The 144,179-nt window shown below is 43.6% G+C and overlaps 1 long non-coding RNA gene across 1 annotated transcript; it reads left to right on the top strand.

The window, feature by feature from the left end:
• The first annotated feature begins 47,315 nt into the window (after positions 1 to 47,315).
• Positions 47,316 to 127,687, top strand: LOC121490537. Its single transcript, XR_005987708.1, has 3 exons — positions 47,316 to 47,429; positions 47,976 to 48,116; positions 127,635 to 127,687. It is a non-coding gene; the product is annotated as an uncharacterized LOC121490537 (long non-coding RNA).
• Positions 127,688 to 144,179: the final 16,492 nt, after the last annotated feature.

Genomic DNA, 144,179 nt, shown 5'->3' with positions numbered 1-144,179 from the left:
GCATCTGCCCACATTAAAAAGAAAACAATTATTCTTTTATCATTTTGTAAAGATTTTAAATAACACCAGCCTGTTTGCCCTCTTGAAGGTTGTTCAACAATTAATGTCCACCTCTTAAGTGTCATTCAATCAGTGTTATATCAGCAATATAAGATAAGCAAAGTTAAGACAACATGGAAATGTTGTGTGGGCCAGTATTGAATGCCTCATTAAGGTTCAGATGGATTCCATCTGTTTTTCTTTCCTCTGCACTTTAGTTACCTAAAGTGTCATATGGTAAGAGAAACTAACTAGGATTTGGATTTCTTTGGATTTATATATTTCTCCAGTGCTGAATGGTTATATTCTCAAGTCAGACCATCTCAGTGGCTCTTCATGGGAGCACGAAATGGGGCAGTATATTTAATTTGGCAGCCGAGAACCAGCGTACCACACCAAAGGGAGGGTAGAGTGGTATGCAACCTCTTTGCTCTGGCATGAAAAATGCAAGCACCTTCTGCTAGATAAATCAATTTGGAGTGGCCCCAAATCAAATGCCTTCATTTCAAAGTGACTGGACTTCGTTTTAGATCTATGGGGAGAAGAGAAAGTCTAGAGGATTGGAGAAAATCCAAACCAGTTCATCAGCCCTTAATGTTTTCAAGAACGTTTTATTTTGCTGCAGTGTCTAGTACAGAGTTTAAGGCTGCCTTGGTGAGGGATGAAAAGCAGAGCTATTTAGGATTGGTGACTTCATAAGCTTCAGAATGTGGACCCAATTAAGCTAAAGACCTTGAGAAAGGTGTGTCTTTAGGGTATTTATTACAAGTCTAGAGTATTATAAAATTAAATAAATCCTTCTCTTTAGAAGGAATATCCACGTTTGTGGCCATCTATGAGAAACATACTGATTTATTAATAACTTTGTGTTGGAAAGCTCAGCCCTTTACATTTTTAGCACAGATAAGGAACACTTCTTCCAGGGGTCCTTTGTGGATAGTAGAAATCTGTTTGGGATGTGTTTAAAAATGCAAAATTAATTGCATTTGGCTGTTAGTAAGGAAGGTCAGAAATAACAGTAGCTTATATAAATTATGAGTCTTTCTTTTACATGTAATAGAAGTCTAGATACAAGCACTAACCTACTGTGGTGACCCTGTAGTGTCGTGAGGGTCTCAAGTTCTTTCTAGTTTCCTGTTCCTTCCAAGAAGATGACTTCCATCCCTAGGGCTGCTTCTTTGTCCGGGATAACTAATGGAGCTGTAGTCATGCCTAGGTAGGGAATGAAGGGTGAAAGGACTACATGGTGGTTGTCTGTCTCTCTCCCTCAAGGGGGTTTCCTGGAAGTCCTTTACAACAGTATCCATCTGCATATCATCGGCCACTGGGACCTGCAAGCACATATTTTAGCCAGGCATCCCCAACTGGATTATTTTACCAAGGAAGAAGGAGGATATGCACTGATGGGGCTATTAGCATCCGACATAGCAGGAATTCCAGGGGTCTGCGTGAGGCATTTCCTGAGCAAGCCTGCCTACTCCCAGTTCTGATCCTGAAGGCTTTAACTCCCTTTCTCCATAAATTCAGACCCTCCCAACATCCTGCGTGATGCATGACCAGTACATCTATAACATAGATAGACCTCAGAGAGGTTTACCAATTGGCTCTGGGATACGCAGTAATCTAAAGAGGAAGGCAAATGGGCCTTGTGTGCTGGAAATAGACATCGGAATCAAGAGCATAGAAACACAATTTGAAATATTGTCATTGGTGTCACCACTTCACCAAGGACAGCGGGATGTGGGCGTGGTTAAATCTCAGATCTCCAATTTATCCCCAACACAGGAGTTTCCAGAGTAATAGCCACCTTTTACTGCACACTTAATAGGGCCAGGTGCTGACCATCCATTATACCTTCCTCATATGACCCTGATGGGAGGCATTGATATCCCAAATTTTCAGCTAGGGAAATTGGAAGTCAGGGGGTTAAATCAGTTACTCAAGTCACACAGCTAATAAGAGTGAGAGTAGGGATTTGGATCCACACCTCTGACACCAAATCTGTGTCTCTCCTCTCTGTTGCATGCTGGCGATTGGATGCTGATTTAAGTTTTCAGGATGATTTGAAGGTTATCTAGGTAATTTGGTGGGGACAGGTGACTTGGGGACCCTACTCTTCCGCCATCTTGCCCCTCCTCCTGGATGCTGGTTTAGGAAAGACACTGAGATCCCAGGAAAAGATTTGATGGGCTTATTCTCATGATGGGAAGTGGCCTTTAGAATGGGGTGAAGTTTCCCTGTTCCTTGCGGATGGCGGCAGTTCCCTGACCATTCTGCATTGCACCACAGGCCCACTGTTGGGTGCTCAGAGCAGTCAATGCCCAGACTCTTCTTTTCCTCATTGGGTCATATTTTGTGCCATCTTCTTCCCCATGTGCCACTCTGGAGTGGAGAAAGTCATCATAAAAGCAATCAGTATATATATTCTCATATTTTTTCTTCACATAAAAAGATGAAGTCATGGCATATGGTCAGATTGCCAGCACTGTTAATAATAAACCTCATATAATTAAGCACTGATTTATTCCTTTATATAAGTGAAACAAATTGCTTTAACTGCCTTTGCTCAAGACCATCCAGTCAGATGGATTATGAATAGGAAGTTGAAACTAAAAATTATGGGTGCTCATATTTCACTGTGGTGGAGGTTTATTGGAGGTACAATTAGAACCCTAACTAAATGTGTCCTGTGTCCCTTTTGATGGAGAGATCAGATATTAATCTGGGGATATGACTAATTCTCAACATAGCTGCTCTCCTTGCTCTGATATTCCTGCTTTAGGTTCAAAACCTGGAAACATGTTTAAAAAATTGATCAGAGCTTATAATAGCAATAATCACCTTGAAATTGGTTGTTACTCCAGTTAATGAACTGAGTAGTAGAGCATAAGCCTCCCTCTGTGTCCCTCAGGCCTTTAACTAACAAGCTGGTTGTTAACCACTGGGTTTATTAAAAAAGAAAGATTTCTTTAGGGGATTGCATTGGGAAAAAATAGGGGGTTGAGTGTTTTCATCCAGGATCCTTTGACAGCAACCTCCACCTCCAGTAGCGACACCCTCTCTCACCAAAGCCAGGGCTGGGGTGACGCACTGAAGATGCCCAAAGGGTATTCCAAAAGCTTTTTAGAAATGCAGAATCTCAAACACCACCTCAGACCTGTGGAACCAGGTTTTAATAAGAACTTGCACTAAAGGAGCCCCGAGCTGGGTGACTCCTCTTGTTCTAAGTCCCAATTTATGGGACTCACATCAAAGGCCTTCCCTGCAGGCTTTCACAAGGTCTCAGAAGACCCACTGTTTCTGACCCCAACTGGATTCCCACAGAACAGGGCAATGTACACCAAAGCATGGATCACGACACATAGTGGGGAATAGACCCTTCATAAATATCTGTTTAAAAAGCGATTTCCCAAAACATATCTCCTTTCAAGGAAGAATTTCTTACAGAAAGAGGAAGGCCAGCTTTGTAAGAGTGCTGGGGTTGCCAGGCAGCCTCAAGTGGGCAAGGCAGTCCCTGTGGTTCAGAAGTTATCAGGTAAGGGGCTCACACTCTTAACAATTTTGTTCTGTTCTAATTTCATATCCTAATGCTTAGATTAGATCTCTTGCCCTTCATCTAAATGCTGCTGCAAAGTCTCTTACTTAGAGGCCAGCATTACCTTGATCCCAAAACCAGACAAAGATTCCACCAAAAAGGAGAATTACAGACCAATATCCCTGATGAACATGGATGCAAAAATTCTCACCAAGATACTAGCCAGTAGGATCCAACAGTACATTAAAAGGATTATCCACTGTGACCAAGTAGGGATTTATTCCTGGGCTGTAAGGGTGGTTCAACATCTGCAAGTCAATCAGTGTGATACCCTACATTAATAAAAGAAAGGACAAATACCATATGATCCTCTCCATAGATGCAGAAAAGCCATTTGATGAAGTACAGCATCTTTTCTTGATTAAAACTCTTCACAGTGTAGGGATAGAGGGAACATACCTCAATATCATAAAAGCCACGTACAAAAAGCCTGCAGTGAATATCATTCTCGGTGGGGGGAAAACAGAGCTTTTCACCTAATGTCAGGAACATGACAGGTGTGTTCCCTCTCACCACTGTTGTTCAACATAGTGCTGGGAGTCCTGGTCTCAGCAATCAGACAACACAAAGAAATAAAAGGCATCTGAATCAGCAAAGAAGAAGTCAAACTCTTTGCAGATGACATGATATTGTATATAGAAAACCGAAAAGGTATATATATATATACTTTTTCGGTTTTATATATATATATATACCTCTTCGGTTATATATATATATATATATAAATTTCTATAAATATATATTTATATATTATATAATATATTAATATATCAAATATTTAATATTCAAATAATATTAAATATATTTAAATATATATAAGTTTCTATAAATATATATTTTTATATATATAAAATAAATGCCCAGAAATCAGTGGCATTTCTATACACTAACAATGAGACTGAAGAACAGAAATTAAGGAGTCAATCCCATTTACAGTTGCACCCAAAACCATAAGGTACCTAGGAATAAACCTAACCAAAGAGGCAAAAGATCTATATTTAGAAAATATAGAACACTCATGAAAGAAATTGAGGAAGACACCAAGAGATGGAAAAACATTCCATGCTCATGGATTGAAGAAACAAATATTGTTAAAATATCTCTGCTATCCAGAGCAATCTATACACTCAATGCAATCCCTATCAAAATACCATCAACTTATTTCACAGAGCTGGAACAAATAATCTTAAAATTTGTGTGGAACCAGAAAAGACCTTGAATAGCCAAAGGAATGTTGAAAAAGAAAACCAAAGCTGGTGGTATCACAATCCTGGACTTCAAGTTCTATTACAAAGCTGTGATCATCAAGACAGTGTGGCACTGGCGCAAAAACAGACACAGATCAATGGAACAGAAGAGAGAATCCAAAAATGAACCCTCAACTTTATGGTCAACTAATCTCTGACAAAGCAGAAAAGAAGAATCAATGGAGAAAAGCTAGTCTCTTCAACAAATGGTGTTGGGAAAATTGGACAGCCACACGCAGAATGAAACTGGACCATTTCCTCACACCATACACAAAAATAGACTCCAAAGGATGAAAGACTTAAATGTGAGACGGGAATCCATCAAAATCCTAGAGGAGAACACAGGCAACAACCTCTGCGATCTCAGTCAGAGCAACTTCTTGCTAGACACGTCTCCAGGGGTGAGGGAAACAAAGGCAAAAAGGACTATTGGGATTTCATCAAGATAAAAAGCTTTTGCACAGCAATGGAAACAATAAATAAAACTAAAAGGCAACTTACGGAATGAGAGAAGATTTTGCAAAGGACACACCAGATAAGGGGCTGGTCTCCAAAATCTGTAAAGAGCTGATCAAACTCAACACCCAAAAAAAACAAAAAAGCCAGTCAAGAAATGGGCAGAAGACATGAACAGACATTTCTCTAAAGAAGACCTACAAGAAGACACATGAAAAAATGCTCAACCTCTCTTGGCACCAGGGAAATACAGATCAAAACGCAGTGAGACACCACCTCACAGCAGTGAGAATGGCTAAAATGAACAAGTCAGGAAATGGCAGATGTTGGGGAGGATGTGGAGAAGGGGAGCCTCTTACACCGTTGGTGGGAATGCAAGCTGGTGCAGCCACTCTGGACAACAGTGGGGAGGGGCCTCGAAGAGTTGAAAATAGAGCTGCCCTATGACCCAGCAATGGTACTGCTGGGGATTTGCCCCAAAGATACAGATGTAGTGACCCGAAGGGGCACCTGAACCCCCAGTGTTCACAGCAGCAACGTCCACAAGAGCCAGACTACGGAAGGAGCTTCGGCATCCGTTGACAGAGGAATGGATAAAGAGGAGGTGGTCCTATGTATACAATGGAATGCTACTCAACCATCAAAATAAAAGAAAAATAAAAGAAATCTTGCCTTTGCAATGACATGGATGGAATTAGAGGGTATTATGCTAAGTGAAATAACTCGATCGGAGAAAGATGATTATCATATGAGTTCACTCATGTAGAATTTAAGAAACAAACCAAATGAAAATATGGGAAGAGAAGGAAAAATAAGATAAAATCATAGAGGGAGACAAACCATAAGAGATTCTTAGCTATAGGGAACAAACTGAGGGTTGCTGGAGGGGAGGTGTGTGGGGGGACGGGGTAATTGGATGTTGGGCATTAAGGAGGACCCGTGATGTCATGAGCACTGAGTATTATATGGCTGATGAGTCGCTGACCTGTACCTCTGAAACCAATCATACATTATATGTTAATTAATTGAATTAAAAAACAAAGATCTCTTGCTTAATGTCTGAAGAGAACCACTTCTATTCACAGAATCTGAAGACGTCCCAAGACGCCGTGAGCAACCCCCTTTGAAGTGAGTGGAGCTCAGTTCTATGCTCTGCTTCAGGTCTAATGAGATGCTGTTTCATTTCTTTGCTCTGCTTCCTTTTCTCACTGTCCAGGGCAAAAGATTTCCTCCAAAGCTTAATGAAACCCAAATCATAGGCTTTGTTTTATTGATGTGCCACTGTTCTGGAATGGTGGGACTAGGAGGTGAAGGGAGCAGCTTCGGGGAGCCTCAGAGGGAATGTGGGAATGAGGTCATGGGCTAGGGAGGCCGTGAGCAGTGGGAGGAGAGATTCCCCTGCAGTGTGGCGTCCACACATAAGCCGAGGAGTAAGAAGTGACATAGTCTGGCTTAGGCAGAGCATTGGAGATTAGGGAAAAATGAGGAGCCCGCAGGGGCCAATCCATTTCCTTACTGACACCCCGAGTCACTTAGGCTGCGAGTCAGGCTCCATGAAAAGACATTGGGGTGAGCTGTGCACAGCAATCCTACCAGAACCTCATTTCCCCACTGCTCTTCATAGAAACTACCCCCAACCCCTTCACTTCCTCTGTGGTTTTTGTAGGTGTTGGGTTCACTCAGTGGACATGCCCCGTCCTTTCAGATTTACTGGAATTTAATTTTTGCTCAAAGGAAGGTAGCCCCTGAATGACCCCTTATTTCTCTCCCTAAAAAGGAGGGATACCTTTTACACTTTTTTGGCTGTGAACTGGCTAACAACATGATCCTGTGTTACTTTTAACCTTTAGTGATTCTTTAAAAAATTTAAGTTACAAAGAAGTCTCATTTTGTACTTTTTTACATCATAATTTTTTTGGAAGCTAAGCAAAACAAATCTTTTAATCTATATTGTATCCTCTAGGAAATTTCATTTTCTTTACACGCACATTTTTCCTTTTCTCCTTTTTTCAAAACTGGAGGTTTGCAGACAATTGTACAGTGTTGGACTTGGAAGGACCCAGTGGAGCTCTGGCTCTATGGGGGTTATGGCTTACTCCAGGTCACAAAGCTAGTTGGTGCCAATGTTGGAATCCTGTTTCTCCTTTCTTAAACTGGATTTTGAAAATTGTAAAGCTAATGCCTTCTTATAAGAAAATTCATTCTTTGTCCTGAATGTGGCAGCTCCTTCCCTCCCAACACTCCCCTCCCATTGCCATTTGTCTGATTTGTTGCCCATTCAGAAATTTGGAAATATAAACAAATTAAATTTATTAGTGCTTTTATTTATATTGCCTATGCACTTTTGTCACATTTAGGAATGTCTATTATACTCCACAGTTATCTTGAAAAATGTTTTCTTCTAGTGCATTTATGTACCATAGAAAAGGCTTATAAATTAAATAGCAAACTCCTGTCTCCTTTGCCTTTCTTTGTTTTCATGGCACTTGCTTTTCTATACCTACTGGTACGTATCACATGAGGAGAGACTTTGTTTGGTCCTTTATAGGATTTTGCCCATAGTAGGTACACCAGAAATAGTCATTGTTGAAATAATGTATGGTTTTATTTTCACATTTAAATGCACTTGAAATTTATTTTGCCTTAAGGAATAAGGTAGGTCTTCAATTCTACTTCCTTTTTCCCCCTTGAGCATCCACCCATTTGTCTTCCGCCAGTTTATTCATTAAGTTCATTGTTGCCCATGGATTTGAAATGCTGTAATGCATACTTAAATTTATTTTGAGACTATCCTTCATACGTTTCCTGATGTCTTTCATGTGTTTTTCTCTAGTTCAGGTTTTATTGTTTTATCAAGTCCCCCTCACTCCCCTACCCTTGTAATTGTAACTGGGATCAGACCCCAGACTTTCTGCCTCATAGTCTAGTACTCATTGACCAAATTAGCTTGAGATAAAAAAAAAAAAAAAAGACATGTGAAGAATAAACAAAGTCATTATCATCAGCAGGATTGGATGTCTGAATCCAGAAATAACCAATTGAGTTACATTTATTGAAAACATACTATCATATTTCATTGAATGAAAGATACTATTAATTATAAAATATTATTTTATGTACCATTAGCAATTTTAAAAGATTGCCCAATTAATTATGTCATCCCATCAATTGTAAGATGCATCCAATTTCAGAGATGTTAAAATGTGAACAAAAATGTGCCTTAGAATTGATGAAATAGGAGCACCTGTGGCTCAGCCGGTTAAGCATCTTCCTTCAGCTCAGATCATGATCTTAGGGTCCTGGGATCAAGCCCCACGTTGGGCTCCCTGCTGAGAAGCGAGTACGCTTCTGTCTCTTCTTCTCCCTCTATGATCTCTCCGGCTCTTGCTCTCTCTCAAATAAATAAATAAAATCTTTTATAAAAAAAAGGTATCAATGAAATAGATTAGTAGAATGTATTATAAAAAACATAATAGGAAATTTACTTGTATGTAATTTCCCTACTCTTTTTTAAATGTTTTTCAAAAGTCTTATCTTTTTTGTTCCTTATTACATCTCTGTGCTATAGGAAGGACCATTTTTTTTTTTTTAAAAGGACCAATGTTTTAATTCTCATTTTATCCATAACAATAATAGCCAACCTGTATGAAGCAACAACTATGAGCCGGGTGATATTCTAAGACCAAGATCACAAAGTAAGTGGTCAAGTGACTTGACCCTGAGAAATCTGCTTCCAGAGCTCATGTTCTAATAAAACATAACCTGCATGGGTTGAGGAACTTGAGACCCAGAGACCTTAAAAGATTCGCCAAGATCTGTCCGCGGATTCTGACTCCTACACCAGCACATTGTACATGCCGCCGTGTGAAAACTGAAATAGTGAGCGCCATGAGTCATTATGTTTTTAAACCTTTGGTTCTAGCTCAGAGGAGCCTACTAGTCTCGGTGGGTGGTGAGTAGGAGGGACGGTCAAGCTCTTTAGAACAGAGACTTAGGACATACATTTAAGTCATTTCTAAGTTCTCCTTTCCAATCTTAGGAGTTTGCAAAAACTACATAGACGAGAGAGGCTGGTTACTGGCTTGGACTATGTCTCCCTCATATTTTGCTGTTTTTGTTACTTCTGCCTTGACTGGAATAGCATATCCCTGGTCAGCCATGGGTTCGTCATCGTGACTTTTGGTTTCTTTCCTGAAGCCCTTGTTTTGGCTTGATCCCAGGTAGAATCACCAGTAGTGGCAGCTCTCGAAATAAACAGATCCTCCCACTGAATTATGCAGAATTGAGTTCTGTTGCCCCTAAAAGGACAGGCCTTACAGGGTGAGGGATGCAGCGTTTTTCCCTGGAGTTAATTATGGTGATTATGTGCATGCCTGTGTCTGTAATTCCTGCGAGGGGTAGAGATAGTGTGCTTATCTGGGATGAATCACTTCCTGAAATATCGACTCATCTGATTTTTTGAAGTCATTTTCCTCTGCACGAAGGACTCAGGGATATGGACATGAGTGATTTGCGAGTGTTCACTCTGCTTTTTTGGAGTGAAGAACATTCCAGATGGAGGCAAAGAGCAGCAATTGCTTTTGGGTCTTTACCTGGACTTTTGGTGTCAGTGCCTACTTGAATGCCAATCAGGCAGCCTTTCTCCTTGTTCTGGGGGACCTATTTCCTTTGTTTTACAACAAATGTGGATGAACAATTTCTCTAATGCTTTTACAGGGACAAGTGTCAGGGAGCACAGGTCACATTCATCATTAGAAACCCAACATAGAATTTGTGAGAAAGGAATTTAGCCCTGGCTAGTTCAGGCGTAATCATCCCTTCCCCAGTTCCAGGCATTAAACCCTCTTAACAATGAATGGCTTTTGCTCCCCATTTTGTCTCAGAACCTAAGTGACTGAGAATTTGGAAACTAACTTCCCTGAAGTGAGCATTTTGGACGGTGTCGTAAGCTCACTGTCATGGCTTCTTGATTGGCCACCAAAGACAAGGGAAATCTGACTCAGAAATGAGAATTTACCTGCCGTCTCACGTGTTAAACCTTAACCAATGATCCCTAAGAACGACTCCCCAACCTCATTAAATAATTAAACAATTTCAAATAGAGAGTTATCCATGCTGCAAAATCTTTCTAAAGGAACTGGTGCCCTTCCCTGGCTCCGTAATGATTTCTTAACAAAACCTGAGGATGCTTGGATGCTTCTTCCATTGCTCTGCCTGGGAGCCCTGTCGCTAGTGTAGAGGCTGATTCTCTGCCAGGGGTTTGATGTGACCCCAGAGGCTGCCTTCTAGAAGTTGATGGCCAGGACTCCATGAGCTTTCTGAGAGTTTTCCCAGCATTCTCTTTCTCAGCAGGGCTGTGAAAAAGGAAACTATGTTGGCCTCCTCTCTTAACAGGAGGAATCTTTACTCTAAGCTGTGATTAATGAAGCAATGCTTCTCGAGATGGTGCATTTTTTCCCATTGTTTCTCTCTTGTTGAGGACCCCCTGTCCTGAGGTATTTTGAGTTAAATGGTTGGATACTGCAAATGCTAATTACTATAATTTATTGGAGAACTCACTATCAGGATTCAGTTTCCTTTGAAACATTGCAGATACTAAACACACGTTGCCTCTGTGTGTTAAGGAGTGGTGATTCTCATACGGCCAGTTGTGACTGTGTCTGTGAAGACTTGTTAGGGTCCTGAGGAACTCTCTGGAACATGTAGATTTTTACTCTAAAATCAGGTTTTGTAGCTTGGCTTCTGCTATACATTTGTAGTAGAGGCTAGCTGTATGGATTTGTTTCATATTTCTATAATAGCTGAAGGAGGCAATAATACCTAGTAGTTAGGGGTTGGGCTTTGGGCATGGACTTTGTAGGTTAAATCCCTGCTTCCCACTTACTATCTCTATGATTTGGTGCAAGTACCTTAACCACTCCAAGTTTTGTCTTCTCATTTGTAAAATAGGAAAGTGAAAATACAGTTCCACAGTTGCTTATCTGAACCCTTTGGGGCTAGATGTATTTTAGAATTCAGATTTTTTGATAGCTTAGACAAACAAACTAGTTTACATGCTCTATTTTACATTAAACTGCCAATAAGCACAAAGCCTGGGTGGTATTCTGTGACCTACTACTATTTCTGGAGCAAAGAGGGTAACTATTCACCCTAGGTAAGGATTAGGAATAAGCTAACAGCAATTAAAATTCAGGTCAGATTTTATTGCCAAGTGATCTCGTGGCAAACTTAGGAAGAAATTAGTTTTCAGATTTGGGAATTATATAATATAAGGGATAATGAATTTGTACTTACCTGAAGTTATTCCTCTTAAATAAAATATGTATAAAGTACTTATTGCAGTGGTTTCTGTATAATAACTGACCAATAGATGTTAGCTGGCACTGAGATTTTAGTCCTCTTACTAGAACCCACTTCCTTAGTCTTAGTTTCTCTCTGAGCTTCCTGGCTGGTCATTTTGTCCTCAAGTCAGTCTGTAAATATGTTTTGTTTCCAACTATATCCAGATGAGAAGACTGTTACTAGCTCTGCCTCTTAAGATGGTTCTTCTAGTCTACTAGTTCCAGAGACTAGCAGGCCAGCTGAATTTTCTGTAATATGGAAATGCCCCTCTATCTGCATGATCTAATAATTTGGTAGCCATTAGCCATGTATGGCTATTCAGCACTTCAAACTTGACCAGTGTGACTGAGAAACTGAGTTCAAATTTCATTTAATTTTATTTTTTCTTTTTTTCTTTTCTTTTCTTTTTTTTTTAAATTTCATTTAATTTTAATTGGTTACAATTAAAGTAGCCACATGGGAGTATTGGCCTCCACATATTGGGCAGTGCAGGTCTAGAAAGACCTGGGCACGGGGTTCAGTGCTGAGGTGACCTTGTCCCCTTTAGATGCAGAATTCTTTATCCTTAAGCTGCTGAAGCTGCTGAGGAACTGCTCCTTCATTTGTTTGTTTCTCAATATTTTATGAGTGTGTCTTCTACAGATCAAACTCTGTGTTAGGCACTGGGGATACAGAGCAAGGATTTTGCACTAAAGTAGGACACGTGTAAAGCATACATTTGTCAGCATATGAAGGTACACTTTTAAAGACGTGAATACTAAAAAATAAAAAAAAATAAAAATGTGAATACTCTCTAGTGAATCCAGTGATAGAGCTGCTGGACACATAGCCAGCCTGGTCAAGTGTCAGAGGGGACTTTTCTGTACAAGTTGGACAACTTATCCAATGGCAATGGGCTAAAGGGAAAAAAAAACATTATAGCGGAGCATAAGAAAAGACATGGAAATGAAAACCAGTGTTATGGGGCAAGCTCTCCGTTGTTAATATGGCTGGAGCGCCTGAGGTTGGGGCAGAGGTACGGGTAGTGGTCTGCACACAGAGGGCCTTGTGTGCTGCAGAGCTCCAGGAGGCAATGCTCAGAGACCACGCACACTCCATAGAGATTCATTCTTTCACAGTTGTGGTTAGGAGGCAGTGAGGACAACAACATCTGTGCTGGGTATTTCAAGGCAAAGGGGCTTCGTGCTGGGGATTGGAGGCCCATGTGATGATTAGAGTCTGGAGAACAAAGTAAAGTCCAGGGTGTGGTCCTGGAGACCCGGGATCCAGTCCTGCGTCGGGCTCCTTATATGGAACCTGCTTCTCTCTCTCTCTCTCTCTGTGTGTGTGTGTGTCTCATGAATAAATAAATTAAATTAAAAAAAAAAAGAAAGAAAAGAAAACCATTGGCAAAGGTCTACATTGGCTTTCTGCTATCTTCCGATGCTTGTGTGCCTACTAGAGCTGGAGGGCAATGCTCTTCGTCCTCTTCCAAATCTCACATCAAGTTCTTTCAGGCGTGGAATTTAGCAAGGGAATCTGTCAATTGTAGTTCCCGGGTCTTCCACTCCTGAAGCACAGGGAAGGGCTTAGAGGAGCAGGACAGCGTTGGGTAGTCTTAACTAGAATAAGAAAAAAACATTTTCTGAAGTGTCTAAACTAGTAATGTTGCTTGTAGGGAAGGTGACCACAGAACTTACTGTCTAAAACAGGCCATTTTTGAAAATGAAAGGGACTATAAACTTTATTGATAGGTGTTAGTTGATACCAAGAAGAATAATCTGTGACTGTCTCAAGCAAGTAGAAATACATAGTTACCTTAGATTAGGGCACCACCATTAAAAATGCATAATTATTTTAAAGTAAGGGGGAAATAGAAGAGACAACAAAAAATGTGGGTAACTGTTGAATCTGGGTGACAGGTACATAGGGTTTCATTATACTGTTCTGTCTACTTTTTGTGCTTGAAATTTTCATAATCGGAGAAGGACAAACATTATATGGTCTCATTCATTTGGGGAATATAAAAAATAGTGACAGGGAATAAAGGGGAAAGGAGAAAAATGAGTGGGAAATATCAGAAAGGGAGACAGAACATGAGAGACTCCTAACTCTGGGAAACGAACTAGGGGTGGTGGAAGGGGAGGATGGCGGAGGGTGGGGGTGACTGGGTGGCGGGCACTGAGGGGGGCACTGAATGGGATGAGCACTGGGTGTTATTCTATATGTTGGCAAATTGAACACCAATAAAAAAAATAAATTTACAAAAAAAAAAGAAATTTTCATAATCAAAGTTAGATAAGGAAAGACAGTACCTGAAATTGATGCTGATTTTAATTGATTCTTATACATATGTGAATGAAAGGGGAAGGGAGCTATGGGTTTGGGTCTTGGGGCTGTTGGACATGGCACCTGAATTCTGTTTAGAGTTGGTCCCACTTGGTCCTTTAGGAGTGGCTTTGATGATTGGCCCAGAAACTAGAATTGCAATAGAGTTAGCCCCTGAGGTGATTTAGTAGGTCCCTGGTGTCTAGAAAATGCTCAGTAAAGACTTTTTAGTCAACGAAGTAAGAATACTGCTGTGTTCTTCTTTTGCAGGAAGTAAGTTTAAACTCAGATGACAGCTGGCAAGGCTGGGAGAAGTCTGGAAAGATAACTATCTTGATGTCAGGGACCATGGCTGTTTTTTGAAACATGAAGAGGTTGATTGCATCATGCTCACTTGATTCTGTAGTTTATCCAGTTGAGCTCTTAACTCTGCTTTTGAAAAAATAAATTATTATGAGTTCAGTGGTGCCCTGGCTATCGTTTCTCCAGCCTGGAAGCAGATGTGTCTTTGGAGCATGCTGGTTTGGAGGACCCACCAAACATCCGAAGGAACTAAATGTGAAATGAGCAGGGAATGTTGGCTCCCCTTCTCAGTGATGCTGTGTGATCTAAGAGGTGTTTTCCATTTTCAACAATGTGCTGCAGAACAGTCTGTAACAGTCTGTTGCAATTTTCTCCCCAAATCTCCCACATTTCTGCCAATAGTGAATTAGACTGTCATTAGCTTCACAGATGTACTTTGATCCCTACACGGCTTGTCTCCTGGCGGGGAGACATCTGAACCATTGATGCAGATTTTCTAAACCTGGAGGATAAAGCACAACACAGTGCAGAGAACGTGGGCGAGGAGCCTGGAACCCTGGGTTCGAGTTGCATCTCTGTTGCTAATTAACTGTGTCATCTTGGGTGAGGCACCGAACTTCTCATTGTCTCAGTTCTCTGATCTGTTAAGTGAGAGAATTGGACGGATCCTTCAGTCTCTTTCAGATTCTCTGATCGTGAATGGGAAAACCCTCAGGTTTCCAGACAGATGCCACCTTGCTACTGGGGTTTGGTTATCTGCATTTAAAATCCAAGGTGCTTTTCTGGGATAACCATTGATCCTATTGGGTTATTAGTTCATAGCTCCCCAGTATGCTGCCCGTTAAAGGCTGCAAGAGCTGTCTGGGCTTCATGATGGATCTTTTAGGGGCATCTCTGTCCTTCAAAGACCTAGTTGTTTAAAGGAGGAAAAGTAGGTTAAAGAGTTGTACATTTCTGAGCTGATAAAGCTTTTAGTGATCCTCTAGGGACTTCTAGTCTAAACCTTGATGTACCGGTTAGCAGCCCAAGGCCCAGAGAGGATAATCACTTGCCCTAGGCTATGTTGGACCCAACTCCAGTTTGCCTGCCTTTAGGCCATAATCCTAGTACTCAGGCTTGTCGGCAGCCCAGACCTGATCAATGGGAAGATTCTTGGTGATTTTAATTTCACTATGGACCAGAACAAGATTGTGAGAGCAGGATCATGATATATTGAGTTGGAATACAGGTGCTGCTTCAGGCTCAGGAGAAGGTCCGACAGTGGATTTGGAAACTCTGGGGGGAAATTCTGGTTTCAAGTGTGGAAAGCCAGGCAACTCACGTACTTCTATGCAACTTAGCCTCCTTATCTATAGAATGGCGATGCTAATAATACCTTTACTGCCTACCTATCAGACTTTTCATGCAGAACTCATGAATGTGATAGGACAGCTCTGACAACTAAATAGATTTAAATAAAGGGTAATAAAGCGTAATAATAAACACCTGTTGAATATTTTTGACACGTCAGGCAACCTTCGTGCCCTTCAAGTACATTTGCCCATTCGATGCTGAAACAATTCCATTAGGCAAGTGTTACAAAAGCAAAGCTTTTTTATTTTTAACATCTTTTTTTCTTACAAATTTAAAACAACTAAGATTATTCGCTTAATGAAGAATAGTGCTGGGATTCACACAAAGGCAGCCCCGGCCTGTATTCTGAGCCGCCATATTACAGTGACTCATCTTGAGCTTTCAGTGGTCTCATGAAACCAGCATGTGCTGTTCTGAACAACGCTGGACGAAGCATTTAAATGACTGATGCCAGTCCAAGCAACCCATTCCAAGGTGGGTGATGAGCGCGACACTTTGCTCACAGTGTCTATTCTGCTCCAGAACCAGGGAATGTGGATGACTGGTTTGGAAAAGGATGATTGTTGAAACCAACTTCAAACCATTCACACCCCCCCCCACCTCTGCTCATATACCCACTCAGCACCTTTGCTCGTCACCTCAGTAAATAATCAGTATCTCTCATGAATAACCAGAGACATGGTGGGAAGGAGAGGCCAAACCATGAGCAGTGGAAAACACATATGGGATCAGTTCTCAGGCAAAGGAAGGCATACCTGTATTCTGTTTTTCTATATTTCTACCTACCTACCTGCCTTGTTCTAAACATCTTTAAATTGTACTCTTAAGGGAATCATTTTAAAGATTTTGATTTCCAGTTATTTCCTGCTGACCCACCAGTTTAGGCAATAAGGTGCAATCAGAAGTCTTTAAAGTGCACGTCTTAGTGTGGTTCAAGGGAAAGAGAGAGAATTCACAATTGGCCCCTGATGGACAGGGCATCTCCCCCAGGAGGGGTACCAGCTTCTAATATTTCTTCTCTTTGCATACATCTTGAAGTGCCAGAAGAAGGTTTGCAGAGAAAATGGAGTTCTTTGGACAAATATTCCCAAGATTCAAATTTGTTTTAATGAAAATTTGACCATATAAGAGAGAAAACACTTGAAGTATTTGTACATAACAGATATGTATGTGTATATATATGTGTGTGTGCGCATATGTGCATATGCAGGTACGTAATATATACATATGGCTACATATTTGTACCAGGCATTTAATGGTCATGTTACATATCTATTTTTAAAGAATTTATTTATTTATTCATGAGAGACAGAGAGAGAAAGAGAGAGGAAGAGACACAGGCAGAGGGAGAAGCAGGCTCCATGCAGGGAGCCCGATGTGGGACTTGACCCCAGGACCCCGGAATCACACCCTGAGCCGAAGGCAGACGCTCAACCACTGAGCCACCCAGGCTCCCTGGTCATATTATTTTTATTTGTTGAAACTATCTAAAACATCAACATAATGATTATTTTCTAATTATTAAAATAACACACATTTGGCAAATACAGAATAACAATAGGAAAAGAATCCCTTCACCTGAAAGTAGCCACTGTAAAGATTCTGAGATATGCTTCAGTCTTCTCTTGCGTTTTAATCAAAGCAAAGCACGTGCATAATTTAAAAAGTCAAAAAGTCATACAAAAAAAGGCAGCAGATTCCTGCTCCAGGCCTATTGTCAAGTCAGGTTTCCCAGAGGAAACTACTTTCAAGTGTTGGTTGGCTGTCACTGCTGGTATTTATTACCATATTTATAAATGATACTTTATGTGCTATTTTTGACTTGCAAAGTGTAGGCATTACCTATTGACTTCCTGCTAATGTCAACATTCGGGTCTTTCACAGCCCCTCTGCCCTTTCACACACACTCACAGATACACACACTTTCTCTCCAACCAGGAGAGAATTGAATTCAATTCTAATATACGTGTGCGTGTGCGTGTGTGTGTGTGTGTGCGTGTGTGTGTGTGTGGGGGGGGGAAGGTTTCCCTACACCACCAAGCAGTGTTCCTACACCAGACCAAGAGGGAAATAGGGAAGTTCTAGTCTATTTGTACCTATTACACAAGTCACCTTCTCTATTCAGGGCTAAGACTCTTCCTTTCCTTTCTTAGCTCTGCAGAGCTAAGAACCGACTCACTTCTGAGACATTCTAAGGAGGAAAATGGGGCAGATGTGGTGTGTGATGGTGTATAGACAACTAGACCCCAGGATTCCTTCTTACCCGAGCAGTCCTCTGTTAACAACTTCTTGTTTGTCCATGTTTCCATCAAGTTTTAACCGAGACCATTTTAAATATAATCCATTTGGGTTTATCTTCTTGTTAGTTCTTTACTTCAGAGAAGTCCCTTTCTAAGGAAATAGGAGCTTGGGCAATGTGGGGGAGCAAAGCATTTGCAGGTTAAAGATAACACCGCTTTGTCCTCACACATCTTTAAGTTGCGAGGGAACACGGGTGTTCTTTCGCTTGCTTACTCAGTACTTGGGACGTAGTAAGTACCCAGTGAAGGCTTAGTGAATTAGCGTGTATGTCAGATACGTCCTGGAAAGGTAAATAAACTAAACTTGATAAAGAAAATACTGCTCAAAAAAGAAATCCGTATTATAATTCCAACCTTGTTTTCTCTTCATCTCTGATTTCTTGTTGTGGCAGAAATATCTCCTGTTTGCAAATATTCTCTGTGCTTCCCTGAACTCTCAACTTCTCTTGCTTTAATGTGGGACTGCGTGAGTAGTTCTAGGCAGTAAGATGTGAGCACAAGTGACGGGTGTCACTACTTCTCTGAGACAGTTGTGAGCTAGTGTTAATTCTTCATGTTCTCTGTCTCCTGATCTGGAGGAGGGGGCAGGGGGTAGCAGAGAAGACAGAGTGGCCCTGGAGGAGAAGGAGGACTGCCCTGTGTGCTTCCGATAGGGATAGAAGGGAGAAATAAATCATTGTGGTGATAACCATGGCCATTTCAGGATTTATTTGTCATTATAGCAGAGCCTAGTCAATCCTAACTAAGAAGTACTTTCCTTGATTGATTCTTTCCTTATGATCATGTCTGAAGGAGAATATGACTAACACGTCTTTCTCAAACTCAAAAAATGTACAGAATGCTGGGGGCTCCTGGGTGGTGCAGTCAGTTGAGTCTGACTCTTGGTTTTGGCTCAGGTTGTGATCTCAAGGCTCAAGAAATTGAGCCTGCACTGGGCTCTGCATTCAGCACAGAGTGTGCTTCAGATTCTCTCCCTCTGCCCCTCCTGCTCATGCTTTCTCAATCTCTCTCTCTCAAATAAATAAATACATCTTTTTTTTTTTAAAAGGAATGTACAGAACCCTGGGGAAAGAAGCCTCTTGGCCCATTTTATTTAATATTTGTTTTAGGTAATTAAGGAAAAACTCTTTATGCTTATAGCTTTTCTATAACTCTAACACCAAAATTAAAAACAAAAATCATACAGATAGGCCAAGTCAATACAATTTGTGATTAGTAAATATTTTGTTGAAATAAAATTGTGTGCATTTTGTTTAGTGGTTGAAAAATACAACGTCAACTTCAATTCTATATTTTATTCCTCTTTTTGGCGTCAGTGACTCTTAGTGCACAGAATGCCTTTTTGCCTGAGAATGATGTAGAAAATTGCTTTATAGACTTCAGGGCTTCGTCTGCTAGTTCAGGATAACCGGACCTTTCTTCTAGCCCAATCTCTCCATGGAGCAGTCCTCAAATGAACATTTCAGTGAAGTGTGTCCTACTCGTTCTATTAGCTGTCTCATTCATTGGAAGGACAGATTAGTATTGCATTGTTAGACCTCCGTTAAGTAGATATAGAGTCCAATCGTTACTTGAATTAGGACGGAGAAAATACCACGTGTTTGCTTCTTTTTACTGCTAATCAACATTTCTAAGTGGCTCAGGGAAATCAGGACCCACCCAGTGACTCTCCTTAGAGTGGGTTTGTCCCGATGGCCGGAGCAAGGTTCTTCGGAGTTAGGTTGTGCCTGACGATCTATCTTGCTAGTAAAAGAGAACAGGATCTCAAAATTCTCATGGATAGTTATTTTGGACCCTGGAGAATATGTCCAGAGAACTAAATGTTTCTGAGCTTCTAATTAGTACAATAGTTGAATTAGGGCTCTTGGAACCAGACAAACCTAGATCCTAATCTCATAACTTTGGGCAAATTACTTATCCTACCCGAGTCTCTGTTTATTTACTGTAACGTGGACATAATACCTATTACACAAAATTGTGATGATTAAATGAGATATACATGCTCAGCACAAGGCATTATGGTGCATTCAATAAAGGGGAGCTATAATTAGGATTCCTCTAGTTAATTAGTTTGGTTAATGTTCTCCTGAGTATGTCTGGGGGGCTTAATCTGCCCTCTATTTTGTGCTCATACTCTCCCACGCTCAGGTAGTTCCTAAGGCTTGGAGAAAAAAGGAGATACTCATCTGCAGAGAATTAACCTTAAAAATGAACCTACTTATGTTTCAGTACATCATCTCCTGGCCAGCCGCATTAGCCTGTGGTAGGCTTAGAACTGGAAGTTACGTGAAAGTATAAGACTGAAGGATACGGACCCACTAGGAGTCTGTTTTCTTCTTTTTTGAAGTACAGAAACATACATACTGTATTTGTTTTCCTCTCCCTTGTTTGGAGGGCAATCTATACTTGACATGTTCCTAGTCTGTCATTGGAATATTTTTGTTCCAGGAAGTTCTGAAGAGCAGTCTTTGTTTTTTTGTTTCTTTTCTTTTGTTTTTAAGATTTTTATTTATTTATTTGAGAGAGAGAGGAGAGCACAGAGGGAGAGGGAGAGGGAGAAGCAGACTCTCTGCTGAGCAGAGAGATATGGGGCTGATGCGCGGTTGGATCCTAGGGATCCAGGATCATGACCTGAGCCGAAGGCAGACGCTTAACCGACTGAGCCACCCAGGAGCCCCTGAAGAACAGTCTTTGGTTTGTATGTATGTATGTATGTATGTATGTATGTATTTATTCAGTCTTTGGTTTTTAAATTCTGAAATTAGAATCTATAGCTCTTCCTCTGTGGATCCTAGTCCCCACCTTTGATTGCCATGGTGCACTCTCATGAGAGTTGTAATTTAGAGACGTTAGCATATCCGAATCTGGAAATGGAGAAGAGAAAGGAAGGAATCATGAGAGGCTCAGTGTACCTTATGATCAGCTCCTAGTTTAGTGTCCCAGGAAGGTTGCCCTGCATAGGGGTAACCACTCTATCCCCAAGCATCAGATTATTCCCAGAATTACTTCATTTTACTTCAGGAAATTTCAGAGAGTCGAACAAACAGAGATTCATGACAGCTAACCCAGTTCATCTAAAAAGTGCCTCAACTTTTGAAACCGTTGGAGGCTAATAAACATCCACGTCTCCCTGAACAATATAATAAAGTGACTCGGACACAGTGAGCTCCAATAATGTTAGCTGTTGTGTCTAAGATCTTTAACTTTTTAGTTGAGGGATGCTATGCTAAGGATTTAGGATCCCATGCAAAATAAAAAATCAACATGAAACTATGATTAAGCACTACTGAGAGTAAGTACTTTAAGACAATGGAAAAACAGGATTTGACTAACAAAGCTGATTTTCATGCTGGCTTCAGAAATCTGTCTGCTACAAAAATGGTGACAGACATAAGATGCCATGCCAGGCCCTTGTGTTGGCAGCTATGTCCTACTTGACTTTTTGAGAGAATAGGGATATATTTTCTGCTGCTGTGTGGAATATGAGGGAGAGAGAATAATCCCATTACGTCTAGATACTTCCCATTTTATGGGTCAAGACAAAAGAGTGGATGGGATGCCAACATCAAAGTATGCTCAGGGAGTAGACTCAGACTGTAAAGGATTTCATACTTTCAAATGATTTCCATGTCCAGTGATACTTGAAGTGTTTTTAACACAACCCCGTACTTCCCCTGCAGAAAGATGACATTTTAAAATAATGACTCTGAAAAGTTATTTGTCAAAAAATCAAGTAACTAAAGCAAACAGTTTTCTGTGCTCGACATTTATTTGGCTAATTTTCACGTGTCTGTACAGTTTAATAAAGTCCGTCGTAACCTAATGCACTATCTAAACTCAGAACACATTTTATCCACTTATCTCAGAGCCTGTTATTTGATTTTAGTGTGAAAGGAAGGAGTTTATTCTATTTTCCTGGATATTGTTTCTAGGATCAGACTCTTCTTTAAACGTGGCTGGACTTAGGCTTCCACTGTACTTCCCAGTTGGGCTCACCACTCTGCTAACGAAGAGAAAGGATTCCAGTGATTCTCTTTATTGCCAGATGCTTCCGTATTAGTGGTGGGCTGGCAGAGGGAGGCATGGAGATCCGGTCTAGAATGTGACTTCTCTCAGAGCTCGCTTTCCTTTTCTCTTCCAGGTAAGGTAGATAAGGTTCCAGAACTTTCTTAGATTGTACAGAGATTGGTTCCTTCTTTCTCAGGATTGTTCCCCTTTCTTCTTCTAACCAAGTCTTCTTCTAACCCAGGGATATTGGGACCTGGCTTTCTTTAGATCATTCTAGAGGGGAGCTCTTTGCCTCATCCTCACATTCCCTTAGAGACCTCTTGTCCATTCCCTTCAAGGAGGGAATATGAGAGTGAACCCTTTGTGCTTCTCCCACTCTATCATTTCTTTCCAAGTGTTGGAGTAGTTAACTGGGTTTCTGGAAGGCTGACATCATGGGGCCATGTTTAAGGCCACTAGTATGGTGTGGGACTTCTGCTTATGTCCAGAGCAGGTGGGCCTATGCGCTCCCAGTTTCCACGTGGTCATCAGATGCAAGTCCTGCACTCTCTCCCTGCTCCGGCATCTCTACCTGCCCTTGGTCTGTGTGTTGGGATGGGTTCTCTAGACTCCATGTTCTTATTGACAAGTCTCAAGGACTAGACTGAGAAGGAAGTTAGAAGGTTGGAGTTGGGGAAAGAAGCCTCTATGTTAGTCCCAAGTCTAAGCTGTGTCCCCCTATCTAGCTTTATCAGAGAGCTCGGTCTTTGGGGGTGTTTGAGCATGTGTGTCGTTATTAATAAATCTGATGCATTTACAACTCCTTACAGTCATGAATCCTGGGTAGATTGGCTCAGTTGCTTAGACCCCAGGAAGAAGAGAGTGAGACTTAGGCCAGCACTCCAACTCCTCAAGATACACCCAGTAGTACATCATTGCATCTCCTCAGCTGCTCCAGCCTCCAACTAGGTGGGATCTTGTCCCTCCTTCCCTCTGCCCAGGCAGGCTTTGTATAAAAGCTTTGTTTTTGTTCCAAGAAGATGGCCTTGGTAATTCCTACCCCACTCTATTAAACTTGAGTTTTATTTATGGCCTAGGTTCTGAGCACCATGGTTGACTAGACAGGGATGGAAATAATGATTCCTGGAGAAGTGACTTCACCAGAGGCCTGTTGGGACAAAGGAAAGATCCTTGTACTCACTCTAAGAAGTAGAGTTTTTCATCTGAAGTTCCTGGTGCTGCCATGAGTAGCATGGGGCTGACCCTCTGGTGACTAAGCAATATAAATTCCACTTAAGAAAGAAGCAAAGGAAAAAGGTGCTGCTGCTGAAGGAGAGGGCTATGAGTCCTCCCAGTGGATTTTTCTTAGGGGCCCCACTCAAGGTACTACAGATACTGAAGGAAAGCGGCAATGGGGATTCCCAACAGCAGCAAAGGTACATTGCTGAGAGGTGCTCAGGTACATCGAAACCACTTGGTAGCCACCTCCCCTTGGCTTGGATACAGAAAATAGTAGCTTGAGAGATACTCTGCCTTTCCCAGAGGGGGACAAGTGGACCCCAGGGGCCAGAGGGACAAGGAACAGTTGGTGGGGCCGGGCTCTGGGATTCAGCGCTTACCGTCACCCCGCATGAGGTCTCTCCGTTTAGGGGAGTGTGGTTCAAGGCCAGCCCTATGTCGAGCAGATACTGGTGGGAAATGCAGTAGGACGGGAGGGCGTGTGGTCCAGTAAGAGTAAAAGCAAAGCTTCCTCTGAACGTAACTCTGCACGCTAAGGCGGAGGGAGGCGCAGGTGAGAGACACATGTATTTAAATTCTGTAAGGTTATAAGATCTGAAGTGAATGTCCTGGGAGAACAGTGTGAAATGGCTGTGGAGTCCAAACCAGGGCTATTTTTTATTAAATATTAATGCCACACATTTCTGCAGGGTTCACAGAACAGATGTTAGTCCTGACATTGTGGCGATTTAATTGACTAAGAATATTTCCTGTCATTTTTATCAATGTCTGGCTTTCCAATGTCTGCTAAATCTGAAAATATAAAACACAGGAAGAGATAATTAATACTCCGTTTCCATCCGTGGTTACCTGGATATTGCCCCCTAGAGAAGTCGGAGCCTTCTCCTGAGTATTTTTCTTGGAGGCAGAGACAGGCCGAGCTGACCTCGTCTCCCTGCAAATTGTTCCACGGGGCCTTTAGCTGGAGAACAGCCCACTCCGTAAGCGCGATTCTTGCTTTCCTGTTGGTTTTAAGAAAATAAGCAAATTCTAAAGAAGCTTTGCCTTTGTGGCAAAAACTCCGAAGGATTCTGTGACTTTTCCCTTTCTTTCTAAATCCTCCCCTACTCTCCCAAGTCCTTTCGCTCAACATCTCCCTAGATTGGAAACAACAGCCACAAAGGCTCTTTGACAGCCGAATCTTTGTGGAGGGACCTTTCCACGTAGAATCCAAGGGAGGGGATAGGACTTATTTTGAGCGAATTCACAGTGACCTAAAATGTGGCTTCTAGTGATTTAGCATCAGGAAATATTTGCTAAGTAGAGAGCTCAGGAAAGAACAATTCTAAAACGAGTCTTGGTCAGGTGCAGCTTATAATGGGCCTATTCATAGGGAAAAAAAAAAGTCCTTGGTCCCGTCCTCACAAAAATTACATTATTTACGTGGAAAAACTGTGGTCACACATTTGCCCTGCAAGGAAGGCCCTGTTGCTCTACGTTTATTAAACGATTCTGGCCGCCACGCTGAAGTTTCTGTTACAACCTCCAGGGAGAGCAGCTCATGGTAAGAGAGGGAGAAAGGAGAAGATGTGTTGTTCTCAGCCCAGGACGTTAAATCATTGCAGTAATGATTTTAGAGGAAATGAGGCAAAATTGGGCTAAATGAGAACCTGCTGGTGCAGCGTGGGAATTACCTCGAGCGGCTCGGGAAAGGCCCGAACACTGTGCCGTCTGTGCCCTCTGTGCAGGGGATTTGCAGGTGGGCCCACCTGTCTGCTTCCCAAAGCAGCCTGTGCGCTCGTTGTCGGGGCCCGGGAGCACGGGCCGTGGGCTGGGGGGCTCGGATCGCGAGCCGTGGAAGTGCCAGTCACCTTTCGAAGGTTGTTTTGAGGTTGCCAAAAGAAGTGACCCGGGTGTGACAGAGAGGCCAGGGTCCAGGCTGCTGACTGGTGTGACAGGAGAGGGGCTGAGGACCTGGGGACCCTGCTGGAGACTCACTGCGGCGGCTGTGTGTTGTCATTTTAGGGGCACGTGTGTCTGAGCCCGTAGGGCCGCTCTCGGGGCTGGTCTTTGAGGGAAGGCTTGGCTTCTGAAGGGCCCTTGAGAAAATACCCATGAGCTTCCTTGGCCGTGACACCAATGAGTAGATGGGCCCACAGGATGAACCACAGTCTGGACGCCGAGGGCGAGGACCCACTCCCAGTAAGGTCTGAGGGGGGTAGGGAGGCTGGGGGAGCCCCGGGCCTGGAGCTTCCTTGCACGGGGAGCCCCCAGGCGCATCCAGGGTGAAAGCACAGCAGCAGGGCATTCAGAAATTGGAAGCTCCACGAGAAAAGCTAACAAAAGGAGGCCGAGAAGGTCTGAGGCAGGTGTCGCCGTCCTTGCCAGGGCCTGCTCTGGGTGCGGCGTGTCGCCTCCCACCAGCCCCCCGGAGGGCTTGTGCCTTCCTCCGCCTGTGCTCTGGGCCCGAGTCTAGGCCCCACCGTTGTAAGGGGGCTTCTGACAGGAAGACGGAGGCCCTTCCTTAACACCGCCCGGCCCTGAGCCTCAGGCCCTGCCTTCGCTGCCGGATTTCCAGCCCCAGACTGAGCGAGCGGAGGGCCAGGCCTGGGTGGAAAGCGAGGGGATGTCGACAGCCACGCAACCAAGACACAGGAGGAGGCAGGTGGGTACCATTCGCCGAGGTTGCCTCCGTGTGCGTAAATCACGAGCTTTTAGTTCATTTAGGGGGAAAAATCAGGCATTCCTGAAGCAGGCCCGGTTCCCCCCAGCTTGTTTAATGCGCCTTTTCATGGATTTTGCTTTCAAATCTGCATGAATTATTTTTCTTCTATTAAATATTAATGTGCCTTTCTAAGTAGAAAAAGGGGGCAAATTAGGTCTGGTACCCATCTTCCCTGCCACTATTTACTGCTGCGGCGGGATTGCAGCAAATGCCAGCTCCCAACACGTTATTAAATCAGGCCTGCACCGAGCCCAGATGTTACGCTGGAGCCGGCGCAGTAGATACAGGTTAAAACCAAGCAGCGGCAGGTGCCAGGTTCTCCCTGGTGGGGGCTTGTCCTCCCGCATCCCCCCGCCCCCCGCCCCATCCTGCATGCCCACCTTGCCCTTTGGCAAATTCGCCATCAACTGGGCGCAGCTCGCTCTTCCTGGAGCAGTAATCGAGTGAGGGGGATTTATTTTTTTAAGCCTGTTATTCTTTCCCCAATGACTCTTTCTACTTGATTAGTTCAGGATCAATATGTCTGGTAGGCAGAGTGTGACGGGGAGGGTGATTTATCAGTGTCAGGGGTGGCTCTGGGCTTTGTTCATGTGGCTTTTCTCTTCACAGTGACTTCCCCCTCCTTATACCAACACACACACACACACACACACACACACACACACACATGCACACACCCCCCCGCCCTGCTTTTCTCCTTGTCTAAATTCCACTCTTGTGCCCAGGATGAATTTGGCCTCCTGCTGAAGGCTGTCCTGTGATGTCTAGTTTGCGGCTCCAATGAAACTGTGATGTTTCAGATGGTGATGGTTACATGGCCTGGATTATGCCTCCCCGATAGTCTGGAAGCTCCCCGAGGGAAGGAACTGTACCCCCCAGAATAACGAAGTGGTGTAAGGAGCACAGGATTTGGGGTCAGAATCCCGAATCCTGCGTGGCCTTGGCAAATTACCCTCTCGGAGACTGTTCCCTTATCATCATCATCATCATCGCCGCCTTCATCATCATCATCATTTCCGACACTCGGATCAGTGCTTCCCAGACTGTAACATGCACGTGGATTTCCTGGGATCGGGAGTGGGCCTGAGATCCTGGGTTTCTCACAGGCCCCCACGTCACGTCAACGATGCTTGTGTGCCTTCACCCTTGGAGAAGCCAGGTCTCAAAGTGAGTCACAAATGAGATGGTATATGTGAAAATGTCTCGTAAACTGAAAGACCCCACATCGTTGCTTAACCTTAAGTCATCCTTGTCTCTGATGTTTGCCCCCATTTCAAATCCACCAGCAAATCCCACCGGTGCTGCCACGGACGGCGGCCTCCGTGTACCATTTAGGATGCCCTCTATCGCTTCCAACCTCGGCTGAGCCACCTCCACATCTCTCACCTGGAGGCTATTGCAGTAGCTTCCTAATTGGTCCTCTTGCTTCTATTTCTGTCCCTTCCCCGCCTTCTTCTGAATTCCTGTAGTGCTGTCTGCACCCAGCAGCCCGGTGATCCTTTTACAGTGTGAATCACGTCATAAAACTCTCCTCTTCCAAACTCTTAAGTGGCCTACAACGGCCTAATCAATATGGCCCTGACTGTAATTTGGAACAACCTTTCCCTCACTTCCTTGCCTCTTGCCCTTTTTCCCTCTGTCAGAACCTGACTTACTGTGTAATTTCATCCAGCCCGGTCCTCAGCTTCCCCGTCTGTAGTAGCGATCCCATCGCTGTCTACCCTCTGACCTGGCTTTATTGTTTTCCACGGCACCCAACTACCCAATGTTCTACTACGTATGTACGTGTTTACCTGTGGGCTACTGACTCAGAATAAGCTCGTGGGGGCAGAGGGTGACCTGGCTTCTTTTGCTCTGTATCTTCATCATCTGGAGAGGTCCGTGGCACATAGTAGGCCTTTAAATATTAGCTGCACGAGAGGATAAATGACTTATTCTTGCTTAACTGAATTGCTGTGTATCCTGTGTCTGACAGAGGAAGCACATCATAAGCAATTGCTGAGCTAGTCATTGTTTGTTTTTTTATTTTTATTTTTTTAAAGATTTTATTTATTTATTCATGAGAATGCACAGAGAGGAGAGAGAGAGAGGCAGAGACACAGGCAGAGGGAGAAGCAGGCTCCACGCAGGGAGCCCGATGCAGGACTCGATTCCGGGTCTCCAGGATCATACCCTGGGCTGCAGGCGATGCTAAACTGCTGAGCCACCGGGGCTGCCCTGTTTGGGTTTTTAAATGGACAGTGCCTGGATGTCTGTTAGTGGGACGGTTGTTCACGTTTGCTGTGGGTCAACACACTAGCACAGGGTTGATCTGCATGACTGAAAAATGCAGACCTTTGAGCAGGAAGTAGATGCAGATGTCTGAGTTCTGAGAAGCAAAAATTGTGGGAGGTGAGATGAGTGACAGGTATCTTGGCCTCTCAGGGCCGCTTATCTTGCCTAATTGCTTCTTAGATAAAATGATGCTACATATCCTAACCCTCTCCACCACCACCAAAAACAAAAAAACAAAAAAACAAAAAAAAAACCTAACCCACCCTCCCAAACCAAACCAAACCAAACCACAATAGCAAAACTAAGTCCTGAAAGGAAAAGGACAAATTGAGGATCTGGGTTTCAGATAGAGTAAAAACGTTATATAAACGGGGCACACAGGGGAGGCCTTCTCAAGTTGGCTAATGGAATCTCTCTTTACATCAGCTCATCTAAAATAGCACATTAATAAACTGAACCAAATGTGGTGCTACAGCTGGTTTTATTGGTCATTAACATTTACAGAACCATGTGAAGTCATGTTTTCCAATTTTGAGATTAAAAGATTTAGCTAGCCTAATTATTGGCCTCTAAATGGGGACTGCGTCGGAGCGCAGCCAGCAGAACTGCCTTGCCTTGGCCTTCCCAGATGCCTTTGCTTTCACGGTGCAGGTGAATTGAAAATAAATGCATTGATTAACCCTCGGCTGGATTGGGCCCTAAAGCAGGGCGGCTCCTGGCGGTGGCCTCTATGGCACCCTGGGCCTGGCCTGTCAGTGCATCGTCCGCACTTACGGCTGCATTTTGGGTTCAGTCTACCTCGTACATACAAGCACATGGCGTCCACCCTAAAACCTGACTTACTGCTCAGGTCCTGATTAGTTTTCTGTCCTCTGCTCAGCGAGACCAAGCCATTAATTGCGTGATTAAGTGTGATTACAGCCTCTACCTGAGATTTGTGGTAGAAACGAATGAACTCATCGTGAATAGTGCCCATCAGACCTCGTGTCCTGATTTTTGGTTCAACGAGTACCCCGGGCTTGAGACAAAGCCAGGGGAGGAGGGTAAGCAGGAGAGACGAGACGAGGTGAGGGGGCTACAGAAAGAAAACCAATCGGCGTTTTTACTGAGCCTCTCCCTTGCCGCCCCAGCCCCCGAGCCCCACTCTCCTGCCCTGCGCAGGACACTGAGGCAAGTGCTCTGAGGAAACCAGGACAGAAACATCTAGAAGCAGCCTTGGGCTCTATTCTGGTGGTGGCTGTGTGCTGCTTGACCCCATGCCAAGGACGGTGACTCTCTTGGTGAGAGTTTGCACTTAGGTCCCTGCAGGGCTGAACTGTTGATGTGGCCGAAGGCGTGAGGGTCGTTGCTGTTGCTGCCTCCTGCCCACCCAGGACCACCTGCACGTGCCTCACCTGGGAAGCCCCCGTGGAGGCAGTTGACTAGACGGAAATCTAGCTACCAAGTTACGGTTCTTCCTTAGGCCAGGACGATAGTGTCTTCTGATTGCTGCAGCTTCCTTGGTTCTGTGCTCCCCAGGCGCATTCTAGAGGAAGCTTCTGGACTGACGGGAGGGACTTACTCTGCCCCGTGAGTACTTGGTTTTGATGAATGAAGCTGAGCAATCTGGGTTAGAGTTCTCTTTTAATTCGGACTCAAAGGTCAGGGCAGACTAGAGTAAGGGGTTCAGACCTGAGTGACACTGGGTTTGGCAAATGAGAGACTGGCCAAGTCTTTGGTCCTCTCTGGGCTGAGCTTCCTCATGTGCAAAATGAGCACAGTGGGCTCAGCAAATGGCCTCACGTTCTATACTTTAAGAGCCAGGGGTGGTCCTGAGTGTAGGAGTGGCCGTGACCACCTCTGTGTGTCTCTGTGCAGTAAGAAATCTGGCAGCAGAAGGTGGATGGAAGGAGGGAGAGACTGAAGACAGGAAGAACATTCAAGGAATGCTTGCATAGTTCCAGACCACGGCTTTAATTTCCACTGCTTCTGGTTTTTTTCTCCCAGAGTCCCTGGACTCCAGACCAGTGCCCTCCTGACTACTGATCCTTGTTTTTTTTTTTTTTTTTCTATTTTTTTAAATAGGCTCCACGCCCAACGTGGAGCTCAATATGGGGCCCCAAGATCAAGACCTGAGCTGAAATCAAGAGTCAAACATTTAACCTCGGTGCCCCCACTGACCCTTGCTGTTGGTTAGAGGTTGAGTTGTGTCCTTCCCTACCTTCTCCGTCCCCTTCAAAATATATATATTGCAGTCCTAAATCCTCAGAATATGAGGCTGTACATTTCTGTCCTTCAAGCTGCTCAGTTTTTGGTGCTTTGTTACAGCAGCCCCAGCAAACGGATTCAGTATCTTTCTGCTCTTCTGGTTTCAGACCCTTGGCTTGCTGTGGCCGCCAGCAATCATTAATTTCATTAACTTGATTTCTTCTCCATCTCCCCAAAAGTATTAGTCCTTCTATGGTAAAATTTAGACTCTGCTTCCTAACTGGTTCTTTCTTGGGTCTATATTTGTATTTTGAGTGTAACTCTCCATTTAGTGTCTGCTATGTGTGACGTGGGTAGGTGTACACGGTAGGCCCACAAGTGGGCAGCTTTACCTGCCTCTGGGCTTTCCTGTTATGTCCATTCTATGCTGCCACCTATGGTCTCTTGGGATTTAAATCCCCCACCATGTTCTTAACTTCTCACTGACATTTGAAGCTGAATCAGAAGGCTTGTGACTTGAATTTCCTTTGGTTATTTTTCAGGTTTGTTTGCATATAATTACAGCGTTCTTGGTCTTGTTCCCAAGCCATCCCAAATGTATTTACTCCAAGGTATGGCTCTAAATTTGGAGACCAAGTTATAATCCAGTGCAACATGACTGAAATAATGTGACAACTCTCTGAACAGTATTAAATTCTCAAATGTCTAAGGTAAACACAAAAATATAAGAGGCCAAAGGGGCTATGTGATCTATTTAAAAAAAACAAAAACAAAAAAAAACTAGTTTCCTTACAGTCAAATTCTCTCGTGGCATTCCAATATGAGCTTTCTCTTTAAAGTTCTTAGTTAATGTGGGCCCTGGAATTTTATCATGAGTACAAGATATGTTGCTTTGATCATTTCTGGCCAATCTCGTTTTACTAAAAGAAGTCAAAAGAGACACACACTGTGCCATCAGTTGGCAGACACGCATTGACCTTGTGCTGGGTCCCACAAGCTCTCTGCTGGAAACGTAAACATGGTCTCTGTCCTAAGTGAGTTGGGGAGATAAGACACTCAGATTCCAAGTACTTAGACAACAATTAAATGCTAAATGGAATTGAACTGGCTTTGGTGCTGTAAGAACGTGATTTCATGGAGTGGTTGGGAGAGGTATCCTGCCTAGATAGCATGTAACTTTAGCATGTTGCTGAAAAGGTCAGGATATCCTGCTATCCCTTTTACCTCAAAAATTTTCTCCTATCTGCCTGTCTTATTGGTTGTTTGATTACAAATCAGACTCCAAATAGGCAACACAAAATGGCCTAAGGTGGGAGCTGGTGGGAGAGGTGTTGCCCTTGACGCAGTAATGGGAAACTTACTCATTTGAAACTTAGGTGGACGACACTTAGAAATCATAAAAATAACAGTCTCCTATTAGTCCAGGCTGTCTCTTCAGATTCCATTTCCTATATTTACTTACCAAAATATCCATAATTTTCTAAAATACACATAAAACTTAAATGAGGCCACTGGGACTTCCTTTTCCATTTTCCTGGTGCGGGAGATGGGAGACATGTTCCTAGCTTGGAATTTGCACAGATGTGTTTCCAGTAAAGCACAATTAGACCTCATGTCTCCATTGTCCCCTTCCCATTAGCTGTGAGGCAGTGCAGATGAAGTGTGAGCTCACATGCAGGATAATAAAGCCATCACTTGCTTCTCCTCTCCTCACGTGGGAAGGCCTTCATTTAGTTTCCTTCACAAAAGTGTAGATTTAATTTGAAGTTAGGAGAAAGGAGGAAGGAAAAGCAACCTTCCAAAACGTGAGACAATAGTTCTCTCTAATAGGAACCACATTTCCCCTCTAAATTATGGTACCTGAGGGTCCCTGAGTGAGGGTTGGGAGGTGATGAAGGTAGGCTTTGGGAAGGTTTGGGGAAGCTGTGGTTGATACTTTGGTCCATCTGGGTTTACATCTCTTGGGTTTCGGGATTAATGGAATATATCTGACCAGAGTGAAATGTGAGAAACCCTTTAGAAGAGTAACTGTGGAAATAAATAGCAATGAAGGTTTATATGTCTAGACCAGAGGTCAGGACTCTTTTCAGTTTTCTGGGCCATTAAGGGGGGTTAAATAAGGTCTGTGGGGACCATAGGTTCCGATGACAGGGCTAAAGTATAGATCATAGACGAAGGAATGAAGTAGATGGGCTGAAGGGAGGAGGTAAAGACTTAGGAAAGAAAAGGGGCTACGGGTAAAAAGTGTCCACAAGGGATTAAACTTAGTAGTTGTAACCAGCAATAACTTCTGACTCTACTTTATTTATTTATTTATTTATTTATTTATTTATTTATTTAGTTGGTTTTATTTATTTATTTATTTATTTATTTATTTATTTATTTATTCATTTATTTTCTGCCTCTACTTTAGGTTCGATCATTATCCCTGGTTTTAAGCAGCATTCTCATAACTTTTTATATGATTTTGAAAGATGCTTGGATTTTCCTACAGTTTCATTCTCATGGGGTAAAGGGTAGATGATATAAATTACTGGTGGGAGGGGAATCAAAGATGATAGAACCTGGGGAACTCTCCTTCCAGGTGGAAACTCTCTCACAACATGGAGCCAAGGGTGATATAATAGTGACTGGCATAGAGACTAACAAATTAAATCTCCAAGATTGCCCCTCTCCTAACCCATTCTCTTTATTGCTCCCTTCTTCCTCAAACGGGGTAATATTTGCTGGTTATAGTGACACTGGAGGAAAAAAAATTGTTTCTGCCTTTCCAGCAATGACTGATCACCCAAAATATTGTTTGGAAATATTTGGAACATGTTGGACAATTAATCAAAGTAAGTTTCTTCCGAAGAGAAAGCAGAAAGATTTGGAGTGAGATTATTTGAGTAGCTTTGGAAAAAGCTGTCCAAGAAAATGTCCTTTAATGCAGATTTTAGTTTTTATATAGTGGAAAGATTTCCATTTACAAGCAAAGTTTGGGAGATAGAGGTTTTTTTTTTTGTTGTTGTTGTTGTTTGTTTTTTTTAAAGATTTTATTTATTTATTCATGAGACACACAGAGAGAGAGGCAGAGACCCAGGCAGAGGGAGACACAGGCTCCCTGCAGGGAGCCTGCTGTAGGACTCGATCCCAGGATCCTGGGATCATGACCTGAGCCGAAGGCAGACGCTCAACCACTTAGCCACCCAGGTGCCCCAGGAGGTAGAGGTTTTTTGTTTGTTTTTTTGTTCTTGTATGTCTGGTTCAGGTTTTTATTTTTGTAAGTCCAGAATCACTTCCTTTAACCATCTATCCTTCCACCCATCCATCCATCCATCTATCCACCCATCCATCCATCTATCCATCCATCCATCCATCCATCCATCCATCCATCCATCCATCCAATCTATCCATCCACAAGCAAACCTTTGTAGGGAGTCCGCTCCGTGCCAGGAACAGAGGTAGGCACTGCGGATAGAGAGATGGATGAGAAATCATTCCTGCCCTTGGGGAACTCACAGTCAAGTGGGGGAGAGATATAGACATTAATTATACCTGTGTGATGAATGCTCTAATAAAGTTCAGAGCAGGGTGCTCAGCTGCCCCACAGAGCTATAGGGCAGCCATCATCTATTTTACCTTAGCCTTCTAAAGGTCTCTGATTCCTCCGAGAGTAAACTCTGAGCCCTAAGTCTCAGGGGTGCTGGATTAGATGTAGCTTTAAAGTAATTCTTGCAGGTTGCAGCCGCCAGTGATTCAAAGACGGTGAAGAGAGACATGACTGTGAGACTAATTCCCAGGGCTCATGGATTCCTGAATTTATGTTTTCTCAGCTTTTTTCTTCCCTTGGGCATAAATGTGCTTTAATATGGCAATACTGCATTCCTGCTCCAGCTCGTCTCCAACCTGCCATTTAACTTGATTCCTTCGGAGGCCTCTGCTTGTCCAAAGGGTTTCACTAAAAATTGAAATGGGGGTAGAGACTGATTGTGTTCCATACCCCTCACTCCACTCAAGGCCAACCAAATGACAGCTGCCAAGGGCTCAGACCACGTTGATACCCTGCAACTTCTCGATCTTCTTTTTTGTCACGACTGATCCTGAGACCCTGAACCTTCCCAAGCCAGACTGCACTCAGGAGAAAGACAGTGACAAGGAACACACAAGTCCCCAACAGAATGCTCTCAGGATGAAAACAAATATAGTCAAATACTCCTGTGGGATTTCATTTTGTTTTGCCTTGTTTTGCCTTATTTTTGCTACCAGAAACAAGAATAGGAAAAGGGAAATATGAAGTTGGAAAAACTTTTGTTGTTACTGAGGTTTGGATATTTCCGAAATCAGAGATTCGTGTCATAGTGGAAAAGATGCTTTTACTCACCCCACCGAGAAACATTTTAATGATATTTGCTACTGAGGAGAAGCCCTTCAACAAAAGGAGAGGGAACATTCTAGATTCACATATCACCGTGAAGGTATGGCCTTAGAAAACAACTGAAAATCTTGGTGTAGAGAGAATGTTTTCTTTAGTAGTTTAATGCCCTCCCGAAATATAAATTTGAGTTAGTTTGGGTTGTAGAAAAGTTGAGCTGCTTGGCAAACATTTCTGTGAATTATGTGGTTGAAGCATATTACCGAGCCTTTCGGTGACCCTGAAAATGTGATCTTTACCAGTTTAGGCAGGAAAAAATTATCAGGACCAGCTAAAAGGGAGAAAGATAGAACTAATATTTTTGAAGTCATAGAACCTAAATTTAAAGGCAAAACATTTTTTTTAAAGGATACTGCTTGCTTTATAAGCCATCATATTTGGGGCGTTCAGGTCCTGGCTTTTGGGAAAACAGGTTGAAATTTTCAAGTTTTGGCATTGGAGGGAGCAGATTTATGTAGAAATGTAAATCACACCCAGTCACTCAGTTGACTGGGGTGGGTGGATAGGACCTAGTGACCCTTCGCAATCTTATCCCTTACTGTATCATGTGAGTCCTGGGCCAGAGCCCATAGCAGCTTGGAGCAGCCTTTTGAGGGCCTGACTCAGGGCAGGGGCATAGGAAGTGACAAGTTGCCCAGTCAACACTACCTGCATAAAGCTTGGAAACCCCCCTCAGGAAGGCACCACGTTGGTATAACACAGCCTATCCCACACTTGGCGAGCCCTTTTCCCAAGTGAGGATAGACCTCACTTGGACCATTGATCACTACTGACTCTGCCCATCTCCCTCCCCTACCTTCCCTTCCCTAAGTCCCAGCCCATGGTTGCTCCTGCCTTGCTTGGGCCTTCCCCCTCATGAGGATAGCTCCTGAGATTTTGTTGTTGTTGTTAATTAAATCTTGGAGCCATGGTAAGTATTGAAGGAAATCTGAGTACCTTACCCAACTGAAACCAGAGGAAGATGGTAGAGGGGAAGCCTCTGAGAGTCTAATTCTTGGAGTTCACATTTTAATTAAAGCATGAGTCCTTCTAATGACACGTGTCAATATTCCTGTTGTAGCAGGAACACGAGGAACATGTACTGACTGCATGTGAGAATGTTCATCTCCCATCTGACCCGCTCCATCTGGAATCTTGATCTGGATGTTATTTTCTGCATAAGCCCCACCCATGGCCCCATGCCTTTGCTCATGCCATTCCTTCTGCCTGTGGTGTCTTTCTTCTACTTCTCCATCTGGCAGGGGTCTCATCAAGTCCACTTCTGTATCACAGGTGTCTGTCAGAATGTTAGCATGTCACGGGTGTAAGAAGCCAATTCAGTGAATATTTGATTGAATGGAAGGGTTTGTGATATTTGCCATGGGAAATCATGGGCCACGAAGACACTAAATAATACACAGTAAAAATCAAGTAATTCTGGAGCACCCAGGTAGCTCAATGGTTGAGTGTCTCCCTTCGACTCAGGGCGTGATCCAGGGGTCCTGGGATCGAGTTCCTCATCAAGCCCCCTGCATGGATCCTGCTTCTCCCTCTGTCTGTGTCTCTGCCTCTCTGTGTCTCTCATGAGTAAATAAATAAAATTTAAAAAAAAATCAAGTAATTCCTTTTTAGAATTATTATTGCAAGACAAGTAGCATTTAGGAAAGCAGGAGGGAAGGAGTTACAGGTGGGAGAAACCGTAGGATCAAAGGCATAGAGATGGGGATGAGCATGGGTTTTAGGTAAAAGGGGGATGTGACTAATTAGGTTGAAAAGGTATCGAAAGAAACACTAGGAGGTCATGTTTGGAGAGCCCGTATTACCAAGCCCCTTGAGGTCTAAAAGAGATGAAATAGGTCATGGGTAGTCACTGAAGTTTCTTAAGCAAGAAGTAACCTGATGCAACTGATTAGGGAGATACAACCTAAGGGAGAGGGTGGGTAGTAGCTGTGCTGGTAAAGGCTGGATTGTGGTGTAAAACGGGCTCTTGTGAGTCAGGGGCGGGGGCAGAGTTTATCCTGGTGGAATCTAAAAGGAAGAAATGCCAGACTTAGATGACTATAGAACAGCTAGGATTCTTTTTATTGACTGACTTGGCATTAAAAACTTCTAAAAGTTTGGAGGTAATATGTTATAAATAAATATACTTAAATCCCCCAAATTTTCTTTTATGGTCAACCTGCAAGCCCTAATTTGTGAAGGGAGATGGGTTGTGAACAAAGGTAATTCTAGAGTCCTGGCAAGACTTTTCTCAACAGTTTGGGCACAGACCTTTCCTTTATCTAGTATGGAAAATGTTAGATGGTTTTCTGCTGATTCTAGATGAAAAATGCTTCAAAATTTCCCTTCTGAATTTGTATCTACTAACAACATGTGCTATCTCATACCTTCTCTAACACTACATATTATTAAATATTTTAATCTTTTTGTCAGTGATGAGTAGAAAAGAGTATCTTATTTTAATCTTTTTAAATTTAATTTAAAATTTTTAAAAAAAGATTTTATTTGAGAAAGAGAGAATGAGCAGGGGGAGGGGCAGAGGGAGAGGGAGAAACAGGTTCCCCGTTGAGCAGGGAGCCCTTTTGCAGGGCTCAACCCCAGGACCCTGGGATCATGGCCTGAACCAAAGGCACTTAATAGACTGAGCCATCCAGGTGCCTCTCTCTTACTTTAATCCCTTGCATTTTATTAATAAGTGATATTGAACACCATCTATGTACAAATTAGCCATTCATATTCCTTTTTACCTATATATCTACTATTGCCCTCTGCCTATTTTGATAAGGGGATCTTTTGCTCTTTTTATTCACTTTCAAGAGCTCTCTGTTTATTTTTAATTTTTTTATTTATTTAAAGATTTTATTTATTTGAGAGGGAGAAAGCAAGAGACAGAACGTGAGCTGGTGGGCGGGGGTGGAGGGGTGGGAGGGCAGGGGCACACAGAGAGAGAGAGAGAAGACTCCCTGCTGAGCAGGACCCTGGGGTCCTGACCTGAGCTGAATGAAGGTGGATGCTTTCTGACTGAGCCATCCCAGGTTCTTTGTTTAATAACAAAATTAAGTTTTGTTCATCAAAGCTGATATCAAGAGCCTAAATTTTTATAGATTCTAAAATTTGTAGGGATTAGCAAACTATTCAATCTGTGAGTATTCTGGGTGTTTAGAAAAACTTACAAAATCTGCCCTTTTTAATCTTTAACTGGATTTTTTTGTGTTTTTGTTTTGTTTAGTTTCCATATTGTAGAGCGCTAATTTAGAAAAGTAAAAGTCCCAAAATGTACCCTCATCTTTTCAAATCTGTGTGTCTTTTTGATGACTCCACATCTCTAATCTACATGTAAAGTAAGGAGGTGTTTGAATGTAGTTCCATCAGGTGCTGCCGTGTTGGTTCTCGTACTCTGATCTCCTTAAGGGAATTTGACAACCCAACTGACCAGTATACCTGTTATGGGCTGAATTGTACCCCCCAAACTCATATATTGAAGGCCTAAATCCCAACATCTCAAAATGTGACTGTATTTGGAGATAGGGCCTTGAAAGAGGTAAAGTAAGACGTAGTCATATGGGTACGCCCTAATCTGATTGGTGTCCTATTAGCAGAAGACGTCAGGATATAGACACACAAGGAGGAAACACCATATAAGACAAAGGGAGAGGACAACTTTCTGCAAGTCCAGGAGAGGCCTCAGAAGAAACGAACCCTAAGCACACTTTGACTAAGTCCAACCTCTTTGGACTTAGGATCTCCTGTGCACCTCGTGGAGAGTTTTCAGCCTCGGTTCCATGGAAGCGTAGAGGGCTCCACAGATGGGTTTTAGTAGTTCTGCAGACTTTTCATTTGACTTTTCCTTGTAGAATGCATTTTAACTATTTTAAAACACTGCAATAAAAATAACACGCATTCAGACGTGTTTTATTTCACATTTTAACATATCTAAAAACACCAGCATATTAAAATGTGCTGCTAGGTTAACTTATTTGGAACGAACATCAGAATAAAATCCCGCCATCTGGATGTACATACTTGATGAGAGATATTGATATTCTGCACTGGTCTGTCTGTCTGTCTCTCTTAGATTCTGACATAATTGCTCCACATCTCCACTGATGGAAAATTGCACAAGTGCGTTTGTGAACACAGTACATTTGCACCTGCTCCGTTAAGTGCCACATCGAGCTTATTTGCATTTGTTCCCCTCATGGCATAAGACTTGTCTGCGTACCCACAACTGACTCTCACATCTTGAAATCATCACTTTAGAGCCAGAATGAATGCTTCCTTTCTAACTTTATGATTAGAAATGCAAGAATTTATTAGGTGTTACTAACAATTCAACTTTGAAACAGATATTTCCTACTACTTTTCTTGCAAGCTTCTGGATAAATTTAGTTGAACAGAAACTCAAGCTGTAAGGCAAGTTGTCTTAAAAAAATACAAAAACTATTGCCTCTTGCAACTATTTAGCCAGGTGAGTCAGTATTTTCTAAATATTGTGCAAATAAACCAAAATGAAATAATAAATTGGATGCTGAGGATAATAAATGATTGTGATGGTTCCAAATTTTCACATTCATCAAATCACAGTGGTCAATACGGTGTATATTGTGGCATATTTGAACTCCTGAAATAAATATATTCTAGTGAATTTTTACTTTTATTTGTCTTAAACATTAGAGATTCCCTGTGAAATTTCTTTTTTACTAAGGGTGCTTTTGCTACAAGAAAAACCAGCAAGATTTCCTCTAGCTCTCAACATCCTCTAAACTTCCAAGGTGGATGTGAGAAGAGTTCTGGGAGGGGTGAGTCAGGGCAATGAAGGGTGGCCGATCACCAGTCTCTATGCTCATCCCGAGAGCTTCCTTTTACCTCCTTAACAGAATGACCGAGTGTCTGGGCACTACCTTCCTTCTGGGGAATTGCATCTGGTTGAGATTTCAGATGAAGCAATGAATGTTCCTGTGAAAACTCCCGGATATATGTAGGAAATTATCAAATATTGCTACAAAGATTTTTTTTAAATATTATTTTTATAGGGCATAGTGTAATTACTTTAAAACTTATTTCCTTGGTCAACTCCTCTCTGGAGCAATTCTTTCCCGGAGGCAGTATCTGATAGAGTGTGAGGGAGGAGTGGGGCCTGTACCTGGGGCTGGAGGTGGGTGGGTATGGGACGTGTGGGGAAGTGATAGGATCCTCTTGCAGCCGGCATAGTGCACGTGTGTGGTTGGAAATAGGGACCCTCGTTTGTTTCAGCCGCCGTCTTCAGAGTCTTCAGAGATCTCCCTCACCAGGGTGTAGCATATTCCGAGGCCTCTCCTGGGTATGGGGTATTGTGGCCCGGCCGTGACGCCTGGCTCTGGAAGTAGATAGCCCCAGTGGTGCGTGTGCAGTGTGTAGAGATAGAACAGGGAGGAGCTAAGGTTGCACATGCACCTGCCTTTTCCAGTGACTCCTCGCCCTTAAGATAAGAAATAAGGCTTAGGTTTTGAATGATAGAGGGGAGTAGCTTCCAGGCATTGCCCTGGGACTATATTCACCCACTGAGATGACTGATTTTAGGGCTGAGTGTTTTGGCTGGAGGACTAGTTGGTGGAAATGATGCTCTCCTGATTCTGACCTTGGCTATTGTATTAGTTAGGATAAATGTTCACCTACCTAAAATAGATATTCTAAACAGAAGTGGCTTCCGTAAGACAGGCTTTATTTTTCTTTCATCTAATAGCTGGGAAGCAGGAGGACCAGGGCTCTGTTTCACAAGATTGTCCAAAGACCTAGCTCCTTTTTTTTTTTTTTTTCCTCCATCTTTAGGGTGTTGCCTTTATACGAATGATCTTAAATGGTTCCTCTACATCCATGATCCCGGTAACTGGATGGAGGTGAGAGGGTAGAGGGTTGCTCATCATTTAAGACCACAGCCTGGAAGTGAATGTATCACTTCCATTCACATTCTTTTGTCTAGAGTTTGGTTTCATGGACATGTAGAGCTGCAAGGGAGAGAGACTGAACATGTGGTCTTTCTTCTATGTCATGTGCCCAGATATAATAGTCGGCTCCATTATTTTGAAAAATAATGGACGAATGAATATTGGGGTACGACTAGTTGACTCTGCTAGGGTGTTTAATGAAGTTTGAACCACCATGCTGCCAGCTGGAGTTCTGCGAATGTATCTCCATCACAGAAGCAAATGGCCAAGGCTGGAGGTGGAGTGTCCAGGAGGGAAACCTGGCAGCCCCTGGTCTAATGGTACTAATTGATACACCATTATTAGGATCTGTTTTTCTTGGAGACGGGCAAATCTCCATTTGCCTATTTGGACCCATTCTTCATCTTCTTCACCCAGTGTGGTTCTCTGGGAGGCTACCATTTATGAATGATTCAGTGGACTCCTTGGCCTCTGGATTGAGAGTTGGCCAATGGCAGGCACAGGCAGGAGACTGGATGGCAGTAGAGTGAGTTGCTTTTATGACTTCCCTACTCCCTCCTAAATGGCTCCCGGTAGGCGTGGCTACATCCCTGTATGAAGGTCCCAGCTCCTATTGGGCTACTCTGTCATAGCTGTGGCTCTTTTTAGATCCCAGACCACCCCCCGCCCCCACCCCCACCGCCCCATCTCCTTCAAGTCTGGAGCTGGTAACTGCTTCCCCCTGCTGTTGGCCTTAGGTGCTTCCCTCTTCTGCTTTCCCTTCACCTGCCTGCACTTTTGAAAATAGCCCCTTTATGAAATTCTCTTCGTTTGCATTCGCTTCGTTTCATCGCTTTCTTGGTAAATTCCTGACTGATGCGAATCTGGTTTAGGGTGTGGTCAGGCAAGCCGAACAAAGGAGAAAGGAATGTAGTATTTGTGAGTGTGGGAAACGGAGGGATAACAAGCTGAGTGAAGAGAGAAATGAGGGCATGAGCAGGGAAGATAGACTGAAAAAGTAGAAGAATCTGTTGTTGGGAAATCCCTTATCGATCAAGGAACTTAGGGAGTTGGGGTACTAGGATGAGTGAGTGAGAAATTGGGGGCTATCCTCAGAGAGGAGAGGGCGTAAAATAGAAAATTTGTCATTGATCAGTTGTTGATAATAACAATATCCAGGTCATCAGTTCTTAGTCTTGGCCCTTTAATCAAAATTGGTGGGCGGGGGTGGGGTGGGGGGGGCTTGTAAAAACTCCTGATGACCGGCTTCCCCTCCAGAGATTCAGGCTGTAATTAGTCTGGCGTGGGACCTGGGAATTGTAATTTTGAAAAATTATTTCAGATGATTCAGATGTTTGGCCAGGGTTGAGAGTCAGTAGTCTAGGGTGTGAGCATGGGGGTGGCTGCTGAGGTGGACAGGGGGAAAGTGATCCTTGGCAGCCAGAGGCCAAGGAACGGAGAGGGCAGAGGCTTGGAAGAATCAGCTATGTCGAAGTCACTAAACATGGCAGCAGGGCTCAGGGTTCATGGAGAGAATACAGTGAGTCAGAGGTGAAAACTGGGAGGTTGGTAGGGCTTGAAGAACTTGGGAGTTTAGTCACCCTCCGCCGACTTTCTGGTCCTCCCCTCTCCTCTTAGCACAAGGTCAATTTCCAGGGGTCAGGTTGCCTCTAGGTAGACTTCTCTTTGGCCTACCCCCTCTCTCAACCCATCCCCATCTTAGGTTTTCATTATTTGCTCTTGGAGTTACCTTTTCCCACTGCTGATGTTTGGGGAACCACAGACTCAGGGCCTCTGCAATGTCTTACCCGAATCTGATTTTCTTGAGAGTTGACTCAATTCCTTGTTCCTTTCCAACCCACCCACAACCTTCTTCCTCTACTCATTAAAAAAAAAAAAAAAAAAAAAATCACTTTCCTCTGCCCAGCTCCCTCATGGTTTCCGGAGGGGGTTGATTATTGCCAAAGGCCCAGTCCTACCTACCTCCTACCACCCAGGAACAAGCTTGTGTATTATTCCCAGACAGTGACACACATGGTGGGGGCAGTCAGGTACACAAAATCATTCAATCCTCTTTATTTCCAGGTGAGTTCATGTAATGCTATGCAGCTGGTAGAGAAAACAGGCCATTTTAAGCTGGAAGTTTCATCCTCTCTTTTGTTTTCTACTTGCGTGCCGTTGTGGGGCCGTTTAAATCAAATTCTTCTCGATAGCTGAGCGCAGACCCCGCACATTTCTGGTTTTGCTCTTTCTGAAGATAATTTCTGCTGTTTAATGAGATCTGGGAATGAAGTCAGGCATGAGCAGGAGAAAGGTCACAGTGTGTGCTCAAAGGTATATTAACTACTGTTGGAGCTGACATCGGTCTCCTTCCAAGAGGACAAAATTAAGCAGCAAATAGTAAATACGTTCAATGGCACTTTATTGCAAGGAGGACCATTTACAATGAAATAAGAATATGAGAATGGTTTCAACGAGAAAATGGGAGCGCTTACAAATAGAACACATCTCACCGGTTAGAGTGGGAATGTGATTCCAGTCAAGGTTAATGGGGAAACGGTTAATGAAGGGTACAGATTCCAAAGCTGCATGATGCCATATTGTATCTCACAGAGGTAATTAATACTAGAGACTCTGGCTAAATGGACACATTATACGCAGCAGACAACTTGAAATTCCACACACCATATAGAGAGGCTCCTCCGGATGCTTTATGACTCACCCTGTTCCTGACAGTGGGACTTTAGAGCCGGCGTTTTCCAGCCCTTTCCCTCCCGGAGTCAGTGTGGTGCCCGGACAGAACAGCAGACGGGGACAGGAGCGGGGTCCAGCTCAACTCAGTTGCTGGGAGGTGCCGGGTCACCTTGGGCGAACCTTCCTGCTTGTCCTGGGCTCAGTTTCCTCACCTGTAAAACGAGGGCGTGGGCTAGAGGGATCTGTAAAGTGGTTTCCAGTTTTGAATCTGAGACTTCTTTTTCCTGCACTTCATTGTCATCCCGTCGTTATCACTTACCTACTTCATCATTGCGTAAGGATGGATGTAGCTGGGTTGAAGGTCGCAAATGGAAACACAGGCGTGGATTTACCTGCGTTACCTGCTTGTGGCCCTTGTGTGTACGCAGGCGTCCACTTACCACGTCTTTGAAATGATATAACCTTGGAGATTCGTGTCAAAAAACTTTCTATTTCTACCATCAGTGTTCATGGTTTTTAATCCCTCTCACATTTTTCCCCCCAAAGGTAAGCTAACGGGAGTAAGGTTACCTATAGAATTAATGCCTGGGATTAAGGTGAATGTGGGTGAAAGAGCCCCTTAGCCTGCTGGTTGCAGGATTATCTGTCTCTAAGAAGCACCTTCTTTTCTCTCCTTTTCTTGCTCTGAACACCCCAGGCGGGAGAATGAGGCCAAGGATCTGTAGCAGCAGGTGAGGGAAGGAATGGGGATCACATTACATCCTTCACAGTTAGCTGTCTCCTTTGGCTGTCTGGAATCTTCCCTGTTTGCCTAGCTGAGTAGAGGGGCTTAAAAGTAGGGCATTTGCACACACTGAGTTTTCATCCCAGTGATCATCGTATTGACAGGCATTGCTCCAGCTGAACCGTTTTCTCTGTGTTCAGGCCTGTTGGTAGGTGGCATCCCGAGGGCAGATTCCATTCTTATCCCAGCCCCAGAACGCGCCCATGGCTGCTTTTTAAAATCCCCAGGTGCTCCTTGTTTATTTCTCCCTTCTCCCCGTCCCTGAACCCCAATATTGTCTTTACTTTTGCTCCTCGAGGAAAAGAAGCGAAAGCAAAGCAAACAAAAAGCAACGTCCCTGGGTTCCCTGGCTACAGAGACTATCCACGCTTCCTTTAGAGGAGTCAAGAAACACCCCCTGTTATCCTGAATGAAGTAGCTTACAAGGCCCACCAAATCCCAAATTTAGGGGGGAAAGGGGCCGAAAGAGTGCAGCTTTACGCACTAAATCTCCAGGTTCCACGCTTCTCCACAGACAATGGGAAGGGAGATCGTGGAGGGTTGGGGAGCCCAGAGCCAAGCTACCCTGTGACACTGACAGCTGCAGATTTGCGCCTATTGATCGTGGTGGAGGAGCGCATGTTCCATCAACCTTTAATTGAGCCGATTCCCGAAGAGAACAGGGTCAGCGTTTGCTGCGGGGCTGCGTCTACATAGCCACGGCTGAATTCTGGTTGGCGCCTCTTTAACAGACCCTCATTTGGAAGCTTTTTCACATTCTGTGGGTTCTAGAACATGGGTCCTTGGCTGAGAGGGTTCATCAGAATCACCTGGGGAGGGGGGAGGTGGTGATTCCCCCCAGAAGATGGTGCCTCATCTCCTTTGTCTCTGATTCGGTTCGGGCAGGAGGTTGAGTAATTGTATTTTTAATAAGATCTTAAAAAAAAAAAAAAAGACAATTCTAATGAGCACTCGGAAAATTCTGGAAGATTCCATAGCAAATTGAGAGACAAAGTTAACAAGTTAAGGAGACAAAAAAAAAAAAAAAAAAAAGCTGAAATTGTGAAATAATCCTATCACATCTTGCTGTGTGGGAGGCAGCATGATTGCATGGACACGAAGAGAGACACAGTAGCACCCGCTCTGTGTGATTCTTGAGCGGAAGGGCCTTGCCCTTTCTCGTTTTCGTTGCTCCGTGGCTTGCTTCATCTCAAGGAACAACTGGGCTTTCTTGGAGGGCTCCCTCATTTCGTGCAGCTCTCCCTCAGACTCCCCCGCCGCCACCGAGGACCTGGTGGTGAATCGGCGTCCACTGCAAGAGTCCATGGGACTTCATGACATGACACCGGATGATGGCGGGTGACCTCCTCCCATTGCTATGTTGGGTGTATGCTCAGACAGTTCTGATTTTGATTTCCTGGTAATTGCTTCCTCATGGACTCAGCCTTAAAAAAAAGTATATTTTATTTTTTAGTTTTTCAAAAATGTCCTGGTCCCACACAGATGCCTCCAACGGATCCCTTCTTGCCATTCTCGGCCTCCCTCAAAGCCCAGCTTGTTCCTTAATGAATCCGCCGCACGCTGAGCTGTGGCCAAGGAAAATCAAGAGGCCGTTCCATCAAAACATCCGTGATGGAAAAGCTTGTGTTCCCCTCGTGTCCCCCCCTGACCCGGAGGGTCTGCGTGGGGGTCAGCGGAGGCCCTTTGCACCCCCCACCCCCGGCTGCTGTTAAACCGTCCTCATGGTGGTGACTCTGCTGTGTTTACATTCCTGGGCTGCTTTGCCTTTGAAGCTGCTCCTTATTGGTGGGTTGGTGGGGCCTGGTGGCTCCTATACATTTGAAAGCTGCATTCCCCAGAGTTCGCCCCAGCGATGGAGACCTGCACTTTGTCTTTTAAGCAGATAAAAAGAGAGGTCAGTCAGAAGTAATTCCCCTACTCCTCGTATAAACAATTTAACTGCTGCAGCAACATACTTGCTTGGAATTACTCCCTCAGATTCAATTCCCTTTTCCTGCTCCACTTGTAAAAATGGTTAGTGTCCTCTATAAACTGCCGCTCACCAAGGTGCAGGGCTTGCTGTGCGGTTGTAGAATAAATGTTAATCTAATACAGGTTACTAGGTCAAATGCAATCACAGGCTTGTGGGAAAAGCTTAATACTGTTCTGCTTCTTCTAACACAGTAAACCTGGATATTATATGATAGGTTAAACACCAGTGAACCATGGCAAGAATTTTCTTGAAAGTAGGATTTAGTACAAAGGAAACTACATTGAAATGGTGACCTAGGATTGACTTTGCTCTCCAAGAGAGCATTCTGAGATGCCGGAGTGCACTGTGAAAATGGACTCCTTAAAAATGTGATGTTCTAGAATTCCTTGCTCGGGGGATGAATGCCAGTTGGAGCAGCTGCGACACATCTAAGGGTTTCATATGTTCTCAACTATGACTTCAGTTCCCCCTCATTCCCCAAAAATTCATGAGTGCAGATACACACATACACACACACACACACACACACACAAGCTTTCCTTATGAGAGGTTAATGTGGCACTGGATGGCCTTTCGAATTTGGATCCCAAATTGAACATCAAGTGAACACGGCATCAGGGGTGCCGAGCATATGGGAGCCAACTGCCTTGAGAGGACTCCGTGCAGATCTCGGTGGTGGACTCCACACTGTTGTATGTGGATATGTTAGTGCTGTTAAGTGTTCTCAGCCTGTATTTGTGACCAGATGCCAGAGCCGAGATGTACATATGCCAGCAGATGTATAATAAACGCTTAAGTAAATGAACATCAGGTTCCAGGGGAGCTTTGGAGTCTGTTTGGCAGGACCACTTAGGGCGTCCTGCATGGCGACAGGACTAGGCCAGCACGCACTTATCAAAGCCTTATGGGGTCTTCGGGGAGGATGTGCCCAAACTCTCATCACGACGGTAGTGGCAGCACGGGGTCCACCTCCTCCTCCTCCTCCTCGCTTCCCACCGAAACCCCATCCAATAAGCAATCACGGCCAGGAAAGCAGCCCCGACGCACAGGCTGGAACCCATCTCTCCTCCCCATAGCAGCTGAGAATGCTGCTTTGTGTCTTCTTTTGGCTCTTAAGAAAAGTTCTAACCAGGCTCCAGGAATTGGATTTGTTGAAAAGCATATTTGTGCATCTGCAAATGTGACGTAGCTCTCAAGCGATTAAGCTAGATCACTTAGCGTGTTGGCAGAGTTACTGTGTGCACGTCTCATAAAGGGCCTCTTGCTGCCTGGGTGTGCATGCGCAATAACTGAACGAATCAGGTGATACGTCCCTGGATGGTCATGAAGCTCTAAGGAAAATCCCCACAGGTACGTGAGCGACCCTTAGGAATGGGCATAGGCTGGATGCAGACTTTGGTGAAATGCATTTTTTTTAATTCTGTAAAAGAAATTCAAGTTTTTAGGAAACCAACCCAGCGAACTGGACTTCATTCCTCACGTCAGTGGTTGGCAGGAACGGATGAGACCTTATATGGTTAGTTTTTGTCCTCGCCGGCCAGCCCATCCCAACCGCCACTGCTCGGTGCTCCCCCTTCTGTGCTGTGAGCATGTGGCCGGCCGCTGGACTCAGAAAAGCTGGCTGGAGGGAGGCAGCCCAATGGACTCTCATTCAGATAGTTTCCCTGCAGCCAGCATTAAAGCTAGTTTCTTCGACAGAAACGGGGACCCCAGGGACTTCCATTGATTGGGAAATGTCAAACACATGATTCATAGATGACTTAAAATGCCCTGGGCCCCTTTTCTCTCTTTAACTGCAGACCCAATGGTCAGGTTTCTCTGCCTCTTTAGTACTCCATTTTCTCCCAAGTTTTTCTTTGAAAAGGTGTAAAGGGGAAAATGTACCTCTCTCCCCAGCCTCTGCGACTGGACTGAGCATCGAATGTTGGCGGGGGCTTTGCTCTTTCATGCCTTCTCTCGGAGTTGGATGCGCACGAAGAGTATTGGAGATACACATAACCATTCAAACTGGTGGAAGCCAATCTGGCAAGTTTTCAGGTAATGGCTTGCTCAGGGTGGAAGTGCTGAAGGATGAGATATCTCGTTCTTGACAAGTTCAGAATGGAGACTTGGCCTCTATAAAGATGTCTGTTCCGTGAGGAAACATGGCGTTAGGGGTCGGACAACCTCTTGCTTCTTCGTAGCTGCATGACCTGAGACTACCTAGCGCCTTGCGCCTTAGTTTCTCCAGCTACAAAATGGGAGCGCTACCATCCGACTTTACACTGTTATGACAAGCAGGTCCTTGGGCCTGCGGGCCTGCGTGCAGCAGTGGGTCGTCACCTTTCTTGTTTCCCTGCATTTTCTATCAGTCTTGAAGGCCTTGACTTGGTCTCTTGTTTGGAGCATTTTGCTCCTACCCTTTGGACTTAATTTTTATCCTTTGGTTTTCCTGATTTTTCCCAGGGACACCTTTGCCCTCCCTCCTGCCACAGTGTCTATCAGATAGTTGGCTTGGAGGGGTGATCCGGATATCACCGCATAGGGCTTTGGAGGTTAAATGGTGTGTGAAACCCCCAACAGAGGGTAATAGATAATTCTTTGCTCTCGTTCCTTTCCCTTTCCCAAGAAACAATTACCAGATGAAAGCAATTTGGGACATTGCTTACAATCTCTGAGTCTGTAGATAATGGGAATAATAATGTCCGTTCCACCGGGTTAGGGGGAGAGTCAAGTGAGATAATGGAGGTAGGAAGTCCAAATCTTGTCATCTTCCACCAAAAACAATTCAAGGCCCCCCAGACGACCCCAGGGATAGGATTTGAGAATCGGAACCATCCAAGTGGCGAAGAATATTTGCTATCAGGTGCAACTTACCCAGTAGACACAGTACGTACAGATTGTAGGGCTCACGGTGCTTTTGAAGACCCACCCCGCCAAATATCTTAATTTCTTTCCAAGCCAGAAGAAAAAAATGTCAGCTTTTAACATGTAATATTAACAAATGCATTTTTATAACAACACAGTTGTAAAATATAATCTTTAATACTTTCTGTTTACCGAGGAAGGTAAAAGTGCCCCTAAGGCCCACAAAGGTCATATACATGCTTCACGACTGCCTTCAAAGTCTCCAGGGCTAACGCACATGTCACCATTTTGACAGAAATTCCTGTCTTTTTTTTCATACAGTAGAAAGGAAGTTCCCTAAACATGAGCAAAAACACTCAAAACTGGTGATTTCTAAGTGAAGGCAACCCGTGACGGTCAGCGAAACGAAAATGTTTCTCCTCCCTCCCAGGGTGGCAATTGTGGGTAAGGAGGCCCGGCCTCTGAATGGGGAAAAGTCTGTTAACTGCTTCTATTTGTCCTCGGTTTCCTGTAGCCAGAGAACTGATGTGGGATTTATTTGCCATCGGGTCTAAAAAGTCCTGCGATTGGGAAAAGTATGAGAGGTTCTTATCGAAGGGAAATCCAGGACTTACCATGCATTGACTCCTTGGCCACACAGCTTCCAGGGGACAGGAATACAGATGTAGCCCCCACTAAGTAAGAGGGGAGAAAACCAGACGTTCCCTCACTGAAATGACTTCCCTGAGCGTAGAGATCAAAGCAGGGCTCACGGTCAGGGAGTCGGAATATGTTCCTTAAACCTTCAAATTACTGCAAATGAGGTTCAAGCCTCCATCCTTACTCCATGCCCTTCCCGCCTCGTCTTAAACCCTCTGGAGAGGTGATTTCCCTGCAGACGATTCCATGCCATCTCCAAGAGGAGAGCTACTGTGTGGAAGGCCGTTCCGGCTAAGCGCGACGGGCTCTAATTTCATCACAACGTTATGGAACTGATCAGTTCCTTTGTATAACAATCTTAAAAGGGCCCCGTGGACTCTTTAAGCCAAAAAAAGGGCTTTTGAAAGCAGTTCAGGAAATTGCCGTCGTGGAAGCGATTTCCACATGTGTCTCTCAATATTGCAGTCTCTCCCTTTAGGTGCCGATCTTTCCTAGCCTGTAATAAGAAATGAAAGAACAGCTTATTTTCCTTTCAAAAAGAGGCACAATTAAAAAAAAAAAAAGTCCCCAGGAATCTTGTATGTGGGAATGACACGTAGGTCATTAGCTTCCTTTCCTTGGCTCTCAGGCTGATGTGTTTTCTCGATTTGCTACGCGTGTTCCGTTCCATCGACGGCGGGAGGGATTACTTGCGTGTGGCTGAAGCACAGTGTGGATTTTAGGCAGAGCATGTGATCCTAAGAATGCGGAAAGGTGGTATGAATTTGCATCTTCTTAAGAGGAACCCTGTCTAAAAACACTGAGGCCATTTTAATCTAATAAAATAAGAAGGGAAGGGATGGAAATTCCATCCGAAGACTTCACATAACCTTTTCATTTCATCCGAATAAAGAATTACAAAATCATCTGTCTGGCTGTTAAATGCCTTCAAGGGAGGGTTTTTTTTTTTGTTTGTTTGTTTTTTTTGAATTGTAGTGCACGCTAAGGTGGGAAGGTTAATACCGTGGTTTGGAGACAAGGGGAACAGCTTCTGTTCTTGGGGGATGAGTCATGCCCTTCTTCCTGAAGAACTTTCAAAAGTGAGAGTTGAAGTTACCTGTGGGGCAGAGAGGCCAGTGCTCCGGGAGGGCCCATGTCGTCAATGAGGACACCCCACACACGTCCTGCAGGGCACCCAAGCCCTGTTGATGCCCTGCCGTGGAGCACAGTGGGGCTCCTCCTAGCAGGGTCACCGATTATTTATTGGAAACTGACTTGTGGCTCATTTCCCGGTGTTCCTTAAGCTTCCGCTTTTACACTCATGTGAGTGTTAGGCTTGGTCTTTTTCTTTCTTCTTTCACTTTGCCACTGGACCGTGCAACCCACATGGATTCAGATTTCTTGGAACAGGTTTTCTGTTGATTCGTGCTCATGCTTTGTCCTCAATTCTGTGTTCACGTGTCAAAGCCTTAGGGTGACATACACAACGGATAGGCAAACTGTACCAATACCCTTCTGGCAAGTTATCTGAGAAAGTCAGGACAATTGTTTGAAGAGAGCATTTATTTGAAGTTGGTTCCATATTAGTTGAATTTCACAAATACTTTCGAGCTGAGTGAGGGTCTATGACAGGTGCCATAAGGAACAGAAAGAAGAAGAAGATACGGTTTTGTCCCTCAAGGACTTTGCAATCCAGGATGGAAGAACTCTAATACCAGGAGATACTCACTGTCCTGTCGTGTAGACTGTGGAGCCCTGCAGGAAGTGTGAGTGAGTAGGGAATGGGTGTTGGGCTTGAAGGCTGAGAAGAGTTCTACTACATGGAGGGGGTAAGGGGTGAGGGCACCTGGGGCAGGAGGAATAGGAATAAAGAAGCATGGATGAGTGAACCAGCACGGTGTGTGTGCGTGTATGTGATGCGTGTGTGTGCGTGTAGGAGGAAGTACAGGGTAACACAGGCCTCGTGTGCTGGATGCCGCCCGAGATACAAAGACAAGTCAGGCTCCACGACCTCCCAATCTAAAGGCCTAGTGAGGAAGACAGGCATGTGCATAAATAACTTTAATATGAAACAGGCTGCAAGGGATGCCGGGAGACAGGCATGTGCCATGCTCCGAGTGCCTCTCAGAGAGAGATTTGAGGGGGGGGGAGAGTTTAATAGGACATAGCAGGATTAGATCCAGGGAGTAAGACAGAAAAGTCAGAGATGACTTCTGCATTTCAAAGACCCGTACCTCTGAACGAGGGAATAACCGACACAACACATTTTGCTCCTTGTGCAGACGCAATTTATAATTTCTTTCTCTAATTCCAGGTAAACCCATACTTGAGTTTTAGGCACAGGGTGGTGTATTGAGTTATCTGAAGTTCTCATGAATGCATATAAAAACTGGAGTCTGCCAAAAAAAGGATGACAATATACTCCTTGACTGGCCTCAAACCCTACCTGAAAATAGGCGCCTCCTAACGTAAGTGCTGTGCGACACCTGTGAAGGGTAAATATACATTTACCAAGTAAGTGAAGGGGGTGGAGGTGATGTGCTGAATTTAAAATCCAGAGGAGTGATCCACCTGAGGCCCTGATATTTGGGAAAGCCTCACAAATGTTTTTTTTTTTTTTTTTTCCTTCCAGTTACTGTTGGAATGGTGGGCTGTGGATATGGAAGGGAATGATCTATATGGCAGGTTGGGATAAGCTATAGCTCTGGGGGGTGGGGGAAATGTACGTAATATGCATAATGTCTCGGGAAGAATGGAAGGACTGAGTTTGAGACAGATGGCTGAGGGCTATCGTTTCCGGAGCATTTACTGGTTTGTCAGAGTGGCTCGAGGCACCTTATGCTAGTAACTCACTTAAAAGATCATGTTAACCTTACGCAGTAGATTTTATTATTATATTTGTTTCGCAGATGGATAAACTGAGGCATTAAGATTAAATAACTTACCAAGACACAAAACGCTAAGTGGGTGGTACCCAGAGCCTTTGCATGTAATCCCTTTGTCAAAATAAGTCTCGATAGCAGAAGGCAAGAGAAGAGAGGTATTTGACCTCAGGGTGTTCCTGTATAAAAGCATATTTTGTTTTGATTTGAGGAAAAGAAATATGTTAGGCCTTGTTCAATTTCCTAGGGGAAAAAGGATGAATCATAATTTTAGGATTCTCAAGCACCGTGATCTATTCGTCACTCATAATAACTTCTCATATTTTGGATGAGGAGCCTGAGACCGAGAATCGATTAAAATTATCTCACGCGTTCTGGAGATGGAGAACATACCCAGCACTCTGCTGCCTAATAAGATAGAGCGCCAGCTTGTTGACATCAGCACCCATGGGTGGGCAAGGTCCACGAAGTAAGGATCAAACACCTTAGCACAGGGCCCTGGCCCTGGAAGAGAGCCTCGCAGCAAAAGGGAGAGGGTCTACTGGACGTTCTTGGAAGCAGAGTAGACGTCCAGGGGGCTTCTGGCCTAAGTTTCAAATGAAGTGTTCACATTCCCTGAAGGTGCCCTGATGGGCTGTTCAGTCTCGGCCACCAGCAGACCAGGATTGGCTCGCCCTTCTCTCCCCATAAACGTACTCCTAATAAATTCTCAGATTAAAAATGTAGAGTCTGTGTTGGCTGGCAACTTGCTTTTCTGATCAAATCCAGTCCACGTTGCCGTCCATTTGATGGTTGGTTGAAGCCCTTATCAGGTCCGTCTGCAAGTGTATGAGGTGGGTTTGCACAGTGGTGAGGGGCCCGGCAGTTAACCTTGCATGGGCTTCAAGTTCAAACCCCACAATGACTTGCATGTTGTAGGACCTTGGGCAGGATTCAATACCTCCATTAAGTCTCAATTTTCTCAAGTTTAAATGAGTGAAATAATAATCCCTGTGTCATAGGATTCTGGGGAGGATTAAATGAGCCCGGACAGATAAAGGGCTTAGCACTCGCCTGGCTCATAATGAAAATTAAATATGTCTTAGCTAATTACAGCAAACAAAATAAATTCATTATAAACTTGTGTATGTTCATTGTTGAAAATATAAATTGCAGTAAGATATGATGGAGTCCGTGGTAATTATAGTAAGATATGTAAGAGTGCCCGAGTTTTTATTGCAAAGAGAAAACTTTCTTTTCCAGATTGAGTTTCCGAACTCGGAGTCCCTCTCAGGAGGGCAGACAACCAGTAAAAAATGGTCATTTTTAGAAAACTTTCGTGGAGACTACTGTGTTGTTCAAAATCAGTCTTGTGGAGACTCCTGAGAAAAATCTCTTCCAGAACTTAGAGTTCGGAAAGGACTTTCTCCCTCTGATGTCTTTCTTATGTTGGAAAAGGAAAGCCGCTCACTCACAGCCCTGCTCATTTTGCTTTGACGGTCAATACCTTGGTGCTGAGTTTTGTGTTCGGTTGTAGAAGGGTAGGTTAGCATGGATTTGCTTTTATTTTTCTTTTGTCTTACTATTTATTTAAAGATTTTTCAGTTTTATGACGTTGGTGTCTTATGTTTTAAGCTTCTTCTTCTTTTTTTTTTAATTTTTTTTATTTATTTATGATAGTCACAGAGAGAGAGAGAGAGAGGCAGAGACACAGGCAGAGGGAGAAGCAGGCTCCATGCACCGGGAGCCTGATGTGGGATTCGATCCCGGGTCTCCAGGATCGCGCCCTGGGCCAAAGGCAGGCGCCAAACCACTGCGCCACCCAGGGATCCCCGTTTTAAGCTTCTTCAAGACTCTTCTCTACGTTGGAGGAGAGGAATGTAAGAGCATAAAATAATGTCACTGTGGGTGGTTTTTCTTGTCCTCGCCCCCTATGCCCGGTTCTACACACCTGTTTTTTTTTTTTTTTGACCCAAAGTCCAATCAGAATGGCAAAGTTGATTTTTATTTTTATGTAAACACTTATTATATGTCATAGTGGAATGGGCTATGAAAATCCTACTCCCACAGGCCATTTAATCTCAGCGGGGAAGTGGTCTTGCGAAGGACTAGAGGTGAAGACTGTTTTGTAGACTGACCAGGTGGGACATAACTTGCTAATGAACCAAAGGGCTTAATAATCACAAAATAAGGCCAAACAACCAAACAAAAACAAGAGCTAACATTCATAGCATATTTTTAAAGGCCTCCTCACATACCCTGGCTCATTTATTTGTCCTATCAACCCTGCAAAGTCGGAAGCATTATGTTCAGCTCCATTTTCTGTAAGAAAACTAAGCCTCAGATATGGTAAGAGGCGCCCCGGGTCTCACAGGGAGTAACAGATCTTAATTCAAAATCCCGGGTCCTGCTCACTCATCCAAGCTGCCTCCCCCAGGCCTAACCTCACGAGCGCAGCAGGCAAGGCTGTCTCTAGACCTCTGGCCCCGTGTCCAAAGGTTTGTTCGGTAGAAGACAGGAAATAGCTAAGGGTTTCTAAGTAAGCAAAGTTGTCTCTCAGGTCTATGCCATCAGGAAGTTTTTCTTTTTCTTGCCTAAATCTAGGATGATCCTTAAAATCCATCTCCTCACAGTTGGGGAAGGTGTTTGGCAAAAGAACTTTGTGTAGCAGCCGTTAGCCCAGCCCACCCGTGTTGGAAGAGAGTCACATTTGCCCAAATCGGCTGCATTTCTGGATGCGCCACACGACGAGGAGGTCGGTCTCTAGAGCCACAGGACCACAGCTGTGAATGTGGCATCTATAGTAAGACAGATTGTGAATCGTGATGAATTTTTTTCGTGTCTGAACCCAGCAAAATAGGAAGTGACCAGCATGAGCAAGACTGGGTGCAGGGGGAAGAATCCCCCAGGCGAGGGGCGACTTCTCGGAGGCCAAGGACAGCCTCTAGGCAGAGGTTCCTCACACACTTGTTGAGGAGGGATGGGTGGCTAGACCCGACGTGGACTGGTTTTACCCGTATGTCAGTTGTGTCTTACGTGTTGAGTGGACTGTCGGGGGCGCGTGGTGCATCCCAGCATGTGCGTTCGGTCCTTCCCGACCCTTCCTTTTGTTATCCTGAGAGCAGTGCGTTGTAAGAGCTGGCCAGGCATCGCTCTGGGGAAGGCCCTGAGCAGGGTGGACCCCATCGCCGTTTGCCTTCACCACCCTGGTCAGTGCAGTGGGCTGACGGGTCCCCAGCTCTCCTCATAGTCTGTGCCCGCTTCCACGTGGGCGTCATTCCTCCCCGTCGAGCAGGCCCTGTTGTCCTGGTGGTACCACTTGAAGGTTGTTCACCACGGCTTCTTCTGGAGACTGTCTTTCCTCTTCGTACCCTGGCCTGCCACGTGGACGCTAGCATGTCTTACGCTCTCTCTCCTTAGCAACTCCTAAATTTCCAGAATTTGAGATTCTAAGCTCTCCTTTGACAGTTGGTCTCATTTTCCAAATAGGTGGGTGGGAGTCTCAGTGAGCCACGTAGGTTGGAACGGGCGTGCCTTTCTGGAAAACTCAACATTTTGTTGTGTTGGCTCCAGGCCCACCTCTCCCCATAACCACATTCTTTTCTTTGTAGCGTCCGAGAGAACAAAAGTCCTATCAGGAGTAAAGAAACCACCTGAACCATGCTTTTTATATTTCCAGAAATAGTTCATGGGGCCACTGAAAGACGTTGATGCTATCTTTTTAATATTCTGAGAAATAATCCTATTAAACAAAAAACAAGGGGAACTGTTATGCCCACAAAGTGGAATTACCCAAAGCCGCCTGGCAGGGGTCGAGTTACTTTTCAAAACCCTCCCTGTGTGCTGCTTCTATCGCTCCATCTAGGGCTTGGTGAATGAGCAATAATTTGTGGATTCTGCTCATCTCTCTTTGCGAACTTTGTTCTGTGGAATTAGATACAACTTTGACAAATTAGAAAGAGCCCCCCGCGCCTGCTGTCCCTGGGCCAGCACAGTCCGCCGATTGTGCGCCCGGCGTCGGAGGGGCAGCCCGGCGGGCCCTGAGCGGCAGCCCGGCCACCACAGCACCCTTTTTAATAAGCAGGTCTGTCAGCACCGGGTTCTGTGGATCTTCCAACCTCCCCTTAATCCTTAGGATGCACAGACTCTCTTCTCTGCTCCACCTGTGGCAGAAGGCCCCATGCAGGGGAAGAAATCTCTTCTTTGTTTATGGCCTATGAGGCACCACAATTAACCTCTGAGATGAACTGTAAGTGAGTGAGGATCCCGGGAGCCCGGGGTAGGGATTAACACATGGGTGAGGGAGCGAGCATGTACACACATGGGCCCTGGGCCCGCGTGTGCGCATCCCTCCTCCACCCGCACCAGAGCCCAAGTGTCTTTCTGCTCCTGTTCGCTCGTCTTTTCTCCATAAAGGTTGATTCTGGGATAGATAGAACTGATGAGTGGCATTTCTGATTTTTTCCCCCCTAATCTTCCATTTCAACTCTTGGAGAAAGGACAGCGTATAAAGTATCAACCTATTGAATGATGCCCGGTAGGTAGATGGAGGAAAAACTTACCCTTCGCTAAGGACACAGGATCATCCTTTCCCGGTGGAGTCCTTTGGCCCGGGAGAAGTACACCGTGTCCTGGTGTAGACCACGAACCACGAATGGTTGACGAAGATAAGGGAAAGTGTCTTTTCACTGGTTCGCATGTCAGTGTGTTCACACTTAATAGTGCCAGGTGGACAACTGTGCTTCTCCAAGATACAGAGAATATCGGCTGGTAAATACTACTCTCCTGTGGGCCCCCCCCCCCAACACACAAACTATGTAATTAGACAAATGAGAGATCTTCTTCGAATTCATTTCCAACTGACTATGTTTAACCTGCAACTTGGTCAATGGGACCTGCTTAAACATTTTTTAGGAGTTGACACGGACCACATCAGAAACGATAGTTATGAACAAAATTTGTGCTGAGGAGAGAGCAGAAGCCAACCCTCTCAATATAGATGTTCTCCCTGGTCCCTGGAAGCTTCTCAATGGTGGGACAAGATGAGTCAAGCGTTAGATTATTTGACCTGTAGAAAGCCCAGCGGTGGACTTCAGATGTCTGCTATATGCTGCTGGCAGTACAGGGACCACCCATTCTGCTATGAACTCTCCATTTTTGGTGGAAACTTAACTTTCTAAATCCAGCTCAGTAATCACGAGGAATCGCCACCACCGTGGTGACCAAATGCAGGTTCCCTCCTCAAGACTCCTGTCCCCATTTCTTGAAGTTGCTGAAATATCTGGGACTTAATGGGGGTAGTGATTCATTCTGGCCACAGTTCGCTTGGAAACAGCTTCTTCATATTTGGTTGGGTTCTGTGGAATTTGACCACTTTCATAATTTTGTTGCCTTTCATCAAACAAGATTATTTTCTGCTGGTTTCAGCTCTACCCTCTCTTTTTTAATAAACAGAACAAAATAAGGTGACATGTCAGCACGGCGATATTTTATTTTTCACTCAACAGTAGCAATGACCATAACAATTAAATAGAAGAGAAAAGGGACTTTGTTGTAGGTGCACACAGTTGGGGTTATGCAAAATGGAGCGATAACCAGGTCAGTGCCCGGGAGCCCAGGATAGAACGACCGGTGTTTCAGGGGGATGGAAAGAGCATGTGTGTTGGGATTCCCAGTTTCCCCATTATCATCATCTTGGGCCAGGTACTTAGCGTGTGCTGCGTTGGTTTTGGCTGAGGAAAGTGCTTGGAGGAAGCAGTTTTTTAAGTTTACTTGATATCTCTGGGAGGTAATAAAGATCTCTATTTACAAATAATGCACTTTCCATGAAGTGCCTTTGTGTGGGCATTGCACACCCTAGCAAAACGATAGGCTCTTTGTTTTGCCTTGGTGGGAAGAGCAACAGCTACGTCTGCAGGCTCCTGGGCTGCAGCCAGACTTTTTACTTTCTGGGCTTGTGACACGGTTCAAGTCACTTAACCTCTCTGTTCCGCTGTATTCTGATTTCTGGAATGGATTTGATAACGATGTAAAGATCACGGAGGGACCAGCAGGGGAAAGGGCTGCATTTGACTTCCTAGCTGCCTTGTATCTATCCCTCAAGATGTTGTCAGGTGTCCCCTCCTCAGCAGAACCTTCCTGGGCCTTTGGGAGGCTGGGGGACCCCCTGCCCACCTTGGTGAGACGCTTACACACCACGTGGAATCTTGAGTGTACTCTTCTAGCCCACCACTTGCTGTTGCCCCTGGAGGGTAGGAACAATGATTCTCATCTTGTAGTGAATGAAACCCAGCCCAGCCCAGCATTTGGTCCACAGCAAATGCCATAAAAGCAGTCTAATGATGGACAAACTCAACTCTATCCTTAAAAAAGGTGCTCAAGGGGACACTAGATTGGCTAAATGTCCGCACCTATCAGTTCCTCATGGTAATGTACGTCGAAGCAAATCTTTAAAAATTTAAGTCAATTTTTTCCAAAAATTTTTCCAATTTTTTTTTCATTACAACAGAATTTCTTAAATGTCCACCGAATTTAAGAAAACTAAGGATAAAATAACTTTATTGGAAAAAAAAATTGGAGTGCCATCTGTCTTTCCAGCATTCTCCTATGAAATAAGAGCGATAGTGCCTAGGCCGTGACTGAGTGCTGGGAGAAGGTAAGGCTCCGTTAAAGCCTTGGATGATATAATCACACCGGTTGTGCCCGGTATTCCTGTGTGACCTATACAACAGTGCATGTTTTTCTCTGTATAAGGTGAATGAGCAAACACACGAGGAGGCTCTGGTTGGTGTGTCCATCTAGCAGAACAATAAAATATATATTTTGGGTTTTCCAGGAGTGAGGATGAATCTGTAAAACTCCACTGATTTCTCTCCACACACATGACCACTTTGATAATGCTCATCTGAGGAAAAGATGGCATGTTTTTTCTCTCCTGTCTGCTCCTATCTTCCTTCCCCTCACATCCGGTATTTTATAATAAAATTCCCAACAGATACGGGCTGTTCAGCAGTCACTAGCAATACATTGATTAATTATGTGTGCCAGACTTTCAGTATATAATTAAGCTAAACAAAACTGCATTAAAGTAATATGAATAATTTGACTTCAGGCCACAAAAACAAGGAAACTGAGTGAAAGCAGAATCTCTGACCTCATTCACTTTAGCATATTGTAGGAGACAAAAATGTAATCAGAGTTATAAATCATATGGCTGCCACAATATGATGATGCAGGAAGGAAGTTGTTCTGACCTTTGTTTGGAAGAATTTCAAAGGTAGAAATTAAAGTGGACATTTTGTTCGCTTCACGAAATTCTTCAACCAGGAAATGTAATGAACAAAGATGCCTTTTCCTTATTTAAGTGGGTAATGCCTATTTTTGTGGTTACTTTTTAAAAATGTTATTTTATTGCCTTTTGTTCGATATGGCATTGATGTGACGCATTTACATCACCTTAAAACTATCGCGTGTCAATGCGCTCTCAGTGTCTCTAAAACCAAATTCAGAGACTGAGATATATTATATCTAAAAAATGGGATGACTCCTTAATTACCTTCTTCCCCCTGATTATAAAAGTGATGTTTATTCATCGTGGACAGATTTGGAAAATGCGGAAAAAGTATAGAAGAAAGAAAACAAAATCAATTCATAGTTCTACTAGGTTGAGAAACTTGAGGCAACCACAGTTAAGAGAGGTTTCCTTCCAGTTTGTAGTGTGTGTGAGGACGTTCAGAGTCTACGGTCATCGTGTTGTATATGTACTTTGGAACCTGCTTCTTTCACTTCATAATATTCAACGAACATTTTTCCATTTTGTAAATATTCTATAGAAATCAGATTTTCAATTGTTTGATGGAATCCTGTCGCATGGATAAATGAAACTTTCTTTAACAAGGTTAATATTTTCAACAATCCAATTTTTTTTTAATTACTATTTTAAAAGAACAAAATACTTGGATGAGCAGCTCCATGCCTAACTCCGTATGTACGGCTCTGATTGTTGCTTTCCATTAAATTCCAAAAAGGTTTCCTTCAGTAATGGATATGAGCATATTTAAGCTTTGTTCCATTACATCCAAGATTCATCCAGAAAGGCTGAGTCCCTTGTATCCTCAGCTCTAATGAAAGAACCACACATGACCACCCCGAAAGAGGATGTTCTGCTTCTTATTTTTTTTTAAGAGGATGTTCTTAAAAGAGTTTGCCCATAGGAACCTGGGGCATTGGGAACGTGAAATCATAAGATGCAAGGGTCTGAAAATCCCTCCTTACGTTCCTCTATGCACGAACAGCAACAGCAAAAAGAAAGAGGGAAAAGGCTTGTGAAAAATCGAAAAAGCCAGCAGAATGTCAAGTATTTCTCTTATTAGAACCCATCTGTGAGGTGTGGCACCCGACCTAGAGTGAATATACAATCCATCTATCATTGGCTTCCCAGGAAGGCGTGCAGGTTGCAGAGATGGGAATCAACCAAGTGAAAACTGAGAAGAATCAAAGCACAGAGGACTACGTATCCACTCACCCAGCGAACGAATATCTTCACTGATAATAGACTTTATTCAAAATGGCACCCATTGTCTTTTCTGAGTACTGCTGACCCACGGACTTGGCACCTAGCAACTATGTTTGTGCCCTTGCCATGGCTGATTAGCCTGGCTGGCTCGAACTAGGTTGGCTAGAGATATTCCTAAAGATAGCAAGTTGGTCTCTTATACAGGCTGGTGATCCTTTGGTTGCAAGGACTAGAAAATGGGGCTCCTACCATCTTAAATATAAAGATTTTTTTTTTCTAATTTCCATCCTCAAATGGTTCTAGGAGAGATTTAGGCTACAGGAATGATTTGATCAAGGACTCAAATGATGTCAGCAGGATCCAAGTCTTGGCTTCCTTCCCCTCAGTTGGGCTGCCCTTCAAGCTGGCTTTCCTCCTGGTTGTAAAGGTGGCTAGAGCAGTCCCAGGCTCACATTCTCACTCAGCTGGGCCCCAGGGAGAAGAATGAATTTGTGTCCTAGCTTTCTAGACAAATCTGAGGATCCCCTTTAGCTGGACCTATTTAGGCCTTGGGCCTTTCCCCGAGCCAACTGTTGGCCAGGATAATGAAATCCCCTGACTGACTGAGCCAACTTGAGTTTCGTTCTAGAGCTAGTGGTGACGTCCATCCCTCAAACACTGCCAGGGAACTGGGATGCTGTTAGGAAGGAGGAAATACATCCCCCAGAGGAAGTCAACACACATGCAGAAGCATCTGCCGTGCGGTTGGGAATCTAACGTACACAGTTGGATGTGATGGGGGTAGGGGGGTGATTCTACCCAATGGATTGGGCGGTAGGAAAGAGGGAAGAAGAAAGCAGGTGGGACCGAGAAACAGGAAGGGGATGAGGAGAGGATGCTGATGGATTATTGTAATTATTCTAATTAGAATTCTAACTATTGTTACTAGTCCTTTCCTGTGGTTTAGTTCTATTCCCGTCCTCTGTTCCTTGAGACATTCCCGTGTCTTTCTAATAAATCCCCCTTTCGCTGCAGCTGTTTTGAGTTGTTACTTACAACCACATTTGCACCAATAATAGCTTCTAGAACATACCCAACCTACTACCGAGGATTGCCCGCCTTTACTGCTTCCTTTGCCTCAGAGGTGAGCCTTCCATTTGGTAGTTCCGGCCCTTCTTTTAAAGGTATTTTGGATTCAACGTGGCAACCAGGAATAGGGAGCAATAAGAATTGACCATGAACCTGAAACAGGCTGACAACAGTTCATCAGGCCCATTTGATATGGGCATAGGGAAGACATTTGACTCCCATTTACTTAGCAGATGTTTATCAGTTCCCTCAACAGGAATGTTGCAAAAATCTTCAAAGGAGCCTTTCTTTGCCTCCCCCTCCCCACACCTTGGATGCGACGTTCAGTGAAATATGTTGACTTTTTTTTTTTCTTTGCAAAACCCATAAAAATGTCCTGGTTGACATGCAATGTTGTGACAAGCCCTAGTAGATTGTGTCAATCATGTTGCTTTATGTTACATTAAGTGACATATTGTAATGTGATTGATACAACATGGGATGACACATCATAATGTAAAATATCATCTGGAAAATGTAGAAAAACAACAGAAGACTTGAAGCCACTTTTACTTTCTAATTCTTTGAGTAGGATAGAGGAAAAGATCTCCTTCCTCCGCAGAGTTACCTGGGAAAGAATCAGGTCTTCTGGGGGGTTTCCATGGTGCTCTTTCCCCTTGTGATTAAGAGGCGATAGTGGAAAATATTTGCATTCCTTGGGGACTGATAAATTCTGAGTTTGAACGGAATGTCTGTAAGTCTTTCTGGAGCTCTTTAGTAGCCATGTCGGTTCTGCACGTTAGTATCGCCTGTACAGCTTTTTAGATCAGAAGGATCTCACCTTCCGCTACCCTGTTAATAGTCTCCTCTTTAAAATCTCCCAGTTTTTTTCTCTCTTGTTTTACAAAGACTGGGGGAAAAAATTGGCTTTTTGGATTTCACTGTGAGGTCGATGAGGGTTTTATAGTGTAGTATCTTTTAAGTTTTTTGCTGTATCTCCAGAGTCTTACGCAGTGTCTGGCACATAGTGACACTTAATACGTGTTTGTTGGATGACTTACTAAAGACCCTTCATCTTTAATTACGCTTAGTTGCATTTATTGAGTAGCATTTAGTCAACTAATAGTAAAACTCCATGAATTGGTGTCCTCCTAGGGATTCTGTAGCAAAGTACCACTAACCTGGTGGCTTACACTAACAGAAATTTATACTCTCACAGTTCTGGAGGACGGAAGTCTGAAATGAAGGTGTCAGTAGGCCCTTTTTCCAAATAAGGTTACACTTACAGGTTCTTGGTGGACATCTCTTTTGGGGGAGCCACCATTCAACCTGGAATATACCAATTAACAAAAAGAATGAGGCGGGATTATGTGGTAGAATTCACATTTTGTGGCTATTTCATTTGATGGTTACGTGAAATATCTTTGTTTTACTCTATGTTTAAAACCTTTCGTTTCATTCCATGTCTCAGTAGTTGCGGTGTTACAAAGATGATATATTTCTTTAATCACAGATACCTTTATATCACGGAGTTCCCAATCTAAATACGAATTTGCATTATTAATTGAAGATGTGGAGAATTGAAAAAGCGGCGATGAGTGTGTTGACCTCAATACGGACTCTTAAAGTCCTTTAAGAACAAGCCAACTAGTCACACCTCCTCCCCGGATGTGCTGTGAGATGTACGTGATTTGGCTTCTGAATGTGAGCAGAATATTAGGAGAGATTCCAGCTCGTTAAGGATTCTGAATAAGTAGGCCCAGCAGAGTTTCCTTAAACATGAATTCCATCCCCGTTACCTGCCCTTGTGCCCGTATCCACCTGAAGACAGAGTTCAGAGAGGTGAGGAAAGAATGTTTGGGGTGACCGGGGAAGATCTTTGTGAGAGAGGTGATGTGATAAGGGGACAGGCCATTGATGGGAGGGGTGTAGCCTCACAGTTCTGCCTCAGAGCCACCACGCGCTCACTTCCGGAGAGCTCTTGTCCTCAAAGTAATGTGGGCCGGGCCCTTAGAGCCAAGCAAGCTCCTCTGAGTCATGGAGACGAGGATGCCGCTGGTCGTCTTCCTGACAGCAGGGCAGCATCACCATAGACTGATATTAACTTTTCCTGTCTTTGTTCAATATCTTGTGGCTGCATAGAGTAATTTAATAAATCAAAATAGTCTCTTTCAATTTTCATTGTGGCTACATTGGTGTTCTTTTGAATGGAGCTCAATTATTGGGATGGCATATATTACCTCGGATCATTTTACGGCTCAATCAATACACACATCTTCATAATAAATATTGATGTTTTTTGGATGCCGATGCTGGTGTCGCCCACATTCCGCATGGCTGTTAGGATTCAGGCAGCTCTGGGTGATTAATATTTTTATTTGATTCTTCCATTGAACTCTGTCACTCACATCTGCATTGTGGCCCTTCCAGAAGGGAAGAGAAATTCCAAAGCAAACAAAATCGTCCAGAAATCTATTACACTAAAAACACTTCATGACTAGTCTGAGAATTGAAATTTGCCGTGGAACCGCCCTGCTATCAAATAAACACACTCAGCTCAGTAGAGGATAGGAGTAGCCCAGCTGCTACACGTTTTTGTAAATGATCAGCCAAAAAGAAATAGAATGTCTTCCTCGTAGGTTTAGAAAAGGGAAAATCTTAGCTCATCTAAATCCTCAAACAAATACCGAAGGCCTCCACCTAGGGAAGCAAAGATATACCTGGTGAGTGTCTCCTGAAGGGACAATGAAATCTGAATATCTGATATCCCAAGGATCATGATCACAACATTTACTAAATAAGGTTCTTTTTTTTTTTTAAGATTTTATTTATTTATTCATGAGCGACGAGAAAGAGAGAGAGAGAGAGAGAGAGAGAGAGAAGCAGAGGAGAAGCAGGCTCCATGCACGGGAGCCCGACGTGGGATTCGATCCCGGGTCTCCAGGATCATGCCCTGGGCTGAAGGCAGGCGCCAAACTGCTGAGCCACCCAGGGATCCCCTAAATAAGTTCTTATACAACCTTATATTTGATCATATTCTTACGGTCAGATATAATCCATGATTTATTTTAAACTTCAGTACATAGTGAATTAATTGTTGAGTAAAGGGTAACACGTTTGAGTTTCTAAACCTATTTTGGTCTCCAAAAGTGAGAATTCAACCACAGTCTACAGTATCTCCAGTGAAGGCATTGAGTCCCTCCTACATTTTCACAAATGAACAGTGACTAGACTGCCAGTCCCTGCTTCCTCCCAAGGAAGTCGCAAGATCTCTGGTATTTGTATTTTATTATTTTATATTATATTATATTATATTATATTATATTATATTATATTATATTTTTATTTATTTTTTAATAAATCAATTTTTATTGGTGTTCAATTTACCAACATACAGAATAACACCCAGTGCTCATCCCGTCAAGTGTATTTTAAGCATGATGCATGCACTGTATCTACCCATTGAAAAGCAAACGTCTAGGAACCCTCCCCCCCACCCTTTTCTTTTGGTTAACTCTTTGGGATCCAGATCCTTGACAAAGTCATCTTAATGTAGGAGAAAGATCAGAGATAAATAACCAGTTTTGAATTAGGGCCTGAGGCTAAATTGTGTGACAGGAAGGATTTTGTTCCTTTGTGTTGCGTGATGGAGGGTTATTCCCAAATACAGGCGTGCCCTTTCGTTGTGCTTTTTGAGTGTCTACTGTGTGCCCTCAGAGAAGTATTTTCTAAATGTTTGCAAGACGTCCTCCCCAGTCAGTTTGTATGAGGCACTGTCCCGATGATTTTATTTTGCTTTTGTAATTTAAGCTGCATTTCAGGGTTGATTTATTACCTGCACGAATCCCTTTGCCAGGGGTCATAAAAGGAAAAGGCAAGCCCTTCCCACATTTGGCAGTTTCGGAAGAGCGTTGCCTTCAAACTTTGAAATGTGTCCGAGCTTGGAGCCCTCTCTCCCCTATTTCTGTGCAATTGATTTCAAACCTCTCCGAGACCTGGATTCTTAAGAACATTTTATGTTGTAATGTTTCCCACTTGTTTTAATTTTTCTTGGTCCCAAGACTGTAAAGCAATGCTGCTCAGAGTGAGAAAATGTTAGCAAAACGAGAACTCTGAGTATAACTTTAAGACACCCTTTGCTGCTTTACTTCTGTTTGTGTGTTTGTACTGGTAATTTGATGACCTAGAGCACTGAATGAGGAAAGTGAAGAATGATCAAAATATGAAGGAGTGTGCCCTGCACATTCAGACCTTATCAGTTCCAGGATCGCTTCTCTGTTTGAAGAAAATTACATTGCATCTGTCAATAGACTTAATAACTCAGTGCCTGCTATTTGATAATGGATAATAACACAAATTCAGGAAGCTAGACCATATGCCATTCCAGTCTTCTATTCTCTTATTCACCTTAATTTTCTAGATGAGTGAAATTATCTAGTCCTGGCCTGAAGATGGCATAGGGAGAAAGAGAGCCTGCAGGAATCCAGCCGTCTCTGATGTGAGCCCCGTGCAGGTCAGGGCGGCCGGGTTATGTCTGCGACCCTGGTATCTAATTGAAATGGGCAGAGTTTGGAAAATTATGAACCTGGACAATGCAAGTGATTAGTGGATGGAAAATAATAAAGGGCAGATGTGGAACAGCTGAGGGAACTGGCCGGTGGGAAACAGTGAGGCTGCAGAGACCGAGGAGTCAGCAGCTTCGGATTTTTCCACCTCTGAGTATGAACCCTGAAGGGTAGGGACTAACTGGTGGAGATGCTCTGGGGACACGGTTTCCTGGACGTAAAGGTTTTCTCAAGGACCCTTCATGCCCTTTGATCCAGGATACCTTTCTACTTACAGACCCATCTGTCTACTCTCAAATAATATGGTCATTGTACCACTGGGTGGGGTGATGATCTTGGCTATCAGTATCGCGGGAGCTCATTTCAGTGACTTAGGCAAGGAGGTGCTTCTTGTTTTCGGATATCAGGAAGACCAGATGTAGGCCGCTTCTGGTGTAGACGTAAGTGTTCAGTGATGTTGTCAGGAGCTCAAACCCTTTCCATCTTTCTGCTATGCCCACCGTCCCGGAGTGCTTGTCTTCATGTTTGTTCCTGGTAGTTATTGGGGGGCTACTGTGTCTGTCTCCTCCTGTACAGGACAGGAAGGGAGGGACTGAGCCATCAGCACCTGCCCCTTCACGTCAGGAGAAGCAAAGATGCCCCCAGAGGCTCTTTTATGTTCATCTCATTAGCCAGAACCACGTCGCATCACCATCTTGAACTTCCGAGAAAGCTGGGCACGATCAGTTATTTCACTTGGGGCTGACGGGTTGTTCCTGAACACACTTTTGTAAATAAGCAAGGACGAAAGAACGCATCCTGGGCAGGCAATGGGCAAGGGACGCCACAACCACCTACCTAAGGTTTATGGTGGAAGGAGAGCAAGTGTCAGGCGGTGCTATTTCATGTAATCACAGGGGAGGATGGGCCAAGAACTGCCAAAATAGTGGGGGTCATCTGGACTCCGGCGTAGTCTGTCTTTCCATGCTCCTTTTAATACTAATGGGTTGGATCTTTCTAGAATTCGTATCAAATCAAGCAAAACTACCAGGATACACTATGGAGAGCTGACTCAGCAGAAACAGGAAACTGAATTTATACTTTCTTTCTTTTTCTTTTTTTTTTTTTTTGAATTTATACTTTCAACCTGGTTCTTGGCTGGAAATACCCCCTAGATTTCTATAAGGCCATAGTCTAAACTGAGCTCCTCTCTCTCTCTCTTTTTCTTCAGACTTAATGACTTTTATTTTTATTTATTTATTTATTTATTTATTTATTTATTTATTTATTATTTATTTCAAAGGTTTTTATTTATTTATTCATGAGAGACACACACACAGAGAGGCAGAGACACAGGCAGAGGGAGAAGCAGGCTCCCTGCGTGGAGCCTGATGCAGGACTTGATCCCGGGACCCCAAGATCATGCCCTGAGCCGAAGGCAGACGCTCAACCGCTGAGCCCCCCGGGCGTCCTGATTCATTGACTTTTGGATCTTCATTTCTGTGGACTGGGAATAATCATCAAGTCCTGTTCTTGGAGGAGGAGGACACCTTGCTGAAATAAGAGTCTATCACCTTCTGGCTTAATCATGTAGATAAGAACTTGAAAGCAAGATGGTTCACTTATCCAGTATATTTCGTACCTGAATTACTTGTTTCTCTCCCCAGGAAAGTCTCAGGAGTCTAACATATCCCCAAAAATGCTAAAGAGGGAAGTTGAGGCAAGGCTCATCACCATGTTTTGCGTATAAGGATCCAGGAACTCAAGGGCTTTTCCCTGGGTCACATAGCGACGGCCTCCACTGCAGGTCCTGCTCTAATGCCCTTTCCACCTGGCCACACTACCTTGCTGCAAATGGGCATTTCTTGGAAAGCTGCATCCATGGCCTCAAGTGAAGAAAAGGGTATTTGTCACATATTTTCTTTGCAAGTCATATGTTCCTTGAGTGGTTAATTAGAGTGTGTAAAAGGCTTGAGCCAGAGGGTTGGGGGGAAGGTCAGCTTTTCTGGGTAGATTCATGAGGGTTTGAGGATGTCACCATTTTTGTTCTTGGATTTTTTTTAAATTTTAAGCAAGAAGGAACTTGTTTCCAATTTAGAATTTGTACTCATTCCTGTACCTAATCAGAGAATAGCTATGAATCTATATTTACAGCCATAATGTGTGGTGCCCTTTTTTCTCTTTCATTTATTCCCTCTTGGAACTATTGATGGGGCGGCCGCTAAGTCCCTGTCGTGGTTCTAGATGGGGAGAAACGAGACACACGAGGAGCTGGCTGCTCCCCGGGGCTCCAGTCCAGTGAAAGGGAGACACCAGCAGCAGATGCAGTTATCAGCACTTTCAACGACTTGAACTTGAAAAGTGACAAGCAGGAAATGACTTAATAGTTTTTCCTGCCGTTGTCTCTGGAAACCTGATTCTTGGAAGGTCCGCCCCTGTCCTGCGAGGGAGAACTTGGGCTGGTTGTGGAATCTTTCCGGTCATTTCAGTGACAAGAAGAGTCTCTGGAAAATGTGTGGGGCACTGCTCTAAGGTAGAGCAGGTTAGTTTAGCTGAAGGAACAGAAACCCTAAAGAGCCGTTGTGACCTTGCTTCTTGGGCCAAGGGGGGAGGGTGCGAGGGGATGGAGGCGGGAGCCCGGGTAGAGGTCAGCCAGGGTGTGGGTCCAGGGTGTGGGCCCAGGATGGGGGTCCAGGATGGGGATCCAGGGTGTGGGCCCAGGATGGGGGTCCAGGGTGGGGGTCCAGGGTGGAGGTCCAGGATGGGGATCCAGGATGGGGATCCAGGGTGTGGGTCCAGGATGGGGGTCCAGGGTGGGGGTCCAGGATGTGGGTCCAGGGTGTGGGTCCAGGGTGTGGGTCCAGGGTGTGGGTCCAGGATGGGGGTCCAGGGTGGGGGTCCAGGATGTGGGTCCAGGGTATGGGTCCAGGGTGTGGGTCCAGGGTGTGGGCCCAGGATGGGGGTCCAGGATGGGGATCCAGGGTGTGGGTACAGGGTGTGGGTCCAGGGTGTGGGTCCAGGATGGGGGTCCAGGGTGGGGGTCCAGGGTGGGGGTCCAGGGTATGGGTCCAGGGTGTGGGTCCAGGATGGGGGTCCAGGATGGGGATCCAGGGTGTGGGTCCAGGACGGGGGTCCAGGGTGGGGGTCCAGGGTGTGGTTCCAGGCTGGGGGTCCAGGGTGTGGGTCCAGGGTGGGCATCTAGGGTGTGGGTCCAGGGTGTGGGTTCAGGGTGTGGGTCCAGGATGTGGGTCCAGGGTGGGGGTCCAGGCCCCAGTGCAGGCAGCAGCATCAGGGGCTTTGGAGCAAGGGGGTGATGTCCTCTGCTGTGTCGTTTCAAAGGTCGCTGAGGGTCTCACGTGGGAGTGGACAGTCTAGGGAAGCCAGAGGGGGCTGGAGACACCAGCGGGGCTGTTCCTGGCCTGGTCCTGGCCCGGGGAGGGATGAAGGTGCGGGGGAGGCTGCTGGAGGTGGCCAGGGCTGCACCCCGTCTCCCACGGGGACCCTTGTCTCCCACAGCCCATGACCTGCCGCCGTGACAGCCACGCAGCGGTGCGTGGGCCCCGCTCGGGTTCCCGCGGCCGCCTCTGCGGGGAAGCAGGGCCCTTTATATGCTTTAGAGAAAACCGGGGCTTTGTGGCTTCCCCGCCTCCTTCTCTGGTATCTCAAATCCCCATCGCAAATGCAGGCCTTCGAATATAAGCACGTATTGAAGGCATAAAATCAGGCTAAGGTAAACTTTCCCTGACTCAGAATTTTTCTAATTGTCACACCTCGGCGTGATTCAGTCCTCAGTCCCTGCGCGCAGGGAAAAGTGTCATTAAATATTGTGAGAATTGGGTTTTCTGACTCTAAAAAAGGTGTTCCTGCTGCCTGCCTCTCCCCTCCTCCGTCCACCCCGCTCGCTTTTTCCTTCTTAAGAAAATAAGAGAATGGGAAAGCAGAAAGCTTGTTTTAATTTACTTTGGGGGAAAAAAAATCCACGGGGTGGCGTCATCACCCACCCAGGTGTACGTGGACACACGTGTTTGTCAATAGTTATTTGGAGGAGGGGCCGAAGGAAAGCCAGTGATCACTTTAGAGAAATAGAGAAACGATCTCTGATAAAACCATAAACCGCCCCAAGAACCGCCATAAAACTTGAGCACAGTGTATGGTTTCAAAGCAGGATTTGCGCAGCAAAGACCACGATTAAAGTAGGAACAATACGAGCTTTGTGCGGGTGCTGGCCCTGGCCTGTAACTTAACGCTCCTGCCTCCTGTCCTGGGCGAGGCGAGAAGGCCCCGGAGGAGGGCTCTCAGCGTCCAGGGTGCCCAGGCCTCGGGGAGCCGGGCCCCACCCCGCCCCGTGATAGAGACCCAGGTGGGGGCCAAGGCGATGGGTTTGCCCCCCTCGACCCCCACCCCCACCGCGCCCGGCTGGGCTTCTCAGGGAAGGCTGCTGACCTGGCTCCCCTGGCCCTCGGGCTGACCTCTTGTCACTTGAGGTCTGGCCGGGTTGGCCCCCGACTCCCACTTCTCCATCACCCCCCGCCCCTGCTCCGCCTCCGCCTCTGCTCCAGGCCTGTGGGCTCCCCTGCAGGAGCTCCCTCCTCTTTCCTTGATGGCACGTCCTCCTCCTTCCTCTCTGCTCTTCCTGGCTCGTGCTCTGGGTTCCCCCATCCCCTGTGGCCAGGGCCCCGGAGCAGGTGCCACTAGTCCATGATGACGACAGCTGTTTCCTGTATCCTTCAGACTCCGATCTGGGGGGAGGTGGACGTGTGGCCCTAACCCTGAGCACGTGGGCGGGTTCAAGTCAGCAAAGCCTTTGGCTGCTCGGTGAGCGGCCCAGGGATGCACCATCCCGGGGATGTGTCCTGCTGAAGGGGAAAGGGCGCCTGTCGCAGTCCCTGTGGCCTCAGGATGCCCGGCTGCCAGCCAAGGGGCCAGGCAGGCAGAGGCCTTGCAGCCTTGATCCCCGCGCTCCTACGCTAACTGTGCAGCCCTTTCTGGCCTTGCAGCGGGCACACTGGGGCACACTGCCCTCTGTGACGGTCGCGCCTGTCCTAAGCCCCGGCTCGGGGCTGTCACCTGCTGTCTCCTCCACTGGAGTCTCCCCCCTTCAAGCCTGCTGGCAGCGACCCCAGGGAGCTCACTGGGGCGGTTGGGGGGGAGAAGCCCCTGTGGCCTAGAGGAGGTCCTTCTTGTCTTCCGAGGCTTTGGGGGCTCCACAAAGGGTCAAACTGGGGGACTTGGCATGTGGGGCCCTCCCTGCGGTCCCTGCGTCTCTGAAGATGCTTCTGGGCGCTTTTCAAGGCAAATGAAACTTCATGGACCGTTTCTTCCTTCTTTTCCTGGAAGAAAAGACCCGCACAGGGCAGGGGGTGGGGAGCAGAGGAAGCCACATCTCAGCTCCGAGGAGGAAAGTGCGGCCCCAGGTGGGGGGGAGGGGGAGGTGCAGAGCCCGGGTGCAGCAGGTGGGCAGGTGGGCAGGTGGGCCTCAGCGGGGCAGGTAGGTCCACTTCCAGGGCCAGCCTCGGGATTCAGGATTCAGTGTGAGGAATCTAACAGCCTTACCCCCCTCCCTCCTGCCTCCCTCCCCGCCTCCCTCCCCCTTTGAACGTGGGAGCAGAGATTTTTCATTTCTAGCCCAGATGCTACTATTTCTCTGTTTTTTGCACTTACCGAGTTGAAATGCAACAGATGTTTGAAAAGGGTTTAAAACGAAATTCCTCATAAGGGACCACGACAAATAAATCGCACACCTAACTTTAGAGCCTTGTTTTGCTCAGACTCATGACAGATTTTTCCCCCCCAAGGGTGGAGAGGGGGAAGGAAAATTCTGTAATAAAATGACAATGAAAAGAATATCATAATCATCATGATTATTTATTGACCGAGCTAGGACTTTTAGTCCCTTCCAGTCGTTTTCCATCTGCTGTTTTATTTGACACTCACCGCGCCCCCAAGGGGGCAGGTGTTATTGCCCCCAGTTTACCTACGAAGAAATCGAGACACAAATCGGATGAGGGAATTGGCTGAAAGCGAAGCTAACCCGCACTTGCAGAAGGAGCTGGGTTAGATGGGGAAGTGCAGAGTGTTCGAGCACACACGTGAAACTGGAGATGAATTCCTTCAGTGAACCAAAATTGTCCAGCCTTTATCCAAAAGACGAGCCAGTATGAGCAGCACCAGTGCACCTTGGTCCCCCGCCCATTTCATTCCTCAGAGTCTCCGGGGTGTCTCAGGTGTATCCACCAGGGACCTTCTTCCGCTGCCCTGCAGATACCTGAAGCCACGTGCTTCGATCTTGCCCCACGGCCGAGGCCTCAGGTGAGCACCTTGCCCGGCGGGGCCTCTCCAGAGGCCCAGGCCACCATCACCCTCCTGCATCATCCCCGTAGCCAGATCACGCTGCTGCAGCCGGGACGTGACTGTGCAGACTGGGATGGCCCTTCCGCCTCCCAGGTCCCCAAGTACTTGATGCTAGTGGCTTTTGCTTAGAACCCGAGCTCGGTACCAACCCCCGGCTCTGGCCCACCAGCTTATGACGCGATGCAGGCTCACCGAAGCACGCCGCTCCCCTCGCCCTCCTACTTCAGCTCTTAAATCTTAAAAAAAAAAACTTGGAAAAATTGTTGACTGGCTGCCAGAGCGACCGAAAAGCTTAGGCGCCCCTAAATGAGTCCCTGTGGCGATTCTCTGGTCCTGGCTCCATCAGTGGCCCTGCAGGAGGGGGACGCAGAGCGCTCGGCGCCAGCTGCCTGGTTGTGAGGGTGACGGGACACACTGGATGAGGTCATTCCCGCCATCTCTTTTGCTACATCCTGTGCCAGAAGGTTCTTCTCTCCTGTGGCCCCATCTCTCACCGACTCAGGTCTTGGTGCCAAAGTCGCCTTATCAATGAGGCCTTTCTTAACCAGCCTGCTTGAAATGCCAACCTCCCCTCCCCGGCCCGACTAAGCCACTTCTCTTGCTTAATTTTTCTCCTTAGCATTTTTGGAAATTCACATAATATAATGTTTGTCATCGTAACCGCCTCTACGAGTATATAGTCCACTAGGGTGGAGTATATTCACCTTGTTTTGCAACTCATCTGCCCAAGATGAGTTTTTTTATCTTGCAAAATGGAAAGAAACTGTATGTGTTAAACAACCACCTCCTTTGTCCCCTTCCCCCAGCCACCGGCAACCCCTATTCTACTTTCTGGCTCTACGAATTTGATGATTCTCACTATTTCTTTTTTTTTTAATAAATTAATTTTTATTGGTGTTCAATTTACCAACATACAGAATAACACCCAGTGCTCATCCGTCAAGTGTCCCCCCTCAGTGCCCATCACCCATTCACCCCCACCGCCTGCCCTCCTCCCCTTCCACCACCCCTAGTTCGTTTCCCAGAGTCAGGAGTCTTTATGTTCTGTCTCCCTTCCTGTATTTCCCACACATTTCTTCTCCCTTCCTTTATATTCCCTTTCACTATGATTCTTACTATTTCTTATGTGTGCAATCCTAGAATGTTCATCTTTTTGTGACTTGTTTATTTCACTTTGCACAATGGCCTAAAGGTTCACCCACGTTGTAGCATGAGACAGATTTCCCTTCCTTTGTGAGGCTGAATAATATTCCATCGTAGGCAAATACCACATTTTATTTAACCATCTGTCAGTGGACACATGGGTTGTTTCTACCTTTCGGCTACTGTGAAGATGCTGCTGTGATGATGGTCCCATAGCATGTCTCACTTTCTCATATTCTACATTAAGTGTTTGGTTTTTTGTCTGGTATCTTCTACTAAGATATAACGTCAAAAGCTTCTGTTTTGATCCCTGCTATGATCCCAGCTCCTAGGATAGGATCTGGAACAAAGTAAGTACTCATGAATATTTGCTGAGGGGATTGAAGACAGGGAAAAGGAACAGAGGGTTTTTTTTTTTTTTAAAGGCTTTTGAAGAAATCAGAGTATCCAATTGGTATTAAATGGAATAAAGGGGAAAGGAGAAAAAATAAGTGGGAAATATCAGAAAGGGAGACAGAACATGAAAGACTCCTAACTACGGGAAATGAACTAGGGGTGGGGGAAGGGGAGGTGGGCGGGGGGTGGGGGTGACTGGGTGGCGGGCACTGAGGGGGGCACTTGACGGGATGAGCACTGGGTGTAATTCTTTATGTTGGCAAATTGAACACCAATAAAAAATAAATTTATAAAAAAAAATAAATGGTCTCTCAATAGAAGAGTTACATGGTCTCATCTTCAGGTCACCTACAGGCCAAGCTCCCTTTGTGTCTTCAATCCATTTTCTGATGATGTTATAAGCTGAGTACACAAGATGGAACTTGGATGCTGTTCTTATCACTGGGCTGTCTATTCTTTTCTCACAGTGGCTGATGAGACGTGCGGTCTTTTTTTTTTCTTTTTTCTTTTTTTCTTTTTTTTTTCTTTTCTATTTATTTATTTATTTATTTATTTATTTATTTATTTATTTATTTATGATAGTCACACAGAGAGAGAGAGAGAGGCAGAGACACAGGCAGAGGGAGAAGCAGGCTCCATGCACCGGGAGCCTGATGTGGGATTCGATCCCGGGTCTCCAGGATCGCGCCCTGGGCCAAAGACAAGCGCCAAACCACTGCGCCACCCAGGGATCCCAGAGACGTGCGGTCTTTAGCCACATTTCTCAGGACAGCAATCCAATTTTTCTTTGCTACCCCAAGTCTGATGCAGTTGGGTTCTTCGAGTCAAAAATCTACCTGTTAGGTCAAGTTTGAGGGAAAGAGGAAGGGCAGGGGGGAAAAAAAGACTCCTCTCCACATTTGTGCCCTGTCTTTCTCTCATCTCCACGGGGTTTAGATCTTTAATGGCCCAGATCCAAACAACAAGAGAGCTTTAATAATGGGTATATTCCTTACAATAATTATCAATGAAACCGAAGACCAGCAAGGACTAGAAGTGCCTTCTAAGTCGTCAGATACTAAACTATCCTTGGAATAATCTGGATGTAGATAGCTGAAGCCAAATTCTGTGAAAATGGATCAGAGTTCTTTTTACTCGAGGTGTAGTTTGAGCACAGCAACAACAGCATCGTCTGGGAACTTGTTAGAAATGCAGACTCTCAGGTCCCTGCCTGGCCCATTGGATCAGAATCTGCATTTTCACAAGATCCTCCGGAGACTCAGCTGCACCTTATTATGGTCAGTGCAGGCTCCTGTGACAGGATATTGTGGACCTGGTCGCTCGTTAACAACAGAAAATAATTTCTCAGTTCTGGAGGCTGACGTCCGGCCTCGTTGGGTTAGGATGCAACCCAGCTTCTTGTTGTGTCTTCACGTGACAGGAAGAGGGCTAGCAAGCAATCTGGATTCTTCTTCTAGGAGCACTAACCCCATTGTGAAAGCTCCACCCTCACGACATAATCACTTGCAAGTACCATCTCCCAGTTTGGGGGCCCCACCTCCAAATACCATCACATTGAGATTAGGGTTTCAACAAACTACATTCTAGGGGAACACAAACAGTCCATAGCGTACCCTAAAGTTTTTAAAGTATTGGCTTAGGATAACCACTCGTTTAAATACTACATCTTTCCTAACTTTCAGGCATATTTATCCTTAGTGTAATTTCAGAGACTAAACATCGGTCTTATTCCATAAAAGCAATTTCTGAATCTGACTACAAAAGATATTTTGCATTTTTCTCTGAAAAGCCAGTTTATTTTGAACGATCTACTAATTTTCACGTTGTGGAAGTAACTTTTTGAAATCACGGAATCAGAGCCCCGAGTCTGTGCGATTTGAGCTTCAGCGGTACATCGCAGAAAAGAACTTAAAATAGCAAAAGCCATTAGTATCCTTGTTCTTTTTTCTCAGAACGCTCAGGTCCCTCTTGGGCCATTGTGCAACAGGAGAAAGTGAAGAGTTTTAAGTGAATAATTGTGCCCCGAAATGTCTATTTCCTTTTCCCCCAACTAAGTTCTAACCGTACTTATACCCAAATTCTCTCACTTGTGTTACCCACATCCCTGTGACCATTGCTCCTCATGGGGACGACTTGGAATTCAGCTGTCTCTTAGCGCTGCCATTTCCAGTTATTCCCACTTTCCCCCTTCTATCTGAATTATTAGATGAGTTTGGGACACACACACAAGTGGTATCAGCCAAAGTCTCTCTGTGAGAAGCTCAGACACTAAAGTTTACCAGTCAAGTCACCATAGTCGGCTGTGTGACTTCACTCTTCATCGTTGAAATAATTTCTATGCTGTGATATATCCGTAGGCTCTAACGGAAGTGTAAGTAGCTTGGGGTTGATAGAAGAAACGTTTCACATTAGGGTACTTGCTCTGATGAAAATATGACTGCCTCTATCTTCAAGAGAAAAAAAAAAAAACTCCACGTGGAGACATATTCTTTATTCGTTAGGCAATATTGTCGGGCAGGAGCCCCAGGGACTCAGAACCGGGGGTTTCATGATCACAGTGGTTTATTTTTATTTATTTATTTATTTAAAAAATTTTTTTTAATTTTTATTGATGATAGTCACAGAGAGAGAGAGAGAGAGAGAGAGAGAGGCAGAGACACAGGTGGAGGGAGAAGCAGGCTCCATGCACCGGGAGCCCGATGTGGGATTCGATCCTGGATCTCCAGGATCACGCCCCGGGCCAAAGGCAGGCGCCAAACCGCTGCGCCACCCAGAGATCCCATCACAGTGGTTTAACGTCCTCATTTGATATAAGAGGGGATTGAGAGTTGGAAGGTTTAATTGATCCACCCACAGTGACATGGCTTGTGGGTGGCAGCTGAGAGGAGAGCTCCGTGGCACTGCTTTACTGCATTAAATGAAACAATGGGACTGTGCCGACTGCCAGCCCTGCAACTGGATGCACTTTATTTAAAAAGACAAGCAGGTTTGCCACAAGGGCCTCCTACTTAACCTGCTGGTTGTCACCTCCTGCTGTGGGAAGCATCCACACGCTACAAACATAAGGGCATTTTGAATAAGCAAGTGCCTTGGAGCTTCCTATCTCTGGGAGGGTAACAATAGGCAGAAATTGGTCTTGAAATAACCCACGATGTATCAGTGACCTCTCCCAGGAAGTGCCTCTGGAGCTCTGTGCCTTCCTGGGAGCCACTCGAAACTTCCTTTTTCTATTGCCTTGAAGTCAAGGCATAGAAAAACCAGGCAGGATGCCTCAATTTAGGCCAAATGACCTGTGTAATAGCAGTAGTTACAATTGATTCCAGAGGACACACACTCTTTGCTTCTTTCATTTCTGTATTTGAGGCAAATAGAAAGAAAAATGAATATTTGGGGCAGTGAGTGAAAAAATCAGCAATTGCTTCTCTGGATAGACACCAGCATCGATGGATGAGCCCTTAACCCAGGGCAGATTAAAGCATTTTTGACATGTAATAAAACCAAGATCAGATATCATGATTCTGAGAGCATCATTAAAGGATGTACCACTGGGGGTTCTTAGCATTAATCACAGGGCAGTATGAGGGCCTTGCCACGTTGTACTTCTCATGCATATGGACTCACAAACCTTCCCCCAGCAAAATGATGGAAGGGACTGAATCGTACAATAGTCCTAGTAAACCGCGGCTTCTGGAGAGCTGCTCACTGTTGGAGGCGCTGGGCTTAAAGGCATGAGAGGTTTCCTCTGGTCTTGATGTAAACGACACGGTTCATGCTTTAGCACTGATCTTAATCCAGGTTGTTGTATTTAAAAGCAGAGGTGATATTTTGATTCCAAATGTGATCAGGTAAATGGCTGATCAAGTTCCAAGCTGGGTATTTAGGTAGCAAAGCCTAGGGTTGGAGATGGTCGCTGGTGTACGCAGGTGGGCAGCGAGGACACCTCTGGACCCACACACATCACGTCGTGCTGCCTCAGCTGAACCTGGGCTTGGTGGTGGTAGGATATGGAAGGCCTCTGAGGTCACAGGGGTGGTGGTTCCAGGGTCCGGAGGCAGCAACTGCCCCTCCACACTGAGTGGGCCTGTGCTGCCGGGGTAGGGGCTGGGAGCACAGAAAAGGCACTGAATACTTCTTAAGTTCCTTGAAAATGAACAAAGCGTGGATCCCTTATTGTTCTACCAGAGGATTGGCCCAAGAATCCTTTGTTAAAGGTAGTTGTGGATCATTTTAGTTATGAAGAGGATAGAATTTTATCTTATTTCCCATTTATCAGACATTCCCTCTTCCTGTTCGGATTGTAGCTACTCTTCTACTCCAGAGGCTTGGTGACTACCCCATGTAATCTATGCTTTTGAAGCACAGACCTTTGGAAAAAATATGGCCCCAGATGGTTTTCATTCAACTATATGAAAACGTTTTAAAATATTTGTGTTTTTAAAAGTATGAAAAGCCAGATGAGCCATTTACAGGCTTTTACAAATATATGTATCCCCTTAGACAGGAAAAATCGTTATTCGCTAAAGATGTAGAGGAGAAACTTCAAGAGACTTCAGTTTGCCTCACAGCTTTGTGACCCAGAATCAGGGACCTGTCCCACCTTCAATTTCACTGCATCCTTTATTTAGAGGAGACCTAGAGCTTTCCCCTGAAATTTGCCATCTGCCACATACAGCATCAGCTTCCCCACCCAAGTACAACATAAAGTGTTTCTCTGTTCATAATCTTTTACCCAAGAAAGAGCCAGGACTGTGCTCCTTTTATTTCTAGGTGTTTAGTTTTTTTCAGACTTTTTTGGCCAGCTTCAGAAGGTGCCATTGGCCACCAGCCACAAGTCAGCAAACTGTGGCTCTTCACTAAGCTATTTTTTCCCCCGTAGGTGAAATCCTCAGCCTCAGGTATTTTAACCAAACAGTACTTGGTTAGAATCTTCAAGTGGAGAGTAGAAATTTCCCATTTCGCACCAAGGATCACCAGCTTTGTTCTCTATATTTTGTTGAGTAACCACTTTTTTAATGGCTCTGGATGACTTAGGGCCTCTAATTTTAAGTACGTCTGTGGTGAGCTGTACCATATAGCTCATTTCAAGTGATGCCAGACCAGAGGACAGTGATTTTATGAAAGAAGTCATGGCGCCTTTAAAGTAGGATAGAGTTGTCAGATTTAGCAAATAAAACCACAGGACACCTAATTAAATTTGAATTTTAGATAAATAACGAATAATTTTTTAGTACAAGTGTATATCGTGTATTACGTATCATATATATTTAGGATATAGTTATACTAAACTGTCATTTGTTATTTGTCTGAAATTCTAATTTAACTGGACAGTCAGTATTTTATCTGGCAACCCGACTTTAGGAAAAGGGAGTGAGGTCATTTTATGTGGCCTAGCCACATATATGGAGTTAGAGTATATATGGTCTAGCGCTAAGACTTCAGTGCTCAGGAGATCATGTCAAGAGAAAAAAATCAAAGTCAGATTACCTGATGAGAGAGGGAAGATCTGATCCATTGCTCCATATCAGGGTCCAAGGGATCAGGCTCTGCAACAAATAGAATGTGAGGGCAGAAACCACACCTAAATCAGGTGACCAAACGTGACAGTTTTCTGTGTGGCAATGCTCTCCATTACCCACGCGTGCCTTTCTTCCTTTATTCTCCCTGAACTGCCCGTAAAGATGCACGTGACTCGCCATGTAGTGATGCTATGGGAAGTTGAACGTTGATGAAGAAGAGATGGCCATGTGTCCTGGCTCAGGACTCTCCGGGTGCTCACCGCTCACCCGCTTGTCCCCTGGTTAGTGTCAAGACGGTCTTGCACGCTCTTACGTAGCTGATGCTTAATGCTCACAACCAGCTTGTTAAACCCATTAAGGAAATAGTCATGGACCCGCCAATTGGCCACCATGGGGTCCTGACTTCTTGTTTCCCATCACCATGGTGCTGGGGGAGGATGGACGCTATCGCCGAGGGAGCAACGCTGGGTGGAGCTCAGGAGACGAGGGCCCATGAGGCCTCGGCTTCCCAGTCTGTTTCCCCAATTAGAGCGATAATAGTCCTTGGCTGTCCTACACGAGGGGACAGTGTAATCGCCGGGACACCTAAGAGATGTGCGCATGTTCTGAAATGGGCAGAAGACCAGATAGACACAGGAGAATTCTATTTTCCTCCGTTCACTCGTGCTTCTCTCTTCTCACTGGTGGGATGGCCACAGGCTCTGGACGGTCCAGATCATGCCCGTTGTCCCAGCGATAATTATTAATAGCATCCCTTTTGCTCTCAAGCATGGAAGATGCGGTATGAGGTCACTTGAGTTGTGGCAAATGTGTTTGCAAATACCAACCTAGGATGTATTTGACGGCAGAAACAGGATATTTGAAATTAGGACTCAGTAATATTGATTTATCAGAAATTGTACAATTACAAAGTGGCCAGTGTAAGCTCCCAGTCTTCCAATCTCGAGGCTAGGACTCGGTTGCTCCACTCCATCCCACTTTAACCTGGAAAGCTGATAATGAGGGTATAGGTGGAGGATGAGGTCAGAAGATCCTTTTCCTTCCTTCCCATAATCTCAAGGGATGGCATCTCTCCACTGTAGTGCTACTTACATTTTGGATACGATAATTCCTTGTTGGGGCCGTCCCATGCCCTGGAGGATGTTTAGCAGCATCCCTGGCCCTAACCAAGGTACCAGTATGGGCCAGTAGCACCACTGCCTCCTCCAGTTGTGAGCAGACAACTAAAAATGTCTCCAGATACTGTTAAACATCCATAGGGCCCAAACCATACCCATTTGAGGGTCACCCTTCTTAAAGGGATACAGCTTTCTAAGAGAAAAACTTTTGTTTTGTCTGGTTTGCTATGGTAATAACAGAACGTGGGGAAGTTGTCAAATGTATAGTTATAACTCCCAGCCATGGACTCAATCACAACAATGGCAATTGCCACTAATATTTTTAAAGCCCCTGATATTTACCAAGAACGTTCTGTGCCTTAGACCGAGGTTGCCTGGGTAAACCTTCGGAGGAAGGAGAAGATCTACTTGTTGCCACATGAGTCACGTCTCATGTGTGTTAGGCAACACTCTGAGGATTTGGAGAGTAGAATGGACGTTCACGAGTGGGGCAGCTTACCACTGCCTGATGGTTGGTCAGGTACCTAACTAACAGTGATGTCATATCAATGTGCTCAAGGGGTCTCAGCTGGGTCTCTACAAAGGCAAGAAAGGGTTAACTGGTCATGGGTGAGTACATACCTTATCATGAAAACGCTATATAGTTTGCGATCCGTCCTTATCTAGAAAGTTAAGAAACATGCTGCTGCTTAATAGAATGGTTCATACAGTATCTAGAACCTTCTCTGTGCACTACAACTTCTGGACAAGGATGTCTGCTTCATACCTCCAAGCAATATTGTCATTAACTCTTGGGTCTGATTATTTGCTCATTTTCTTACAGAAAGTGTAGGCTCTAAGTCTGGGGTCTTTGTCGAATAATATCCAGTATTATTATCCTGCAAATGCTGTGCTGGGTGCCATACCTGGGCCTCTTTGAGTATGCTGTGTCCTCCCATTTTAAAATATGTTTGTTGAGGGGCACCTGGGTGGCTCAGTGGTTGAGCGTCTACCCTTGGCTCGGAGCATGACCCTGGGGTCCTGGGATCGAGTCCCACATCGGGCTCTCTGCATGGAGTCTGCTTCTCCCTCCGCCTGTGTCTCAGCCTCTCTCAGTGTGTCTCATGAATGAGTGAATAAAATCTTATACAAAAAAGAAAATATGTTTGTTGAGGAAAAAAAAGGACTTCCTTCTTGGAGGGCAGTCCGGTTGCCTGCTCTGGAGGAGCATGGCCATCATGATTCTGCCTCTGTAAATGTTCAAGCCTACCCCTGAGACTCGGGAGCAGGGCGGGGAAGTCCCGCCGTGTCCCTTTAATACCTAATAATATGGGGTAGGACCACTAGGGAGCTTCAGTAGATTCCTATTCTTGCTGGTAAACTTCCCGTCTAGATTAAGATGCAGGAATAAAAGCAAGGAGAGGCAAGTTCTCCGGGGCACGGTTATCTGTAGGGAATTCTGGATAATCAACATGAACAGTAACCGGTAGCGATAAGACCAAGAGTGAACATAGTGTCTTGGAGGGGAATTAGTTTGGGAGGAGACAGGGATTTGGGGATGTCAGTGAGCGGCCAGTGCACTCCCTGGAGTCTTCGAGCTTCAAGAAATGCACTGTGGCAAGAGAGAGGCTGCAGAGGGAAACCCCATCACCTTGCTTGGTTGAGCCGGACACCCGGTCGACCGTCCTGCAGAGTCCTGAAGGCAGGAGGCTCCAACAGCCCTACACGCACGTGGGTACTTGTCGCTCCAGTTGCCTCCTCGGCTGCTCCGGTACCCGGTACCCCGTGCTACGGGCTGCGAGGCACGCGTGGGAGAGACAGGTTTGGCAGTGGAGACAAATGCAGCCAGGTGCCGGGGAGCAGGTGACGGGGATTTGGACGCCTACCCCACGATCCTGCGCAGCCCCAGCTGCCGTGGGGGGGACCCTGGAATGAGAAACACGCACCGTGAGGCCCTGCAGCCAAGCTCTTCCCACTGAACAAATGAGCTAATTCTACTATTACCAGCCAGTAGATGTCTCTCCGTGTTACATCCCTTCTGATCATTACCTTGGCCATCAGACAGTTCTGCTACATTACTCGACTGTACTGCCGAGAGAGAGAATTGACAATATTAAAACGACTCCATTGCTTTTATGAACTGGCTCTAGGAGACTAGAGTCCATTTCCATTACTGAGATGTGCTGTGTGCCTAAGCAAATGCTTTTGGAAGCAGATAATTAGGCATCGCAGGCTGAGATTGTTTAAAGAAGATATACAGTGAGGTTTCAGGCTTCAGATACGGTGCTGTGCAATGTCTTGTTGCATGAAGATGATGCTCACTTTCTAAAGTGCCCCTGGGGTTATTTTAGTTGGGAGTTTGGAAGAGGGCAGGACTTCCTTTCTGGAGCACGCACCGCAGCAGGGGCAGCGGCCACATCTTAAAGTCAAGATATCCTTCGGAGGCAACTAGTGAGCGGTTCCAAATCCAGCTACACACACACACACACACACACACACACACACACACACACACGCCCTGTCCTGGGGGCAGGGTGGGGAGGGCAAGAAAATCATACACTTTCATCGTGTCCAAAAAATCAGGGTGTCGCTTTTGAAACTTTGACTTCTTGTTCTTAAAATGCCAGCGCCGACATACGCTGTTTGTATGTGCTGATACAAGGCATATTTGAAATCTGAAAGCATTTAAGAGTTAAATAATACAAGACCAGTATCTGGAATAAATTACTGAAAATGCTAGCGTAAAGGGAACACATTTACTACACCTTTTAAGGCCCCAAAGAGAGCCCTAAAGAGAAAAGATTCTTTTCAGATGAAATATATAGATGGCCTGGTGATGATAAAGGGGAAATATATAAGGAGACCTTTTCCAGACCTTCCCAGGTGGTCGGACGTAAAGGTAGGATGATTATTGACTCAGGTGACACTACACCTGAGTGAGGTCATGGGCAGTGTCCATTGAGACCCCATCAAACTTCCAGAAGGTTCTAACTCTAGGATGACCTTATTATGAAGTGACCATGTATAAGATGGAAATATATTGCAAGAGGAAGGCTGTTTCTGACAGTTTTCAGGAGCCTGACTTTTTAGCTCTAGATCAGCCAACAATCAGCTAGAACTTTGAGATTCAAAGTGCGGGCGTCGGACCAGCACCAGCAGCAACACGTAGCATTTGTTAGAAATGCAGATTCTCAGGCTTTAGCCCATACCCACGGAGTCAGAGTCTACATTTTAACCAGCTCTCCAGGTGATTTGTTAGCACGTTAAAATCCGCAACTGTGAGGTTTTACCACAAATACTTCAAGAACAGGAGTCGCGTCATGTAGCCATTCTTTTATCTGTTTATTTAATGAGTATTTATCAAGTGTCTGCTCTGTGCTAGGCGTGGGGTAAAGCCCTGAGCAGACAGGGTTGACTACAGAGAAACCACATTCTTGCCTATATTATATTTTATTTTTTTATTGAACAAATAGACATATTGTGCTTCCTACAGACCATCACTATTTGTTTTTTTTTTTAATAATAAATTTATTTTTTTATTGGTGTTCAATTTGCCAACCTACAGAATAACACCCAGTGCTCATCCCGTCAAGTGCCCCCCTCAGTGCCCGTCACCCAGTCACCCCCACCCCCCGCCCTCCTCCCCTTCCGCCACCCCTTGAAGTGCTTCATGCCCATCGAACCATTTAACCCTCTAGCTACTCTGTGAGGCAGGTACTACCGTTCTTCACGTTTTAGAGACAAGGGGGTAGAGGCACAAGAAGGTTAAGTAACCTTTTCTTTTTTTTTTTTTTTTTTATTTATGATAGTCACAGAGAGAGAGAGAGAGAGAGAGAGAGAGGCAGAGACACAGGCAGAGGGAGAAGCAGGCTCCATGCACCAGGAGCCTGATGTGGGATTCGATCCCGGGTCTCCAGGATCGCACCCTGGGCCAAAGGCAGGCACCAAACCACTGCGCCACCCAGGGATCCCCTAAGTAACCTTTTCAAGGCCACAGAGGTAGAGATGCAAAATTTGCATCTAGAGAATGAGGCTTCAGAGCCCGGGCTCTTAAGGACGATGTTACGCTACTAGTAAAAACACCAACCGTTTGCAGCCTATAATTTTGCTTTTAAGGAAATAAACAGCACGCTGTGGTGACTAAAAATAAGGAGGCACTTTAGGTAGGTGGTCAGGGAAGGTGTTTGTGAGATGATATTTAAGCTGAGGCCCGGAGGAGGGAAAGGACCCATTCATGGGAAGGTGGAGCAAATTCTAAATAGAAGGAATAGCAAGTACAAAGGACCAGAAGCTGAAAGAATATGGTCCCTTCTAAGAACTGCTTGAGACTATCATGCCTGGAGCATGTAGGTGGTGGGGAAAAGGGTGAGGGGCACGGCTGGCGAGGTTGGAAGGGTAGATTCCACAGGGAGGTGAGCAGAGGAGCTGACACAGAGCCTCAGGGGACAGGGGCAGGGGTGGGATTCTCGTGTCCTGGGCAGCCAGTAAGGGGTTCAGCAGGAGAGGAAGGTGACCTGAATGCTGAGAGGAGACTACTAGGGAGCAGCAGAAGCTATCCCAGAGTCGGCCTGGGAGCAGCAGCTGAGGGATGGCAATGGCAGCGGGCATGGAGAGAGGGCACGTGTGGGAGCTGCAGCGTAATAAGCCCCCCCCCGCCCCGCCCCATATGTCTCTTCGGCATAAAGACTGTGTCGGGCTGATTATGTAGGAGAAACTGACAACAGAGGAAAAGTTACCTTCCTATAAGGAAATTTGTGTTTATAAAGGAAATCTCCATTTAGAAGAGCAGCAAGAGAAGGAAGACTCCAGATCACAAGAAAGTCTAAACAGTGGAGAAGGCACCGGCCTCAATCTGCAGAGCTATGCCATGGTTTACTTTGCTTTTCGTGGTAACCTCCTGTGAGGTTGGCCACCCCACCCCATCTTCCTTTGGTCTTTAGCTGAAGATGGTATTTAAGGTGGTGGCCTGGGTCATCTCCTGAGCCTCCTTATTTTCCCTGGTATCTGCCATGTATACGTGATGTATGCATGTTAATAAACTTGTTTGACTCTGAATCCTTTATCACAGGGGGTCTCAGCCAAGAACTCAGAAGGGTACAGGGAAAATCATCTTTCCTCCGCCATCTGATTTGGAGACAGGACCAACAGGAATGATTCCTTGGATGTGAACGTGTATCCTGTTAAAAGATATATTGAGGCGCATTAAAATTTTTAAGAATTTGGGCAGTTCGGGTGGCTCAGCAGTTTAGCGCCGCCTGCAGCCCACGGCCTGATCCTGGAGACCCCCAGATCGAGTCCCACGTCGGGCTCCCTGAGTGGGACCTGCTTCTCCCTCTGCTGTGTCTCTGCCTCTCTCTCTGTATCTCTCATGAATAAATAAATAAAATCTTTAAAAAAAAAAACAATAAAAATAAATAAAAATTTAAAGAATTTGTCTGAGCAAAAATCAATTTGGATTGGGTAGTAGCAAACTGGAAATGGTTCGACTGCTCCACGGGAAGGAGCTCAGGGCAACACTTTTATAGAGAGAAGGTGGGAGTGAGTCAAGGAAATCACTAATTGGCTAAGCTTAAAGCCTAGTTGGCTGTTTGTGATTGGTTGTCCTCAGGTTTTGATTTTGTAACCTTGACGCATTTATAGGCACAGATTTTGGTTTGCTCACGTGGGCTGCCTGACATCAGAACCACACCAGTGGAAGGGCCTCCTTATTAAACTAATTTAACAGTACACATGTGGGCGTGTGTGTCAGTGTGTAGGCATTAGTGTGCATTTCTGAGGGGTGGTGCTATTAAAGCGGAAGAATTGGATTATGCCGGAGTTTCTCACTTGAACCCATTGGGTACATGCCATTTAGTGGGCTCTGCTATTGAGTGTGCTGGGAAAAAAATGCAACGAACAGGTTTGGGTGGGTGAGAATCATGTACTTTTCTTAGGATATATGCAATCTGACGTGCTGATGGGACTTCAAATGGAGATGTCAGAGACATCTACGGCTTTTCAGCACTTAATTCTGGGTCCTGTAAGAAAACCAGTGCTTAATATTTGCTGAATGAATTTTGGGGAACAAGACTTCCTGGCATGAAAAGATACTTAGCACCATAGGTATTTACTGTTGCCCGAAAGTTGCTCTAGCAGAGATCATAGTTTTGCTTTTTACAGTTGAGAATGACATAAAAATATAAACAACCGCAACAACAAGCAAACCACAAATTATGGAGAATTGACATATTAATTTAAATTACACCAAGGTACACATGACAAACGTGAACACCTCCTTGAAAGCAGATTTCTGTAGGGGGACTTCTGACCCCGGCAGGGGGCGGGAGGGAAGTTGGCGGTAAAGCTCAGGTGCCTTGCAAGTATGGGTCATTCAGTAGAGTTTCTGCAGTGACTAGCACAAGTGCTCAGTGAATGCTGTTTTGAACAAAACGTCTGAGATGAATTTTGCCCAAGGCCACTGCTGCTTCATTAAAGCAGATTCTGTGACCTATAGATTCTTGAGAGAATTGGAACATTGTCTGAAAGTGATTCACCTCCTACGGCCTTCTCACGCGCGATTGGTACCTTGTTGTGTTGTTAGTTTTATCTATTCAGTGACTTCATTTATATCAATGACACAGGATCACGCTACGCTGGGATGTGCACAAAAATTACGGTTTCCCTAATTGCAGGCTGGTTTTAAACTTAGTCCAGTAGGGTAAATTTTCTCTTTGAGATATTATTCAGATTCTTCCCTCTACCCTTGTCCTCTTGTAAGATGATGTCAGAGAAGAGGAGAAAGCTCTTCATAGGTTTGGGAAGAAGGTGGTCTCCTTGGGTGAACGCTGACGGGTGTCCGCAGAGATCGGGTTAGCTAGCTGCTTTCTGGGGGGCGTGCTGCATCTCACGAATTTGTGGTCTGTGTCACGGTTTGATCATGGTCCAGGCAGGGGCGTCTCCCTATTGACTGGCCTCCTCTTGACTCTCCCTCAGATCACTCTGAGCTGCTGTCAAGTACTCCACAGGGTTCCTAGATCAGACCATAGAGCCTGTGGGCTCACCTTGCCTCCTGGAAGGGCTCTATGACCCTTTGTTCGGAGTGTGATACGGGCACATACGGCTGCCTATTTCCATGATCCTTCTTTCAGACCTCCATGGGGGAAAGAGAGTTTTTCCTTGCCATCTTCTCCTTTTCCCCCAAAGCATACCCTGTCTTTTCTGTTTCGATGAAGCTAAAACGAAAAATGGGTACAAGGCAGGAGGAAACATATGGTGGAAAGTATTCTGAAAATATATGGTTACACATGTTTGGAGTCTGTGAGCACCAAGGAGAGGCCTGAGGTAGTATAAATAAGGCCATGAAGAGTCTCAAGATATTCTTGATGACAGAGTGCATCCACCCAGCAGTAAGAAACTTGGCCCCTGGAAGAAGAGCATCACATATTTTTGTTCTTTTGTTGCCATATTGTCTTCACTGGTAAATGAAAGTCTAACTTCCCCAGTGACATGGAGCAGAGTATCTACGAAAATGAAATTGATTCAATTGGACCAGTTCTTAATGGAGCCTACTGGGTGTTCAGACTCTGCTTAGTGCTTTGAAGGAGAAAAGGGGTGAAAGGCACATTTACCACTCACAAATCAGCTACAGACTTCTTGGAGAGACGTGACCCATGCCTATGAAGCAGCTGACTAATGAGAGCAGGTGGGATAGGGTTGTTGGGGTGGATGTGTGGCGTAGACTTTGGATGCTTGGAAGAAATGAGGAATGAGAGACTTGGAGATCTGGGCTTGGAGACCTCCAGATATAACGGTGCATATACTAGATATTGAGGATGACTATGCTGCAGACAGGCAGAGAAGGATGAAAAGGAGGGTGCGGAGGGTAGGAGGGTAGGGGGTGCAGTAAGGACCGAGACTCAACCAAGTGGGACTGAATAGAACTGCATGTCCACGCTTGTAGCCACTAGTCAGAAAACGTTTCTAGTTCATATTGACGTGTACTATACCTATATACCAGGTCTTGAAGTTTTAATATGAAAAATAATACCAAATATCTCATGAGTAATTTTTAAAATACTGATCACGTGTGGAAAATGATAGTTTTTTAAAAAAATATATTAGGTTATATTATTAAAATTAATTGTCCTGTTTCTTTTTACTCTTTTTAAAATGTGGCTACTCGAAAATTTGAAATTACGTTTGTGATTGTGTTGAATTTCTATTGGACAGCACTGGGAGAGGAAAAGGTGTCAGGGAAGGGACTATCTAACTAAAGGAATTGGTCTGTATAGCCCAGTAGGTTCCTGCTTCTCAAGAAGAACCCTTTGTTATATCAACAAAACAAAACAAAACAAACAAAAACCACCCACTGACCTCCCACCCCCCAAAAAGACTTCTACAGACTGACCTCCCCCCCGCAAAAAAAAACTTCCACAGGAAAATAATTGCTCAGTCAGTGCCAAAAGCAACCCAAAATTCAGTAATATTTATTTTTTAAAAATATTTTATTTATTTATTTGAGAGACAGAGGGACAGAGAGAACGCCCATGATCAGAGGCAGAGGGGGAGGGAGAAACAGACTCCCCTGATGAGCGGGACCCTGGGATCATGACATGAGCCAAAGGCAGGAGCGTAACTGACTGAGCCACCCAGGTGCCCCCCAAATTTCAGTAACGCTTCTGAATGAACCCATCCTGAATGGTCTGCATATGATCTCTAGCAGTTCCATAGATGTATAAACAGTGAGGTCACTATGGGCAAGACACCTTAGTGTGCAAGTGCGTGGCCCCTTGCGCTAACTCCCAGGTCTTCCCGGTCTCTAACGACACCTTTGGAGCTGCGTCTGGGTCTAATGATGGAGCAGTTCGAAAGAGAAGCTGGCTATGTTGGGTAGAGCCTTGAGTGTCAGGCGTGGGATTTGGGACTTGAGTACATGTGCTGCCGAAGCGAGCACAGGATTTGGGACTTTACTTCCTCGGCAATAAGGAGTCTTACACACCTGATGCTCTCGCACGACTTCCTTGGTCTGTGTAACCAGGGCAGCCTTCTGAGCGGCTCTGGCCTTGAGGCTGACTTTGGCCCTTGTGCAGCCTGGATATTGCTCGCGCGGCCTAGATCTCCAAAGCCGGCGACTGAAGGGACTTCTAGAACAGGAGGTTGACCCCTCCTAGGTGTCTCCAAACCTCTTTTTAGAATCGCTGTGCAGTATCCGGCCAAGTCGGCCAGTTGAGGGCCTATTGCAGACTTGGGTGGCAGCTGTGAGGCCGTCGTTATCTTGTAGCCAGAGACCCCGCTGCCCCCTTGTCTTCGAGTCTCTAAGTATTTTGAAATTCTTTCCGTGACTTGTGTTGAATGCGCGACTTCCATTCCCGATGCCCGGTCCCCTCCTGGAAGCATCCAGCTTACCTGTCGGATAACAGAGAACTGTGACACCTCATCCCAAAGCCGCTGCTCCTGAGGCTGTTGTCTGGGAGGGGGTGTGCCGAGGGCTGTCCTCACGGTAGCAAAAGACTCGCCACTTCAGGGTGTCATCGGACGTTGGTGATAATTATAGTCAATGGGGCCCATACTGGAGGGGTTAAAAGGAGATGTTATAAACTTGGGTAACCTTGCTACTGTTTGGGACACCGGGATTTATTTTCTGGATTCCTCAAGCCTTTCTCAGGAGATTTGGTCCTGTAAGTCTTGCTGACAGATTTATCCTGGCTCCTGTCATCGACGGCTGTTTTCTCACTAAGCAGGTGGAAAGCAGGAGCTGGGGAAGGTAACTGCCAGCTGAGAGGTCATTTGTGAATCGGTGCCATGAAGTGGACATAAATTTTATGTATTCTGCAAGGCCTTGGCTATTGCCTCGGCCTTGTCCTAGACTTTTCCTTCGTGACAGCGGTTGCCATCAGTGTTAGCATTATTGTCTGCAGCGGTAATTAGAGATTTAGGCCTTGCCCGTACAGCACGCCCAGGCCATCGCATGTCCTACAGGAGGAGCGGGGAGGACGGAGGGCTCGGTTACACCCACGAAAATAGGCCCAGGGAGGGAATCTCATGACACCAGGCTTCGGGCCGGCATTTCCAGGAACACGTTAGAACCCGTGGACACACCCACTGTTTCCCCCAGCCCCACCATCCCCATCACCCATGGCTACGGGGACAAATCCTGCGTGACTCTGGTTCCAGCTGAGAGGCAGAGGCTTTATAGGGAGAGAGTGACGGGATAGAGGAAGGAAAGACGTGGTAATAAATAAATAAATAAATAAAAATAAAAAAATAAAATAAAATAAAATCACAGACCTTTAGTACTACAGAGGTTTTTAAAGATATCAGATCCAGTATTTTGTTTGTTTTTTTTCCCCCAAACTTTTTTTCCCCCTTGCCGTGGAATCCTTTGTTCAAACAGAATTATTATTATTTTTTATTTAATAAATTTATTTTTTATTGGTGTTCAATTTGCCAACATACAGAATAACACCCAGTGCTCATCCCGTCAAGTGCCCCCCTCAGTGCCCATCACCCAGTCACCCCCATCCCCTGCCCATCTCCCCTTCCACCACCCCTGGTTCTCAAACAGAATTATTATAGTTAACATTAGTTTAGCCCATAGTATAAGCTGGGAAGTGAGGTGAATGTTGTGCGCATATTACCTCATTTACCTTCACAAAAGCCCTGGAGGTGAGTAGGTGCCACTGTCTTCATTTTCCAGGCAAGGGAGCCCACACACAGGTGCTGGAGACCATGTGAGGTCACACAGCCAGGAAGAGGTGGGGTGGGGATGGGAGCCCCAGCAATTGGTGTCAGAGCGGGGGAGACACAAACGGCTCTCCTCTGTGCTCTCCCAGGGGAATAAAATGAACGGAAAATCAGGGAGCTGCCTTCACTGAAGCGGAGAGAAGATGCAACACAGACCTGACCCACTGGCTTCCTAGTCCTCACCCCCGGGGCCCTAGGGGGATCAGCCACCTCCCACCTAGTCAAGTTCCCCCATGTTCGTGGTTGATTCAGCCGAGAAGCTGCGTCTGAAAGGTGCTGAGCCTTGCCCAAGGTCACATACCCCATCAGGATGAGAGCCCAGCCCCACCAGGACGCCTAACTGCACCTAAAATCCTGTTGTGCCGGTTTCTCGGGGACAAGAGGCAGGTGATGGAGTAGGCCAAGCCCCGAGAATAACTAGAATGTTCTACAGAATCCACATTTTGTACAGCTAGGAAATGGCACCAACCCTTCCAGGTGCCTGCTGCGAGCTGATGGAACGGTCGCTTAGGCCGGAGCCTGCTCTCCCAACACGATGCCCACAGAACGCCTGAGGCTCTAGTCTTAGAGCCTCTCAGACCTTTTCAGTTGCTCCCAAGGCAACTCGTGGTCCCCTTCAAGGTCTGACCTAACGTGGTCTCCCTGCCTTCCTGAACTTTACAGTCTGAAAGTAGCAGAAACTACCTTTGTGTGCAAAGAGCCGCCCCTCCAGAACTACTCCATACTTTCTATTTTTTTTTTTTTAAGATTTTATTTATTTATTCATGAGAAACACACAGAGAGAGGCAGACATCCAGGCAGAGGGAGAAGCAGGCTCCATGCAGGGAGCCCGATGCGGGACTCGATCCTGGGACCTTGGAGTCATGACCTGAGTCAAAGGCAGACGCTCAACCGCTGAGCCCTCCAGGTGCCCCTACTCCATACTTTTTATAAAAGGAATTCACTTTTGCACGTCCTCTTCCTCTTCCTTGGCTTCCTCCTCAAAGAAAGGGACTTGATAGTTTTTAATTAAAACTCCCCGGAGGGACTGAAATCTGTCCTGAGCTTGAAGAAGATGCAGGCTGTCACGGGAACTCTGCCTTAGCTCCTTAATCAGCTGCCCACCATGCACGCCCAAAGGCTTCATGCCTGAGCGAATGTTCTCTGGTCTGAGGAGGGAGGTGAAAGGGCCCCGTTAGGATACAGAGGGTGGGGGGCAACAGCGGGAACGTTCCCGAAGGAGACGGTTGATTCTCTTTCGTAGCCCCACGCGCTGTTCCCCAGTATGGATGCTGTCTTCCCTTGCAACTAGGGCCGGTTTCATGGGCAGGTGACCCACGTCGTTGTGTGACGCCCCACGCTCAGAAGGGCACTCCACTTGACTTAATGGTCCACTAGTGCCATCTGAAAATTCTTTTTTTTTTTTTTTAAAGATTTTATTTACTTATTCATGAGAGAGAGAGAGAGAGAGAGAGAGAGAGGCAGAGACACAGGCAGAGGGAGAAGCAGGCTCCATGCAGGGAACCCGACGTGGGACTTGATCCTGGGTCTCCAGGATCACACCCTGGGCTGAAGGCAGGTGCTAAACCGCTGAGCCACCTGGGCTGCCCCATCTGAAAATTCTTAATAGTTTTTGAACATGGGACCTGGTATCTTCATTTTGTACCAGCCCCTGCACCTCACGTAGCCTGTCTAGCCTGCAACCCAGTTTGGGGCATGTATGTTTGTGGCCGAGGTGGGCGGGAGATCCATGTCTGTAAGGGAGGTGCGGCCCACTCTCGTTGGCAGCATTTTACAAAATCCTGTTCCGGTGTAAGAATATGTGTTTAATTCTGAGTAATAACAACAGCAGCAGCAGCAGCAGCAGCAACAAGCTATCCTATGTGAGAAGCTTGTGATTAAACTGAATTTAGTATCTCACCTTTATGAGTTAAAAGACTAGTCACTCCTCAGTGCCTTGTGCTATTTTGGGCTTATAGATCCTGAGACACCAGTGTGCGACCTTTTCTAACCAGTCCCTTGCCTTGCTGGCAGTCAGGTTACCACGGGTCAGGGCCCAGACACTTCATCTGTAGTTTCCCCCTTGGGTAGAGAATGAGACCTCACAATGAAGTAAGGAGTTTCGGTGTTGTTTATCATCCTTCTAGTAGGTAATATTTAGAATAAATCACCAAATTACATCTAGAAATTTCAGGTCATTATATGCAAAAGACTGAGTGTTATTTTTCAAGGCAAATGTTGAAAAATGCCGACATTCTAACAAATTAGTTTATTCATATAATCTCCAGTAAAGTCATAATAAAATATATATTGAGCATTTGAAAGAAGACATTGGAAAGTCAACGTTTCGTAATGTAATTATAAATATTAGCAAGATTATCAACATCAGGTTTAAGATATTATAATGAAGAAAAATAACAATAAAATAGGAGAAGAACGTAAGTAGCTAAGTTAGGGGGAAAAAAAAGGGTAATGTAATTCTTAATCTCATTTGTCAAGGAACGTCAAAAGCCAGAAGTCTACTTTATTTCGTAATTTAAAGAGAGGCAGGGGCCAATTAGACCCTGTCATCTGCTTTTGTGGCTATTATTTGCAAATACACCGTTGACCCTTGAACAACGTGGGTTTGAACTATATGGGTCCGCTTATATGTGGGGTTTTATTTATTTTTTTTTTTTATAAACACAGTAGAGTACTGTGAATCTGTTTTCTCCTCTTTAGGATTTTCTCAGTAACATTTTCTTTTCTCTAGCTTTTTTTGTTGTAAGAATACAGCATATAATACACGTGACATTCAAACATGCGTTGGTTGTGTTATTGGGAAGGCTTCTGGTGAACAGTAAGCTATTAATAGTTAAGTTTTTTGGGAATCAAAGTTACAAATGGACTTTTGGCGGTGGAAGGAGGGGGGGCAGTGCTCCTAACTCTTGGGTTGTTCAAGGATTAACTGTATATGGAGCACCATGCTGGCTGGGTCCTTTTGGCTGGGTCACCTGTTCTCTGTGCTCCTCAAGAAGCAAATCGGAACACTGACCATTTTGAAAGCTTGTGCAATGTGTTTGGGGGTCCTTAGGGCTTTTTCATCACAGATTTAAAAACTCAAGTACCTATAGGGGCCAAGCTGCCTGCCAAAATGGGTTTGTGCCCAGGCGGGGACTAGGATGAACTGGAAAGTCATGTCCAGTCTCAAATGAGCAGCCCTACTCAGCACTTGATGCTAGGTGGCTGGAGGCGATATCGTCAGAAGTTTTGATTTTTCAGAAAGAGTAGATCCTCTTCCCTGGGAGATTTGGAATGCTGGCCTGTGAATCAAATATTTAAGAAGTCTACTGTCCAAAAGCAAATAAGCATCTATGGCTACACGTTGCCATGAGTTGCCCATCTTTAGCCAGTCGCTTGTGTTCTTGTGTGGGCTGGGACATGAATACAAGCAGAGGGAAGGGGAGACATCTTAGGAATGTTATTTTCAGACTCAATTTATTTTCACAAGCTAGAGTAAGTGGATTCCTTTTTCATTAGGTTATGGGGCAATCTTTTTTTTTTTTTCTTGTTCTAATTTAGTTGACGTTAGTTTCACATAGTTCCTTCTTCATGGGCTCCATTTCCCCAACTACACCACAGAAGTGGAAACCTTCTAGTCTTTACTTCACATTGGAGATTAGAAAATAAAGGAGTAGCCACAGACGTTTCGAAGAAGTGTGCAACGAACGGGACCACATGTGGAAGGTGAAACGATACAACGTTTTGGCTATTATTCGACTAAATTATATGAAAGATATGCATACCATGCTGGCGTATTTTATGGATTGGGCATATCTTGACGGGTAGATGACCTAAGTGACCACACCATTTCTCACTTTCAACCCTGAAATTTTGTGAGACCGAATCATTGACCTTTTAGGTTCTATGGACTATTTTCCGTATGGGTGAGCTGGTTGGACTAACCCAAGAACTTCTGATCAAGTGATAAATAAAATATCTTTAAAGCTGGTATCACTTATCTGTATATGGAATTATAGTCACTTCTGTGTTAAATTTATAGTTTTGGATGTTAAATTTTAGGGTGTTGCGTAACTAGAATATTAGAATATCCTGGGTGTCCCACTAGCAAATTTCACATATTACCCATCTTTTTTTTTTTTTTTCTGAAAGGAAGCCTAACTTGGTTATTTTGGTGGACATGCGCATGGTGTGTAATGTGTATGTGTTGTGTAGGGTGCGCATGCGTGCGTTTATGGTACGGTGTATGTGTTTATGCTGGGGGGTGGAGGGTGGATGTGTGTTTGTTCCTACAAGGAGCTGCTTTCGATATTCACAGACTCAGTGCTCTCCCTGAAGGTCCCAGCAAGACACCCATCCCCAGGGATGCAAAGTTCTTGCGATGATTCCTGAATTTCCCTCCTCCTGGCTATTTTGGTTTCATGCTGTCGCTCCTCTTTTCTCTCACCAGCTTCGCTACTTGTCTCCTCGTGCTATCTTTAAAGCCCAGTGTAAATCTGCTAATGATTTGCTTCTTTCTCTCTGGTTTTACCCTTTCCAACTTCCACTCTCAACCCTCGTAAGCCTTCTTCCCATCGTTTTGCTCCCCCCCCGCCCACCAGTGCTTCCTCCTTAACCCTCCACCTCAAATCCTTTCCTCATTTCTCAATGTTTAGTTTACCTTTCTGTCTGTAAGTTTCACTGTATTATATGATTTCTCAAATCTTAGATCTTTTTCTTGTTTCTAACCCCTTTTTCTTCCCCGTTCAGACCAGTGCCCTTGCTTTCTTTTTTCTCTTTGCCCCCATCACCTCCTCTGAGAAACGAACTCACAACCTCCCCCTCGTCCCTTTCCTCCCACTTTTTGCGTCTCTTCTCTGATCTCCTTCCTCTTCTTTCTTCTAGCCTTATTTTCTCAGTTGTTTTCAAACAGCATTTAAGGCGGCAGGCAAAGATGCTTACAATATGGTCAAGTCAAAGAAATAAAAGTGACACAGGAAGAGAATCAGAATAGACCATGTGACATGAATGGGAATGAAGTAATAAACCCCTCACCTATGAGTCAGGTTCCCCAGAGACTCCCTGATTTTTTTTTTCTCTTGCTCATCTTGATGATATTCGTTCCCCGGAAACATGTCAGGGAAGACTTCTGAGGGCTCAAGGGTCAAAAGGCACTGTGGTCACTTAGTTGACAGTGTGTTGGTGCCACAGCTAAAGGACAGGGTGAGAACAACTGGCCTTTGAGAGTATCCAAATACCAGCCATTTTATTACTGACACAGAGCTCTTACTGACAACTGCTTTTCAAAGGGAAAATGCCAGCCATGAAGGGTTGGGTGTCACCTCTTATCTGCATTTAGGCCTCGTGACACGGTCACCCAAGAGTGGGTCATGCATCATCACCGACTGATATGATGTCACCTCTGCTGGACTGCGCCGGCCTTCTCTCTTCTAGCTCTGCAAAAGCTCTGTGAGAAGGCTCCGAAGACCCCTCTTACCATTTCCCCTCAGGCTCTGGGCTGGATGCCATTTCTGCCTCTGGAGTTTTCTGAGGCTTGGGAACATTGCAATTTCGTGATGGCTGGTTCTACTATTGATCTTGATTTCCTTAAACATTTCGCCTTCCTCCTTCTGGAAATTTATGCTTATTTCTGGCATCTCCCCCATCCACGGTGAACACTCGGGCACAGGATTCATTTAATTTTTTTTTTTTTTTTGCCCCTTCTGGCAGTAAATCTCCCTTGCCATTTCTCTGACCTCTCACTCCTTGTGTACTTAAAAAATGTCTTATTTATTTCAACCTCGTGTGTAATTTATCTTGTGCTCATTCTGCACCTTTGCTTGTCTTACCATTTTTTACATTATCTTGAGTTTATTCTGTAATAGTTGAGGGCTTCCTCTACCTGCTGTGTTCTATTTGCCCAAATGCCCCTTCTTCGCCTTTGAACAACCTTTCCAACACCAACTCTCTCCTCACTCTCCCTTGCCTTGGTATTTATTACCATTCATCTCCTATTGGCTGGTAATCATTTAATTTTCCCTTTTTTTCTTCTCCCTTCCATACTATTGCTTTATCCACTGTCATTCTTGCCATAATTTTTCAGTTACCTAAGACTATTCTGACTTGAGATGATTTGCTGCTGCCTCTTCCACAGACCCAGTATGACAGAGAAATCCAGCCCACCCATCTCTTCTTTCTTTTTTGCAATAAATGGCCAAGTTAATTCAAGTTCCTATCCATCGTAAAAGAAATCACTCTTCAACCATATGGGATAACTTATGACTGCAAATAAAAATTCCCCAATGTTTTGCTCCTCACAAGTTTTCACTTCCCCAGCACAGCTTGGGAAGTCCAAGATGTTAGAGGCCCTAGGGAGTGCATATTTTCATAAAAATCCACTTTCAACTTCTAGAATGTTTCTTGTACTCACACAGACTTGATTTTCCAATAATATTAGAGAGCACCACAGCTTTTCTCTTCTACCCCTACTCTCACCTCTGTGCTGCTTTTTCAAGGAAAGCAATTTTGAGTTGTTGACCTAGTTTGTTTGTCTCAGTGGATGGGCTGGGAGATTTAATATAAATAGAGGCCTTAAGATCTTTTTCACTCTATCTTATTAAAGCTCACATTAAAATAAAAAGCCCATCCTATTTAAGTTAGTTCTGTTTCTGGGGTTTTGTGTGAATACAGGCAGGGCTACTTTCTGCACTGCTTACAAGGGCAATGCGTGGCATCACCTCAAGCCCAGCTACTCATGGGCAGGGCCACGGCATTGTAAGTGGCTGTGGGTGCCACATGGGCTTACCTAGGACCTGATCCTTCTCCAGACCTGTTATAGGACTGCTTCGGAATAAAAAAAATAGCCATTAACTGTATTCTGGTGGGATGTATGTTAAGGAGATAACTTCTGTGTTCAACTGAGAGATCAATTAATTCCTTACTCTAACACCTTTCTGAGGAAAGGAACAATTCTGGCCCTATAATTACTCTGACCCAGTCCACGTCCATAGTTTGGTAGAAGTAATTTTCCAAGGCTATGGCTCATACCTATTTATTAAATCTTGACTTTATTACTATCGACTGTTAAAAACATTTCCTTAATTTTAATTTCCTTTATTGTTGGTGGAGCATCCGTTGCTTGTGGAAGGGAATCGGCTGGCTCGGGTTTTTCTCTAGGCTCCACCCCCCTGTCACCCTAGAGTAAATGACTCAACCCTTGAGATCTCTGTTTCAATTTATATATCTTGAGGGCAATGTTTTCATTCTCTCCCGGCCTCCCAGTGATGCCGTGAGATGACATGGCCCTAGGAAGCATAAGTAAAGAGAAGGAACTGGCAAATACTTCTAGTTAAGCAGATTTCCATTTCTGCTGTTAGATTTCAAAGCCTCGTCTGGTACATTTCCAGTCACTAGTCCTTTGAAAGCTCTCTCTGAAGTTTTCTGGAATTTCCAGTATATGATGCCTGAGATGATAGCTTTTACCTGTCCTAACATCTTACAGAATGTTTTAGAAGCTGGAGACTTTAATTTTTTTGATGGCCATCGCTTATGGTTTTTTTTTTTCCATGTCTCAGTTACACAGCTTCAGAATGATCACTTTTGAAATATGACGCCAAATCATTTATTATCCTTTAAAGCATACCTGGACTTATACAATGCTGTTATTATTCTCATTCCTGGATCATCTTTTCAAAGGTGCCTATGTGTAGTACACTGTCAGGGATTTGGGGGAATTTTCTCTTTCCTATCCCAAGAAAATCACTAAACAACTTTACCATACTTATTGTAGTTCCTGATTTTTTTTTTAATTTTTATTTTTTTACCAGGGAAAGCATTTTATTCCACGAATAAATACAGGGTTGGTATGAAAATAGCTCTAGGAGGAGTAATAAGGATTTAAATTTAGACCAAGGTTTAAATGACTGATATGGGATTCGTGCCTGGGCAGATTTTGGATGTGGCTATATGATGGGGAGACATCTTCATAGTCCATAATATTAATGCTTCTTGACTAAGGTTGAGACAAAATCTGTAAAGCAGACTACTGGAAATCAGTCCAGTGCTGTGGGAGAACCACCAGAAAATATCCCTGGCTACCTCACTCCCTTCAGCTCAGAGGGGGTCAGAGAACCCTGTCCCTCCAGTGGCTTCTGTTTCTTTCACTCACCACAAAAGTTCCATATTGGGCAGATGCATCTGAAGGGGCCCGCAGTTCTCCTTCTTACTTCTAAAAATGAGCTGTTTTGTTTTTGTCATTTGATTATTGCCACAGTAATGGCTCATAAAAACCAGCCCAAGCCTAGTGGCGTACAAAAATGAACATTATTTCATGCTTACATGTGTGTTGGTTGGCTGGTCCAGCCTTAGCTGGGCTTGGCTTAATCTGTGGCTGGGTTCAAGTCTGCGTCCCCTCTCTCTTGTCATTCTGGGACCTGCAGCTCCAGGAAGCTGTTTTTATGGCCACACATAATAGGGCAAACTGCCTGTGCAAGCCCATGTTCAGTTGTTCTAGCAAACTCCAGTAAGCTGAAATAAGCCACATGAGCAAACTCTAACTCAAGGTGTGGGAAAGAATTTTGTCTACCTAGGAGGCCATATTGAGGGTATGGAGGTTTCATATTATGGTAAAAGCTTGGGACCTAAAATTAAATATGCCACAGGCTCTGATAAACTGATATCAAAACTATTGGACAGCCAAAGACTAAGTCATTTAAAAGGTGGTTGGACTTTCAAAGAGCACATGTTAATGAGAATAACATGCATTTATATTTATAGTAAATTATAAAGCAATAGAATATTTTATATTATTCCAAGCTGTTCCATATTCAATTTTATATGGGGGTCTCAGACCAAATATAAAATGTATGTGTGTGTGTGTGTGTGTGTGTGTGTGTGTGTGGTTTTCTAACCACTTATTGAGCATTTATCATAAACTAGGCATTCTGTTAAGTGCTTTTACATCCCTTATTTTATTTACCCCATTCCCTGTTCCCGCGAAGATGATATTATTCTCCCCTTTTGGGAAGTGTGAGTTGGAGAGAGCTTATGTAAGTTATCCAAAGTCACAGCTAATAAGGGGTAGAAGCCGAGCCTCATATGGTGGCTTCAAGGTGTTTTCTTGTATCTTCTGCGCTGTGTGCTGCCTTCCCCTCATATGAAATCAATAGCCCTATGAAGTAGATATTGTCATTTTCATTTCACAGATCTGTAAAAAAAAAACAAAAAACAACCAAAAAAAAAAACACCAACAATGACAAAACCAAGTCAAAACAAACAAACAAAAAGCCCAGACAAGTGACATGAATCATGCAGCTGACCCAGGGCCCCAGGAGTGGTGCCAGCACCAGAATTTGTGTGTCCTGCGCCTAGTCCCGTGGTTGCTTAAGTGCTGGACCCAAACCGGCTGCTTAGATTTGTTTATTTTTAAACTACTTGTGCCTGTCGGTGTCCTGTCCCTTCTTGCCGCCGCCTCCTTCTCTTTAGCTTCTTCCCTTCTTACCTAGAGCTGTCTCTTTATAGATCTCTCGGGAGGATCGTGCTGTGATGCAACTCCCCACCTCTCTGCCAGTGTGGGTTATTTCTGTTCAGACACGGATTTGGCCAGGAGGACTGTTGACAGTTAAATGCTGAATTCGTTTCAGGTTGTTCCCAAGCCCGGCCCACAAAAGGAAATCAAGCAAAGGATACCCTTGCTGTTTTTAGGAGGCACATTCTAGAAGGCCTGAGAACAGAATGCTGGGCTTTAACTGCCAGGACCTCCTGGGATGAGCATGTGTGCGTACATAGATTTATATCAATATATGAAATTGTTTTCTAGAGCAGTTGGGGAGGGAAAAAGAAGTTACACAAAGCAGCCTGGGGCGGGGGGGGGGGTAGTGAATGAATTGGAGGAACAGCAGCTTGGCTTCCTTTACTTTGATTGTTGGGGACTTTTGTCTGTGTCTTGACATGGTAAACCTACTTGTTCATCTCTGCTCACACGTGGTGGGATCCAAGGGCCTACCTTAATTAGAGAGAGAGAGAGAGGAGAGAAAAGTAGGGTAACTTGGATGATAGGGCTCTCCCCGAACACTATTAGTATCTCCCAGGAGCCAAGGGGCAGGCGGGGTGTTGTTTGCCCTTTGCCAAGATGTTGTCCCGAACACCATGCTCTCCCTGCTGTGAAATACCCTCCTCTGCTGTCTGAATCCAGAGCAAGAGAGCCAGACCCGAGGCCAGGATTGGGAAAAAAGAATAGAAGGGGTTCTCTCCCTCCAAGGATTGATGTCCTCAAGGCGCCATGACCACTGAAGGGCTGAATTCCAGTGTTGCCAGGCTAAAAGAAGTTAAAAGAAATAGGACATGAGCCTAACATGGTCTTGGATGAAGTACTGAAAAATGAAACATGTTTGGTTTCATAGGAGAGGCTATAGGTTAGTATGAGAGAAAAGAAAGTATTAAGTGGGAAAGGGCTGCAAATGTGGCTTCTCCTATTGATGCTCTGGTTATGGTTTATGAGTTAATGGTATCAGCATCAGGGAGGGAGAAAACACAAACCAGATTTAAAAAAAAATAGGAAAAACATGCATAATGGAAAAAGCAGCAAACTGACAGTGGGGAGACTGGGTTATTGTCCTTTTTCACCGTGGGCAGCTACGTAGCTTTGGGAATGTCACTTACCCTCCCTCTGTCTTCTGCTGGAAAAAAAAAAAAATGACAGCAGAGCCTAAACTGCTTACTGTAGAAAGTTGATCTGAGGGTCAGATGAAATAAAATACATAAAAGCATTTTGTAAACTGGAAAGTACTATCCAAATATCAGGGTTTATTATTCTTTCTTAATCCTGCCATTCCACTGCCCTCTCCTCTCAAAGAACAGAAAAATGTTGGCACAGGATAATTTTCACAGTTTGGAAGGAGGGGTAAGTTGTTGCCTTTGCACCCTTCACTGCTAACATCTGTCACCCCCAGCTCTGACAGCTGCTTCAAAGTTTGCACTATGAAAGTCTCAAAACAGGGTTGGGTCAGCCTCCAATCTCTACTCCGTCATGCCCCAGCCATATTAAAAAATTAACATCTCTTCTCTTTCCATATGCTTGGAAAGAGGCCACAAAGGGAAGCTCTCGACAATCTTTTTTATCCTATTTTCTCCCTCCCCCACCCTGATATTAGCAAATTGTGAAATATAACCAGAGCACCGATACAAGGAGCAGGATTTGTAACCCCGCTTAATACTTTATTCCTTTGCTCACTAAAGTTTGCAGTGAATTATTTCATTTCTTAGTACCCTATCCAAGAAAATTTCCCATTCAGTAATATTAATAATAATATATTTTTAAACCTTGACTTAAAATTATAGTAAGTGCCAAGCGGCTCTAGTTGCTATTTTGTTGAAATAATATCAGGTTTCCTGTGATGCTTTACATAGCTGTCATCTCTGTGATATGATACGTCCATGATTTATTGACCTACTAAAAGTGCTGTCATTGACTTGTCATAATAAACTTTTCTTAAAATATTAAAGCACAGAACATTGAGTAATAGCTCAAACCAGTACGGAGCCTTGACTTGGTTGTGGATTTGGATTTGGTGGCCACCTTTTATGCCTTGAAAATGAAAACTCTGCCCTGGCCCCCTCTTACTTCCTACTCCCCCCCCGACCCCAGGGTTAGTTGTCACTAAACAGATTGGCAGAGAGGAGGGGACAGCATGTGAGAAACTCTGAACATGAAGGACTGACCATGAGCGGCCGCCCAATGGTCACTGCTGGGTCTGAAGAGGCTTTCTGGCCTCAGTAGAGATGAAGCCAAACACCATGACCCTCATCCAACTAATTTGCCTTTGTGAACAGACATTGCATCCACTCTGGTGGGGTGGTGGTGGTAGGAGTTCATTTTTTTTCCATAAAAGGAAAAATGTCTAACCCCAGAATCTGAGTTTATTGGCCATGGATATGGAAGCAGGGAGAAATTTTGAACTGGGGAATCTCTAGGCACAACTGAGACACAAGGAAGGCTTGCAGTAGAGTCTTTGTCTTCCTTCAGGGCTCTGTACCTCTGACTCTGTCATGCCTCTTGGCTGGTCCTCTTGACTCTGGTGCTGAAGGAGGTTGATCCTGGTGACCTGACCACTATTATCCATTATCTCCTTAGCTTCAGCAGAGTATTCAGATAAGGCTGTGGTGATGGGACAGGGCTAGGAGATCCTCCCCACGCAATACACATGTATCTACATTGGAGATTTATGGAGGCCATGTTATCTAACTCATTTGTCATGAAGTAAGACAAATTGATAAAGGTATGAGTCCTAGGTTCATGGAGTCTAGGAGTGGGGTTAGGTTGGGGGATAAGGGAACAAGGGAGATAAAGGGAATCGTGAAGGAAGCTGACGAGAAGTAAGACAGTGGAAATGAGATAGTCAAGTGATAAACCACAATTTCAAATAAGGAAATGCAATGAGGTGTTTACGGGTATTTAATCTTACAAATGTATGTGTCCAAATATACATGACCAGACCCTAACAGATCAACTGTCACCAACTTACCTTTGGGACTCTAACTTGAATATAGGCTTTTGACCAGATCAAATTTTATATGAATTCCTTAAAAGGCTTTACCCCCCTTTACACTTGCATAGAATGATTAGGTGAGGAATGTTAAAAATCTGGAAAAGTTTTTAGAGTGGAGGAGGGTGGGAGGATGAGTGAAATAGATAAAAGGGAGTAAGAAAAACACTTATTGTGACAAGCACTGAGTAATGTATAGAATCGTTAAGTAAACAAAACCTGGCAAAATTTTAAAATCCTTTTTAGTAATGATTTTTTGAGGAAAAACAAATATTGAAAAAAACAAAAAAAACAAGTGTATATCTGTAGCAATGTAGTTCCATTATCTTCATAGTTCCATTACGGTTTAAAGTCATTTTGTCAGGTTAGAAGTGTAAATATATCTAAACATTTGAATGCTCACAAAACGGCCATGCTTGCTTCACCTAGAGATGTGAAGGTCTGAACAAGGCTCCAACAACAAAAAAAAGACTATGCCTACAACAAAATATGCTCAACCCAAACGGACGTACTGGCAGATAAAAAGGTCAGGTTTCAGAGTAGGAGGCATAGTTTTATGTAGAGAAAATTCCTGTGTTTTAATTTTAGGAAACCAAAAAAATGTACTCTGGGAAGACTTGTGATTTTGTTGTTGTTGTTCTTATGATTTCACATTTCTCTGTTGTTCTATGATTTCACATTTCACAAGAAATGGCACAGAAATTTACTCTCCTTATTCAACTAGCCCTTTTATTATTAATGCTTAGTGTTGTCAGTGCCAATGGATCAGACGTATCGACGGTAGGTCGATCGTACTCTCCCAGAGTAGAATGCTAAGAGGTCAGCCACTAAACCTACAGCATAGAATTGCTCAGAGAATGAGATAAGAAAATATTTGAGGGACATGGCGGGGGTGGGGTGGGGACTTTAAAAATATAACATTTCAGTTACTGGAAATATACCGGATATAGTTATCTCATGGCTACTTTAGATCTTAAGCTGTTTAAGAATAGGCGTGAGTTAATCCAGTAGTCAGCAAGCCTGTAGGATCCAGATGATGCACTAGGCACTGTGAGGAGACTTTCATTTTTCTTTCCTGTGCAACAAATATGTTTTGAGTCCATATCTTCTAAGTCTCCTGGTAAGCACAGCCAACACAGCAGTAAACAAGTCTTCAGAGTGTTCATGGTGTTTACATTCTAGCAGAAGAACTGATAAAATGTGGAAGTCACTGTTTTCCGACCTCAAACCTGAAACCTTGGAAACTGGATTGGAATGAGAAGGAGCACATCTGAAAGGGCGAATATAAGATAATATATAATAAAAAGTATGTGTGTTTAGATACTCAAAATTTTTTCAGAGTGGAAATCCATGAGCTATGGAAAGCTTTTTTTTTTTTTTTAAGATTTTATTTATTTATTCATGAGAGACACACAGAGAGAGGCAGAGACACAGGCAGAGGGAGAAGCAGGCTCCCTACAGGGACCCAGGGATCACAGCCTGAGCCCAAGGCAGATTCTCAACTGCTGAGCCACCCAGGTGTCCCTATGGAAGGCTTTGAGAAGAGATCAAGTGTTTTTGGCCTGGAAAGATGAATGAGATTGGTAAAGCAAGAAGCAAGGAGTTCTTGACCGAGGGAACATCAGTGGGCAGGGTAAGGATAAAGAGGTCCGTGTCCTCTTTATAGTCCGCAGGTCTGGTTCTGTGCCAGGGACTTGATGGCATCCTATAGGGGTGGCGGCCTTCTCTGCTCCTCCTTGAGTTCCTGCACACCTCTTATTGTTGACAGAATGAGGGAAAGCCTGGCTTACAGCACATGTTAGCATTGGCAATATTCATGCGGGGTGACATACTAAGGGGTTGCCTTTACCCTTACTTGAAATCAATGCCTTGTTGACAGAGCTGTTTCTTAGAGCTGAAATGCAGGAGGTACCATGGGTCTCATGTTGCTCTCCCCTGGAAAAGCTGGTGAGAAACCAGTGCTGGGCTTGTGACTCACATGGAGCCTGGCATAGGACACAAGGAATTTGGTATGGCTCATTCAGGAAGCCAATTGATGGAGCCTCAGATAAACCACAAACACAGAATGCAAATCCCTATGCTCTTCCGAGGTTGTCTATCTCAGGACTAAATTTAAAGGTTTAAAGGAGTTTCTTCCCTTTGGGAAAGGTTAGGCAGGGAGGAGGCTATATAGGGGAAAATATATCAATTCTTCTTCTTCTTTTTTTTTTTTTTTCCCAAGGACCTTCACATGGTAAAAGGATTTGTAGGTCCAAATAGAAACAGAGAGAAACATGATTAGTTTAGAGAAAGTCAGTCAAAGCCTTTGTTTGCTGTTATGGAAACCAAACAACTGCTGGATTGAATGATACTAATATTATATTTTTATTTTTCGACTGTTCTTAGAAACTGTGGAGACACAGCCTAAGTTTACACAGTCTTAGATTAATTCCATAGTCTGCATATTCGGTAGGAAAAAATTAACTACATCAGAGAAAGTCTGACACTCTAAAAGGAAATGCATGGAATCTACAAAAACAACCACAGAGAAATAAGCTTTACATCAAAAGAATCAAGGAAAAAAACGTGAAGGGTAAAGCTACAAATTCAGTGCTGTGCAGTTGCTTCATGAAGGACAAGCACGTGTCTTCCAAGGAGGTCTGGTGAGGCTTTGCACTACAGCATGAGCTATACAACATAATGATGTAAAATTCAGGGTATAAAGGGAGGCAGTTAGGAAGAAATGTTTATTAAAAATAGGTCAAGGAAATGATTGAACAAATAAATAAATAGAGGAGAATGGGCAAATCTTCCTTAACTTAAGAAATCCAAATAATTTAAGTAGATACCCCCTCTCCAGGAAATAGAGGTTAATTCCTTTCTCCCTCTCAAGTGGGAGTTGGATGTAACGACTCACTTCCAAAGGATAGGGCAAGGGAGGCGAAAAATATTGACTTCAGAGTGGAGAAACCTGGCAGGCACCACTTGAACCAAATGATCAAGGTGAGAATCACAAGTGATAAATTAGGTTGATATCCTTATAGCCTCTTATATGATATAATGAGAAGGGTACTTCACCTTTCAACTCAACTCTTTCTTTCGAAAAGTCTATGACCCTGGTTTAGCCACGAAAAAACATAAGGCAAGTTGAGGAATGTCCTATAAAATACCTAGACAGTATTCCTCCCAAGGGGGAAGGTCCTGGGAAACAAGGAGACTGAGTGGCTATCACAGGTCAGAAGGGGCTACGGAGGAATGGCTAAATGAAAAATGGTGTACTGGATTGGAACCTGGAACTGGAAAATGTCATTACTGGAAACACTAGAGAAATCCAAATGAGGTGTAGAGTTTAGTTAATAATAATGTACCAAGGCTTACTTTTTAGTTTTAGCAAATATATTATGGTGATGTAAGATGTTAACATTAGGGAAAGGGGGCGAAGGGTATGGTATATAGGAACTCTCTAATATCTTTGCAGTTTTTCTGTAAATCTAAAATTATTCCAAATGACTGTTGTTTTTTCCTTTATCTCTTATCTCTTCTTGGCCCTAGATTCTGTGAATGTAGGCCTTATACCTATTTCTAATTTCCCTGTATTATAATAAGAGAAAGTATTCTTTGCTAAGTAAAAGGAAACAGCAGAAACTTGTCCCTCACCCAGACCAAGCTCTTTGTTTTTATTTTCTGGCTTTTTTTTTTTTTTTTTGGTGCCATGAGTTTCCAAAATATTGATAAAACTCTTGAGTTATCTTTACTCATAAAGTCAAAAAAAAAAAAAAAAAGTCAAAAGTCACGGACATAAGGACATAAAGTTTAAATAAAATTTTTTTAATTTTTAAAAAAATCTAAAAAAGAAGCGATAAGACTCCCCAAATATTAGATGCAAAGGATTATAAATAGCTAGATTATTAAGTAAAGATATATTTAAAGTAGAACACCAACTATATTTTGAAATGCCACCAATCCTTGACATTCTAATACAAAACCTTACATCCTGAGCACAATATTTCAGAATATCCAAGCAAAGGACAAAGGATCAAAGATATACTTTCTTCTTATTTGAGGGTCTTCTTTCATTTTATTTCAGGGCCCTGGGGTAGCCTCTCAGCTTAAGCCCAGTGTTCACCAATCACTTGCTAATAACTGGAGCTGAAAGAGGGCTCTGCCCTAATGCCATTATGTTCAAGAGCCATGATTGATTGTGTTATAGTATGTTTTTGAAACCTAATTACTGTCTGAGTGAGTATCTGAACTCATTAATCTTTAGTCCTGTAAATAAGTAAAATTGACTAAATAACTGGATTTCTCTAATGATGGCTTAGGTTATCTTTGGACCTACTGCCTTGCCCTACCCTCTTCAGGGCAGCAAATTATTTTGCTTAATGGTAATTGCTCCCCAGCTTTGAAATCAATTTGTAAAAGTCGGCTTATAAAACAATTTTCCATGTTGCCCTGTGATTGCTTGGTCCCTACTCTATCTTTGTGGTATAATGAGCACATCCTGTGATGTGTTCACAAACCATTGTGTTTGCTGATGACCCTCCTTTGTGAGGAGGGTCACATCACTTAATGAGATAAGAGGCTGTGTGCATGTGTGGAAAGGGGTGGGTTGGAAGAGTGGTTTTATTTTCACCTTACTAACTCTACCTTGTTTTTTTTCCCCCTCCCTATCAAAATAGAAAACAATTTTTTGTAGCATAGCTATTTCCATATATTCCAAATAAATGTAGTAATCAATAAAGGTGATTCTCCTTTTTCTAATATCCATCTGCAGCATAACTAGAGTGTGGGTCTTCACTGTACATTCTTCCTTCTCTGATTTTTTTAAATGTTTTCCTTCTAGTTAGCATTTTATTATCCATTAGATCTGTTCCCCAGATAGTAGCTTGAAGAGGAAGAAGATTAGGCAATATTCATATGCACCATGGGACTTCTGCTTCCAGCCAAGATGGAGTAACATGGGCCAGATACGCTCTCCCCCCTGAAACAATTAAATTATGAATATATATGAAATATGAAATAACAGTTTTCAATGCATTGGACATCAGACATCCAAGGACAGAGATCCCTGAGAGATGAGAACAAATGAATTGAGCCCCACGATTGCAACAGCTTGTAGCCTTGAGAAAGTTTATAGCTATAGCACAGAGGAGACCTCGTGAATGAAGGGTTGAAGCTTAGAATATAGGGAGACGATGGCAGTGAAAGGTCCGTAGGACAGAGTGCCAAAGAGTAGAGTGCTACATAGAAGGAAAACTCTGGAAATCTGTAGAAGGTCCTTTTTGAATATTCAGCTGAGTACTGATCAGCACATGTATGTGAAACAACCACCCAGGAGGAAGAAAGAATCATTCAGAAGTATTAGAGAAAACAGAATTTTACATTCACACAAGGCAGGAGATAGTGCCAGTTTCCACCAGTGAGATTGGAACACTAAACAATTCAATGGGCATTGGGTTTTGCTTTAGTAATGGGAAATAAGTAGCTCTACACTTTCAGCAAAGCTGAAAACCAAGCCAAGCATGAACCAAAATTCTGAATAACTTAATATCTCAGAATAAAGTTCAAAAATAAGTATAGAAATAAAAAAAACATCCAGCATGCAACAAAGTAAAATTTACATTGCTTAATGTCCAATTAAATATTACTAGGCATACTAAGAAACAGGAACATATGACCCATCTGAGTTGAAAATGAGGTCATCAAAATTAACCTAGAATGGATGATGATTTTAGAATTCTCAGACAAGGACCCTAAAAACAATTATTATAACTTCATTCCATATGTTCAAGAAGCTAGAAGAAAGATTGAACAAGTAAGTAGAGACATTGAAGATGTAAAAAAAAAAATCAAACTTTTAAAGGTGAAACCTATAATATCTGAGATGAAAAGGATATTTGATGAGATTAACAGCAGATTAGTCACTGCAGGGGAAAAGATTGGTTAATTTGAAGACATAGCAATAGAAACTCTCCCAAAGGAAAAACACAGAAAAATAAAGCTCAAGGAAAATTGAAAAGAGTACCAGTGAACTGTGAAACAATTTTGATCAGCCTAATATGCACATTATTAGAGTTCTCAAAAGAGGAGAAAAACAGGACATAAAATTTTGAAGAAATATATGAAGAATATTTGAAGAAAACAAATAATTTAGTTACAATGTGGGCAGAGGACCTGATCAGACATTTTGCCAAAGAGGACACACTGACAACCAACAGACACACGAAAAGATGCTCAACATCATCAATCATCAGGGAAATGCAAATCAAAACCATAATGAGATTTCCCCTCACACCAATCAGATTGACTACTATCAAAAGGTAAGAAACAAAAAGTATTGACAAAGATGAGGAGAAAAAGGAAACCTCATGCACTTGTGGGAATGCATATTGGTATAGTTACTGTGAAAAAACAGTGTGGGGTTTCCTCAAAAAAATTAAATAGAGAAATACCATATGATTCAGTAATTCTGCTACTGGACACTTAACCAAAGAAAATGAAAACATTGATTTCAAAAGACGTAAGAACTCATATATTTGTTGCAGCATTATTTGTCATAGCCAAGGTATGGGAGCAACCCAGGTCCATCAATAGATGAATGGATAAAGAAGTAGTGGTGTATACATGCTCAGAATATTACTCAGCCACCGTGGGAATATGAATAGAACTAGAGGTCGTTATTGCGAAGTACAGTAAGTCAGACAGAGAAAGACAAATACCACATGATTTCAATTTCATATGGAATATAAAAATAAGACAAATGAGGGGCACCTGGGTGGCTCAGTTGATTGAGTGTCCAACTCTTGATTTCAGTTTAGGTCATGATCTCAGGGTCATGGTAGTGAGTCCCATGCTAAGTTATGCACTCAGTGGGGAATCTGCTTGAGATTCTTTCTCTCTCTCCCTCTGCCCTCTCCTCCTCAAATAAATAATAAATCTTAAATAAAACAAATGAAGCAAAGAGAAACAAACTCTTAAATACAGAAAGCAAACTGGTGACTGCCAGAAGGAATGTGGTAAGGGGATGGGTGAAAGATAAAGGGGATTAAGAGGTACAAACTTCCAGTTATAAGATAAGTCACAGAAATGAAAAGTACAGCATAGGGAATATAGCTAATAATGCCATATTAATGTTAGTATGGTGACAGATAAAAAAATTATTTAAAGAAATAATGGCTAATAAGTTTCCAAATTTGATGAGAACCATAAATCCACAGGTCTAAGAAACTGAAAGAACTCTAATCACAAGGAACACAAAGAAAACCACAGCAAACACATTGTAATTAAATTGCTCAAAACTAGTAAAAGAGAAAACCTTAAAAACAGCTACAGAAAAAGGTATTACACACAGAGGGACAAAGATAAAGATGATGGTATACTTCTCATTAGAAGTAATGCAAGCAAGAAGATAGTGGAGCAGTGTCTTTAAAATTCTGAAATAACAAAATCTAGAATTCTATACCAAGTGAAAATATATTTCATAATGAGGGCAAAATCCCGTCTCAGACATACAAAAGCTAGAACGATGTGTCATCAGAACTGTCCCTCAAGAAATATTAAAGAAAACCCTTTAGCAGAAAGAATATGATACCAGAGAGGGATATTGATCAACACAACATAATGAAGAGCATCGGAAACATTGACTACGTGGCTAAATATATAAGATTGTTTTCCTATTAGCTAAATATCTTTAAAAAATAAGGGACTGTCATAATAATAACAGCAACAACAACAATAATAAGAGCAATACAGTATGGGATTTGTAACATACGTAGTAGTACAGCATATGACAAAAATTGCACAACGACCAGGAAGGGAGAAATAGAAATGGCAATACATGCATCATAAATCCATTCATAAATTAACATCCACTACTTAGTAAATATTGCAGTATTGTCTATCGGGCATTTATTATTCATTAGATACTTTTCTAATGGTTACCGATAAACAACGGAGGACAGAACAGATAAGAGCCCTGATTTCACAGATTGTCCGTGTCACTGAGTTGGCAGTTAACAGACAAGTACACCAACCAACAGGATAATTATAAATCGTTGTAAGTGCCACAGGAGAGACAAAGAGGATGCTCTAATGGAGAATAACGAAGCGTACGGGAAAAACTTAGAGTGACCGAGAAAGTTGTGTGTGACAAGGGGACATTTGGGCTGCAACCTGAAAGCTGAGAAGAAGCCAGGCCAGTTGAGAATCAGGAGTCTCAGGTTGAGATAACTTCTGAGCCAAGGCTCTGCAGGTGGGCAAGAACTCAGCCATTTTTAGAGATGGACTATCTCAGGGACAGTGTGGCTGAGGTGCAGCAGGAGAGGGGTAGAGAGGTGAGAGGTAGGGTTGGGGCAGAGGTTGGATCACGCAGGGTCTGGAAGCCATGATCAGGGATTTGGGGGTTCATGCTAGGCGCAGTGGGAAAACACTGAAGAGTTTCCGCAAGGGAGTGAGGTGGTCTGGTGCACCTTACATGAAATATAAGTTTGCTGTGGGAGGGAGAACAGGAGGTAAAGAGCCGGGAGGTAAACCAGAAGGCTAGTCACAAGGCTATTTCCGGGGTTGAGGCAAGAGATGACGGTGGTGGTATGAATAGACACAATGGCAATAAGGAGACAAGATGTAACTAGATTAAATTACGCATTTTGGAAGTCGAACTGGCAGGACTTGGTGACAGATGTGCACATGGGGGCCAGGAAAGGAAGAATCTAGAAAGCAGGGGAGCTGAGATTTGACCCAGGTTCGTCTGAGTCCAGAACTTTCTGCTTTCAGTGCTGCCATTATTAGGTTGGACACCCGTTATCAATGGTACATCTCACCAGTCATGGAAATATAAAAAAGGAAAAAGCCACTATCTTTGTCATCAAGGGCAAAGGTAGCTGCTGATGAAAAAACTAGGACAGCTAGAAACTAAATGGAACCAATCAGTGTTATAGAAGTTCAGAGGCAGAGGAAGAGGGCATGCCAAGGAATGTAGACTCCGAAGAGTATGCTCTGGCAGGGAAAGAGAGAGCGCGGTGTGGAGGGTGAGCCAAGGCCTGGAAGTAGGGATTCCCATATGGTTTTCGAGGAATGATAACGAAACTACAGTGGTGCATTAGCAAAGAAGCCCCAAAGAGAGTTGGCTTTGAGTGGGTGGCTGGAGGTGGAGTTGGTCAGCTCAGGATGACTGAACCGTAGCGCAGCATCTCTGAAGAGCAGCCTTCAGGTAGACCAATCTGTCATCATCGTGGAGCTGTTGATTAAAGATGGGGCATTGGTGTCGCACGTTACATGCGCCGTAGCCATCACTGGAAGTAAGGGGCGGGGATAGCAGGGTTTCATCCCCAACCACGTACACACAGCCTGGGGCAAATGGGGAGAGCAGGGCTTGAAATTTTTCCATTGTTGGGAGTTTTTTTTTTTGGGGGGGGGGAGGTTTTCATACCACTTCACATCAATGAAAGGTCTTCCCCCCGCCTTTTCCTTTTCCTGCTTTGCTTTCTTCTTTAAATATACTACTGTTTTGTTTTGTTTTGTTTTTTCTGAATGTGGTAGTCATCTGGTGTGTGATGGCTGGAACTTTGTTGAGCGTTATCAGAATGCACAGATATTGTCAATGCCGATAGCTCTACCCATTGAGAGTTCTCTGAAATACGGGCCAGACTCCAAAGCACCAAAGGTTAACCCAATTTGGCTGACTCATAAGATTGGTCCTATGGAAAGCAGCCCCCAGCTCTGCGAACCTGATGGAGTCAGGGAGAGAATCTGCAGCAAATGACCCCCTGGAATCCTTTGGTTCTGTAACCAAAAGGTGGGCTCTGCAAATCTTAGGCCCCAGCTTTAGGACTGGAGGTCTGAAATGCACTATTTATGAGCTCAATGGCAGATTAACTTCCAGCCGAACCTTTCTCAGTAAAACCCTCACCTCTGTCCGTGGGTTTCCAGCTGTGCAGGAAGAAGAAATGAATCATTTCCGAAAGAAATAACAATTGAATCAAGCCCCATTTCTTTCTTCTTTCCAGATCAAACTCCAAACTGTGCTCAAATGAAGGTTAGTGGGAAGAGTAAACTTCCTCTTCATCTCTGCTTGCATCCCACCTCTGGGAGGTTGAGCTTGTCTGGGTTCTAAATACTTTTTTTACTTATAAATCAGCGGGCAAGTGTTACGGTTTCTGGCTGTACACACACACACACACACACACACACACACACACACGTTTCATAATTCCTGGACTACGTACTCAGTCTAATCAAATGATTCCTGCTTTGTCAAATCATTTATTTGGAAACATTATGGTTTGAAAATTAATTGCATGTAGTTGTGCTTTAAAAATCTTTATGACTAGCTTGATGATGGCAAATGGAGATAGCAAGACAGGATTTTAACTTTCAAATTTAAGCAATAATATTCGCTCTCTACGGCCAAAATATTAAAGCAAATGAGTAAAAGAATGTATCTCCACAAGCTGTTTGGTTTGCATACAAACCTCTTTGCCACAGGGTAGATATAAATTTCTATCTTGCCAGAGATGATGGCAACACAAATTTCTTTCTTTTTTTTTTAAGATTTTATTTTTATTTATTCATGAGAGATACAGAGAGAGAGAGAGAAGCAGAGACACAGGCAGAGGCAGAAGCAGGCTCCATGCAGGGAGCCTGACGTGGGACTCGATCCCGGGTCTCCAGGATCACACTGCGCCGAAGGCAGGCGCTAAACCGCTGAGCCACCCAGGGATCCCACAACACAAATTTCTGATGTTTGATTCATATTACCTTTTAGGCCACAATTTTAAGAGAGGTTCATCTAACCCACTCTATAATACAAACTGGTAATTGCTAAGCCCCTTTATGAGATCAGGATATGCTAAAAAATGAGGAAGAAGTCACTGTTTGGACCCTATTGGGGATCTAATCTTCTCTAACAGTCTTCCCCTGGAGTGGTATTCATCTGCTCCGGGCCCTCGTTAATACCTTGGGCTTTTTCACCTCTGCGTGTTTGCTGACCCAGTTCCACTATTTAGGACCTTCTGTTCCTCCCTATCTACTCTCACGACCTCCACGCAGCCTTCTGGCCCAGGGGAAACCCCACTGCCTTTGCAAGGTCCCCTGGACCACAGCAAACTGAACCTGATGCCTTGCTCTTCTGAGGTGTCTCCTCTGGCCCTTTGCCACTTTAGATTGTTACCTTCTCATGTCAGACTGTCCAATCTCCCAACTAGATGTAGAGAGATGAATATCAACGAAGTTAAAACAGGTGATCACCTACTCCAGATTTCTCAGTCTTTGGACTCCTTGTTCAGTGTTCTTTTGATCTTCATGCTATTCCTTATTACTTTTACCACGCCTATTAGCTTTTGAGGGCAATGATTCAGGCATCTATCAAGTCATTATTTATTCATCATTAAGCAGATATTCATTGAGTGTCTCCTAGATGCCAGGCTCCATCCTAAGACCTGAAGATACAGTAGCGGCCTCGAGAGAGTGACATCGCCCATTCTCTCGACGAGACGCATTTTAATGGAAGACACAGAAAATAAACAAGTAGGTAAACAAAGCAATTTTAGAGAGTGACAGTGCTATTTATAAAACAGAAAAGGATAAGTAGGGTGGGAGGCTAGAGAGAGGCAGTGGTGTGGGGAGGCTGTTAAATTAGCTGGGTGGTCAGCAGAGGCCTCTCGGAAGAGAGCTCCTGAGCTGAGATATGAGTGATGAGTTGGGGCGGACTTGGGGGGTTCTAGGAGATGAGTGTCCTCTGCGGAGTGAAGAGCAAATGCCAAGATCCTAGGTCAGAATGAGCTTGGTGTTTTAGAGGAGAAAAATATCGGTGTGGCTGGAGTGGGGATCAGCGAGAGGAAGTGGGGCAGACGTGGTGAGAGATGTCATGTAGGCGGGCCCAGAGCACACACGACCTTTGGAGGCCATGTGACGAGTCTGCAGTTCACTGCCAGAGGAAGTGGAAGTGGGAAGCCCTGGACGGCTTGACGTAGGGAAGTGACATTGCAGGAGCCACATGTGAAGCTGACCTCTTTAGCTGTCAGCAGGAGGCGTTTACCTTTCCTTTCTTCTTTGTCTTGCCTTTGTTTTTACATTTTAGGAGGTGCACACACCTCAACTGCACAGCTGCCTGAACTTATATGTGTATATGCACACACACATCCCTGTAACTACATCCATAGTAAGACAAAGGAAGATTCCAGAACACCCCAGAGGGCTTTTTCGTGCTCTACGCAGTCATTGCTTCCACCATTTTTAGGATGACTTCCATCACCACGTATTAGTTTTGCCTTTTTTGAACAGAATTCAAATGAAATCATGTAACATGCACTCTTTTGTGTCTGGGACTTATTACTGTGTAATATTCTATGGAATGAAGATCTTACCATTTATTTGTTTTACTATTGATGGGCCTCTGGGATATTTCCAGTTGAGGCCATTTGAATAAAGCTGCTATGAACATTCTTGTATGCGCCTTTTGGTGGACATATATACGCCCGTTTAGGTTGGATATAAACCCAGGAGTGAAATTGCTGGGTCTCAGGATTTATGTACTTAGTAGATGCCATCAAACAGTTTTCCAAAGTGGTTGTACCAATCGATGCTTCCACTAAGAATGCATAAGGATTCTAGTTTCTTCCCTTTCTTACAAACACTTGGTATTATCAGTCCTTTTAATTTCAGCCCTTCTGGTGGGAGTGTAGTGGGTGGGGGTCTCATTGTGGTTTTCTGGTGGGGAAGAGAGGGGTTGCTTCTCCTCGGTACTTATGATTATGTTGTTGATTATGTAGTTGGCTTTTGAAAGTTTGGTTTTCAGGCTTCCTGGCTTTCATTCCCTATTTCCAATACCACATCCCCCCCCCCCTTGCAATGCCCCCCAAGAGCAGCATAAAAGCCATGCATGCTGATATGACATCATCAGTTCATTGTCTTTAAGGAATGTGATATTTCATTTTTTATAGGGTGACCCTATTCCAAGATAGAAGGGAAAATAGAAAACAGGGCTTAGAACTTGAAAGAGAAAATTTGGGTCAGGCTCCAGCTTAATGCAGTTTCCATTCTTGGAGCCAAAATGCCGTCTAGTCAATTCACAAAGGGAGTCGCTGGAGGAGTGGGGACTGTTGGGTGTCTAGGATTTTGCCCTAACAATGAAATTAAGGGTGTTATGCTTCATTTCCTGTTTTGGAAAACAGAGTCTTTGGCTTAAAAAAAAAAAGGCTAATTGCATATTGTTTTAAAAAATTGGGTTGATAATTCATCATATCATAATTAAACTAATTAGAATGCTGTTATTTTCCAACAGCTTTAATGAGGTCTTCCACTTGGCAGAGAACCTGTGAGACCAAAAAATATTGCCATTTGTTAAAAGATGGGGAAACTCTGATGACAAACGACTCTATTCAGCCGCATTTTGGTTAATAAGATTTATGCATTAATCTAGTTATACTTTGTTCCCTCGAGTTTGGCAAACTTCTGAAGTTTTCCAATTTTCTACTGTGTCTCTCCTGCTCCCCACCCCCTTCTTCTCCTTGGAGAATTTCTGGCGTCTGAGTTCAAATAGGTGGAAACATTCTCTGTTTCCAGCCGAGGCTCCCCAGCTCGGTTGGAATGCTCGTCTGGTTGTAATAGAGCCTGCTTTGGGGCCAGCCGCTCTCAAAATATCTCCTCGGCTTGTGAAGCAGAAAATAGAAGTTTGGGCCGACTCGGGTCTCCTTCCAGGGTGCTTCTTGCTGCTTGCTTTGGGGGGCACTGTTGCTCCAGTTTGAGAGCTCCGGCGGGGCTCTGGTGAGTGATGGCTCTCCCTTGCGCAATTCTGTCTCTGCACTCCTTGTCAAGTAATCATTACAAATGTTTCGGGGAGGAACCAGTTGGCTCTGAGCAAAGGTCTGCCTCTGCGAAGAAGTGAAGGCCTGAGGGGTGGGCATTGGTCTGTCGTGGTAAAATCTTCCCCTTTGACAGTGTAATTAAGTGCTAATTAACTAAATGAGTGTAAATGTTGAAGGCTGAGATAAATATCTACATTTCCTTAATCTACTTTTCCCCTCTAAAATTTGATAAAGGAAATTTGGATTTAATGGAGGATATATGTCAATTTTTTTTTCTCTTCTTTTTTTTTTTTTTCTTTTTTTCTTAAGGTCGCAAATCGGTTTAGAAGGAGCTCAGACCCACGGGTTTGGGTTTCTGCAGGAAAAGTCAGCAGCGTATAAATATAGAAGACATACAATAAAATGCGGACGCGATATTGCAATAATTATGTTAAGAAGGCTTAGTGGAGCTACCTTTTTGAAACATCTGGTTTGTTTCTGGTCTTTCCACATCCTGCAGATGTTGCCGAAGCCATGAAATACACTGACAGGAGAATACATTAGCTCACGAAGTCATTCCCATGAATAAAGCAAAGGGTAGCCTCTTAACTTTCTAAAAAATCTAGTTAGAGAAGAATTCTGCTCTCAGAGCGAGCAGAGATTAGGCCAATAATTGAGAGGGGCCCAGGGCCTTCTAAAAGTGTCAATAGCGATCTGTTCTTGCCAAAGGGGAAAAGAGACACTTTGTGGAGGGGCAGCCAGAGTCATAAATGGGAATCTTTGTAATTCTAGTACTTTCTCATTACCTCCATGGTTAGTGATTACAAAGAAGGGCTGAGGCAGGGGTGAGGGGAGCCCCCCCCCCCCTGTGCTGGGCCCTAGAGCCCAGGCCTCTGAGCGCCTGGGTGCGGTCCAGCCCCTGGCCTCTCTGGGGGCAGGTGCATGCTCCTGTGCAGAGGCAAGTGCCTGGGAGGGGACACACCGTCGAGGCCCGGGGCTGGTGACAGCTGACACTCCTGCATGCTCCCCTTCCCAGGCTGGAGGGCCCAGGCCAGGGGCCCAGGGGGCCCGGGGGCCAGGCACGCGTGGGGCACTCAGGAGAACACACAGGGCCGCCCTTGACGGGGAGGGCCTGCGGAGCCCGGGTTCATTAAATAGGAGGTGGTTGCCTCTGAGATTAACGCCCTGAAATAAATGCAAAGTTAAGAAATATTCTGGCCTGTGGCCCACTTGGCAGGAGGATTAGAAACCTGGGATGGTCAGAAAGACAAAGCCTGAAAGGGCCAACGTCACGTTTAGTTTCTGGCCGACTGTGATCTCTAATCCCCCCCCCCCCTCCCATTCACATCCCTCCTCCGGGTTACGGCGTCTTGCGTTCAGAAGACCCCCTAGTAAAATGTGTAACAGATGTTTTTCTGGCCACCAGCCTAGGAGACAAGAGGAACACACTCGTGCAGACTCATCTGTAAGACACTAGTGTTTCTCTGGCTCAGCCCTGGATCGTTGGACTCCAGTTCCTGACATCCACTGTACTTGCCTGCTTCCCTCTGGGGCAAAGGGATAAATCTCTGGGACGGTTCACAAAAGACTGTTTCTCGCATATTCTCGCAGGGCTTCTGGCTTCCTTTGGGTCACTGAGGAGGGGTCCCTCCTGCTTGCACCAAATCCTTCCGTTTCAGCAGCGATTCTGTGTATGGACCCACCGGGGAGGCACCTGGCTCCTGGCTGCACCTTTTACCCCTGCCCGGGGTCATGGGGGGTGGGGGGGGAGCTCTTACTGAAATTACGCAAGAGCTTTGCCTCCTCGGGGAATGATTTTAAATTTCCTCAACCTTTCTCCCCTCCAGTGCTCTGCCTCCCTTCCCTTTTTCTTTTGCAACTGGCTAATTTCTGTTTTTCATTCTTCAGCCCTTATTTCCCTACGCTCAGTGGACTGATTAAACAGATATGACAAGTTTTAATCATCTCTGGGAAGTCTTGGCACTAACATAAATGTGTTACTTAAGGAAGGGGGTTTAGCATTATTGTCATTATCATGATGATAATTTTTTAACATTTATCCCACCTTTTAGAGGGAATAACATGCTTTCCCATCTATTATTCCTGCTGATACGCCAAGCAATACTGATAGAGGCAGGGCAGAAATTACAATGTTGAAGTTATGGGTGAAGAAATCAATGCTCACATAAAGTAAAGCTATTCATTCAAGGTCATGCAACCAGTGAAAGTGAATTCAGGCCGTTTTAGATTCCAAGTTCAGTGCTTTTCCTGGGCATAGTGAGCCCTTATTAATAAGGCCTTAACATTGTAGGAACTCCAGAAGTTAAGTTAGTCCATAGAAGGGGGATGCTTTTGTAGGGTAGAGTAAGTACGCCAAGAATGCAAGAAAGCGGGGAATCTAGAAAGAAATATAGGCGTGGTGTCTAGAGCTAATTTTCCGCGTGTGCTGCAGGATTCCAATAGGTGTATTGTTTAGGAAAAGAGTTCCCTAGCCACATGGGATTGGCAAATATTAAATCAAACAAAGTCAAGAAAATTTCTTGATTACAGCACCCTCAGAGACTTTGAAATGCCCTCTTGGTTCCCATGGCAGGGATCAGATGTCCTGTGACCATGTTGCAAACATAGTTGACACAGGGCCCTTCTTGACTGAAGAAGCATCTCATGAGAGCGCACTTTGGGGAAAGCGGGTCAGAAACACCGTAGCTTGCCACCTGAGGAGGTAGGGGAGTTAGTCAAAGAGGGGAAAGATGAGAGCTCTTCAGATGTCAGGGGGAAAATCTAGCTACCGTGTTTATTCTGCTATCTAATTACCGAATCAAGGAGCTTTATTGGCCAATGTGGCAGGCTCTGTGTTAAGGTCCTACAAGGGGTAAAAGTGGCACGTCAGTATTCCAGATGCAAGATTGTGTTGGAAGAGCAGCTGGCAGGACTGAGGGAGGTGACGGTACAGTGAAGAACATGCAAGAAGGGGGTCGGAGAGCCGGTTGTGGTCTTGAATGTCTCCAGTCTTAGACCTTGACCTTGTTCAAGTCATTATGCCTTCTTCTGGACTCTAGGTCCCTCAACTCTAAATAAGCAGAATGGACTAAATGGTTCCTCCCACATCAAGATTCCATGTTTCTAAAAAAATAGACATTACATGTTATAGAGGGTGATAGTAGATGTTTCAGGTGGAGACAGATTTGGAAGTTGATTTCTTAAGGAATGCTACGAGATGGCATGGCCACCAGTGAATGGTGAGGTCAGCTGGAATCACAAGCGCTTTTCCTTGTGAATATACCTGCAGACAGGAAGCATGCCATGCTACCCTCAGTTTTAAGATCAAATTTCAAAGTTGTGTGGCCCCAAAGACCCGCTCTGAAAGCCAAAGAGTCACTAGATGGCCATTGCTGGCTTTGAAGGGAAAACAGAGATTACTTCCCTAACAAGGCAGTGGGCTTTGGAGAATAAAAGCCCTGGCCTTCGTTCCTGGAAGAATGAAAAAGATTAATCAGAGAAATCATGGAAGAGGAAGGTAAAATCCTCAAAGAGATGAAGAGGCTCGGTATCAGGAATTGGCAGGAGAGTTAAGGAAATGAAGGATGGTAATTAAACTGAGTGTGAGGGGAGCCAATGGAAATGGGTCAGGAGAGACAGGAGGATGAGAGAAACAGAAATACCCGAATGCGTACGACTCGCCCGTGAGCTGAGCGTGACACCCAAGATCCAAGGAGGGGGCTCACGTGATGTCCTTTTCCACTTAAGACTCAAAAGGGGGTGCCTGGGTGGCTCAGTCGGTTAAGCAGCTGCCTTCAGGTCAGGTTATGATCCCAGGGTCCTGGAATCAAGCCCCACATCGGGCTCCCTGCTTTGTGGGGAGTCCGCTTCTCTCCCTCTGCTTGCTGCTCCCCCCTGCTGTGCTGTCTCTTTCTCTATCAAATAAATTTTTTTAAATATTAAAAAAAAAGACCCAAAATGTATAAAAATCTCATTCCACACTCTTTTTTTCCCCCTTTTCTCCAAAGAGATGTTGGCTAGAGGCATGAGATATACTGGAGATACATGGGATCTTCATGGTCTGAGCGTTTAAAGAGTTTCTGGCCCCATAGCCCTTGAGTCTTGGAATATAACAGTGGATTTGAATTTGACTTCTTTCCATGACTGACCCACTGGGGCTCCTGAAAGTCATTTCTCCTTTCTGAGAGGTTTACACTCACTGTGAAGCACAGAGTAGAGGACTGGAAGAACGAGCACACCTTAAAATCTGAAGTGTGAAGCCGCTTGGAAATTGCGGCTTCTTAACCTCTCCGTTCTACAGATTGCCATCATTCCCTTGCTGGTAGGATATAGAAAACAAGGTAACATAAGGTCGGTTGCCTTGATGATACGTGTTTGTGGGACTGTATGTAGGAAGAGAAGGCAATAGGTTATGAAATTTCTGGCAACCTTACACTGCTTGGTTGGACTATGGCTGGACGACATCTGCTTGCACAGAGGAGATGGGGCCTCAGCCATCACCAGCGGGTCAGTACAATGCAGACTCATTCTCTGTTCTGCTCTTCTCTAACCTCACTAAACTCTGCGACATCTAAGTGAAACAAATATGAGGTTGACACATGTTAGAAGGCTCCTGTGACCCATTCCTTTCTTTAAGAGCTCTAGAATTCTTTAGCAGATCCAACGTGTGGGGATTTTGTGCAGCCGCAGTGTCTACACGACTACACTGTTGAAGAAAAGCATCCTGATAGAGGGCATTCAAGACAAGAAAAAGCCTGTGTGTCCTCTGCCATAATCACTCATTGCAAACATTGCAAGAAAGGTCTTCCCATGAGCCTGGTAGCAGGCTGGCCATGGTGAGAAAAAAATGGCACAGACATGGCCGTGTCTATCTCTGAAGGGCGTATAAGGGACATACTCTTATTTAAATAGGGAACAGCATTTTATTAGAAAGGTGACTGGCAAATAATACACTGGATTTGACCTGCGTAGAAATAATCCCATCTCAGGTTGTTTTTAAGGAATACTGATGGTAAACTGAGAAGTGAAAAAGTCAGCCTGGTGGCCTAGACATCTCTAAATATCTGGGCCTTTAACAGCAAGTACAACAAACATCTGTGCGGCTGATTAGCACTTTAGTCTTAGAGGAAAAATAATGATTTCTTCCTGCCATAGATGCCTGTGTCTCTTTGAGTAAATGGGTGAGAAAAACCCATCGAAACTTGTCTCACGTGAGTTGGCTGGAAATTCAGGCCTGTCTTGCCCTGAAATTGCAAATCTATATTTGGGCAAAGACTGGCGTTTCCTTCCTGAGTCTCATGTGTTCGGTGGCTTGTGAAATATATGTGAATGCCAAGATGGGCAATGCTAGGCAATTTGGGTGTCCTTCTCCTGAACAAGGAGCCTCACTCCTTACCAGCTGTGATCCCCCTCCCCCTTCTTCTCTTACTGTTCTCTCCTCTCTTCCTCGCTCCTTAAGGACAGAATTCGTATCCTATTGCCTCGTTCTCCGTGGCTGCCTTGGTACTGTGCCCATAGAAGGAGTTTAATCAATATGGATTGAATGAATGATGCTCTCTAAAACCTACATAGACTTTTCTATGCTCAGTCATGCCAGCCTGCTCCAGATCCTCTTGTTTTCTTCTTTAGATTATTTTAGTTTCCTCTTTTTATCTGTCGCCAACTTTTCTGCCTCTTGCTCTTCTTCATGCAAGTTGGAATAAGGAGGTAGAGTGTGATGTCGGCTATTCCTTTTCTTTTCCTCCATGCTGTACACTGAAAGTTTATATCACCCCAAAATTCATATGTCGAAACCAAATCCCTGTGATAATTTGATGGCCAAGCCTTTACAAGGGTGGGGTCCTCATGATGGAATTAGTCCCTTGTTAAGAGGGACCTCAGAGAGCTCCCTTGTACCTCCCGCCATGTGAGGATACAGAGGAAAGAGGGTTGTCCAAGAACAGGGGAGTGGTTTCTCATCAGATACCAAATCTGCTGGTGCCTTGTCATGAACTCCCCAGCCTCCAGAATATGAGAAATAAATTCCTGTTGTTTATAAGCCACCCACTCTATGGTATTCTGTTACATAGGCCAACCCAACTAAGAGAAGCCCTTTCTCATCATGAAGTTTTCCCTTCTGATCCCTGTAGGAAATCACATGCAAAAAAAAAAGCAAAAAAAAAAAAATCTTGCGATGCGCTGATAGTCGTGTTTCTGTTCTGTAGCTCTAACTCCCTCTGAAGTGGCTAGTGAAATAACCGACTTGGTTTATTGCTGTAACCGGAATATCACTAATGTACTACATGACCCCGTCTATGCATAACATAGGTTCAAAGAAAGAGCAGTTTGTGAGAGGAAAAATAATAGAAAGATGTTTCAATCTGACTAATCGCATAGAACACAAGTTGGCAAATGTATGGCTTCTAGGCCAAATCTTTTAAACAAAGTTGTTTTATTTCTTTTAAAAACATCTTTATTGTTCCCTATTCTGAAGGTTTGAATTCGGTGTAGGTTCTGTTATCTGTGGATCTGAAAAATGAAATTGTCATTAAAGAGGATTTTGAGGTTATTTCTTTAAAAATTTATCCTAGGCTCATTTTGGAAGACTGGAGGCCCTGAGAAATATCTTGAACCTCACTTCTTACCAGCTGTGATTTCCCCCGCCTGCTTCTCTTAGTGTTCTCTCCTCTCTTCCTTGCTCCTTAAGGACAAAATTCGTATCCTATTGCCTTGTTCTCTGTGGCTGCCACAGTAGACCAGCAATTTTAATAAAGAAAAAAAAGTTAAGCAATAAAAAAAAAAAAAAACTATTCTTCTTGAAAAAGCAATGTCAGCCTCAGGTACCCAGTTCTCAAGGTACACGGTGGGGCTGTACTCACGTGGAACCAGCTCATCCTACTGTCTCAGGGGACAGCAGTCATTAGGCCTCTCTTCCCTTTTGAATGCAAAGGGAAACCATTGTCAGGCTCCTCTTTCAGGTAAAGTGATTTTAGTTGCATGGAAGAGTCTGTCTCAAGCTGGCCCAAGTAAAAGGAGTAGTTATTGGAAGGAGGCAAATGGTCTAACAAGGAGATGGAATCCCTTGGAAAGCAAGCACAGGAGGTCCAATAGAGCCTTAGGCACCTGGAGCTGCAGGACAGCTGTGGACTCAAGTGGCTCTGGGATTTCACGGTTGCAGTTTGTAGACCTTTCCACAGCAACTCTCCGGCACTGTCCACTTTTAGCCAAATCTCTTGACATTTGAGTTCAAAATTCTGAGAGAAGGAATTCAACTGAGCTATTTCAACTCTAGTTACTAGGTCCCACCACGGACCAATGAGTAGCTATTGATTGATGCAGTCGAGTCGTTGGCCATCCCTGTGCAGAGACCCACCTTAGCGCTGCTTCCCTCGTCCTTCAGTGTGAGATTCTGTATGGGCAGGTTGATCAGAGGAGGAAGGGTCACGGCAGGCACATTGCACGTTGACCGACACATCCAGGACCATCCAGCCCCGGGCTGACATGCACACATCCTGCATCTACATTGCTAGAGGTGTCCTTGCCTGACACTATCTGAACATTGTGCATGTGATTTTGGGCTCATCTGTGACCTCCCAGCAGTGATGCAATCCAAAAATCACATCTGCCTCCGGAGGCCACCAAAGCTGCAAGTTTCTCTCAAAAGCCACAGCCTCCTGGTGATGTTCATTCCTCCCTTGACTCCACTTTGATCCTATTCGGACATCAGTCTTATACACACACACATACACATGTGTGTAGGTATATAATATAATGCATGTAAAGACCCACAACTCTAGGACAGTAGACTTCGTTCTGCAGAGGAATCATTCACAAATTAACACTCTCCATTTTTATTTTTTTCCCGGTCATCACAATGATCTCTTGTAAAAATATACTTTATATTCCTCCATTTCTTGATTTGTCAAGTTACAAAATCGTTGACTTCTTTATTTGAAAGTTTAGGAGTCCACTACTCCTACAATAGTTTCTTTTTTCCTTACTCCACCCTTGCTACCCTGATCTTGTTAATGATGCATTTGTTTAGGACAATAACATTTTGTTCTCTAGCTAAACTTAAATCTACTGTGCCAATTGGTTGATCCTAAAAATGGAAAACGAACAAACAAGATTTAAAATCAACAATGTATTTCTCACATGCAATGTATGTTTCCCCTGCACTTTGGAGACAACCATTATTTTCTAGAAGCCAGTATCCCTGATAAGAAGTCTCACGTACATCTTATTGTCTTCTCTTTGTAGATAAGTATTTTTTAATCTCTGGGATTTTTAAGGATTTTTCTAATCCTTGCAGTGATCATCATTGTGTCTTAGTGGACTTTTTTCATATACTCTACCCCACACAGTAGTTACGTATCTTTATTCAGGTGAGTCAAATCTTGTTTCATTGATTATTTCTTCTCTAATGTTTCTGTTTTCTCCTGGAATGCCTGACATTTCCTACCCTTGTCCTTTTGGTCTACACTTTGGCAGAGTTTCTTTTTGTCCTTTTCTTTTGTTTCTGTCTGGTAAAGTTTCTGAACTTTATCTTCCCGATGTCTAACTTAATCTTTGGATGATTTTATTTTGTTGTTCAACTCTATCAATGATTCTTTTTTGGGGGGTTCTTTTTTTAAAATAAATTTTTACCAAAATACAGCCACTTTTGCTGATGTTTTCTCTATGGCTGCTTGCAAGTGACAGTGGCAAAGCTGAGTAGTTGCGGCAGACGCCATAATATCCTGAAAGCTGAATGAAAATATTTACTATCTAGCCCTTTATAGAAAATGCTTACTGACCTTCATCTTAGAAGGTGCAGGGGTGGGGAGAGGGAGAACATTCTTAATGTACAGGAAAACACTTTTTCCCCATTTCTGTCACATGTAGTGACTTTCACAGGGACAGGTGCCGGTCTCTCAAAAATGAAAGGAATCCTTTTTCTTCTCTCAACTTCCTATCAAACATCCCTTTTTTGAAGTCCAGCCTAGGTAGTTTCTAACTTCTCCAACCTCACTTACCTTCTTTTGAATAAAATTCAAAATTCCCTCCACTAGTAATTCTTATTTATTTTTTCCCTAAATACCAAAAACTTTACCCTGACTCTGCTCATTCCCATTGTCAGCTCTTTCTACTGCTGATCGCACACTATCACTAACAACCCAGAACTCACACCAAAGAGGCCTTCTTTAGGAGAGATGGGTAAAGAGGAGGCTCATAGGCTGGTCAAAACTATATGATTTGCTCCCGTTACATCATGAATCATTTGATGGTGGTTGCAAGGGGAGGCTCACCAGCGGCTCACCTTTATGCACGCCCGGCCTGGCATATGAGTTCAGAACTCTCAATGGCATCCTCTCTTCTTGCATGTAGCCTCGCAGAGATGACTGCCCACTCCCCTCACATGGGTCTCAGATGGAAAATCTCTGCTCTCAGGCTCCCTTGAGGGGATATCCACTTCCAAGGGCCTCTGCCCCTCCCAGTCAGAATGCTTGAAGGACATTTCTTATTCCTCTCACAGCATTTATCTTTGCCACATGTTTGGTGTTTGTACATGTATATATATATATGTCCATATATATATATATACACATATATATGTAGTCTTTTAGTATTTTTTTAGCGATTTCTTTCTTGGTTTTGAAAGTGAATTTTGTTCATTGCAGGGGAAGTTCAAGCACAAAATTGTACATATAAGAAAAAAATCAGCAGTAATCCCATATGCAGAGGTAACCAATGTGAAGATTTGGGTATGTAAATTTATAATTATTACTCTATTAGCATGTATGTGAATCTTTCCATATGAATATGCATACACACATAATTATTCAATCCAATTTTGTTCAGCGCATACACTTAGTTTTGTGTATCTCTTCGTTTAGTGCTACATCCTGTGTTCTTGCTTTTGGGTTTGTACTCCTGTACACTGCTTTGTACTTGAATAATTGTTTTCCTGAGGGGAAACCAGGTTTTTCAGTCAGATCATAAAATCCTTGAGTGTAAGGATAGTTTCTCCTTTTTAAAAAAAATCCCCTTCTTTCCTCATCTCCATTCCCATTCCCACCAGCAACCAGTGCCAGTTAGTAGTAAAGAATGAGTGTTCGATAAATATTTTCCGAGTAGAGTTGGATGGAATGATGTGTGACGCACCCATAGGAGGAAACTCCAGTGTCTGATCTTCCTCTCTTGTTCTTGCCACACAGAGAAAGTCACAGCTTGAAACGAGCCGTGAATGGTTCTTTGGCGGGCGCACAGCAATACACCTGCTGAGTTACGAGCCTGATGAATCATTTGCCTGGTTATCTTGCTAGTCATGCTGAACTGAATGCCACTTTTCAAACCCAGCATGTCCAACCAGGGCTCTTTCCTTGCTTTGGTTTTTGGGTTAGTGTTTTCTCTGCAAATAGTCTCCCTATCTCGTTTTAAAAATCTGTAATAATGGACTTATAAAAACAGGATTCGAAGAATACTTCACCACTCTTGCTTTTCTAATAAGAGTTTTATTACATATTGCCAAGTAAATTAGATTTGGCCTCTTGTTTTATTTATACATAAAACCAAGCAAAGATATCAACCATGGGATAAATTAATAACAAGGCATAACCCTGCCAGATATTTCCTTTGGGGGACAAACCAAACAACAAAACCACCCTCCCAACACTTGTCCTTATCTATTTCATTACATGCTTTGGCAAGTCTCAATGGCCTGCTTGTTTAACTGACCTAATGGTTTTGTTTATGTTTTTTTAATTTATTCCTTTGCAAAAGTTAATGTCCCTTTACTTTAGCATCCAAATTTCTCTCTTCTGTCCCAGTCTGCCTTACAGATTCCCCCCTCCTCCTATTCCTTAGATGAGGAAATGCAAGGGTCACTGAAATTAATGAAAAACACAATCGTAACAACATGAAACCAGAGGCCCAATTTGGCTCTAAGGGGCTCCATTTGGGTGTATCACGTTGCGTTATATGATGTAAGGGCTTCATGTGGGTTAATCAAAATGTAACCTCAACCCTTACTCAAATCACCTGTTAGACTGCTGTTTGTGGAGGTTGAGCCTTCCTGCTGCTGGGTCTGTAATGCATTTAGCTAATAATAATCCCTTCCATTTGGGAGAGTGCCTTCTACCTTTCAAAGCTCCTTCACCTCTATTATCTCATTTGATCCTAACTCAGCCCTGGGAAACATTTCCCATTTAACGGATGAGGAAACCCAGAAGAAATTGACTTGCTCATGGTCACACAACCAGTTTCTCCAGTCTTTCTGTCTCCCAACTATTATAAATAAGTCACTAAAGTTTAGGCGTCTTTTTAGTGTTTCTGCTTAACACCACTCAGTACATTTTCTTACAGTTTAAAAAGAAAAGGCAATTGTATTAAAATATTGCCCGTAATTTTATATTAAAATTCAAGTTCCCATTTCAAGTGCCATATTCCACAATCTGTAGTTTTAGAGACACCTAAAGCTGTAAAGAAATTCAAACATCACCTAGTCCATACCCTGGCCTCTCGGTCCCTGTTTTCAAATTGTCATAGACTGGGACAGTTTGAGAGTGACTGACCTCAATTCTAGTGGAACATTTTTGCCATATCCTGACTTTGTATACCTTTCTCTGGTCCAACTATCCTTGTAGTAAGAAGTCTCTATTAGAACTTACCGAAATCCTTTCCTCTGGAATTTGAGCCACTTTCACCTTATTCTGCTGTCAACACAGTTCAAAAACAGCTCTTCTCTTCTTTTATCCAGTATCAGATTCTGATTCTCTTCCCTCTCTTCTAAAGAAGCAGTTTAATCTTTATCCATGACCTTACCTGCAGCATAGCTCAGCTTCTACCTAATAGCCCAGCGATGTATGGTTGTATTTTCCAGAATAGGGGGTGGATAAAGTATAGCCCCAGAGCAGAAGCCCAGCTGGTTGCCTGTTTTTGTATGGCTTGGGAAATGAGAATAGTTTTTAATGATTGAAAAAAAAATCAAAAGAAGATTTTGTTGCGTGTAAAAACTACACAGAATTAAAATGTCAGTGTGATGAAGTTTTGTCAAAATACAGCCACGTTTATTAGTTTATGTATTACCTGTGTGACTGCTTCCTACTTATACTGGCAGAGTGGAGTGGTTGCAACAGAGATCGTATGCTCTTCAAAGCCTAAAATATTGACTCTCTGACCCTTGGCAGAAATACAGGGCAAACTCTGGTCTAAACCATAACCTTCCTAATTCCTGTTCCAAGAGTTTGGTGAATCTCTACAGTATGAACACTGGTTAAAGAATAGAAGGAAATTCTTACTGTGCCTGTTTCAGATCATGTACGTTTGCCCAAGGAGATTTTATGCTGAGCAATGTTTGCTCACTTTCCGGAATGAGTTTCCGATGCCCCCAAGCTCAAACTGTTGACTGCCCGCTCTCCGTGGGAACGTCATAGGGACAGGTAAAAGGAGTATTTGACCCATTATACTACTTTAATCTGTAAAACTGGACCTGAAAAATGTGTTGTGAAGTTTAAATGAGCAGTTTACCTGAAACTTTTAAAACATCAAAAATTAGAAAACTGCTAAGGGAGAAGGAAAATAAAAAGCCCCATTGTTATCTAAATTGAATTCAAGCTCTGAGATCTAGGGATAGTACCAGGGATTATTTTTTTGTAAAATGAAACATCTGAACAAAGTTAAGGGTATCAACATCTTCAGATTGCTTGTGGGTGCAGCTACTGTAGAACCTGGATCCATTAAAGTCTGGTCTACTTTATCCTATCCTTGGATGGATTTCAGTATAGTAACAAGCAAAGAATGATGCTGTGCTAGTCATGATATTTGAGGAGCCAAACCTTCCTTCCATCATCACTAAAGCTATTTTCAGTCTAAAGAAACCTGTGCTGAATGTCCTTCACCTATGGCCAAATTGGAGTTTTCATAGTACTAAGTTACTTAAAGGATATCTGAGAAGATAGAGCTTGGGCTGAGACTGGAAGCTTCATGCAGAATTTGTTCTATAAAGAATATTATGAAGAACTGTCATCCTCAGTGAGTAGAGTCATGTGGGTGAGAACGCAGAGGTGAGTGAGCTCTGGGTGTTTGGGCACCCACAAGGAGGTAGGTCAGTGTGTCTGGAGGACAAAGTATGAGGTGGGGTTGGTATAGGGAGACATGGCTGGAGAATTGTAGGGGCTTTTTTTTTTTTTTTAAATAAATGACTGTATATTGTGCTGAGGAACATGGATTTTTATTTGGGGGCAAAGGTATAGCCTAGTCAGGTTAGTACTTTAGAAAGATCATTAAGACTAGTGTGAAAAATGAAATTGAGTGGAACAAATCTAACTGGTTGTTAGAAGGCTAGTCATGCAGGCAAGAAAAGCAGAGCAAGATGGAACCCCTGGTGGAAACTGGGCTTTCTGCTTTTGATCACTGACCTTTATTTTTGCACTTACCTACTCTGTGTTCTTCATGCAGATCTACATATCTGTTTCTTCCAGGGACTCGTGAAGGTTGGACTTGAGTTTTACTTAAGAGTATTGCAGAGTATGGCAGAGAGTTGGGACACACAGAAGACATTCCATTAAGTTGCCTTACAAGTCAGTTGTTGAAATGACCTATCTCAGAGCCTGCCTGGTTCATTCCATAAATGATCTTTGTTAAAGCAATGAATAGGTATCATCCTAGTTAGAGCAGTGCCTGTAATTAGCTTGGAGCCATAAATGCGGCCATGTCCTGTCCAAGACTTTTGCTCTGTAGAAATCCAACATCTGGGTCAGAAAAAAAAAAAAATCAGATTTCTGTTGTTTTGTCTCTTCCAAGCTTTCTGGAAATATCTTTCCTTTCAGAGATCTGCTTATCTTACTCAAACAACTAAGAAGATATTCTTATAATAAATTAGGTGAGTAATATCTAGTGCTAGACTCATGGTTTATTGAAGTGACAGTTTTAATAGCCTCCCCCTTTTTTCTGGAGGCATTAAATCAATCAGTTAATAAATTTTAGTGTTTTATTAAGAAAAACCTCCGGTGTTCACTATTATTCCTAAATGGAATGACCTATGGAGAAAAGAGAAGGTCCTCTGACTCCAGAGCCGTGAGACAAAATCCGATGGATATTATCTGGGGTGATGCACAGGACATTTCTACTTTGGGAGCGTTGCATGAAGTGAGCTTTATGATTGTGTCCAACTTGAATATTCTGGGGCTTTACTTATTGAACACTTACAATTTGATGTTTTTATTCCCATTGTTTTTAGACATTGGTAATCTAACAAAAACCTTTTCAAGGAAGTTATATTTAACAAATGAGAACACAAAGATGAAGGAAGCAATGAGGGAGTGGAAGTAATCTGATTTTCCAAACTCAAGATAGTGGCAGTTCCTCACAGAAAAGGGTATATGTCTTTTGTGGTACTTTGAGCCACCAAATTCATACCTTGGTTCTTTGTAAAATGCATGGAAAATTTCTTTGTTTCTTTCTTTTTTAGTAGTCCTTACAAAGAATTCCTAGTTGCATGGAAGTAGGAAGTGAATCACAATCAAGACCAAAACCCAAAAACAAACACTCCCCCCCCCAACCCCCCCGCAAAAGTAGTATCCCAGAAGTCTGGTCTAAGAACTTCTCTTGTATGGACTGATTTATTTGGTTCTGGGGTGAGGGTGGATGTAATTTACTTTGGATTTGATATTTTAACTCTTACTTCATGTGCTACTTCAAACATTATAATCAGAGTGCACGTGGAATAAAAAAAAGGGGTTGGGCTGGGAGACAGGAAACTTGGGTCTAGTCTTAGTCTATTATAGTCTCCTTCATTGTCTCCCTTAACGACTGTAGCCTTGGTCTCCTCATCTACCTAATGGAGTAGTAGACAAGACAATTTGAGTGGTCTCCCCAATCTATAATTTGACAATCAATTCTTTTGGGTAAAAGTTTTGACAAGCATGAATGTCTTGATGTGGGCTTATCTAGGGATGCTGGGTCTCTAAGATGAGCACTCACAGCTTTGCATTGACTCTGCCACACAGTGCATCATTTTTTGGTTTGTTTTAAAAATTAATCTACTGAAAGATACGTGAGACCTGTAGCTTTCCTGAGAAATACAATGGCTCAATGTATTAGTATTATTCTAATGGGATGGGCTGGTGAGACTGAGACACGGATTTTAAAGTCATGGAAACATTGCATTTTTGTTGCATTTCTATGTAAGAAGGACAAACATTTCTTTTTCTTCGAGTGGTGTTTATGTTATTCACCAGAAACATGATTGATCACATACAAGCAAGAGGCGATAGCGTGTTTATGTGAGACCCACACAAAGTAATCCCTCGTGGAGAAATATCCTATAACACTACCATTAAGGTTGGCTTGACCAAAGTGTTCCTTTTCCTCCAAGGAAAAAATACATCTTTTAATAACTGAATAATTCATCTATTTTGATTCTTCAGACTAGATTATGACCTGAAGTTACTGCAGTACTACAGGAAATCAAGTTTGATTTTGTAATATAGTCAAATGAGTACTTTAGAGTGCTATGTCTGAGATCAATAAGGAAGCAGTAACTACATTTACTGTCATATGATGATATTGATGTAAAAACATAATGGTCAAAATTATAAAATCAATTTCATAATTTAATCAGAAATGTTTATTGATACTGTTAAAGTTGAATTCAATAGCTTCTGGTATGTAGTTAATTTCCTACCTGTCAGAAAAATGTATTGAAATGTTCTTTCTTGAAAATGATTGGAGTTAATTCAGTAGAGAAAACAGCAAAGTTTCATGCTAATAGATAGAGATTTTTTCTGTGTTCAACCATTGGTGGTGAATGCTGGAAGCTTTTGGTTTGGTTCTTTTAAATATGACAAAACAAGGAAATATCCATCAGCCACCCAAGTGGTTGGGGTGGTCACCCTCTAAAATATAGTCAAGTGCTTTCTTAGGATAAAGATACCTTTAAGTCTGCAGAAATGAATGTGCCACAAATATATAAAGTTGTGAGAGGTGTACAAATCTTCAATAGCCCCTTATGCAATGATGTCTAGTTAAAATAAATGAGAAGAAAGAGAATGTTTTAGAGACTGGAATTTTCTGATGCTTTTACTTTGCCACTAGCTACTAGTTTTGATCTTTATTCACATTAAGTTAAAACTATCTTAATTGAAGCAAATGCCACTTAAAGGACTGTGTGTAAGTTTGACTTGTATGTTTGAAATGATGCTCTTGCAGGTTATGGGAATCCCTCCAACTTAAATCAGATGAAGACCAAATTCTAAAGATTTAGCAGCTCATTCGGTTGTGTGAAAAATCTATATGTCGTGAAAACGAACGTAATTTTGAAATTCAGCATGATTCTAGAAATGATCATTTTCTTTGCAAAGCCTCATGAGAGCTCCTCATTGTGTAGTCAGTCAAGTCCAGTGTCCTTGTATAGGCATTTGATTGTCCCTATCTGAGCAAACGATTTTCTGGCTCATCTTACTCTTCCACCAAACTTTCCACTTTGGTCAAACTTGGCTCCTATAAGTGGCCCGTGCTCTTTTCTTTGTCAGTGATTGTTTTGTGCCATGTTGTCTTCCTAGCACTTTTGATACTGATTCATGTCCCAATTCTACCTTGTACTTACATCTTCTTTTTTGGTGTATGTGTCTTGCCTCAGCAGTTAGACTATAAGATCTCTGGGGGGCTGGTACTAGGACCATATCCTCCAGAACATTAAGCAATTGCACACATAGTAGTTGTTCAGAGAGTGTTTGGCCAACTGAATTTTCTGTGAAATTGTAAAGATTAGAGTTCCCAGAGGCAGCATTTTGGAATGCAGCCAAATTCATTCTTTGGGTGTGCTTCACTTCATCGCAATGAATCAGAATGGAAAATCATTCTTAATTAGAATCATAAAATTTCTGCACAAGATGGAACTGTGGGTCTCATTGTATAAATGAGAGAATGAACGCCCAGAAAGTTCACAAAGATATTTAGCATCAGAGTCACCATCAGACTTCAGGTCTCTTGACACCTGCCCACTCCTCTTTTTACTATACCATAATGACTACTGAGGAACTAATTCTAATTATCTAGTAATGAAAAGAGGAGGCAGGTTGCTTTAAAAATGAACAAAATCCATTGAGGATAAGGTGATGCTCGAGCAGTTTTAAGAATTGATGACAGAAGATAGCCAGGAAGCTTTCTTTGGGTTTCTAGTTATTAATTTTTGGCTTTTGGATATGAAATATTCTTATTAGAACAAATAAAGCCAGCAGTTCAGCAAAGCACAAAGCTAAACCACCTGAAAATATACCCTGAGTATATTTTGAAACAGAATTCACTGGATAAGACTTCTAACTCTAGGCATGCGTGGGATTTGCCTTTAGAATTTTCCCCCTTTTCTCTATAATTGGGCTGCTCCTTATTTCCCTGGGCATGTCCTCCTTCCTGGAAGCTGGGTTTTCCATTTGTCTTATCGTCCTTCTAATGTTTAAATACTCAAAGATTCAAGCCTATGTTTTTATATTGTGTCAACTAAGACTAGGCCTACACAAAAAAGGGTATATTTAGGCATGAGCAAAAAAATACATAAGGAGATATGAGGGTATATTTAATGCTCGTGTGGGTCTGTCTACAGATTTTACATGTTCCAGCAAAACTAACTATAAGCTAACTCTGTTTTCCTATTAACTCTCATATATGCTTCTGTGGGAAATAAACACCCAATTATCTTGGTTAAGATGACAAAGCAGAAAGTTTTGGGCCATCGATGCACACATGTAATGTTGTGTAAAATACAAAGACTAATACAGTACTTTTATGATATAATATCTAATATTCATTGAATGCTTACACTATGTTGGCCCCATCAGTGCTGTATATTTCTCATTTATAGTCATCACAATAACTTTACAATATCTATATTATGATCAGCACTTAAATAAGCTTAAGAGTATGGTATTTGAAGTTAGAGATATCTGAATTTAATTCCCAGTTCCTGCATTTACTAGCCGTGAGACCTTAAGCAAATTTCTTAAGTCTTCTAAATCTTGTTTTTTTTTTTTTCAGCTGCAAAAATGAGGAGTATAACATGTAGCTCATGGGATTAAAATTATTAAAACAGAGAATGCCTGTAAAGTGTTTAGCAAAACCCCAAGTACATTGTGGGTGCTCAATAACTGTTAGCAATTTTTGGTTACCATTACTACGGATGAGGAAACTGCGTGTTAAAGAAGTTAAATAACCTGTCCAAGGTCGCACAGCAAATAAGTAGGAAGAACTGAGATTTAAACTCAGCTTTTTGCAAGTTTCAGTGTCTAAGAGAACATTGCAAGTGGCCCAAGACATAGGTAGGGAGAGGGCCAGGGCAGTGGAGATGAAATAGGAAAGAAAGGATATATTCCTATGAGACCTATTGTGACAAAAAAGCAAAAAAGTTGATCGACAAGCTGTAACATAGAGGGAGAACAGTCGTGAATGGCCTCGAGTCTTTAAATTTGAGCTAAAGGAAAACGGAGGGAGCTGTTGGTGCTCTGGGCCGGAGCCTGGAGCCTAGGCCTGCTGCACCTGCTGACCTGGTTGGTGACCAGGAGTTGCTCTGCTGCAGGCCCTGGGCCTGGGAGGCACAGTCCCTCTGCCCCTGCTGTCGCCCCACCTTCCAGAACCTGGAGCAGCCGCTGTGCTGTTGACCTCAGAAGCAGAGAAAAAACACTGCTCGACTTTCCTCCCACTTCCTAACCTCCCCGCAGGCCTCCAGCTGGCCGAGCCCAAGAGAAAGGCCGCAGGCCAGAGCAGCTGGGAAATGCAGTGTGCAGCTCGCCGGCCCCAGCAACAGGGAGCAGAGACCGGAGGGGCAGGTGGTGGGGCTGAGAAGCAAATGATGAAGAACCAGGGAAGGAACATCCAAAGCGCTGGGAGCTTCAGGAGGAAGAAATGGTTTTGGAGAAAATAAGTTGGTTTTGTTATGGATAATTTGTATCACGCAGAAAGGTTTTTGCTTCTGCTCTTAGAGAGGCGTTAAAAATAGGACACATTATTTGCTGGAATAGACCTGTAAAAGTTAATTAAATTCCATTACCTATGATCATGCTCTGACATTAAGAGAAAAGCTAATTGAAGTAAAATATAATAAATATTACCAGTGGGTATGATGTATATATCGGCGCCTCCATATTCCTCCTGTTATCGGGGGCTGCCTAACAGAATTGCATTTTCGTTCATCTACCGACCTCTAGTAATTGAGAAGAAGCCACTTGAATGAGGAGGATCTGTAGGTGCATGAACTATAATTTTGTTCGATTTCCTTTTCATAATGGACGTAGAGTATTTTTAGGGAATGGAACACTGATGCTTTGGCGTGAAAACTTCTCAGGCTACGAGACTTTATCTAAATTTTGTGGTAAATCCCTTGACTTTTTCCCCCTGTACCCTAGAAGATGGTATGAAGAACCACTGGCCACTTTTTGAGTGTTTCTTGTTTTCTGGATTTAGTCCTTCTTACCCAACTTAATTTCTTCCCCTTTCTTTGTTAAGACAGATGGCACCTGGATCATGAGAATTTTAGGCAGTTCTGTAAGCAGACCAGGAATGCCCTTTGAAAACTTCCCACAAGCAACTCTCTTTACCTACAAAGGAGAGGCCTGTACAATCACATTCAGAGCTTAAGCTGAAAGGCTAGCATTAAAAACAAAAAACAAAAAACAAAAAAAAAAACAAGTTGCCTATCACATTTTTAAATTGTTTTGAGTAAAAAAAAAAATAATAAAAAAAAAATTGTTTTGAGTAAATAAGGTAGATTATTGCTGTTTTCATTTAATACCATTGTCACCCTATAACCAAAAATTTTAGTAGCCTTTGCTTCTTTAATTTTCATTCTCCTGGCTGGTGATGAGGAAGCAGATATAGCTAACAGAATATAGACATTTTATCCTTGTATCAAATGTTTAGTTCTCTGGCTATTTGAAAACGTAGATAAGTTCTTCACTTGCTTTAAAGTCTTTCCTGACTGTACCGATTTATAGTGATGTCCTCTGCAAAAAGTGACTTTACGAAGATATCTGGCTTCGAGTCATGTTAGTTAGGATGGGACTGAGGAGAGAAGCACCCTCTATTATCTAGGGAAGCAGAGGGGCAACGAGCAGGCCCCCTAAAATAGCTTTATTCATCCCTTGTCAGCTCCCCATCTGCAAAGATGTCCCCTCAATCTCCACTTAGAGTTCTTGGTCCTTTGAGTCATATCTTGGCTTTGGGTGTTCAAGACCCTCCGTGCCCAGTTTCACAAACCCACCGCCGATAACTAGATGAACTGCCTCCACAGTGGCTGGGATAGATCATAGCAGTGCTCGCCAGCGTCTGTGTTTCCCCTCCTCTTCCTGGGTATATTCCCCAGCCTTACTGAGTGTAGGTGAAGCTGTGGGACAGATTTTGGTCTTTGGGGTATAAATAGATTCCTGGCCTCTGAAATCTGCATGAGATTCTCTTTATTTCTTTCCTCCCTTTTTGGGCAGATACAGAGGATTTAATGGGAGCTTCAGTCAGAACCACTTACTACTAGGTACCCTGACTCTTGTCTGGAGTAGAGCTGGCCAACCTACACCAGTAGGAAATACTGTTTTGAGAGTAAGTATCATCATCATCATCATCATCATCATCATCATCATCATCATCACAGCCAGTCTTGCAGACCCAACACATACACACATCTTGAAGAAAACACATTTGATAAACTGGGGAATTGCACCGTAAAGAGATGAGGTAGTTTACTCAAAGATCCAGAGCAAGCAAGTGGCAAAGCCAGGTCTGCATTACTAGACTTAAGTTAATTTAACCAGCAGTCCGATTGCCACCACTAACCCGCTGTAATTTGTTAACTATTAAGTATTAGCTTGCAATCTGGTTGCTGCCGTGGCTCTGAAGCAGGATACCTGGGGATGTTTTAGGTGAGTTGGGAAGACCTACAGATTGCTCTCCGAGATGAGACGCGTCTGTTTCTTCAGCCTGCCTTTATCATCTTTCAACCCCAATAACTCTCATTGAAAGGGAATCAACTACATTTTTACCACGTCCACCTGCACCCAGCTAATAAGACCAAGCCCTACCTCTCATGTTGCCACAAAACCCAAGGAAGGGATCCTAAGGATGCAGTCAAAGAAGGCCAGGGCCAATTCCTGAACCTGACACACTGGAGGGGGTTAAGAAGAAAGGACAGGGAGTCAGTCTCCTGTTTCAAGAATTTTCAAATTGGATCTGAATTTTCCGCTGGATGAGTTCAGGAAGTCTTCTTATTTCTTTTTTTTTCTTTTTTAATGAGATGAAAGAAACATAAAGAAGAGGCAATGTACATTTCCCCCTTTGTTCTTTAAACTTTATGGCTTATCTAAGCATCTGATTTAAACTAGTATAAGAGAGCAAGTAAAGAAAAATGGCCTTTGTTTAGATTATAGCTCATTGGCATTAGATTTATTGCTTTTGATTCTTTTCAGCTTCTAGCTCTGGATTTCTACTTCTCACTTTTGTTCCAGTCCCCTTGGCTTTAGCTACCGCTTTGAGGACTGCTTTGGGTTCTTTAGACTTCAGCTTTGCACCCCACTCTCAATCTCTTTGCTCAATCTCGATTTTTGGAAGTAAATGCCTTCCTCTAGAATGGCTCGGTGTTGCCCAGCACCCGACGTTACCCACCTCTGTAGAAAAATCGCAGCGTTTCCTTGAAAAGGAACAATAATAGGGCACTACCTACTAAACATAAGACTCTGTGGCCTTAAAACAGGTTCAGATTTAAGTTCCTTCTTATCTGCCAGAACCTATATCATTTGTCAGAGACTTAGAGCAAATGACTACATTCCTCAGATTCCATCAGGATGGAATGAGGGCTCAGCCAGAAGCTACTGCCTTTATCCTCACTCTCCAAGTCAAGCTCACTCTTTACTGATGGTGATATTTGGAGCTTGATGGGACACCAGATGTTCCAGCAGCCTTTCCTTAATGTAAAGCTTCTATGATCAGAAAGCTGAGTGGCTATATTTGCATATGAAACTGTTTTCTATGGCAGTGCTGGGAATATTAAGTGGTGATATTCCATGGAGCTCTGGAGGCTTGCGTCCTTAGCAATGATTTAGGAAGACCTGTTGCAAACGACTACAGTGAAATTGGCAAGCTGTGCAGCCGATGGCCTTCATGTGGTCCTTAGGAGTGTCTCTCAAGCCAGCTGGAACTTATGGCCTTCAATTATTCTTATTGCTCCCAGGATAGGGTAAAATAAGGGGAAGGCCCTACCCTAAAGAAACTTACAGTCTAGTTGACATACACTCAGGAACATTGCAAGGTGACCTCTCAACAAGGTGAAAAAGTAAGACAGACTATTTATATAAGCATTGAAGGGACTGAAGGTGAAGCCAAAGTTATTTTGCTTGTGTTCTGCTCCATTTTCTTGAAAATATCCCAATAAAGTAAATAGACAGGTGCGAATATTTCACTGTTCCTTGTTGTTTGTGTCCAATTTCCAGGCAGGTTAGTCATGATTTTCAAAGCTGACAATATACCAGGTGTGACTGCTTTGAATATAGTGGTCTATTAAGATGCAGTGATGACAAATGACCCATGCCTTCTTTATTAGGGAATTCGAATGGTACTTGTACGACATAAACCCTTCAGTCCAATGACTGTTCCACCTTAGAGTTTTGGACAGTCTCTAAATCTTTAGTGTTTGAAGGCATCAAATGTCGCCATTTAGATTTTTATTTACCTGTACCTACCTTTATTTACCTGTACATATGTTATTAGAACTTACATTCTTTTTAGAGGTCTTTATTTTGTTGAAGAATCCAGGATGGCTAAAAGGTTTATTCAGACTAAATTTTTATTTTCAATTTGATTGGATTGACAAGTATCAAGCTACCTGAAAATTTTAGCTTTAATGAATTTTTTGACTTATGTGATTCTGTTATCTCGAAATTTGCTTCTTTTAGACCCTGGACATGTATGCTATAGAAAAAAAACACAAGGAATACATGGCCCATATACCAAACGCAGACACTGAAATGAGGTACAGTGCAAAAAATCTGCTCAGGTTCTAAAACAATGAGGAATTCTTTTGAGGGATTTTAGACAATGTGGAGAAACAGTTACCAAAGCCGCAGGAATGCCAGGCCTAAAGCCCGGGCTACAGAATCTGAGTTTAAAGAGATGATGATGGATTACCCAATTCTTTCCTAAGACCCTTCTCAGAATCCCATGGTGAATGAAGGCCTGGTCAACACGTTTTTCACAAGGTCACAGTGGTAACTGAGAATGAGCAAAGAGAGGGAATAAAGTTGAAACTAGAACTAAAGAGCATGAACTATGAAGATGGGCTCAGTTCCTTAATCTTTTAAAGATACTTTCCAGGTGGATCAACTGAGCTGTGTAACATTTCCAAACATGTAGATAAATCTCCTCATCTATCATGATGTCACCAATGACCCTAAAAATCCACAGTCCATGGTTCATCATGAAAACATTTCATGGGTGCTTATTATTTTCTGTGAAGGAGGGTAAACTTAGGTTTTTGGAATTTGGGGCTTGCTCCTTATGAGCTCGGGTTGATGTGCAAGTGTGTTTGAATTCAGGCTTCAGCATGAGGATGTTTGAGTATAAAACTACAAGGTCCTTTATTAAATTTAAAATCGTGGGTTACGTGTTGAATGGCCTGCATTCCATCCCATTGTTTAAATTCATCAAATAGTCACTCTGGAATTATTTCTAACAATTGGGATGACTTCATTTGTGTTTGTTTTCCCTTTCTATTAATCCATGACAAACTGTGAAATTTGCCATTTTTACCATAACCAGGCCATGAAATTTGTCATCTCTCTCTGTAATTTACATGGAGCCTTGGCTATAGATACATTTCAGGCAGGATGATTGCTTTCCATCTGACGCAGACGACAGAACAAAGGAGGGATACACATAGAATAGAACACAAACAAATTCAGAACAGACATCAGGAAGGGCTTTCTTCCCCCTTTTTCCTTTAATGCTGTAAAGTCTGCTAAAATGTGCTGACTGCCTCCCAGGGAAAAAAGGTTGATGGGACAAACTACGGCACTATTGTCAAATCCAAGGAACAATGAAATGACACTCCAGGGAGAGGGGAGAGCTTAAAAGAAGAGAAGTCTTGACAAACTAGAATGGCTGGAAGGATGTGGTAGGAAATCATGTGAGTAATGTGGTCAGGAGACATTTGGAAATGGCGTTTCAGAAGCAAGCCACCAGAACAGCACAAGACTTTTAAAGCTTGTTCACAAGCTATTGTTCATAGGATGGTGAATTTCCCCTTTTCTTTCCACACCCTCTTCTCTAATATTGAACATAAATTAGTTTCTTCCATGTCAAATGGATGAAAAGTCCTCCGAACAATTTGTGTTGAAAATTAGACTGGACATTTTGCAAGGAAGTTCTGTTTCTAATGACCCTCTTCTTGGTTAGGGCAAAGGAAAGAAAAAAAAAAAAAACAGTTTTCTGTCCATTTGTCTGATTTGCAGAATACAACATCTTCCTTGAACTGTTGACTCTGCCCAGCTAGATTAGTCAAACTGTGGTAATAGCTAACCAACCACTGGAAAGTAAGATCACCGAGCCAAGATCACGCTCTTTCTCCACTGTAGATATGACCGGTGGTGTGATTTTCTTCGAAGGAGGAGAAATGTGGCTTTGTTTGAGGGTGGGTATGAGGCTAAAAGAAAAGGGGTTGGGAAGAAGGAGATGTCTAAGCTGTAGTGTGTGCCCTAGTGTTTCCATCTTTTCCTGTGCAGAAAGGAAGTAAGAGAACAGTAGAGACCATATAAGCCTGTGAGCTCCAGGTGACTGAAAGGGAATGAGGCCGTGGGGTCTCTCACAGTGCATTTAGGTGTTATTCTGTAGTGAGAGCACACTTGTTTGTTTTCGAGGACCTAGAGTGACTTATTGAAAGTGGACTGCCTCTTCTTTTTGGTTTAGATGTAAAGCAGTAGGTGGTTATAGAGAATGCAGTCAAGCTAGTTGCTTTTCTAAACTGTGGTCCTCTTTGCCCCTGGTGAATTAGGATTGCGCGGATAGCAGGAAATCTCAAAGATGCATTTTATCATATGCTTTATTTCCTCTTCCACTTTCACTCTCCTATCATGAGAAAATAGGAGAGTCTAATTCTCTCAATATTGCCATTGTTGCCGAAACCTCCTGGCACTGGCTTATTCCTATCTCCTTTCCTCCTGTGATAGAGCTGCCATTTTAACATAAATAAACAGCTGGTTTAAACACTCATTTTGCAAATATAGAGAAGAAAAAGAAGAATGCAAAGAGTACAATCATGCAAAATCTTCCTTTACCCCGGAATGATCACTGTTAGAATGTTGACATCCTTCCTTCCAGTTATTCAAGTAACATACAAAAATACAAATGATCTTCATTAACTTAACAGTTTATCATAAAGGTTTTCCTGTAACATTACAATCTCCTCAAAAGTATAATTTATTTTTATTTTTTGTATTTTTTATTTTTTTTAAAAGTATAATTTTGATAGCTTTTATCTTATCCCATTAAATAAATGCATCAACATTTTCTTTAGATTTTCTTGTAATTAAAACTTTTTTGATTGCATTTATTTTTTATGACTATAAATGTAATAATCATTTTTGTACATTTTTGCCTGCATTTCTGAGCAGGATAGATTTCTAAATAAGGAATAACTAGGTAAAAGCACCTGGTTATTTAAAAAGATACAGTTTTACTAAATTGTATTCTGGAGTGGTTGTACCAATTTACTTCATAACAGCTTATCAATAACATTAGTAATAGCTCACCCTCACCAGCACTGAACATCTTCATTTAAAAAAAAAGAACTCTTAAAAAAAAAAAAAAAGAACTCTTACTCTGATAACTTTAAGAAGAAATAAATGAGACTGTCTTCTTGCCTTGCGCTTTCACGATTGCTGGTGAAGCTGAACTAGTCATATTTTCTTTATCCATTTATCTATGATGATATCATGGCAGCCATAAGAAGGTGCCTCCCAGAGCTCCTACTACAAGAACGTCATTGACTGACGGCCCCAACTCCAGCACTTTGAAATCCATTGTCTTATTTACACTGGGGCCACACCACTGGTAGGATGCTCCTTACCGATGACTGAGCGTGGTGGAGATGCCAAAGCAGACCCGTTCTCAGGAGACAGAACTTTGTTGGTTGATATTGTCTCAAGGGCTTTCATGGCTTTCTGTCCTTTCCACAGATGGCCAGGAAGTCTACAACA

Source organism: Vulpes lagopus, chromosome 5 (genome assembly GCF_018345385.1).
Source record: "Vulpes lagopus strain Blue_001 chromosome 5, ASM1834538v1, whole genome shotgun sequence".
In the NCBI taxonomy this organism is placed as follows: domain Eukaryota; kingdom Metazoa; phylum Chordata; class Mammalia; order Carnivora; family Canidae; genus Vulpes; species Vulpes lagopus.
The sequence above is the reverse complement of the archived record's forward strand: the minus strand, read 5'-3'. Positions and strand labels throughout refer to the sequence as shown.